The 144,179-nt window shown below is 46.4% G+C and overlaps 3 protein-coding genes across 8 annotated transcripts in view; all 3 read right to left on the reverse strand.

Annotated features, from left to right (window-relative positions):
• Positions 1–32,428, reverse strand: part of OXSR1 (oxidative stress responsive kinase 1) — a 119,603-nt gene extending 87,175 nt beyond the window's left edge. Inside the window, exons 1-2 of one of the 2 annotated variants that reach the window (XM_077808413.1) lie at positions 32,255–32,396; positions 23,101–23,303 (exon numbers count right to left, since the gene is read on the reverse strand). Coding sequence is in view for 1 of the 2 variants with exons in the window: in XM_077808412.1 (XP_077664538.1) it covers positions 32,255–32,324 (70 nt within the window). In the remaining variant the exon portion in view is untranslated. Of the gene's footprint in view, positions 1–23,100; positions 23,304–32,254 lie in introns of both variants that reach the window. The other variant, XM_077808412.1, reaches the window with a different exon arrangement.
• Positions 32,429–59,596: 27,168 nt separating this feature from the next.
• On the reverse strand, positions 59,597–77,097 carry MYD88 (MYD88 innate immune signal transduction adaptor). Its single transcript, XM_077808414.1, has 5 exons — positions 76,752–77,097; positions 69,995–70,114; positions 68,614–68,794; positions 67,048–67,139; positions 59,597–63,719 (listed from the first exon to the last, which is right to left on the reverse strand). Exons 1-5 carry the CDS (start codon positions 77,086–77,088, stop codon positions 63,565–63,567), a joined length of 885 nt encoding a protein of 294 aa, XP_077664540.1. The 5' UTR covers positions 77,089–77,097; the 3' UTR covers positions 59,597–63,564.
• A 6,019-nt stretch (positions 77,098–83,116) lies between these two features.
• On the reverse strand, positions 83,117–111,072 carry LOC144259987 (cryptochrome DASH-like). Of its 5 annotated transcripts, none has more exons than XM_077808415.1 (14): positions 110,954–111,072; positions 109,179–109,351; positions 107,082–107,175; positions 105,087–105,217; positions 103,580–103,728; positions 102,399–102,487; positions 100,865–100,938; positions 98,795–98,884; positions 97,247–97,326; positions 96,343–96,402; positions 94,610–94,767; positions 87,377–87,496; positions 85,471–85,647; positions 83,117–84,003 (listed from the first exon to the last, which is right to left on the reverse strand). In XM_077808415.1, exons 1-14 carry the CDS (start codon positions 111,020–111,022, stop codon positions 83,893–83,895), a joined length of 1,575 nt encoding a protein of 524 aa, XP_077664541.1. In that variant the 5' UTR covers positions 111,023–111,072; the 3' UTR covers positions 83,117–83,892. The 5 variants fall into 5 exon arrangements, 3 of the variants coding, with proteins under 3 accessions (XP_077664541.1, XP_077664543.1, XP_077664542.1); XR_013344973.1 differs by lacking the exon at positions 83,117–84,003 and adding an exon at positions 86,335–86,539 and having other exon boundaries at positions 85,512–85,647; XR_013344974.1 differs by lacking the exon at positions 83,117–84,003 and adding an exon at positions 86,335–86,539 and having other exon boundaries at positions 85,512–85,647; positions 87,377–87,537.
• Between the last annotated feature and the right edge of the window lie 33,107 nt (positions 111,073–144,179).

Below are 144,179 nucleotides of genomic sequence, written 5' to 3' on the forward strand. Positions count from 1 at the left end.
AATCCACTTGTCAGGGGTGGAGTAAGGAAATCGATTTTAAGAGCCCTTTAAGTTGAAATAAAGGGCTTCATCATGTGGACAGGTGTAGGTTTACATTGATTTAAGACTGCTAAATTCGACCTAAAGTCCTAGTGTAGACCAGGGCCCAGTCTCCCTCGTTAAGCATCTTTTCAGCAGCAAACAAAGCACTTTTGTGCCTTCGCTGTTCCTTTAGCAAGTCCGAAGTTCTGAACAAGCTTTTCTTGCTGGCTTCTTACATTTTAGAAATACAAGTGTCTTGACTTCAAGTCCTCCACTAAAGAACAAAAATCACAGCTGAAGGTTGAAAACAATTAGGGTATGTCTACACTGGCAGAGTCACAGCGCCTCTCAAAGAGCACTGAAGGGGAAATTGCTGTTGTGCGTTCACAGAGTCAGCCGCCTACACAATAGTGTGTTCATGCTTGCGGCACTTGCGGTGGTCTTTGCGGCACTCTGGGCAGCCATCCAACAGAGTATCTCTTCCTCTTCTGCCGCTAACAGTTGTGGGAAGGCAGAGGGCGGTGCAGGGCAGCCTGGGTCATGTCCCTATGCCCCATGATGCATTCCTTCGCATCCCAGCAATCCATGTGCTTCTGCCCACATTTGGAACCCTCCTTCAACGGTTTGTGTACTGCATGTTCTGCTCTGCAAGAATGGATCCCGCACTGTTGATCAATACGCTGCTTGCACGTCATGAGTAGCAGTGGAGTTATTCCTTAAACTACAACGGCAAGAGCAGTTCGACATTGATCTTGCCATGCATAGTAGCTATGACACGAGATTGCTTGTGGCATTCATGGAGGTGCTGACCACAGTGGAATGCCGCGTTTGGGCTCAGGAAACAAGCACTGAGTGATAGGATCACATTGTCATGCACGTCTGAGATGACGAGCAGTGGCTGCAGTACTTTCGGATGAGGAAAACCACATTGATGGGACTCTGTGATGAGCTTGCCCCAGCCCTGTGGCACAAGAACATGAGAACGAGAGCTGCCCTGCCATTTGAGAAGCGCATGGCGACTGCACTGTGGAAGCTGGCTACTCCAGACTATCGATCGATCACTAACCAGTTCAGAGTGGGAAATTCGACCGTTGGACTCATGCTGACGGAAGCGTGCATGGCCATTAATCGCATCCTGCTCCAAAAGACCGTGACTCTGGGCAACATGCGTGACATTGTGGATGGCTTTGCACAAATGGGCTTCCCTAACCGCGGAGGGGCAATAGATGGCGCACATTCCAATTCTGGCACCAGACCACCTAGCCACCGAGTACATTAATCGCAAGGGGCATTTCTCAATGGTTCTCCAGGCACTTGTGGATAACCCTGGGCATTTCACAGACATTAAAGCAGGCTAGTCCAGAAAGGTGCATGACGCACGCATCTTTCGGAACACTGGCCTGTTCAGGAAGCTGCAAGCAGGGACTTTCTTCCCGGATTAGAAGATCACCATAGGGGAAATCTAAATGCCCACTGTGATCCTGGGAGACCCTGCCTACCCCTTCCCTTAATGCCATGGCTTATGAAGCCATACACAGGGCACCTTGACAGCAGCAAGGAGCAGTTCAACAACAGGCTGAGCAAGTGCAGAATGACTGAGGAGTGTACTTTTGGCCATTTAAAGGCCCGCTGGTGCTGCCTGCATGCCTGCTGGACCTGACCAATGACCATATTCCTATGCTTATAGCCATGTGCTGTACACTCCATAATATTTGTGAAGGGAAGGGTGAAAGCTTCACTCAGGGCTGGACCTCTGAGGCTCAGCGCCTGAAGGCTGAATTTGAAGAGCCAGAGACCACTGCTATTAGAGGGACGCGGCGCGGGGCCACAAGGATCAGGGATACCTTGAGGAAACAATTTTAAGCTGAAAGCCACTAATATTTGTTGCTATGCTCAGGAGTGTAGTGCTTGAAATGCTAGGGGGTGATTGTGACTGGTGCAGACAATGCACTATCAAGGTTTTAGAAAACTGTCTGTTGCTTTGCAGGGCTCTATTTGCGTTCAATTAATGGAATAAAGATTGCTTTCAAACCAAAACAATTCTTTTATTAAAAAAAGACCAACCAGAGGAGAGAGAGAGACAAACAAAAAAAAAACACATCAGCAGTGAGGGAATAGGGGAAGGGAGGGTCCCAGGAGGAGGTGGGGTCCCAGGAAGGTTAAAAATTTGTGTATATCCAGGGATCGTATCCAGCCTTCTCCTTTGGAGTATAGTGCAGCGAATACTGTACTTCAGCAGGGCTAAACTGCAGAGGGAAGAGTGTTGAGTGCAGTGGTTATTGGGAGTCTGCAGGGCTAGACTCTGACAGGAGTGGAATGCAGCGGGTACAGACTGGAGCCAGGAGGTTGATAAGAATGTGTTGGCTGGGGGGCTCATGGGAAAGAGTTTTATGACAGGCGCTGCAGGGGACAGCGGGCATGGGGCTGCTTCGTTTGCAGTGCTAGTAGCGCCTGGAGCGTGTTTGCTTGGCGCTCCATAACATTTAAGAGCCGCTTTGCGGCTTCCTTCTGGCACGCCACATTCTCCTTTTGCTCCCTCTTCTTGCCGTCCCGCAGTGCATCATGACATCAGACAGAAATTCCTCTTTAATTCTTCGTGGCTGCTTTCTAATTCTGTGTAGCCATTCAGCCAGCGATAAAGAGGGAGGCTGGGCTCCCAAGCAACTTTCCCTCTAATTTTTGACAGGCCGTGTGTGCAAAAAATTTCTTCTGTGCAAATTTTTGTGCGCACAGTGTTTTGCCGTGCACGCAGGCTTTAGGATCTGTGTGCACGTGCACAAGCGCACAGCTAAGAGGGAACAGTGCTCCCAAGGTCATATCTGTGATGCCAAAATGCAACATTTTACAGAACCACTATTGTTTGCAACATACAGACCACTGATTCAGTGATTTAAAACAGTCACTATTCATATACCGATCACTAACTGGTTGATCCCAGGCAAGCACACGTGAACCACAAGACCCCCAAAATGGTGAGTAACCACAGGGGCAGGGAAAAATCAGTGTTCCAGGACCATACTGTACACTGGGCACATGGCTCTTGGGGAGAGCCAGCACTGTGGGGAGGGTGGGGGGTGGGCTTATAATCATTACTGTCCCCACATTTTCCATAGGCTGTGTTCATTATGGAAGATACCTTGCTGCTGAGGGTGAGCAGGGAATCAAGGGAGGGTCTTCTCCAACACTGCGGCTTCCACCCTGGCCCTTATGCAACTTGCCAGTGTGCAGCAATGGTGTCGCCCACTGTGATGGCAGAATGGCACGGGAAAGTTACCCCTTAATGGGGCAAGAAACAAAGCAGCTCTGCAAAAGAGCCTGCGGCAACGGATTGCCCAGTATCTCCATGAAAGTTTCGTGGAGATCTGAGGCAGATTCCCATGAAGCGAGGGAGTCAATCAACACCCTGTTCCACCGCTCAGACTAGGCATGTGGTGGTACCCGCAACATACACACACAAGCCTGCTTTCTGCAACCCTCCTGCCCCCAAAAACTCACTTCAGCAATTCCCAAAATCCAAGCCACTTACTAGGGGCCTCCCCTCCGTCTTCGCCAAGCTCTGACAGCTGTGACTGACTAGCCTCCTCCAGGGTAGAGAGGAGCACCTGGCTGCATGCATCTCTGACCTCCGGCCTCCAAGTTGTCCTCTGCCTTTGGGTCCCCCTCCACATTCTCATCTAAAATTTCCTCCTCCCGGCTCAGTCCACTCCCGACTGGCATGCAAGCCACCAAAGTATCCACAGTGGCCTTCGCAGTGGAGGTGGGGTGGCCACCGAATATCGCATCCAGCTCTTTGTAGAACCAGCACCTCGTGGGCGCAGCACCGGAGCAGCGGTTTGCCTCCTGCGCCTTGTGGTAGACATTCCACAGCTACTTCATTTTGACATGGCACCGCAGTGTTTCCCGGTCATGGCCCCTTTCCGTCATGCATCATGAAATCTGTCTGTAGGTATCATAATTCCTATGGCAGGAGCGAAGCTTGGACTGGACAGCCACCTCTCCCCAAATGCTGATGAGGTCCAGCAGCTCGGCATTGCTCCAAGCGGGGGAATCGCCTGGTGCCTGGAACAGTCATGGTCACCTGGAAAGATGCGCTGAGACCACTGCATGCATCACCGAGCAAACAGGAAGGGAACTTTCAAAATTCCCAAGGAATTTAAGGGGTGGGGCTCACAGTTGGTCACCTGAGGGCAGGGCAGCGGCGTTCAAACCAATGACTAGAGAGGTGAGAACAGGCATTGTGGGACACCTCCTGGAGGCCAACTGCAGCGCTGTAATCAACCACGGTGTCTACACTGGCACTGCGGTGCTGTAGCCCCGGCGCAGAAAGCTGTTTGCCTCTCATCAGGGTGGTTTTTTTACAGTGCTGCAACTGCACAGTTTCTACGCATTAAGTGGCTTAGCAGTGTGTACACCTCGGGAGTTAAAACACGGAAAGCTGCTTTACTGCGTAGAAACTTACCAGTGTAGACAAGGCCTCAGACTCTACCTGAGTAAACCCCAACATTGCGCTGTACATCCCACCATGGCTACTGCACAGCCCCCACTACACTCTTCACTGGGGCTGGCAGAATTGCAGATGTTTCAGACCATATCACAACTGTAAGCCAAATTCTCCAGCGAAAGAGTCAACGCCCATGTGATGCTGTACGGAATCTGGGGGACACTTGAGGATATTATGAATATTAATATTGTAAAATTGCAATGCGTTATACCAGATAGGCCATGTAAGGTACCTGCAAAATGTTATAATTTGCTAGATATGATAATCTAATTTATGTGTTTAAATCACTTTTGTATTATGAGTTACAGATATGTCTGTCTGTATTTCAAACTTGTGCTATGCTTCTGGGTGACACCCCCAGACAGTTTGGCATCAGCACTGCCTAGCCTGCTTGATGGCTCATTAATGACCATTGCCTATACAACTGACCCATTGAGAGAAGGCAGATACATCTTATGACTCAGCAAAGCATGCACGGACATGCCTATGGACAGAACTTTAAGGCTTTCAAGCCATGTGCTGGGCAACTTCTGTTTAAAACAAAGGAAGCACAGGCCGCACGGCAAAAGACTATAAAAAGCCAGCTGCATCTTCTCCATTTTGTCTTCAATCCTGCTTCTTAACTTTACAGGAACTTTCCTACAAACAGAAGCTCTGAACAAAGGACTGAATGACCCATCCAAGCTGTGGATGTGTTCCAGAGGGACTTTCAACTCAGCAAACTCACCAATACTGCTAGAAACCGGATATATGGACTTTGAAGTCTTTGTACATATGTGACTGTGTTCCAATCCTAATATTCTATGTTAAATGGTAAGAGACCTCAGGAGTTCATCTAATCCAATCCCCTGCTCAGAGCAGGACCAACACCAACTAAATCATCCCAGCCAAGACTTTTGTCAAGCCAGGCCTGAAAAACCTCTAAGGATGGAGATTCCACCACCTCCATAGGTAACCCATTCCAGTGCTTCACCACCCTCCTTGTAAAATAGCGTTTCTTAATATCCAACCTAGACCTCCCCCACTGCAACTTGAGACCATTGCTTCTTGTTCTGTCATCTGCCACCACTGAGAACAGCTGAGCTCCATCCTCTTTGGAACCCCTCTTCAGGTAGTTGAAGGCTGCTATCAAATCCCCCCTCACTCTTCTCTTCTGCAGACTAAATAACCGCAGTTCCCTCAGCCTCTCCTCATAAGTCATGTGTCCCAGCCCCCTAATCATTTTCATTGCCCTGTGCTGGACTCTCTCCAATTTGTCCACATGCCTTCTGTAGTGGGGGGGGACCAAAACTGGACACTTGACTCCAGGTGTGGCCTCACGGGTGCTGAATAGAGGGGAATAATCACTTCGCTCGATCTGCTGGCAATGCGCCTACTAATATAGCCCAATATGCCGTTGGCCTTCTTGGCAACAAGGGCACACTGCTGACTCATATCCAGCTTCTTGTCCATTGTAATCCCCAGGTCCTTTTCTGCAGAACTGCTGCTCAGCCAGTCGGTCCCCATCCTGTAGCGAGGCATGGGATTCTTCCTTCCTAAGTACAGGACCCTGCACTTGTCCTTGTTGAACCCAAATTAGATATCTTTTGGCCCAATCCTCCAATGTCTAGGTCACTCTGGACCCTATCCCTACCCTCCAGCGTATCTACCTCTCCCCAAGTTTAGTGTCATCTGCAAATTTGCTGAGGATGCAATTAATCCCATCATCCAGATCATTGATAAAGATGTTGAACAAAACATCTCTCCTTGTTCTTTTTTCTTTATAATAAACCTTTAGTTTTAGACAGTCAAGGATTGGCTCGCAGCGTGGTATTTTCATATTTTGGGTAAGATCCAAACCTATACTGACCTGGTAATAGGTTTCAGAGTAGCAGCCGTGTTAGTCTGTATCAGCAAAAAGAACAGAACAGGAGTACTTGTGGCACCTTAGAGACTAACAAACTTATTTGAGCATAAGCTTTTGTGGGCTACAACTCACTTCATCAGATGTATAGAATGGAACGTACAGTAAGAAGATATATATACACATACAGAGAACATGAAAAGGTGAAAGTTGCCATACCAACTCTAAGAGGCTAATTAATTACGAAGAGCTACTATCAAGAGAAAAATAAACATTTGTAGTGATCATCAAGATGGCCCATTTCAGACGGTTGACAAGAAGGTGTGCGGATACTTAACAAGGGGAAATAGATTAAATTTGTGTAATGATCCAGCCACTATGTGGCTGACCCTTTAGGGTCAGAAGAACATTTTGTATATGTGAGCAGAGTTTTTAAAATAAACTTCTCACTGTACTGGACCTAGGTGCTGACTGGGAGCCAAAGACTGGAATGCAATAAAAGGGGCTGTGACTTCTTTTTTACTACTTGATAACCAGCGTGGGGAATCAGAAGCACAGTTTGTGACTGGTTGGGGAGTTTAACTTCAGTGTTACTCACCAGTCTTGGGAGTATCTGCTCTCCCTTTTCAGCCTGCCCTGACCCTGGCATTTCCAGTGAGGGCTGCCCCTGGCACCACGGGTCACAGTCCAATGTAATAAAGAAGCGCAAAAAAAAAAAGCTATTGTGATTTGCATTTCCTCTTTAAGCCATTTTACCAAAAAACCCTGGATGCAGACTAGCCAAAGGCTAAACCATGTATGCAACTATTCTCCCAGCCAATGTCTGACTGGATAGTAAGCTCTTCAGGGTAGGGACCATCTCTCAGTGTGTTTGTCTGTTCAGTGCCTAGTCCAATAGGGACCTGATCTCTATAGGGGTCTTATTGGAAGTAGACAGTGAAAATCCAAATCACTTTCTTAGGCCAGGCAGGAAGGGAATCCTCCAAGTTGAGGAGTATAATTCCCTGCTGCTCTCACTGCTCAGTCACCACCTGCTCTTCCGCTACCCCCACCCCAATATTCCTTGCTTCTCCTCTTTCCAGCTCCCACTATAGCAGTTCATTATAGCGGAACAATGAAATATCAACAGCATATCAAGCACGGTTTAAGCCAAGCTGCAACAGGATGTGACGCAAGTGGAGCAGCTCTTTGGTAATGGCAGCAGCACGCCTTACTTTAGAGGCTGAACGAAGACAGGTTTCCAGGCTCCTCTAGAGAGGAGTGAAAACATAGCAACAAAGCCACTTCAGGAATTGCAGCTATGTCAAATTCCTTGGGGGTGGGGGAAGGACGAGAGAGGGGAAGACAAGAGTCTTAAAGCTGTGGATCAAGGTTAATGCAATGCAATATATTTAGCAAATGATACTGAAAGCTACAGATATGGAGGAAGGGAGGCTCAGGAGAGGTGACCTTGCCTGGCTGGGAAGTTACTGAACATTTAGAACCAGGAAACAAAGTTTATGGGGGGAGGGAATTTCCGTGGCTATCTGTTACAAATCTCAGACTGGCTAATACTCCAATCCCTTTATGTATGGTCTCAACTGGTCCACTCCAGCCCTCTCAATGGGCATCAGTCTATTGTGAAGAGATATTACCGCTGAATCCCATGTGCTACTAAGCTGCCTAGTTTTGCATAGTGCAGGGGTAGGCAACCTATGGCACGCATGCAAGCTGATTTTTCAGTGGCACTCACACTGCCCAGGTCCTGGCCACCAGTCCAGGGGGCTCTGCGTTTTAATTTAATTTTAAATGAAGCTTCTTAAACATTTTAAAAACCTTAATTTACTTTACATACAATAATAGTTTAGTTATATATTAAAGACTTATAGAAAGAGACCTTCTAAAAACATTAAAATGTATCACTGGCATGCGAAACCTTAAAATAGAGTGAATAAATGAAGACTCAGCACACCACTTCTGAAAGGTTGCCGACCCCTGGCCTGATCACTGTTGCTAGCTCTGGGTCACTCAGGCACACTCCCCAGGAGCAGACCCCATGACTGATGCCCATTTTCAGCAGCAGGGATGTTCTTTCCTCGACCAGCCTATTACCATTGGTAATACTGAAATGCAAATAGCAATTTGCGGAGGGGCAGCCTACCTTTAGCTCCCCTGTCTCAAAATGCCATACACTGGACACAACAGCACCAAGGAAAGATTCAACTACACACTCAGCAGGTGCAAAATGACTGTAAAATGTGCCTTTGATAGACCGAAGAGACGCTAGTCGTGTTCACTCACTAAACTGGATCTCAGTGAGAAAAATATCCCAAGGTAATATCTGTGAGACAAATGGGGAAAAGCTGCAACCATGACTTTGAACAGCCAGACAAGTGCTATTGCAAGACCCCAGCACAGAGCTATGTGGTGGAGGGAGGCTTTAAGAGCACTTGAATGGTCAGCCAGAGTTTCTCTGGGCCTCGAGCTTTGGTTGTTAAGAACTGTGTAGTGCTTGCCGTACACATTAATGAATATGACTGGTTGTTTTCCTGAAGCTATGAATTTACAATATCATTTGCTTTGGCAACCGCTATGTATTCTGCAATATTTGTTCTGAACTAATAAAGAATTTGATTTGCCAAACACAGAACTTTGATTTTTCCGTGCTCTTTTTCTCACTCAACATGTGAAAAACCCCATAGGGAGAGTTACACACATTTTTAACATAACTAAATGGGGGTGGAAATATAAAATTATAAAAAAAATTTATGTCCGTTTGAGTAAACAAATGTAGTCCATTGATGCTATACCTACATCAACCAGGATTCTCACAGATTTGTATATATGGAGCTGTGGTTTTCTTGCATGGAGTGGTAGGGTATTTAAGGAGTTGCAGCTATTTGATTTATTTGTGAAATTCCTTGGGGATGGGGGAGAGATGGGAGAGGGGAAAGACAAGAATCTTAAAGCAGTGGATCAAGATTTATGTATCACAATATATTCAGCAAATGAAACTGCAAACTACAGATATGGAGGAAGAAAGGCTGAGGAGAGGTGACATTGCCTGGCTGGGAAGTTATTGAACATTTAGAACTAGGAAACAAAATTATTTGGGGCAAGGAAATTTCCGTGGCTGCCCGTCACAAATCTCACACTGGCTAATAGTCAAATCCCTTTCCATAGGTCCACTCCAGCTCTCTCAATGGGAATCAATCTTATTATGATGAGATCCTACCATTAAATTCCATGAGGTGCTAAGCTTCCTGGATCTGGGTAGTGACTGATCTCTGTTCCTAGCTCTGGGTCACTCAGGCACACTCCCCAAAAGCATACCCCACATCTGACACCCATTTTTAGCAGCGAGACCCACAATCCAGCCATCTAGACCCTGGAACCAGTGTGCTCCCACACCCACACCCCCCAGGTGCTTAGACACATTTCCCCTCTGCCCCCGGCCCCGACGACCTCGTTGTGGGAGCTCTAGTTTCTAGTTAACCCAATCAGGGACAGCGTGGCAGTAGAAAAAGGAAAAACAGTGTTAGCAAGGAATTTCCTAAACCGATACACTTTATTCTTCAAGAGCGCAAGAGAGTTATAGATCTATGGAAAAAGCACTCCTGAACACAATCCCCTCCAGCCTGATCTCACCCCTGTTGTAAGTGTCTAGGTTTGGTCCAAGTCCATATGGAAGGCAAAGTCCATCCTGCCTGCATTCCCTCCAGCCTGTCCTCCGTTTCTAGTGATACACCCTGTGAGAACACGTAGTATGTTGGGGAGAGGGATGTAGGGAGCAATGACTATGGAGTTCTCCAAGGAAAACAAAAGATGGAAAGGCTGGGATTTCTAGACTTATAGGTCCTGCAGCATTTGAGTTTGCTGCTTGAGAAGACCCATTATGTCCTGGTGCATTTCCCACTCCTTGTCCTGCTTGTCCTGGGCCTTTTTCCTGTCCTCTGTTTTTCTCCATGCTGTTAGCCATATTCACACTGCAAGCCTTTTGATGACAATCCAGGGCAGCATAGGCCTGGAGGTTCTCACAGAACATGTCCTCCCTCATCCTCTTCTATCTCTTCCTCACCAAAGTCATGCTTCCTGCATGTGTGCAAGGGGTACCCCTTCAGGCCACCACATGAGGAGCTTCTGATAAAAACAGATGTACCATTGGATTGACAGGTTTCAGAGTAACAGCCGTGTTAGTCTGTGTTCGCAAAAAGAAAAGGAGTACTTGTGGCACCTTAGAGACTAACCAATTTATTTGAGCATAAGCTTTCGTGGGCTACAGCTCACTTCATCGGATGCATACTGTGGAAAGTACAGAAGATCTTTTTATACACACAAAGCATGAAAAAATGGGTGTTTACCACTACAAAAGTTTTCTCTCCCCCACACCCCACTCTCCTGCTGGTAACAGCTTATCTAAAGTGATCACTCTCCTTACAATGTGTATGATAATCAAGTAGGGCCATTTCCAGCACAATGCTGGAATGCTGGGCCAATGCTGGAATGTTGGGCCATTTCCAGCATAATGCTGGAAATGGCCCAACTTGATTATCATACACATTGTAAGGAGAGTGATCACTTTAGATAAGCTATTACCAGCAGGAGAGTGGGGTGGGGGGAGAGAAAACCTTTTGTAGTGGTAAACACCCATTTTTTCATGCTTTGTGTGTATAAAAAGATCTTCTGTACTTTCCACAGTATGCATCCAATGAAGTGAGCTGTAGCCCACGAAAGCTTATGCTCAAATAAATTGGTTAGTCTCTAAGGTGCCACAAGTACACTTTTTTTTTATTGGATTGACAGTCGCAATGGCAAAGGAAAGATAAGTTTCAAAATTCTTCCCTCATTCCCATAAACACTTTTAATAAGAGATGCTTATTGACATTTTGACTTTGAAGCACCTGGCACAATGCCGCTCTTCAGGCCCAGCTGTGGTGAATACAGCCCACCACAAGTATGGGGGAGGGTGGATTTTTTGTTCCATGAAGCTATAAAATTTTCAGCCACTCTTCCCATGGGTCTGAGCATATGGCAATGACACTATTTTCCACAGCTAGTGGTGATTTTAGCTGACATCTCATACATGAAGATCACAAAGGCACAGAACAGCTGCTACTGGTGTCAAAGCCACCCGGGCCTGTATATTGCTGACTGCAATGAGCCTGCCAAAGCCATCAGAGTGGCGTGTGAAAGTATCCTACAGCAGAGAAAAATAAAGCATCCACCCTAGAAACCTTCAGGAGAGGACCGTGGAGATCTCAAGAGCACAAATGGGATATCCATATGTGCATAAACCACTCTGCATGCCCTGCATGCCTAACTCTACAAGGGCAATGAGAAGCAAATACCAACTCCATTTATTGCATCTCTACCATTTCTCATATGAGTAAAACGATGAAATGTGTCTTATTAACTTGGGGATGGCCTAGAAACCCTCTTTAAACGTTAAGATCGTAAGGAAAAATAGGCACACACTTACCCACATTCTCTTCCCCTTCATCAGGCTCATCCATGCTCAGCTGGCAGGACTGGCTAGACTGTGGCAGAGTCTCAAACAAGCCCTGGCTTGCAGCTTGACTTGAGTCCCCCAATGTGCACACCCCTCCATTTCTCCCCTCCCAGGCTGTTCACAGCAGGAGTTTGTCTCCTCTGAGGTATCCGCAGAGGTCTGTGGAGTGCTGATAGGGTGTCCGCCAAGTATGGTATGCAGCTCTTGTAGAAGTAACACAGTGGTAGCACAGCACCAAATCTATTGTTGTGTTTCCTGGCCTTGTGGTACCCCTGATGAAGTTGTGTCACTTTCACTCAGCACTGCTGCTGATCTCTGCATCCCCTGCGCAATCTGCTTGCAGAAAAATGGAGATCTACAACTGGTCTGTAGCTGTGCTTGCAGTCTCTCCTCCTCACTGGCCCAAGAGATCCAATACTTCCTATGTGCTCCTGGCAGGAGCTTGTCTAGTACCCGTCTGCATACGCAGAGCCAGCATGGTCGGTTGGGCAGTTGCACACAGCAAAGGTGAGCTGCTAGGTGTGCTTGCCAAGGTAGACAACCAGGAAAAGGCATTCCAAAAAAAAACATATGGGGAACTTTAATTGGGCTGGCAGCTTCTGGTCTCCATCACTGGGCACTGGAGTTTAAAATTGTGACCAACGCAGTCAATGTTGCAGGAAATGGGGCATTGTGGGACAGCTGTTGGAGGACTGTTAGGGTCACCACAGGTCATCCAAGGTCTACACTCTCACTGTCATCTCAGTAGGTCAACCACGGCTTTACACTATTTAGGTATGTGGTTTTACCGCGTTGCTGTAACAAGGAACTTTCATCTGCCGGAGACAACAGACTGTAGATGCATGCACATATAGCTCAACATAAGGCAATTTATGTCCATGTAACTTTGTAGTGTAGTGTCTGGTAAATTCAATCTCTGAATATACCAGGACTGTTTATAATTCTCTGTAAATTGTAGGGCCATTTTATTTGTTTCAGTCACTGTTCCTGAGAGAAAATACTTAAAGTGTCAGGATTCAATTACAAATTTCTAATCTCATATTCCCAAAGCTTGAATAATTTCTCATTTGTTTTATCCCTCACCCATTGTAGTGGCCAACTATCACATTCCAGGGTGCAATCCAGATCAGTGAGGGGCTGTGTCACCACCTGCCCTGCAACTGTGGGTGTCTTGCAACGCTCTGCTGTTGTAACTCTCAGCCTGCAGGTCACACCTTGAGTGTGTGTACAGCTACAGCCCTGGTCCAGCAACTCTGACTCCAGCAGCCCGTCAGAGACACACCAAGCACACTCTGGCTTCCAACAGCCTTGGAATTATTACCTACAGAGTGACCCTAAGACACCCCCAGTCCCATATTTTCCCCAAAAACATGTATTCTGCACTGTCCAGCCCTCTCCTGGACAATTATTAGCAGTCTGTTGCCCCTGTAAGGGGTCAATATGCAACAGTTTGCCACTTTAAATGGAGTTACTGAACAGCTAAGTTTAAACACAACAATGGATTCATTTTCATTAAAAAATAAAACTAATTTATTTAACTACTAAGACAGATTTTAAGTGCATACAAGTATTAAAGTCAGAAATTATTACAACAGAAAAAGAAAAACATAGTAGCTAAAACTTAACAAGCTAGACTTGACTCAAAGTAAAATCCTTAATACATGTTCTCAGGAAAAGGACTGACCAAATTCTCAGTTCAGAACGCCTCCCAATGTCTTAAGGCTGGTGTGTGGGTGTGTGGGTCCCTCACTTTTAAAAAAAAGAAAAGGAGTACTTGTGGCACCTTAGAGACTAACCAATTTATCTGAGCATAAGCTTTCGTGAGCTACAGCTCACTTCATCGGATGCATACTGTGGAAATGTCTTCTGCAGTTTCCACAGTATGCATCCAATGAAGTGAGCTGTAGCTCACGAAAGCTTATGTTCAAATAAATTGGTTAGTCTCTAAGGTGCCACAAGTACTCCTTTTCTTTTTGCGAATACAGACTAATACGGCTGTTACTCTGAAACCTCACTTTTAATAGTCCAATCACCCTTTGAAATGCATGTTCCTGAGGGCTACCCCCCCCGGAAAAACTTCCTTTCTACTGTGAAGATGGAGACATGGAGTCTTCTGGTTAAAGAGGTACCAGGTTGCTGTTTCTTACAATACAGATTGATCTGTTCCTGCCCCCTTTGTTGCCAAAAAATGGCCACGATCAACTCTGATGGCCTCTGCTGGAAGCGTCAGCCTGTCCTTTATCTTTGAGAAATAGATTTACCCCCTTCTGAGACTTGTCTGGTAAACACATTTCAGTCACAATTTAATCATATGTTAATAACTAACTTCACGTATAATGTTGCTATACATTTCACCATATTATTGACCAGTGAGTTATTAGTTTTCAAATGATATCATTACGTCTTGTAAGGTCTTTGTACAAAACATAATAGTCTGTATAGTGTGAATGAAGGCGTGCATTTGGTCACACCAGCAGACAACTACTGTCTCAGTACCGATCCAGTGTGTTCAGAAAAGAAATACACAGAACCAAGCTATGCAGAATTCACAAACAACTATAACAGATGGGCTATGTGTGAAATATTTGAACTGCATATAAAGTTGCTGGCAGTGAATAATCCACAATTTTGATGAGAGCTTTTGCTGTTTACAGTGCCATTCAAAAAACAAGCACCGAGTTCAGAGCATGGGTGTTTCTGTCCAAGACAATGTTTTAATTCAAGATTCCTGATGTTCAGCACACAGAGAGGAAAGTACCAAGAGGACAGCTAAAAATAGTTGGATGTTGTTAACACTCATTTAACCGTACTTTCTCTCCAACACCCCCACATCAATACGGGCTCAAGCAGTATTTTACAGACAATCAGAATTACTGCCCAGCTCTGCAATTTATGTAAGCGAGCAGACAAAATTTTAACAGTCATTTGGCAAGAGGTCATCTTGTCCTCAAAGGCATAAGCCACCAATAGGCTGCTATAGCTCAGTTTTGGTACACTTCTCCCCTCCCATTGTACTGTGTGCTATAATTAGAGGGGACTGTTTATTGATGAATTATTGGGAAGCTGAAGTGGTCAATTCACTTCACCAGACAGGTCAGGGCTTTACAGTGAGCAAGAGGAATCTTATTCCCCATTGCTGACCACCCCTACATACACACCTCGTAATATCTTTGCCCACACCTCTTAATATCGCTTGAGCATTGCTCCAGGAAAATGTCATCTGTTACCCCATTCCTTCTCTTCCATCCATCCTCAACATCCGAGTGGGCTGGGTCTACAGCAGTGGTTCTCAGCCTTTTCCTAGTGGAATCAGATGGTTTGGGGGCAAAGGGGGCTGTGGGTAATCTGCCACCAACACTATGGAGCTGCAGGAGCTGCCCTATACTAGAAGAAAAGGAGTACTTGTGGCACCTTAGAGACTAACCAATTTATTTGAGCATAAGCTTTCGTGAGCTACCGCTCACTTCATCGGATGCATACTGTGGAAACTGTGGAAGAAGACATTATATACACAGAGACCATGAAACAATACCTCCTCCCACCCCACTCTCCTGCTGGTAATAGCTTATCTAAAGTGATCACTCTCTTTACAATGTGTATGATAATCAAGTTGGGCCATTTCCAGCACAAATCCAGGTTTTCTCACCCTCCGCCCCCCCCACACACAAACTCACTCTCCTACTGGTAATAGCTTATCCAAAGTGACCACTCTCCCTATAATGTGCATGATAATCAATGTGTTATATGCCATCATGTGCCAGCAATGCCCCTCTGCCATGTACATTGGTCAAACTGGACAGTCTCTACGTAAAAGAATAAATGGACACAAATCAGATGTCAAGAATTATAACATTCATAAACCAGTCGGAGAACACTTCAATCTCTCTGGTCACGCAATTACAGACACGAAGGTCGCTATCTTACCACAAAAAAACTTCAAATCCAGACTCCAGCGAGAAACTGCTGAATTGGAATTCATTTGCAAATTGGATACTATTAATTTAGGCTTAAATAGAGACTGGGAGTGGCTAAGTCATTATGCAAGGTAGCCTATTTCCCCTTGTTTTTTCCTACCCCGCCCCCCCCCCACCCCCAGACGTTCTGGTTAAACTTGGATTTATGCTTGAAATGGCCCACCTTGATTATCATGCACATTGTAGGGAGAATGGTCACTTTGGATAAGCTATTACCAGCAGGAGAGTGAGTTTGTGTGTGTATGGGGGTGGGGGGGTGAGAAAACCTGGATTTGTGCTGGAAATGGCCCAACTTGATCATCATACACATTGTAAAAAGAGTGATCACTTTAGATAAGCTATTACCAGCAAGAGAGTGGGGTGGGAGGAGGTATTGTTTCATGGTCTCTGTGTATATAATGTATTCTGCAGTTTCCACAGTATGCATCCGATGAAGTGAGCGGTAGCTCACGAAAGCTTATGCTCAAATAAATTGGTTAGTCTCTAAGGTGCCACAAGTACTCCTTTTCTTTTTGCGAATACAGACTAACACGGCTGTTACTCTGAAACCTATACTAGAAGATAATTAAAGTGGAATAGGTGGTAGCCACTCTCATAAATCAATTTAGACGAGTTAGCAGATACATTGCCATTGAGGCACTTGGCTTTCCAACTAGTTTTCCAGGAAGCCACTCTCTCAACAAGAAAAGGAGTACTTGTGGCACCTTAGAGACTAACCAATTTATTTGAGCATGAGCTTTCGTGAGCTACAGCTCACTTCATCAGATGCATACCGTGGTAATAGCTATTACCAGCAGGACAGTGGGGTGGGAGGAGGTATTGTTTCATATTCTCTGTGTATATATAAAGTCTGCTGCAGTTTCCACGGTATGCATCTGATGAAGTGAGCTGTAGCTCACGAAAGCTCATGCTCAAATAAATTGGTTAGTCTCTAAGGTGCCACAAGTACTCCTTTTCTTTTTGCGAATACAGACTAACACGGCTGTTACTCTGAAACTCTCTCAACAGTTAACCATACCTGACCACCGCACCCATATTATTTAAATCTCTCTCTCTCTATATATATATATATAGAGAGAGAGAGAGAGAAGGTCCCAGCTAATATCACAGGAAGCTGAGCAGTCTGATTTTTTTAAGTTGGTTTCCTGCCACTTAGAGAGTGTTGTGCAGAGTAGAGCGGACATCTCCCCATCCATCCAGATTCTGCTGGCCAGCCGTGGAAGTTTCAGCCACCGACTGTATCTCCCCCAGTACTACAATGAGGAGAAAAGTGGGGAGGTGCTCCATCTAAAGATGTTTGTGGAAGGAATATGATGCTGACCAATGCTGGAGTTGTTTCCTTGTAATCCCCCATCTGTCTGCATCCATCTGTTGTCTCCTGTCTTATAGAAAGGGAATGTCTATGCTGCCAAAAAAGTGTGTTCTTAACTCAGATTAAAAGCAGTGAAGACACTGCAACTTAACTTACGGCTGCAGTTTGGGTAAAAACTCGGAGGGCATCTTAGGGTTGCTATTTTAACCTGAGTTAGCTAACCCAAATAAGAATACCGTTTTTGGCAGGTAGACATACCCTTAAATTGCAAGTTCTTTAGGGCAGAGACAGTCTCTGTTTGTCCAGCCTAGCACACTGGGGCTCCTAGGAACTGTGGTAATACAAATAATAAAATAAGGAAGAAGCCTCAGACCCTTCTCCATTCCAAGAGAAACTGATTGAAACACTCTATATCAAGCAGGTACAGTATTTTGTAGGGTATGGTGAACTCAGGGCCTCCACGGATTTGGATAAGCAAGCCTTCAGAGGTGCTTAGAATAACTCAGGATTCATCACAGGGTGCACAAGACTGTCCAGTACCCCCAAGATGTCAGGGTTATCTGGAGAATTGTCTCTGGGAAAGGTATTCCCCACACTGGCAACCATGGTAAGCACTGAGGGCCAGGTACACAACTCCTTTGCAATCTGCCACATTTACTTAAGGTGATAGTAACATATCCACATTAGATTTGCGGTTTGAACCAACTATATGTATTTCATTACTTGCCAGCCTCCTTGGCTAATTTAAAGGACACAAAAGTTATGCAGCATTAAGTCTGCAGGATGGAAGGTGAAGGCAGGCCGAGACATCTTATTTCCTAAGCCAGCAATACGTTCACTTCAGCTGTCTTGATGGTATCTGCTGCAACATATTATGCAGAGGGTTAGACTGGATGACCTCCTGAGGTCTCTTCCAACCCTAATCTTCTATGAACATAAATGTCATGCTTATTGTGTTCCTATTACCACGGCTTAAAAACACAGCCCTGATACATTAGCCAAGCAAGTATTCTCACTCCTCCCCTCTCAACCTCTATCTCTGAATTTTGTCTGGAACAGTATATGTCAACTGTAAGGGATTTTATTTGGCTGGAGTTCCACCGAACAAAACAAGCTGTCAGTATACAATGCAGATGTTTGACAGTAAAAGCAGTGGTTATTTAGTTTTTACATATAGCTGCTTAACCATCTGATATGTCCACTATTGCAGAGGTTCTCAACCAGGGGTCCGCAGCCCCCGGGAGTCTGCAAGCCCTTTCAAGGAGGCTACGGCGCTCCCCGCAGGGCTGAAGACCCGATCCCTGCCAGCGCCCCCCATGGGGCTGAAGCCAGGAGGCGCCGGACTGAATCCCCCAGCCCTGGTGCTCCCTATGGGGTAGAAGCCCTGAACCCACAGGCAAAGTTGGGAACATGGAGGGCACTGCCACACCCAAACTGCAGCGCAAGAGCATGGCAATCCCAGGAGCAGCACAGCTCCGCACCTCTCCCCTGCCCCTAGGACAGGTCGGAGGCAGGAGGCCAGAGCCCGTGTAGTGGCACAAACAGCTTGCTGGCAGAAGAATTTCCTATCTAGGTTGTACTGAGCATGCTCACCCAAACTGAGCAGGCTCAGTACAGGTAATTGCTATTTGTGGGAAAACGTGCCGGCTGCTGTTTTTGCCGTCACCAGGCTGTGCAGGGAAGCTGATGCTCTGGTTGGTGCCATGGAGCAGGCAGCCGCAGCGTTCCCGCCTCTCCTGCTGGTGCCCCAGGTTGAAGCTGCTCCTCAGCTCCAAGCCCCCTTTGCTCCTGCAGAGGCAGCAGGTAATAGCCACCCAGGTGGGGAGACCCGGCTCCGTGGCTGGCAGATCCCTCCAGGAACATGGACCGCAGGGGAGTCCTACCAGCACACAGCCCCTAGCTACCCCACCTCCTGCACCCTAAGCTCTTTTCAAATTTTTAAGCTAAGCCCCCCACCTTTGAGTTATAATTTTTGGCTGCACGCCCTCCCAAACCCCCACCCCAACCCAGACAGGCTGGGTGGCCTGCTGAGGAGTCAGGGGGTGGAGGTGGCGCTCCCTCCACAGACCCTGCCATGCAGAGCTGGCTTGAGCCCCGCTGCACCCCCCCACCCCCACCCGCAAACAGAAGTCAAACTACACCTCTGCCCAAGGCCCCTGCCCAGAGTCTGCCCTCCCCGGGCCCTGGAGTTTTTATAGCATGTTGAAAGGGACCTTAGAGAGAAAAAGCTTGAGAACCCCTGCCCTATTGGAGGCTGCTATCTTGTCATTGCAAGGCACAGGCTGGATGTAAGAGGATCTTTTCTGTCTCTATTAGCGGGTTCAGTGCACAAGATTAGTTGAATTGCTAGAAACAGTATTACCAAAGCACGAGTAAGAAGAGTTACTCTGAATCCTGGATCCTATATGCAGAACGAATAATTTTATGTTCAAGATACTTGTCCATCATGCCCTCACAGCTGTTAAAATCAAGGTTTGGGTCCCTGACATGGAGAAATGTCAATCTAATGAGAAAAGGAGTACTTGTGGTACCTTAGAGACTAACCAATTTATCTGAGCATAAGCTTTCGTGAGCTACAGCTACATGCATCTGATGAAGTGAGCTGTAGCTCACGAAATCTTATGCTCAAATAAATTGGTTAATCTCTAGGGTGCCACAAGTACTCCTTTTCTTTTTGCGAATAGAGACGAACATAGCTGTTACTCCGAAACCAATCTAACGAGAATTCTTCTGTTGAAATGCTGTTTGTGGGAGGTTAATGTCAAGGTATTTACTAGACAAGAGTTTGCATCCTCTACTACTCAATTTTAAATCAAGTTCCAATTGCCATCTTTTTAATAGAGCTATTTGGAAATGTTTGGAGAATCTGAAAGATAAAAAGGTCAGTGCTGAAATGTCAGTCTGCAGCTCTCCCATCCCCCAAACAAGAGGAGAGTATATTCAGTTGGGTTTAAAGAAAAAGAGCTGCAATATCACCATTCAGATGCTCCAAATATCAACCAACCCTCCAGCAAAGAGGTTGCCAGGACCAGCATCACTAATGTAGAACAAGCAGCAGAAGAAAAGTTGAAGAAACAACAGCATCTCTATACATCATAAAGAGGCAGTAAAGGGCATATTTACTCCCTCCTACAGCAGTTTACCTTTACACGTCCATCAGAAGTATCTGAACAAGCAATAAGAGGGTGAATAGGAGTTCATCCATCGGGGACATACAACACACAGAGAAATCTGACTAACACAGTGGTCTGCAACCTTTACAAACCCAAGATCACTTTTTGAATTTAAGAGCAACAAAGAATCTATTCTACCCCTTCCCCAAGGCCCCACCCACTCCATTCCCCCCCATTAGCACCACCCTTACTCACTTTCACTGGGCTGGGGCAGGGGTTTGGGAGGGGGTGCGGGCTCTGGGCTGAGCCTGGGTCAGGAGTTTGGGGTACAGGAGGGGGTTAGGAGTGCAAGCTCTGGGAGGGTGTTGGGATGCAGGAGGGGGTACAAGGTGCTGGCTCTATGAGGGGGCTCAGGGATGGGACAGGGGCTCAGGGTGCAGGAAGGGGTTTGGGGTACAGGCTCCGGGAGGGGGCTCAGGGTTGGGGTGCGGCCTCCCACAAGGAGGCACTTCGCCTTGCTGTGCCTCCAATCGAGGTAAAGCAGGTTCCCCGCCTGCCATGGCCCCACACCACTTCCCAAAGGGGCCAACGTGCCCCTGGAGGGGTGGGGGCACATGACTCTGTGCACTGCCCCTCTCTGCAGGCACTGCCCCCAAAACTCCCACTGGCCACAGTTCCCCGTTCCCAGTCAATGGGAGCTGCAGGGGCAGTGCTTGCAGGCAAGAGCACCGCATGGAGACCCCTTCCCCGGGGGCGTTCTGGCCACTTCCAAGAGTGGCGTGGGGCCACGGCAGCAGCCCCGTTGTGCCACCGCAGCCAGAGATCACAATCGACTGGGAGAATCCCCAGGATCGACCAGTCGATCACGATCGACAGGTTGGTGACCACTGGACTAACACAATGTACGCATGTAACTCTCACATGCACTTTAGAAAAGATGTACCATGTATTCACTAATCAGCCCTCTTAATTTAACTTAGGCCTTTCCAAACACAGCAGAACCTCAGAGTTACAAACACCAGAGTTATGAACTGACCAGTCAACCACACCTCATTTGGAACCAGAAGTACACAATCAGACCAAAAAAACCCAGATACAGTACAGTACTCTGTTAAATGTAAACTACTACCCAAAAAAAAAAAAATGAAGGGAAAGCAGCATTTTTGTTCTGCATAGTAAAGTTTCAAAGCTGTATTAAGTCAACATTGAGCTCTAAACTTTTGAAAGAACAACCTTGATGTTTTGTTCAGAGTTATGAACAATTCCATTCCCCAGGTGTTCGTAAAGCTGTGGTTCTATTGTAAAGGATGTTTCCCTTTACTTCGGTTCTAAAAAGCAACTATGAACAGCATCAGAAAGCTCAGTGCCCCATGGAGTCCATGATTCCATAGAGGTTGAATTGGCTGTTACAGAATTGCTTTCACGAATCTAGGCTCTTTTTTAAGCTAAAGAATTGTTTCTAGCCCTCGTTGTGAAGAAAACCTTAATCTTGGATTTAACCAATGCTGTCCTGTCTGCATGAGCCTGCAAACATCCTGAAATAATAACTCTGATATCTGAATTGCACCAATCATCTCAATGAAGTTAACGATGAAACCTAGAGATGACAATATCAACATAGCTATTTCACTGCTGATGATTTTAGTAGAAACACCCATCTGATGGGCTTACCACTCCACAATCCTAAATTGGTTCTCAGATCCCAGAAACCAGAATTCCCTACTGTCAAAACTTCCAGATTTCTTCATAAGAGCTTCTACTCAACTGTCCAGCATCTTCAGTACAAGAATGTACGGCATATTGAAAACTGACAGCATGGCAAGAGCACCAAGTGGCTTGAATATGAAGAAGACAACACTACTATACTACTTGCATTTTTTCATTTTTGTGTTTAAACTAAAAAAAAATATGTACGGTTTTCAATTATCTAAAACTGCTACAGAATACCCCCAGGATCTAATGACCTGTGTCAAGCTCACCAGAAATGTCTTTCCATTTGTGTTCCAGCCATTTCCCAGTGACATATATGCGCTGAAGACGACACCCCCGTCTTCCCCCCCACTGGCCAAACTTAGGAACTCACCCTTTGCTCTGAGAGGCAATTAAAAGTCTTTCCTCTCACACATCACCTCTAGAAAGAGATACCACACACATGCCAAGTTCTGGACTCAGTTATGTTGTGCAACCCCAAATGCTCAGTTGGGGATAACAGAACAGAATTTGATCCTGCAATCTGAATCTAGTTAACAATTCTGTGGATGGATGAAAAAGTGAAGTGATTTCCCTCCTACATAGATATATTGATAATGAGGCACTAGAAGGAATAAAAAAACTTGTTTGACTAAAGTTATTTATGACTGAGGACAGCAGAACTATAAGCAATAAGCAGCTTGGGTTTATCACAGCAGGAGATACTGCTAGTTTGTATTTCAGTTTGTCATCAATCTCACCTCTTTCATTTGCTCATAACTTTCTGAAGTTTTCACTTATTGGGCTGACACAGGCTTGCTCTCTGATCAAACAGGAGTTTCTTTTGGGAGGTTTCAGTAAAACCAGTTTAGTCCTTTGAGTAGGAAGAGAGTGAAGATGGCTGGGGTAGAAAGCTGAAGTTTGGCCAGAAATTAGGCCCTTGATGAGAAGAGCCTTTATGTATTCCAGTGAAAACTCATTTTAATTTGACCGAGTTATGAGCCTTTGAAAGTTGCACTTCATGCATACACAATACAATTGGTATGACTTCCTTTAAGCAGTGTTTGTAGTGAACGTCAGCTACACTGAGCAGGAGACTGGGACTAACTTAACAGTGTAGCAAAAAAGTAAATGCACAGAGTGAATCCAGAGCTCTTACCTCATTCACTGTGCATCCTGAAAGAAATGATCTGTGCAGCTTTTAAGGCTTGCTGGAGAGAGCTGTCTCCTGCAGACTTCCCAGAGTGCAGAGTAGAAGAGCTCCCTCTAAGAAAACCTTGTAAGGTGTGTGGGATGCAGCATTTGATGTTGTCATGTTGTGTAGCCAAACAGTTCCATATCACAGAATTTCTTTTAATCTCCCTAGGAGATTACAATAAAAGCCACGTTAAACACTCAAAAGTCAGGAAGTGACAAAGTTAAAGGACTTCAAAAAAAGTCATAACTGTCTTAAAGTTACTTTTAGAAGTATTCTATGTTAGATGTAACACCTGATAAGACTACTGTGACCGAGAAATGAAGGATTTCCATTTTCTAATTTGTTCACTTTGTGCACTTGACAACCCTGTGAGTCTAATCAGCTTACTCAGAGGGTACGTCTACACTGCCATTAGACCCCCCACAGCTCGCCCATGCCAGCTGACTCGGGCTAAGGGGCTGTTTAACTGTGGTGTAGATGTTCAGACTTAGGCTGGAGCCTGGACTCTAGGACCCTGTGATGTGGGAGGTTCGCAGAGCTGGAACCTGTCCCTGTACAGCTACACTGCAGTTAAACAGCCTGTTAACCCAAGCCAGCTGGCATAGGCCAGCCGCAGGTGGACATATACAGATCATGTGGGTCTGGCATATAGCAACAGGGGAGAGAAAGATGTGTAAAAGATAGCAAAAACTGTCATTTTAAAACCACAGAAGTTGACAGAGCATTTCAGGGCAGGTATAGGACAAAAACTGTTTCAATTGTCTAGATCTTAGGCAGTATCCCTTTATGGTGGCATATGAAGCCTTAGCTCTGCCCCCTGGTGTTTAAGTACTATGGAACACAGCATTTCTCAAAATAATAAGGCTTACATCTGCCACTTTAGATGTACATATCTATAGAATTGGCAGGATTATATAATTTCAACTCATAACATTGATGTATATTTTAAAGCTTTTTTTTTTTTTTAAGATTTTTGTTTAAATGTTTACAGTAGCAAGAAATTACTGGGAGTCAGACAATTGTTTAATGACAGGACACAGATCCAAAATGTTAAAGTTTTATAAACTGTTAAAACAAACTGTCCCCCTTACATGTCAAAATATACAAAGTAAATATGCTTAAATCAACGAGTCTTACTGATTTTTACTATTCATTTACTCGTCCTTTTCTAACAAGCTTAATTCAAAAGTCGAACGATGGATTTTGACTCTAATAAGTTCCCAACCAGCATTTTTCTTTCTTTGCCCATCTGTAAATTTCAATTCTCAATGGAAATATTTTTTCGAGCCATTTGTAGGTGTATGGTGAAATCAATGTTTACTGACATTTATGGATACAAATTTCATCCTTCCAAGCTGACATTTTCCATTCAAGTATACTCATACCACTTACTGACATAATATCCAACTTCATTCACTCAGATTACATTTTTAAAGACATGTTCTCTTCACTAACATACTTATGACTAAATGTCACCTTCTAAGTAGTCCTTTCAGGCACCAACAGTCTTCTTCAAGTACAATTCAACAGAATGGTTGTCCTGTGGTTAAGGCACTGGATCAGTAGTCAGGAATCTGGGTTTTAGGCCTGACTCTGTCACACATTTCCTGTGTGACCCTGGGCAAGTCACATAAGGCTTGATTTTCTGAAGTGCTGAGCATGGACGGTTCCAACTAAAGTCAAAGGGAGCTACAGCAACTTTGAAAGTTGGAATCTTTGTCTTTGAGCCTCAGTTGCTCAGCTATGACAGGAGTCAGGAAAACAGACTGGGCAGATCACTAGGATGACCTAGTACAGCAATTCCCATTTGCCTAATACGGCAGTCTTTTCTACTGGCAATTATTCCATGGTTATTTTCTATACTCACTTGCCCACAACTTTGTGTCTTCTAAGCTTGCAGGTAAAAAGTCTAAAACTACATTTAGCGTTAGTCACCCTAGTGGCCAAACTGCAAGTGAAATAGTTTGACCAAGGAAAACACTTCACAAAAGATCAAGTTTTAACAGATTACAGTTTCAATACTCATTTGTAATTAAAATACCTAGCTATAGTTGTTTGCAGCTTTAAAGGCTCAGATATTTAAATTTCAGAAGAACTTAAGTCAACATCTATAGCCTTAATGGACCAGCTCCTGTTCTCATCAACAGCTCCAGCCTCTGGAATAAAATAGTCACGATGAACTTTAAAAGCTGAACATTTTGGGGAGAATCGATTCTCTCTCTGAGATGCAGTCAGTTACATAAGCAATAACATTCCAGAGTGTGCATTTGTCAGCCAATAAATGCACCCCTCGGGTATGCAGAGAAGCCAAGGACACCCAAGATATTTGACTACTAGCCAAGAAATGCCTACCCCAGAGTGTTTTACTATACTTATAAAATGGCTTATTGACAAACTAAAGTGTGAAATATTAATCTTTCCAAGAAACTAGCTCCACTGGAACTAACTGCCATCCAGGAACAAACCACAGTGGTCTGCTTCTATTTACGGCTTCCCTGTGTCTCTCTCACCCCAAAATAGGTGAAGGAAGCAGAAGCAGAGTCCTTTGCCCTCTCCTCAAGTCAGCTGGAAAGGCAGCCAAGCTGATTCTATGAGGTTCTCTTTCAGCCCTCCTCTTCAGAAGAGAGGTACTACTGCTGCTTGATTTTATTATTTTTAAATACCCTCAGCCTCCTTCCTCCCTTTTATCCGCCTCCTGTGCCAACTGGAGGTAGCAGGGGCTGGCAATAGAAGCTGGACTGCATTTGTAGAACACTCCTTTTCCTTCATTCCAAGATGATCAGGTAGGAGGAAAGATTCAAGGACAAATGGTTGGCTGTTACTAAGCGATGGTAACAAGGTTCTAAGTATCTAGAAATCCCCACTGTTCAGAGAAGTGGATGATTTGGATACTGCAGGGACACTGGACTGCTTAAGTGGGTTTACAGTCTAAGCACTTGCGTTTGGATTTCATAGTGGGGGGCATTAGTTATGGTGATGAGGCCTATGTGCATAGATGCTTAGATAGGCTCAGCACTTTGAATACACTTTATGTTCCTCTTAAGTTGGTTTTGTAAAAGCTTTAATACAACCTAAGACCAATAGAAAGGTTTCCATTTTAAAAGAACAGATCAAACTTTCTACCGAGTTGTTTGTTGGAGAGACATTTCCCTGTAGTGTTTTGAATCTGAACACTGAGAACTTGCAATGGAAATTGACTTAGGTTAGCCAATTAAAACAAATGGAGAAATGCCAGAAACAAATAGCACAAGTAAGAGTGAAAACTGAACTGGATTTTATTACTAATGCTGTACATTGAAAATGAAAGTAACAAAAAAAAACTGGTTGTTTAAATTATTTAGGCTTATGCAACTGACTGTAGTTACAACTTGCCTACAGTTACCATACTAGACTCATAGGTGAACCATCAATTCTAGTCCCCAACAGATTCTATACAGCGTATTGCTGGATAAATTTTTCCCATTCCATCTCCTTCTCCCGTTACATAAAAGTGTTTTAACTGCTATTACAGCGTGTAGATACTTATGAGTACTCTTTCTGTACTATGCATTTTTAATTTGTTGGATCGGTCCCTACAGATATTTTGATAACATTCAGAGAACTAGACTGTTTGAGATGCTCTTGGGGGTGCAACAGAATAGTAATCAATCTCTCCCACCTAACCACATTCCCCCCCGATCCACAGGACTTGAAAATTTACTACATACCTAAATGCCACAAGATTAAACTACAAGCTCTACTGTTCAGGGGCAATGCCCATGTAAAACAGCTACCTACATACCCAGCTGCTGGGAAAGAGAAAAACCTTAATATGTATTAACTTTATTTTAGACTTCATTTCTGGAAGGAACATGCATATTCAACCTTTGTTCCTCCCCTTCTCAACCCAGAGCCTCCTGGCTGCTGTGAAGGCAGGAGTCTTCAGGGGTGGAAGGGAGAGAAGAGGGAGTTCTCTGCTAATTTACCCCCAACCCTGCCTCCGGTTTTACATTCTCCTCCTCCTCAGTTAACAGCTTGCTCCAACGTTACTCTTGGGGGAATTCTGTGCTAAAAAATTTAAAAGTCTGTACACTCTTTTAAAGTTCTGCAAAATTTTGCAAATTTGTCAAAACAACAATATAATCACACCAGTTTCAATTATTTTGGTCATTTATTTCAAAATACCTGTCAGTAAGTATGTCTGTCACAATACAGACAACAAAAAAGATTCAGGAAATGCTTTTTGACAAATAGATTCCTTACTAGGCATATTAATGCAGAATTTTGAGTAATAGTTCATTTAAACTACAATACAGAACCATACTTACTGCACGCCTCAGAACCAGTGCAAAGGGTTTGAGGAGTCAGGGGTAACGGAGGAGCTAAGAGAGTGGGAAGTAATTGCTGGGAAGAAGCCTGGGTGTGAAGTTGGAGGGTTGTTGGGTATGGGTGCGGGAAGGGATTGTTTGGGAGATTCCCCCATGCAGACCCTGGCTGACCCTTAGCTTCTCCCATTCAGTCAGTCACATCAGTCCCTGTCCCCATGTCTCCCGGCACCCGTGTCCCCTTGTACCCCAGCCACGTGCCCCTCCACCCCCACTCAGCAACCCCCCCCCATCCCTATGTGGCCCTGCACCCCCTCCCCCATGTGTCTCTGTGCCCCCACTCAACCATCCCCCTTCGGCCCTGTAGCTCTGCACCCCCTTTCCCATTCCCATGTGGCCCCGCGCCTCCCCTGTCCCTAAATGGCCCTGCCCCCCCTCTCCCATCACCATGTGGTCCCGCATCTCCCTCTCCCTGAGGCCCCACATCTCCACTCCCATTCAGCCCCTGCCCCAGTCTGTCCTCCCCCACTAGCCCTTATGAGCCCTGTCTGACCCTCAACAGCCCCACGCTGTCTGTCTCCTGACCTGGCCCAACAGGTGCTGTGAAGAAAGCAGGCACTCTCTCTTCCCTAGCTGGCCAGGAGCTGCTGCTCTGTTCTATCACCACAGCACCCTCTAGTGGGCAAAAAGCAGTACTGCAGCAGCTTTCAAGCAAACGCTTTTTCTGAACAAAAAATTAAACATGTGTAGCTCATTTATTATGCATGCACACAGTGGCACAGAATTCCCCCGGGACGATAGTGTCTACTCCCCATACTGCTCACAGCTTTCTGAAGATGCAGCAGAACCAATATGAGTGAGCTGAGTCTACTTAGTTTCATTGTTGCCCAGAGGTTTCCCCCAATAGCAACTTTGAGAACCCACAGAGTTCTATTTGGTCTTCACTCTATGGCAGATTGGGGAAGCTCTGAGCAGCAGCAACAATGGGGCTATCTTCCTTCAGACTTTAGAAAACAGCTTTGCATTGATTTCCATGCAGTCAACATCTGGAGGGTTATCATTACAACCCTAAGAGAGAGAGACTACTTTTTTTTAAAATGAAGCCAGATTCCACAGTAGTTGATGGTCACACAGGAAAGATGCCTACTCACAACAGGCAGACCCTATAACTATTATAATTTCAGTTTGCAGTAAATTTTCGTTTGTTTAAAATTAAGTCAAGTTTTGATCCTGAACAAGACAATTTGCAACATTACACTGAAAAAAGGAAACTGTATTTGAGAATACTCAGCTGTTAGTCACTAAAGCTAACACAGTATAACAAATATAGGCAATAATCTATACCTTTAAAATTGAATGAACCAGATCCACTGCTGACTAACAGGTTTTTAAACCTAGACAGAAACTGTAAGGTGATTTATAAGGGAACTTCTTTCCTGAATCTGGAAGAATGTGTTCTCTCTTAACTGCTGCACTAAGAGGCCACATTGCCCACTGGATTTCTGCATGGATATTTACAGGCAGAGAATTAGTGTGAGGAAATAAGGGATCAGAGAAGAGAGTGAAAAACTGATTTCCTTTACCTGGGTATCAAAAATAGCTGAGTATGTAACATACAGAGTGCTAGGCTGAAAACCTAGAGAACTTTTGTCATCCCTGTGGATAAAGTTATGTCACAGAGGTCACAGATTCTGTGACTTTCAGAGATCGCTAACATTTTTGCTTCAGCCCCAGTGTGGCAGGCCCAGAGCTGTCAGCCAGCGGAAGACCACAGAGCTCCGAGCTGTGGCGTGGACCCTGCAGCGGTCAGCCACCGCAGCAGCAGGTGCTGTCTTCCCCCCTGCTTGGGCTTCAGTCGTCCTCCCCCCCAATTATTTTTAGTAAAAGTCACAGATTTTCATGAATTTTTGTTTCTTGCCGATAACCTGTCTGTGACGTCTACTAAAAATAATCATGATAAAATCTTAACCTTAGTCATCCATCACAGATCTAGTTAAGTACCTTGAACGTATAGCTGCAAGGGTTAGCACTTTCCATACTAGATTCCCTCTTTGACCATGACCACAAATTGTAAGCCTATAAATCTGGAGTAATGAGAACCCAGCAAGCCCCTGATGAGAGTTAGAGGGTATGTGGAAGCAGGAGGGGAAAAAGTCCAGATGCTTAGCCAACCGTGGAACATTTTGTCCCTCAAATTAGGTATGTGCTATGAGACTTAAATCACATCTACATCCTAGACATTGGAGGACATTCCAACATTAAGAAGGAATAAGATAAAGGGGGGCAATAAAAATGTTTAAACACATTTCAGCATACATTCCACAAAAGTAGGCAATATAGTCCAGAATCCTGATGCAGTCTTTCAGGTAGTAGTTGGCAACCAGAAATTCAGCATACAGATTTTTGGGGGGGTGTGGGGAGGGGGGAAAGGAGAAGAAAAAGGAATGAAAAAGTTTATTCCCCAAGCTCAATATGTTACAAGCGGACTACAACGTATCTACGTCCCCCTAGTGATTGTTAGACTATGTGAGGAGTGTCCATCAGCAGCTCCCTTGAAAGCAGCTGTTGGGAGTTTAAATGTCTCCCTCAGCCCTGTGTAAATTTCCTTTTCCCCCCAGCACAGACTAACATCTAATAAAGGTAAATAAGAGAAGAACTTTATAGGGGGAAAAATCCACACACAAGGATTTGGTCTTGTTGCAGGGTGGGGCGGGCACCTCTTAGTAGACTCCCACAAACATAGCACTTCCTAGAGACAGCTGCAATTGCTCTCCAGCTTTAGAGAGACTGGAGCCTAGTGGCAGCTTTTTCTAGCTTTTGCTTCTTCACAGGACAAGCCCAATTTTTGGACACCAGCCTCCCCAGGATGTGTTTTCCTGGAAAGGGTTTAAAAAGCGTTAATTCTCACAATTTAGTTTCCCCAGCCCCTGCTGCAGGCACCAGACTCTCCCCCTTCTATAGTACAGCTGCTCCCAATAGGCTAAGGGAGGGAATAGAACCTGATCTGATGAAGCAATGGGGATTTTCAGTACTTCAAGAAGGATTCCATACTAGCCATAGCTTTAGATCATTCCTACTTTTAAAACAATGCCAAGAATTTAATCTCTGTAACCATGATTTCCCCAAGTTCTCCCACCCTAGCAAAATAAAGCAGCTCTGTTACAGAGATGTAAAGCCTATGCAGGACAGAAACATCTTCATTTATAATCTTTAAAAGATAAAAGTTCCTCAAACATTAATTTTTAGTTTAACTGTTCTAAGACCTTGACCAACAACCCCTCCTACACCTCCATTCTCTGCCTCTCTGGTGAAATGGAACATGAGGCACTGACCTTACAGTCACCTGTGGCACTCAATAAGTAATGTGCTAGATACTCAGTGTGCAGCAATATAGCCTTCACACCACCATACTGATAAAGTGACTAAAAAAAGAAAGACTGAGTGAACTGGTGCAAAGAGATCTACCACAACAACAAGGTTTAAGTCAAGAGAGATTCAGTCATTCATAAAGAGCAAGGGCTGCTGCCTCAAGCTGACGTGAGAATGAATGAGAGAGATTTCAAATATAAAGACACGCCCAGCAAATTCCTCCTCCCTTAAACAGACCAATATACAGTGCCTTGAAATTAATTGTCACCATATGGATGGACTCTCCTTTCTGACTGAATACAGCTTGGAGCAGCTGTTCTATAAAAGAAACAGTATATTCCAGACTCTGAAGAGGAACTGCCCTTCATTATTTACCTACACCCAAAACGCCACAACAAACACCTTACATCCTCATCCTTTCCAGCAGCCAAGACAGGCCACTCACCATTCGGCATGACATAAGTACCCCTCTTCCAAATCCTAAATTGGGCAGGCAACTGCCCATAGCAGTTACTTCCAATCCCAAAACAGAGACAGCCCCCAAAAAATCAGAAAAATATAGACAACTCCTTCCCCAAACGTTAAGCTAGAGAAACACACAGACCCCCAACAGAAGGGGGGAAAAAAACATTAGACCCTAAGATATAATATGCACCTCTCCGGAAAAAAAGAAAAAGAGAGTCCCCTAGAAGACACTCCCAGAAACGCACGTACCAATTAATTTGGAAATCCATGAACAGACCCTGGAGTAAGTACAACCCTTCCCTTTTCAGTTAAAGCCGAGACACACCCCCACTGCTGAAATCCCTGCACCCCCGGTGTAGAAACACAGACAGCCGAAGGCGCTGCCAGACCCGCCCCCCCAGCTCAAACTCGCCCAGGCCCCAGGAGCAGAAATGCAGCTCTCAGCGCATCGGCAGACACACACACCCCCCAGGCCCCGAGACACCTCCACCGAAGAAGACAGACCAGAGTCCCCCTTTGCCCTCCCATTTCCTGAGCTGTAACAAAGACCCTCAGACGCAAGCACCGCCCGAGGCCCCAAGATCCCCCCCCCCAGCCCCAGCCCCGGAATCCACCCCCGCCCAGACAGACTCCAGCGCTCAGCGAGACACACCCCCCGCGGCCGCTACACCCCCGGAGTAGGAACAGAGCCAGCCCCTCTCTCCAGGGCGAGGGCCAGACCCACACGTCCCCTGCCCAGCCCGCCCCCAGGGCGAGGGCAGACCCGCCCGCGACGGCTCCTGCCCCCCAGGAGTCAGGCTCCAGAGCTCGCGCAGACACCCCCGGGCCGGCCCAGACACCAACACACCCCGCGCCCCACCCCCATGGAGCCGGGTCCGGCCTCCGGCGCAGCCACCCCCCGCCCGGCCGCAGAGAGCGGGCAGCCCAGGCCCGTGCCCGGCTGACAGGCCGGGGGGCTCCCGGCGCGCCCCACTCACCGATCACCTCCTGCAGCTCATAGTCATCCCTGTTGATGGACCAGGGCAGGGAGCTGGGGTCCTCGGCCATGGCGGCGGCGCGTCCCCGGGCACAGCGAGCTCAGCGCCGGGCAGCGGGGAAAGACGAAGAGAGGCGCGCAGCCCCGCGGCCCGACAGCCACCCTGCCTGAGCCCTCCCCGCGCCGCCCCTCTCTCGCCTCCCCATTGGCTGGGGTCTCAGCCCTGGGGGCGCGGTTAGGGAGCGGCGGGGGGCGGGGCGGCCCAGTCATGCTCGGCGAGGCCTAGTCACCACCCCCCTCAGCAAAGAGCCCATAGAAGAGGCGGCCTATAGAGTTCAGTAGAAAAACCCACCAAACTCGAATAAGGTAAGCGCTACCATGGCAACCTCTCCCCCCCACGAACATGGGCCGTCCCTCCACCAGCCCACACCGACGCGGGATGACGTCACTCGCGCCCGCCTGCCGACGCCATCTTGAGAGAGAGAGAGAGAGAGACGCAGTTCATCCGCCATCTTGAGTGAGGCGCTTGCCAGACTCCGCCAGAACTTCACGCTTCTCACATCCCCACCATCGTATGAACGGCTGCTTTTAGCCATACATCCCGTGAAGGATAAATATTTGGCTGTAGTATAATCCATCCCGGAGGGAGGCGGAACGAGAACATGCCACACACAAGATGGCTGCCGTTTACTTCTCACCCATGCTGTCAGGGAGCAGCGGAAAGGGATTCGCCCCCCAGTCTCTGAGACCGGTGTTGATTGGTCCTCGGCTATAAGCTCTCCAGCAGTGATTGGCTTCCAAGCCTGTCCATAGCTTGAAGTCCCGGCCCGATCTGTGTATGCACCATGCTCTTGCATGGGGAGGGGAGAAAAGGGAGGGAAGGAGAAGGGGTCCTTGAAGGGCCTGCATTTGTGTGGGGCCCTGTGCAACGTGAGCCAGACTCCTGGAGCCTGACCGAGCTTGCAGAGTCCATCTTGGGGGGGAATGGCTGTAGGGAATGCCGGAGGAGCATGGGTTCATGCAGAACGTCCACTCAGTACATTGCCACCTTGTCACTGTCATGTAGCCACGTCACCCATCCTGGTCTGGCCAGGAGCGTTTGATTTTGCTGTGATGATCCCCGCTGCTGCAGGCAATCCTTTGGGATATTAATAATTCCCCAGGGTCACTTTCACACTGCAGTGCCATGACATTTTGATGCAGTGTATCAAAACATCACAAACTAGAAGTTTCTGCCAGACTGGAGAATCTCAGAGAAGCAGCCTTCGGGGAGGGTAAGCAGTTGGCACAGAGCCTCTGAAAAAGGGAGGAAAGTTTTGGATAAGGCACAACCTAAACCCGTTAGGAAAAGTGCTGTAATATTTCTAATGCCCACACATATGAGACACCCCTGCCTCTCAATATTAAGTTGTGTGAGCACAAACTTATCAATCTTGAAAAGATGAAGGGCTGCAAAATATTTCATCCAGAGAGCATAGGGATTTCAACCCTGAGGTTTAGATTATTGTGTTAAATTAACTAAACCAGTATCTGCAGGCAATACGGCTCCCTCTTCTTCAATGTATGTATATTTCCAAGGCTTGTCTTAATTTAATGGGCAGGTGCAGTAGTCCACCACAGATGCTTTTGAGCTCCATATTCTGTATTTAACTACAGGGAGAGGTTATGGTGGATGTCATCTGGTGTAGAAGAAAGGTCACTCTTTCTCCTCTCTTCAAGATCTCCTAGTTGCCAAACTCTTCTGCATTCTCCCCTCCCTAATTTCAATATTGAGTAATACAGCCAGACTTTCTGATTCAAATACCAGGTCAATCAAGTATTCTGACTGATTACTAACCATGATAAAATCCTGGCAGTATCTTCTGGGTATCTCAGCAAGACATAGCCCCTATAATTATGACATTGTAATAGTGCCCAAAGACAGGATAGGGGAATCATTGTGCTAGGTGCTAATTAACTGCACAGAGGTGCACAGCTGAGCCTGCATGGAGCCCTATTGATCCATGTGTGTGGCAGAAGTAATGCCTAAGGGAAAAAAAGATGACTCAGAAGGAATGGAGCAAGGAAGAGGATAACAATAATAACATGAATTTACATACACTAGAGAGACAAGGTGGTTAATATCTTTTGTTTGACCAACTTCTGCTGGTGAGAGAGACAAGCTTTCAAGCTACACAGAGCTCTTCAGATCATACATTCATTATGCACACAGCTAGACGCTTTCAAGGCAGTTTTTAAACACACACAAAATAGATAAAATAGTTTTAGTGTCAAGGACAACCCAAATCAGCTGGGACATTTGGCAAAATCTGTGGAATTTGTGTGTTAGGTTTTATTTTTGCTTTCTAGTCTACCTGGAGTGGCCACTATCCAGCTTAATATCAGATATTACAGTAAGTCACAAGGAAAATCTTCCATTGTTGTATGCAGTGTTGTTGTAGCCCTTTTGGTCCCAGGATCTTAGAGAGACAAGGTGGATGAGGTAATATCTTAGGTGGTACCAACTTCTACTTGTTGAAAAAGACAAGCTTTCAAGTTTACACAGAGCTCTTCTTCGGGTCTGGGAAATGTACTCAGAGTGTCACAGCTAAATATAAGGTGGACCAGATTGTTTAGCATAAGTATTTAACACATATTTCAACCGACCATTCAAGGTGAAGTGGCCTGTCAACAATGCTCCAGTCATGGGGAGTGGAGAGAATGCTTGGGAAGTCGAGGGAGGTGTTAGTGGGTTATAGAGTGTTGTAATAAGCCATAAATCCAGTGTCTCTATTCAGTCCATGATTCTTAATGTCTAGCAAAAAGTTCTTCTTCACTTTGTCCAAACCATGGGACAGCCATGGATACTAGGATAGCTTCCCAATATGCCAGCCTCTTCGTGGGCCACCTTGAAGAAGAATTTCTGGATAAGTGCACCACAAAACCAATAATATACCTAAGATGTATCAATGGTATTTTCATCCTCTGGACAGATGACCTAAACTCCCTCATAGCTTTCCAACACAACTTCAGCAACTGCCACCCATCCATTAAATTCGCTCTAGAACACTCCTCTACTAGCATCAACTTCCTGAACACCATGATCAGCTTCAACAATGGAACCCAACAGACAACTATATACAAGAAACCCACTGATCACCATACCTGCCTTCACAGATCCAGTAACGACCCCAAACACACCAAGACGCCAGGCAGGCACTCAGATACCACAGCATATGCTCCAAATAGAAAGTCTGGGATATACATCTTTACACACTAAAAGCAGACGTCATCAAACAAGGATGTTTCCCCAGAGAAATAGATTGCATCATGGAGTGGGCCATCCAAATACCCCAAGAGAACTTGCTTCAATACAGAAATGAAACCCTGTCCAACCATACACCTCTAGTTGTCACCTATCATTGGAAGCTGTAGGAGTATCATGAACAACAACAACCCATACTTTATGGGGACCATATCTTGTAAGAAATTTTTCCTCAATCCCTGTTCTGGCCTTCAAACAACCCCCCAGCCTCTCCAAACTCATCATCAGAAGCAAGTTCTCCATACACCAGGACGTACCAACTCAAAGCAACACCAGACCCTTCCAGAATAACAGCTGCAAAACCTGTAGACATATCTCCACTGCTCTGATGATCAACACCCCCCATAACATACCTTTCCAGATCCATGTGGCGTACCTCATCCAGTGCACTAAATGTCACCCAATAACAACTATGTGGGTGAAACCAGACAATCACTACACTCTCAGATGAACTCACACAGAAAAATGATAAAAGACAAAAACACCACATCACCTGTGAGTGAATGTTTCACAAAATGATCACTTCATACCTGACCTCTCAGTTCTCACCCTGAATGGAAACCTACACAATACCTTCAAAAGATGAGCCTGGGAGTTTAAATTAATAACTTTGCTAGACACTGAAAATCATGGACAGAACAGAGACAGTAGATTTATGGTTTATTACAACTATCTATAATCCCCTAACCCTCCCCCTCTCTCATGACTTGAGAGGTGTCGATGGGCCACTTCACTTTGAATGGTCCCTTGAAATACGTTTATTTATGTTAAACAATCTGTTCTACCTTGTAGTTAGCTGTGACATTCTGAGTACATTTCCCAGACCTGAAGAAGAGCTCTGTGTAAGCTCAAAAGCTTGTCTCTCTCACCAACATAAATTGGTCAAATAAAAGATATTACCTCACTGAGCTTGTCCCACAAGGAACATCAGTCATACATTTTTTTTTACCTTATTAGAACAAGTTCCCTGAGGTGCAGCTGACAAACCAAGATTCATAGAAGATCCACAAAATCCTGAAAAATTCATGATGTGAGTCCACCATTTTTAGCTGACATCATAATACTGCCTAATGTATTCGACAGCAACCCCCTCCTCTGGTTATATGTATAGACCAGGAATTCGTTATGCCTAGGTGCTGTACAACCACAGAACAAAAAGATTATCCCTGTTCCACAGAACTTACCATCTGAAAACGGATGTTCATTTTACTTCTTTCCTTTGGTTGGTAGAGCGATAACAAAAATAATTGTGCTGTGTAAGTATAATACAGTTATTGTTCCACACTATCTCTTGTGATCAGCTAAACATATTATGGAAGGAATTGTCTGTACCAGGTTATACATTGGTGGAGCTTGTGATGTTTCCTGGAAGTACGAAGGGTTGTGAGGCACCCAGGAGGAAACCTTGCGTACACCTGCTGTGGGTCAGCTCCCCAATTTCTCTGGCAACACAAGCACTGCCCTTCAGGCCTAAACAGGCTCCATTCCTTCTTTACAGGTTAGCAATAGCCAGACTCCAAGCCTTGAGTCCTCTAAGGGGGTGTTTACACAGCAAAGAAAAACCCATAGCTGGCCTGTGCCAGCCAACTTGGGATCATGGGATTTGGGCTGCAGGGCTGTTTCATTGCTGTGTAGATTTCTGGGCTCAGGCTGGAGCCCAGGCTTTAGGACCCTGCAAGGTGGGAGGCTCCCAGAGCTCAAGCTCCAGCCTAAGCCAGGAAGTCTACACAGCAGTGAAACGGCCCTGCAGCACTAGCGCTGCAAGCCCAAGTTGGCTGGCACGGGCCAGCACTGCAGATATTTATTTGCTGTGTACAGAAACCCTGAGTGTCTCCCTGGAGTGTCTAGCCCGGATCCACTGGACACATGCAGAATCCACAGACTCACTGTTCCCAGAAGAACAGTACACCCCAGCTTGCCAGTCACCTCAAATCACTGCTCCTCTTAAAACACAGCCCTTAGATATGTTTTTAGTGAAAGCAAGAAGATGTTTATTTAACAAAGCTTAGAGAGTCTAGTGATGGCAAGTAGGAGAATTGGAAACAAAAAGTATCATATAAAATAAAACCATAACTCATCTTCTAGAGCCTAAACTTTATTAACAAGTTACCTTTTGTCTATTGAAGTTTAGCTCACCCAAAATCTTTCTTAGAGTACTTAACAGCCAGACTTAGCTGTGATCTTCTGATCATGAGACAAGTCGTTGGCAGCTTGCCACCTTGGCAAAAGAAGCTCTGTACCCCAAGTTAACCCAAACAATCCATTGTCTTTGCTTGAAAATGGGACACCTCACTGCTGCTTCCCTGCAGAGGTCCTTTCCTGTAGATTTCTGCAATCTCTTGATTAGCATATTTCCACATTTGATTAGCATTTTGCTCAGACTCAGTGAGGCAGACAATACAGGATTTACACATAGTCAGACAGATAGATAAGCATCTCCTGCCCAAAACAAATTTCTTTATCACCTTTGGTGATCAGCCCCCCTTAAGAACATATAATTTCCAGTATACATACATAACACCTTACATCTTATCCATACATACATTTTGCAATTATTATAATAACCAGTGTGACACAGGCTTTCAGTACCTTTGGTGAACTATTATATAGATACCAGAATCAGGGGACTCCTGTAATCCATATGCACCCTTTTTCCCTCTGTCATCCTGCCCTAGCTTCTGGCAGTCAGAGGCTTAGGGACACCCAGAGCATGGGGTTGTGTCCCTGACTATCTTGGCTAATAGCCGTTGAACCGATCCTCCATGAATTTATCTAATTCTTTTTTTGAACCCAGATATACTTTTGGGTTTCACAACATCCCATAGTAACAAGTTCCACAGATTAATTGTGCATTGTGTGAAGTAGTACTTCCTTTGGTTTGTTTTAAACCTGCTGCCTATTAAACTCATCAAGTGACCTCTAGTTCTTGTGTTAAGTGAAGGGGTAAATAACACTTCCCTAGTCACTTTCTTCACACCACTCATGATTTTATAGACCTCTGTCGTATCCCCCCTTAGTCGTCTCTTTTCTAAACTGAACAGTCCCACTCTTTTTAATCTCTCCTCACATGGAAGCTGTTCCATATTCCTAACCACTTTTGTTGCCCTTCTCTGTACTTCCTCCAATTGTAATATATTGTTTTTGAGATGGGGTGACCAGAACTGTATGCAGTATTTAAGGTGTGGGAATACCATGGATTTATACAGTGGCATTATGATATTTTCTGTTTTATTAGCTAACCCTTTCCTAATGATGTCCAACATTCTCTGAGCGTCTTTGATTTCCATGGCACATTACATAAGAACACTGGGTCAAACCAATGGTCCATCTAGATCAGGGGTTCTCAACCTTTTTCTTTCTGAGCCCCTCCCCCCCCACACACGCTATAAAAATGCCACAGCCCACCTGTGCCACGATAACTGGTTTTCTGCATATAAAAGCCAGGGCCGGTGTCATAAATATAAAGGGAAGGGTAAACCCCTTTGAAATCCCTCCTGGCCAGGGGAAAGCTCCTCTCACCTGTAAAGGGTTAAGAAGCTAAAGGTAACCTCGCTGGCACCTGACCAAAATGACCAATGAGGAGACAAGATACTTTCAAAAGCTGGGAGGAGGGAGAGAAACAAAGGGTCTGTGGGTCTGTCTATATGCTGGTCTTTGTCGGGGATAGACCAGGAATGGAGTCTTAGAACTTTTAGTAAGTAATCTAGCTAGGTATGTGTTAGATTATGATTTCTTTAAATGGCTGAGAAAAGAATTGTGCTGAATAGAATAACTATTTCTGTCTGTGTATCTTTTTTGTAACTTAAGGTTTTGCCTAGAGGGGTTCTCTATGTTTTTGAATCTAATTACCCTGTAAGATATCTACCATCCTGATTTTACAGGGGGGATTTCTTCATTTCTATTTACTTCTATTTTTATTAAAAGTCTTCTTGTAAGAAAACTGAATGCTTTTTCATTGTTCTCAGATCCAAGGGTTTGGGTCTGTGGTCACCTATGCAAATTGGTGAGGCTTTTTATCCAACAGTTCCCAGGAAAGGGGGGGTGCAAGGGTTGTTAGGATTGTTCATTGTTCTTAAGATCCAAGGGTCTGGGTCTGTAGTCACCTAGGCAAATTGGTGAGGCTTTTTACCAAACCTTGTCCAGGAAGTGGGGTGCAAGGTTTTGGGAAGTATTTTGGGGGGAAGGACGCGTCCAAACAGCTCTTCCCCAGTAACCAGTATTAGTTTGGTGGTGGTAGCGGCCAGTCCAAGGACAACGGGTGGAATATTTTGTACCTTGGGGAAGTTTTGACCTAAGCTGGTAAAGATAAGCTTAGGAGGTTTTTCATGCAGGTCCCCACATCTGTACCCTAGAGTTCAGAGTGGGGGAGGAACCTTGACACGGTGGCATAGTGGTGGGATTAACCTGAAATCATTTTGAGATCCAGTTGAGATTTTTTGAAATAGAAATACAGATTTTAAAAAGGAAATTTTTTTTTCCTTTGGAAAGGAAGTCCAGAAAGCAGCTGAAACTGAAAGCATCTTATTTTTTCTCTGCTTTGTGGCCAAGCAGAGACAAAAGGGGATTATCTTGTGAATTGCAGGTTTTCTTTGCCTGGAGGCAGGGTACTTAACTCCTGCAGGGAAATTCACAGTCTTCCAACCCAGAGGTTTTTTTTTTCTTTTCTTCCTAAAAGTAAATAGGGGGTGTGTGTTCTACCCATTTGCTTTTTCTTTGGGCTGGGTAAGCAGGTTTCTAAGTAGTTGGAGATTTTTTGCTTTAATTTGGGCCCAGAGCAGAGACAAGGGAATTGTCTTTTTCTGTAGGCTGACAATCACTATCAGAGAATAGGTATTCTATTCCAGCACAGCAAAATTTTACAGCCAAGTTTTGTTTGTTTATTTCTAAACCTCGGGTGTAAAGTTAGTTAAAAACAGAGAGGTTAGAATGACCAAATCCGCAGCTCGACTACAGCTGGAATTAGCCAAATTTCAGGCTGAGGAAAAACAAAGGGAACATGAAAGACAGATAGAACTCATGCGGCTGGAGAAGGAGGTACAGGAGGCTGCCCACAAGAGGGAAATGGAGGCAAGGAAGCATGTGGAGGAGGAGAAGGAAAAAGAGAGGAAGCATGTGGAGGAGGAGAAGGAAAAAGAGAGGAAGCATGTGGAGGAGGTGGAGAGGATAAAGGCCCAGCAGAATATACCAACAAACCCTAGCAATCCTTCTCCAGGTACCACTTCCCATCCCAGAAAGTTCCCCACCTACAAGGCAGGTGACGATACTGAGGCCTTCTTAGAAAACTTCGAAAGGGCCTGCCTTGGGTACAACATCTCTACTGACCAATACATGGTAGAGCTGAGGCCGCAGCTCAGTGGACCCTTAGCTGAGGTGGCAGCTGAAATGCCTAAAGAACACATGAACAAGTATGAACTGTTTAAATCCAAGGCGAGAGTCAGAATGGGGATAACACCCTAGCAGTCTCGTTGGAGGTTCAGAGCCCTAAGGTGGAAACCAGATATGTCATTTACCCGACATGCCTACCACATTGTGAAACATTGGGATGCCTGGATATCAGGAGCAAGTGTTGAATCTCCAGTAAATTTGCCCTTCCTAATGCAAATGGAACAATTCTTAGAGGGTGTTCCTGAGGAAATAGAAAGATACATCCTAGATGGGAAACCCAAAACTGTAATCGAGGCAGGAGAGATTGGAGCTAGATGGGTGGAGGTGGCAGAGAAGAAGAAAACTGGTCGCAGTTGGAGCGGAGACCAGAAGGGACCACCCCAGACCACACCCTAATACTGGGGGCCGCCCAAAGCCCCACCTACCTCCCAAAGAACCCTCCAGACCCCTTATCGTCCCACCACCCCGTTCTCCAGCAACCCTCCTCGCCCCAGTGACCCGTCAGCTGGACGATGTTTTAAATGTAACGAGCTGGGGCATGTAAAGGCCAACTGCCCCAAGAACCCCAACACATTACAGTTCATTGCACTGGAATCACACCAGAGGTCCACAGGCCCAGATACCTCCCAGATACCCTTGGAGCGGAGGGAAACTGTGAGTGTGGGCGGGAAGAAGGTCACCGCGTGGAGGGACACCGGAGCACAAGTGTCAGCTATCCGTGCTTCCTTAGTGGACCCCAGTTTAATCAACCCAGAGATCCAAGTGACGATTCAACCCTTCAAGTCCAACTCTTTCAATTTGCCCACAGCCAAGTTGCCTGTCCAGTACAAGGGCTGGTCAGGAATGTGGACTTTTGCAGTCTATGATGATTATCCCATCCCCATGCTGCTGGGGGAAGACTTGGCCAATCATGTGAAGCAGGCCAAGAGGGTGGGAACGGTCACCCGCAGCCAGGCTAAACAAGCCGTGAGGCCTAGCTCTGTTCCGGAAACTTCTATCAGGACCCGGTCAGAGGTGATGGACCCGGACCCCAGGCCAATGTCTGCAACAGCAGTAGTGGATCCAGTCCCAGAGACCCAGACGGAACCAGTCCCAGAACCGGAACCAGCCGAACAACCAACACCAGACCCAGTGTCAGCACTGAATCCAGTACTTGCAACCTCAACATCAGAGGGCCCCACCGAACCTGAACTGGCAGCAGCCGATAACCCTACACAAGAGGCTCAGCCGGAGCCTGAACCCCAACATAGTGCACCAGCGGAGAGCGGTTCACAGTCAACAGAAACAGCTCCATCCCCTATATCGCTTCCAGAGGGACCAAGCCTAGGTCCACAATCCAATGAGGGACTGATGTCTCCAGCATCAAGGGAACAGTTCCATACCGAACAGGAAGCAGATGAAAGCCTCCAGAGAGCTTGGACGGCGGCACGGAGCAACCCCCCGCCTCTCAGCTCTTCTAATCGATCCAGGTTTGTTGTAGAAAGAGGACTTTTATACAAGGAAACTCTTTCTGGGGGACACCAGGAAGACTGGCATCCTCAGAGACAGTTGGTAGTTCCAACTAAATACCGGGCCAAGCTCTTGAGCTTAGCCCACGATCACCCTAGTGGCCATGCTGGGGTGAACAGGACCAAAGACCGTTTGGGGGGGTCATTCCACTGTGAGGGAATGGGCAAGGATGTTTCTACCTATGTCCAGTCTTGTGAGGTGTGCCAAAGAGTGGGAAAACCCCAAGACCAGGTCAAAGCCCCTCTCCAGCCACTCCCCATCATTGAAGTTCCATTTCAGCGAGTAGCTGTGGATATTCTGGGTCCTTTTCCGAAAAATACAGCCAGAGGAAAGCAGTACATACTGACTTTCATGGATTTTGCCACCCGAGGGCCGGAAGCAGTAGCTCTAAGCAACACCAGGGCTAAAAGTGTATGCCAGGCACTAGCAGACATTTTTTGCCAGGGTAGGTTGGCCCTCCGACATCCTCACAGATGCAGGGACTAATTTCCTGGCAGGAACTATGAAAAACCTTTGGGAAGCTCATGGGGTAAATCACTTGGTTGCCACTCCTTACCACCATCAAACAAATGGCATGGTGGAGAAGTTTAATGGAACTTTGGGGGCCATGATACGTAAATTCGTAAATGAGCACTCCAATGATTGGGACCTAGTGTTGCAGCAGTTGCTCTTTGCCTACAGAGCTGTACCACATCCCAGTTTAGGGTTTTCCCCATTTGAACTTGTATATGTCCGTGAGGTTAAGGGGCCATTGCAGTTGGTGAAGCAGCAATGGGAGGGATTTACACCTTCTCCAGGAACTTTGTAACCAACCTACAAAACACCCTCCGAACCTCTTTAGCCCTTGCTAGAAAAAACTTACAGGATGCTCAAAAAGAGCAAAAAGCCTGGTATGATAAACATGCCAGAGAGCGTTCCTTCAAAGTAGGAGACCAGGTCATGGTCTTAAAGGCGCTCCAGGCCCATAAAATGGAAGCATCGTGGGAAGGGCCATTCACGGTCCAGGAGCGCCTGGGAGCTGTTAATTATCTCATAGCATTCCCCACCTCCAACCGAAAGCCTAAGGTGTACCATATTAATTCTCTAAAGCCCTTTTATTCCAGAGAATTAAAGGTTTGTCAGTTTACAGCCCACGGAGGAGACGACGCTGAGTTGGCCCGAAGGTGTCTACTACGAAGGGAAATGTGGTGGTGGTGTGGAAGAGGTGAACCTCTCCATGACCCTTGGGCGTATGCAGCGACAGCAGATCCAGGAGCTGTGCACTAGCTACGCGCCAACGTTCTCAGCCACCCCAGGACTGACTGAACGGGCATACCACTCCATTGACACAGGTAATGCTCACCCAGTTAGGGTCCAACCTTACCGCGTGTCTCCTCAAGCTAAAACTGCTATAGACCGGGAGATCCAGGATATGTTACAGATGGGTGTAATCCGCCCCTCTGAAAGTGCATGGGCATCTCCAGTGGTTCTAGTTCCCAAACCAGATGGGGAAATACCTTTTTGCGTGGACTACCGTAAGCTAAATGCTGTAACTCGCCCAGACAACTATCCAATGCCACGCACAGATGAACTATTAGAGAAACTGGGACGGGCCCAGTTCATCTCTACCTTGGACTTAACCAAGGGGTACTGGCAGGTACCGCTAGATGAATCTGCCAAGGAAAGGTCAGCCTTCACCACACATCTCGGGCTGTATGAATTTAATGTACTCCCTTTCGGGCTGCGAAATGCACCCGCCACTTTCCAAAGACTTGTAGATGGTCTCCTAGCGGGATTAGGAGAATATGCAGTCGCCTACCTTGACGATGTGGCCATATTTTCGGATTCCTGGGCAGACCACCTGGAACATCTACAAAAAGTCCTTGAGCGCATAAGGGAGGCAGGACTAACTGTTAAGGCTAAGAAGTGTCAAATAGGCCTAAACAGAGTGACTTACCTTGGACTCCAGGTGGGTCAAGGAACTGTCAGCCCCCTACAGGCCAAAGTGGATGCTATCCAAAAGTGGCCTGTCCCAAAGTCAAAGAAACAGGTTCAATCCTTCTTAGGCTTGGCCGGTTATTACAGACCATTTGTACCGCACTACAGCCAAATCGCTGCCCCACTGACAGACCTAACCAAAAAGAAACAGCCAAATGCTGTTCAGTGGACCGGAAAGTGTCAGAAGGCCTTTAACAAGCTTAAAGCGACACTCATGTCTGACCCTGTACTAAGGGCCCCAGACTTTGACAAACCGTTCCTAGTAACCACAGACGCATCCGAGCATGGTGTGGGAGCAGTTTTAATGCAGAAAGGACCTGATCAAGAATTCCACCCTGTAGTGTTTCTCAGCAAAAAACTGTCTGAGAGGGAAAGCAACTGGTCAGTCACTGAAAAAGTATGTTACGCCATTGTCTACGCTCTGGAAAAGCTACGCCCATATGTTTGGGGACGGCGTTTCCACCTGCAAACCGACCATGCTGCACTGAAGTGGCTTCACACCGTCAAGGAAACTAACAAAAAACTTCTTCGGTGGAGTTTAGCTCTCCAAGATTTTGATTTCGACATCCAACACATCTCAGGAGCTTCTAACAAAGTGGCTGATGCACTCTCCCGTGAAAGTTTCCCAGAATCAACTGGTTAAAATCGTCCTTGAGATGTGGAAAATATTGTTAGTCTTTATGTACTTGGTAGTTAGTATATTTAGAGATGCATGTGTCTTATTAACTCTGTTTTTCCTAGAGCTCCAGGAAGAAATCCCAGCCAGTGTTTCACCCTAGCTGAGATTTGGGAGGCGTGTCATAAATATAAAGGGAAGGGTAAACCCCTTTGAAATCCCTCCTGGCCAGGGGAAAGCTCCTCTCACCTGTAAAGGGTTAAGAAGCTAAAGGTAACCTCGCTGGCACCTGACCAAAATGACCAATGAGGAGACAAGATACTTTCAAAAGCTGGGAGGAGGGAGAGAAACAAAGGGTCTGTGGGTCTGTCTATATGCTGGTCTTTGTCGGGGATAGACCAGGAATGGAGTCTTAGAACTTTTAGTAAGTAATCTAGCTAGGTATGTGTTAGATTATGATTTCTTTAAATGGCTGAGAAAAGAATTGTGCTGAATAGAATAACTATTTCTGTCTGTGTATCTTTTTTGTAACTTAAGGTTTTGCCTAGAGGGGTTCTCTATGTTTTTGAATCTAATTACCCTGTAAGATATCTACCATCCTGATTTTACAGGGGGGATTTCTTCATTTCTATTTACTTCTATTTTTATTAAAAGTCTTCTTGTAAGAAAACTGAATGCTTTTTCATTGTTCTCAGATCCAAGGGTTTGGGTCTGTGGTCACCTATGCAAATTGGTGAGGCTTTTTATCCAACATTTCCCAGGAAAGGGGGGGTGCAAGGGTTGTTAGGATTGTTCATTGTTCTTAAGATCCAAGGGTCTGGGTCTGTAGTCACCTAGGCAAATTGGTGAGGCTTTTTACCAAACCTTGTCCAGGAAGTGGGGTGCAAGGTTTTGGGAAGTATTTTGGGGGGAAGGATGCGTCCAAACAGCTCTTCCCCAGTAACCAGTATTAGTTTGGTGGTAGTGGCCAGTCCAAGGACAACGGGTGGAATATTTTGTACCTTGGGGAAGTTTTGACCTAAGCTGGTAAAGATAAGCTTAGGAGGTTTTTCATGCAGGTCCCCACATCTGTACCCTAGAGTTCAGAGTGGGGGAGGAACCTTGACAGCCGGCATTAGCGGGTAGCAAGCAGGGCAGTTGCCTGCTACATTGCTCAGGCTTCAGCTTCAGCCCCTGATGGCCGGGCTCAGGGACCTGGGCTTCAGCCCCATGCGGTAGGGCTTTGGCTGTCTAATGCTGGCCCTGCTTGGAGGCCCCCCTGAAACCTGCTTGAGGCCCCCTAGGGGGCCCCGGACCCCTGGTTGAGAACCATTGATCTAGACCACAGTCCTGTCTTCCGACAGCGGCCAATGCCAGGTGCTACAGAGTGAATGAACAGAACAGGTAATTATCAAGTGATCCATCCCCTGTCGCCAATTCCCAACTTCTGGGACACTTCAGATCATGGTTTTGCATCCCTGGCCATCCTAGCTAATAGCCATTGATGGACCTATCCAGCTCTTTTTGAGCTCTTGTATAGTCTTGGCCTTCACAACGTCCTCTGGCAAGGAGTTTCACAGGTTGACTGTGCGTTGTGTGAAAAAATACTTTTCCTTGCTTGTTTTAAAACTGCTGTCTATTAATTTCATTGGATGACCTCTAGTTCTTGTGTTATGAGAAGGAGTAAATAACACTTCCTTATTTGCTTTCTTCACACCAGTCATGATTTTATAGATCTCTATCATATCCCCTCTTAGTCATCTTTTCTCCAAGCTGAACAGGCCCAATCTTTATAATCTCTCCCATACAGAAGCTGTTCCATACCCCTCATCATTTTTGTTGCCCTGCTCTGTACCTTTTCCGATTCCAATGTAACTTTTTTACGAGGGGGCAATCAGATCTGCACGCAGTATTCAAGATGTGGGCATACCATGGGTTTATATAGAGGCAATTTGATATTTTCTGTCTTATTATCCATCCCTTTCCTAATGATTCCCAACATTCTATTATCTTTTTTGACTGATGCTGCCCATTGAGTGGATGTTTTCAGAGAACTATCCACAGAGACTCCACGATCGCTTTTGTGAGTGGCAACAGCTAATTTAGACCCCATCATTTTAGAGAGAGAGAGTTAGGATTATGTTTTCCAATGTGCATTACTTTGCATTTATCAACGATGAATTTCATCTTCCATTTTGTTCCCAGTCACTCAGTTTTGTGAGATCCCTTTGTAACTCTTCGCAGTCTGCTTTATACTTAACTATCTTGAGTAGTTTTGTATCATCTGCAAATTTTGCCACCTCACTGTTTATCCCTTTTTCCAAATCATTTATTAATATGTTAAACAGTACTGGTCCCCATACAGACCTCTGGGGGAATACCACTATTTACCGCTCTCCAGTCTGAAAAATGATCATTTATTCCTACTCTTTGTTTCCTATCTTTTAACCAGTTACTGATCCAGGAGAGGACATTCCCTCTTCTCCCATGACAAGTTACTTTGCTTAAGAGTCTTTGGGGAGGGACCTTCTCAAAAGCTTTTTGAAAATCTAAGTACGCTATATCCACTGGATCACCCTTGTCGTCACGCTTGTTGGCCCTCTCAAAGAATTCTAGTAGATTGGCAAGACATGATTTCCCTTTACAAAAACCACATTGACTCTTCCCCCAACAAACCATGTTCAGCTCTGTATCTGATAATTCTGTTCTTTACTATAGTTTCAATCCAGTTGACTGGTACTGAAGTTAGGCTTACTGGACTGCAATTGTTGGGATCGCCTCTGGAGCCTTTTAAAAAAATTGGGTGGATGTTTTCAAAGAACAGTCTACAATGACTCCAAGCTCTCTTTCTTTAACTCCTCAAAAGTCAGAAATTGCAGTGGCATTAGTTCAAATATCTGTTTTTAACCAGAATTGGTACAGTCTAAAAAAAGGAGGGGGAAAATCATAACCCTTATGCAATTTCAAAACTTCAAGCAATGTCCCGACATCTCATCATTAATATTCCCCTTGCTCAACTTCTCCTGAGCTGGTATTCTGTGCTGTGTTTTGTCTGGTCTCGTTTTGATTGTCAGCTCTTGAGGGCAGGGGAAGTGTATTTTATCTCTGTTTGTAAAGCAGCTGGTGAAGTTATGTTGCTGTGTAAATGTTTTGTCATAATAATACCCCTAAATCTTAATCAAAATCTGAAATGGAGTAGTAACCTTCTGCCCCTGAACCTCCATTCTGTGCCAGGCTTTAAGGGATACTCAAGAGTGGTACAGTTCATCCTCCTTGCAAAAGGAGGTCTTATATCTGGGGTTACCATGTTTACCATATGGGGGGGTCTATTGTTCAGTGATGAGAGCAGAGGACCAGGAGTCAGGACTTGTGAGTCCTTTCCCTGATTTTGACACTGACTTAGGGCATGACCTTGGGCAAGACACTTAGTGTCACATGGTGGGTGACCCTTACATGCGTGTACAATAGAGAACAAGGAGCTCCCCTACCACCTGTGCTCTCCTGAATGCCTCCTGCCATTCCCCAAAAGGAGGGACAGTTCCACACTGCCTCAATGCAAGCCTGTGGTTTAATGGCACAATTCAACCCTTCCCCCTCCTTGTGCCTCAGTTTCCCCATCTGTTATAATGATGTTAGACTCCATCGCAGAGATAATATAGTTGTGATATAATGATCTTAGTATTTAACACAAGGATGTTGTAAGAATTAATATATGTAGGAACTCTGGGTAGAGAGAACAAGTACAAGGTTTTATTATCACCAGGGGCACTATAGGGATGCAACTTCTAGCATGTACAAAGCTAATTTGATGTAACTCCATCTTGCTAATTCAGGCATTTCCTACATCATCCTACTATTCATGTATACTTTATCCTTTAGCTAGAGTTAAAGAGTTGCTCTTTCAAGACAGCCATACAGAGATATCTAGTGTTTACAGTTCAGTTGTGGTTTAGGGCCATGGAACTTGCTACCACTTTTCTAGTTAAAAGCTTTTTAAGGGACTATAAACCAGTGTTTATAAGTGACTGTGCATTAGCTACCATGATTCTCACAAACAATAGTAGTTAATGTGCTTACTGAACTGCTCAGTACGGTCATGGTTTACGAAAGCAAGAGGGAAACTAACAATGCCTGTCTTATTGCATTCATAATAGTGCAAGTGTGCATTGGCAAGCAGAATGCCTGACCTTGTTTCAGTACGAAATTTGCATGCTGTTCTTCACTGATGGAAATCCTTTCAGGCTTACTGAAGGGAACTTACTCCCTCAAATTGTGGATGATTATTTAAACAAATTACATTGCAGTTTGCTCTGTAGCCAACAAAGCCAGGAATGCACTTTATCTCCTGGGCTCTCTCGGATCATGTGTGCTTTGTTTGTTCTTGAGAAAATGGTAAGACTCGGATTGGACAGTGCAGCAAAGAGCCTTGCTTTAAAATCCTCCAACCAATGCACTGTTCTTACAATCAGCTCGGCAGAATGTTTTCAAAACATAAGCCAAATGCAAGCCTAAACTACTAAATAGGTTTGCACCGACTATTCTGTGTAATATTGAGTACCCCCAGTCATTCATTGCATTCTATGCTAGTGTACTAAGTGCTTTTAAATTCACCTTTGAGGTCACTTTGAAGTAGCCAAATGCCAGGTTTGAACAGGTGCATTCTGGTTCTCAGAGTAAGTTTATGGGATCCAGATTTTGCTCTTACTCTGTTCTGCAGTTTCCCCTTATCACATCCCCACCTCCTCCCAGTTAACAAACATTACATTCTCTCTGCCTACTTGCTTCACTGAAAATGTATCCATAGTTTTAAGTGACAGGCGAGGGAGGGACACAAAGGAGGCACCAGCTAAAGTGGGGCACATGACCTCCCCATGTGACCCCCCCACGTGACTCGTCCCCACCCCTCCCCGTGACCCCTCATGTGACTCCCTGCCCCGCTCCCCACATGATCCCCACCCCCAGCCCAGGAGCCCCACCTTCTCCCCATCTCACGTACCTGGCGGTGGAGGATCTATTCCAGTCCCCCTGGCATGCATGGAGCCACTAATGCTCTCTCCCAGGAAGCCTCTGGCCACGCTGCCTGCCAGGGACGCTACCCATGGCATGGCACATAGTGGCTGCTCTTTCCCAGGGAGCCTCCTGCCACACTGCCTGCTGGGGACGCTGCCCGGGGCGCAGCACACAGCAGCTGCTCTCTCCCGGACAGCCTCCCGCCACGCTGTCTGCCTGGGACACTCACTCCCCTGGGATTCCCCCAATGTGAAACATTAATGCAGCGCTTCTCAAACGATAGGTTAGGACCCCAAACAGCGTGGCCAGAGGCTGCCTGGAAGAGTGAAGCCGCTGCATGCTGCACCAGCCAGCATGACCAGAAGAGGAGAGGCTCTGTCCCTGCCCCTTCATCGCCCCAGCTGCTGGCCTTGCCCCCTCACCAACATTTTGGGGAGGGTATTGTGACCCTTCGGGCCCTCCCGCCATGGGTCGCTTCTTCCTGTATGTTCTATTTTGCAGCTGGTGTTCATTTTTCCTTGCTGAGTGTACCAGGTGGAGTAGATTAATCCGCTATGAAAGAGGGAGCCTTACTATTCCCTTCAAATCTGATATTAGATGTCAAATAAGTAAAAAGTCAAAATCTTTCTATCATTCATCCAAACTGCTCTTAAATATAGAGTTTTGATTTTGCATTGGAATAAGAGTATATCTTAGTGACCCATGGCCAGAAAGGGTTAAACATCCTGCAAAATAAATGACTCAAATTCAACCCTTAAAGACATGTGGGGAGACAAAGTTTGTGTTTTTGTGTATTTACATATATATAAATAGGGTCAACAATGTAATCAGTCCTTGTCAGTGCTGTATTCTGATGATCAAATGAACATCCTAGCATTTAAATGAAGTATAAACATGGGATCTCTCTGTATTTATTTCTCTTTGAAATGTATAGCAAATCCCCAGTGAATGGTGGAGGAACAGACAATTGTCTTATGTTAATTCGTATAGCTAAGTACCAGTGATGATCGCCTGATGGATAGACTGCCTTATGTTAATCTGTATGAATAATTAACAACAATGCTAAGGAAATAAGGGTCTGTTATTCCCCAAGGGACTCCAACTTGTCAAAGAAGTCCTGAAATTGTATAAAAGATCCTTGGGTCCTGATCCTTTTTATCTCAGATCTGCTTAAGCTTCATCAGAGGAAGTTTGAGTCACACGATGAGATCCCAGTTAAGCTGGCACACCCTGGATATGATATTGGACATTGGACTATAACCTGTGGACTAAATTCTAAAGGAACTCTTTGCAACTACAAAGCTCACCATCTCTGCTGTGTATCTGAAGCTCAAGAATTGAACTCATGTCTGTATGTATATTGATTTTTTAACCATACTCCCTTTTCTTTTCTAATAAACTTTAGTTGAGTTCATAAGAATTGGCTGTAACGTTTATTTGGGTAACATCTGGAATATTTGTTAGCCTGGGAGGTGATGTGTCCAATCCTTTGGGATTGGTAGAACCTTTTCTTTTATATGATGAAATAAGATTTTCAGAAATCTTCATCATATTTGACTTGGGTACCTGGATGGAGGCCTGAGGCTGGGTTATGTCAAGGGAATGGTGTTGTCTGGACTTCTGAGTAACCAGTAAGGTATAACAAGCTGTTTAGTGCTGGCTTGGTAAATCTAAGTATTGAACCATCCACCAGCTTTGGGGTTTGTCTGCCCCATTCTTTGGGGTTCACTCTAATTGAGTAACCTTGGAAGGCTCCCCACTGGGACCCCAGTCACACTTTTATATTAGTTTGTCTTTGAATAAGTCTGTAAAAGACTATCCACATTTATTCCAGCATGGTTTTAACCATTGGGGTATAAAATCTTTGGAACAACTTCCCATTATGTGAGAGACAGGCTTCTCCCAAGCTATTTTCAACAAAGTGGTATTCTTTGTTAAGAAAGGCGTTCTGGACAGGTGAATGGCTCAGAGGGGTTGATAATGGGCTATGAAGCCTTTCACCTCTTGGTCACTTGTATGAATCCAACACTGACACATATGTTGCTCTTTGATGGCCTATGCGCAAGGAGTTGGTTGGCCTCATTCCAGCGTGTAATGGGGAAGTGTGTACACCACAATTGTCATGTCTTTTGTAGTCTAGAGGCCCAAGATTAAATGTCCTGGACTCGGGGGACTGAACTATCATCTCACGCCCCTGGGATTCCCCCAGTGTGAAATATTAGTGCTGCAGTTCTCAAACTGAGCCTTGGCCCCCCGGCCTGGGGAGATGGGGCTTTGGCTTTGCCCCTGCCCCAGCGTAGCAAGGGATGGGTGGGCTCAAGCCTCGGTTCCCTCTCCTGGGGTCCTGTAGTAATTTTTGTTGTCAGAAGGGGGTTGCGGTGCAATGAAGTTTGAGAACTCCTGCATTAGTGGTATAAAGCGTGGGAAGTATGAACTGCTGTTAGAACTATATGTTATGTAAATTAAATTAGGTCTGATGGTCCTGGAAAGTGCAATATGCCTCCTTTTACAACCCCTTTGAAACAAAAGAAAAGAATTTTTCATTAGCAAACTCAGAAGGAAGATAAAATTATTTGGGGGGCGGGGGCAATAAAAATAGCTTGGAATAGCAGGATGAAGCAGAAAAAAAAGGAAAATTTAATCTCACCATCCAGAAATAAGTAGTGGGAAGAGATATTCTTGTTATCCATAGAAGTGACCAAACTTAGAATGTTACTAAATTGAGGCCAAACTGGCTAATGCCTTAAGATAACAGATTCTGATTATGTGATTTTACAGGAATAGCATAATGGTGCTGTGCAACTGTCTTTCATTCCGTATTACTTTAGACATAGTGCAGAGAGAGCTCCTTTAAAAAAAAATGCAATTTGGATAGTTAACACCCTTTCCTCCCCACTCATGAACTTCTATTTCATTGATTGCTGGTTACAAAAGCTAGGGCAGTTTCTGTGTATATAAAGTCTAGAAAGGACTAGAATCAGAGAGATAGTAGGAGAAGGAAACCAAGTATTTTGTATAGAGAAGAATACAGACTAACACGGCTGTTACTCTGAAACCAGGAACTACTTGTAACTGCAGTCCTCCAAGGGAGTTTAGAAATGTTTCAAACAGATAGGGGCAAACTATAAAGAGTTTCAGTGGGATTATACAGAGAGAAGAATAAATTATACCAGAACCAAGTTTTTACATGTTGAGGCTGCCTTTGTGCTGTTTTGCCTTTGGGAGAGAGGATCAGCACTTTGTATTTTACCAAATACAACATGAGTCAGCATTTGCTCCTGTGAGACTCTCCCATCCTGGATCTTGAAATAAATTGCAGGGACTACTGTCCCCAGAAGCCCTGCCAGCTGACAAGAAGCCAGAGGAGAGCATGTAGGCAGCACAGAAATACAAGGCTTCTATTCAGATGGCCATTGTTGTCCAGCAGATTCTCAAGATTCATAAGAATCTCAAGGAATCTTGGGGCCTTAGGCCTGAACCCCCTGATTCTTGCAGTTTAACAGAAAGATTCAGAGGAAACTTCCACAAGAAGCCTCAGTTTTCCTCCCCTTGGCAGTGTCCTGAAGTTGCTTGGATTCTTGGAGCATATAGCAGGAAAAGGGAGCTAGGAAGACGTGAGCATCGTATCTGTGGGTCCCAAAAAAACCCAAACAAACAAAAAAAACAAAACACTATGCAGACAGCATTGCACATCAGAGGCTAATGGCTAAAATGTGAAGTCATGTGATGGGCAAAGTCGCCACAATGAATCAGAAATGTAATAGACAAAACCAAACTGAATCCTGCATAAATTGTAGGGCTTGCTAGCCAAAATAGCTAGTCACAGCTCTTCATTGCTTAGTTACATTCACTGCTTGGCTGAAAGGTACTAAAAGCAAGATTTCAGAGTCAGTAGATTCTCCGTGGACTGAATGCTTCCTCTTCAATACAGGAGAATGAAAATCAATGAGACAGGATGACAGTAGCAAAGGAGAATGATTGATCGATATGCATGCCTTAGCACAAAAGGAAAACCACAGCCTGCCAACAGCAGCATGCTGGTCAGCAGGGATGGCTGAGAGCCAAGATCTCAAAAGCTTTCATTCCCAATGTGCAGTAAAAAAAGAGCCAAGATGACAGATGCATTGCCAAGGGAGGTTACGTCACAGATAAGAGGCTAAATAATGATGGTTTTAGGAATAGGATGTACTCACTGTTAGGGTAACTAACTTAATTGCAGTACCCAAAAAATTATAACTGCACTTCTGTAGTTCCTTTCATTTAAGGAAATCAAAGCATTTTACAAATCCTGATAAATTAGGCCTTAAAATACCCACATGAGTTTGGTTTATTCCCAGTATAGAGACAGGGAAATCAAGGCACAGACATGCTAAAACCAACATTTTCAAAAGCATCCATTAATTCTGGCAACTCAAGACTCTTAAGGTCTCATTTCCAGTCATTCTGAGCCCCCACATCTATTGGTGACATCAGTTGCTTAGCATCTCTGACAATCAAGCACTAAGTCTTACACTGACTTGGGGTCAAATCCTACATCTCAAGTGGACACTTATGAAAAGTTTGGCCTAAGTGGCTTTCTGAATGAAGTATACAAATTCTATTGGAAAACTAGGAATGAAACTAGGTCTTCCGCCTCCCTGGCCTACGCTTTGATCTCTACCCCAGTGAGGAAGCTTGTTATGGTAAACTTGCTCCTGAAGCAGCGAAGCATACAATCAAGTGACACTAAAACAGTTTTTAAAGATCTAAGTTATGAGGCAAGGCTGCAGGTCACAATTTAGTTCAGCCAGCTAAGATGAGGAAGAACCTGCCTAAAGTGGCACAAATAACTACAAAAAAGGTTTGTGAATACTCACTCAAATCAATTTCACAGATTTGCTGGGAGAGTATTTGCCAGATGCAAGCAGCTCCCTTTCCCAACCTGTTCTGCAATTATAATCCATGCATTGTATAAAGTACAAACTCACCCCATCTTGGGTTTGACTTTATTATCAAACAAAATGCAGAAACCATCTTACCAGGCTTAATAGCTGCTCCTAGGATTTCCGCATCCTAAATGCTAGCTCCCTATAAAGCCCATCACGACTCCCTTAGACGCAGGTTGAATAACCTTCACCTGTCTTAGTGAGTCAGCAGACCCCAGTTAACCTTTCCCAGCAGGATCAACACTTGCTAAGGACGTGGGTTGTTTCTAGCAAAAGAGAGGAGAAGAGAGTTGTTTTCAGAAATGCTCCTGAATAAAAGTATTTCAAATGGTTATGCAAGTATGTATTGCATGAAGGTTCATGGCATAAGCATTTAGTGGCCATATTTAAATCACTTTGATATCCCACCTCTGGTTTACAGATGTTTCAGTCATCCAGTCAGGCAGCAGAAACAATGTTATGTTGACCAATCGCACACCACCAACGTTCAATGCTACAATTGCAGCGACTATTTCATGTACAACCAATAGTCTGTCAGACCTTCACATCAAATATTTGTTGAGATAAAAATGCAGGTCCCACTCCTGCACTCCTTGGTTAGCAATAGCCACTGCAGTGCCGTTTAATTCACTTCATTTCCAGCCTGCATAAGGAATGCAGGTTTGGGGACTTAACGATAAAAAAACAAAAGAATCTCTCTCTCTCTCTCACACACACACAAACACGAAAAAGGAACAGCCGGAATGATGCTGAACCTGTAAAACTGGACAGCTGGCAGAGTGTACTGTGCACCCGTACAGATTTCCCAGGACAGCTACCTCAAAAAAGGGACAATCCTGGGAAAACCTGGCCAAGTTGCAAACCGAGAGAGTACTGATGTATATCAGCTACCAGTGATACACTGTGACAGTCATGCCCAGGCATAGCCTGGCAGGTATTTTACATCAGTGTCTAACCATTTTCTCCATATTACACCAGAGGGGGGTCATGTGTGGCCTCTGCTCAAAGCTAAGAACTAACTTAGTGTCATGGTTAGTGTGAGATGTTTGTATGGGAAATAGTTTATGAGAATATAGAATATTAGGTTGCAAAACTGTAATAGTGAGACTTGTCACCAGAGGCAAGGTAGGGCCTCGGGACTAACTCAATTAACGTTGAGAACAATGGACATCTGTAGAGGCAGTGCTGTGTTTACTGGCTGGTCCAGGTAGAGACTTGAGCATTGACAAAGACAAATGAACTCCTGGAGGGTTCTCTGAAGAGGGGATCCCAAACAGGACAAGCGCTGCAAGAACTGACCCTAAGCTCATCTTGTTAGTCAGGAAAGACACTCATTAATAAGTATAGGCTATAGTTTGCATCTTATGTTTGTTGTTTACCTGTAACCTTATGTTTCCAAATCCTGATACTTGCTTGTATTTGACTACCTCTGTTAAATAAACTTCAATTTGGTTTTACTATAAATCTGTCTTAAGTGATTTGTGTTAAGAAGGTAGAACTGAGGGGAACCCAGCGAATGGGGGTGCACTGGTTCCACAGAAGCAGCAGATAGGTATGTTACAGGTGTCCACAACGTAAAGGACTGGGCATTCCAGTGTAGCAAACTGGGGTGTGTAAATTGCTAGCCTACGTAGAGCGAGAGCAAGGTTTGCGGAGCACAGAGCAGAGCACCGATGGTGCTGGAACCCATGGCTAGGGCGAGTTTCCCCAGATGGGCACAGACAGGGCTGTCCCACACTGTAAGCAGGTGATTCATCCTGGGTACCTCACCCCAAAAAGTGTCACACACACCAGAGCACTAAAGCTTACGAAACTACATTACAGCTTCACCTTGACATGGCTCAGTGATGGATCAGCTCCTTCCTGTGCACAGTTCATCCAGCTAGGGAAAAGTTGACCTAAAGTGAACTGGAAAATGAGCTGAGTCCTGCCAGGGCGGAAAGAGGGCCCCCAGAGGGAGTGGGCTGAGGGGACAGGTTCATTAGGGGGACAGGGCCCTGAAATGGGACCAAAGCTCCAATGGGTAACAGACTGGGAAGACAGATCAGGGGCAGGCACTTGCGAGGTGTCCCCAGCTTGCTCCTCTTAGGACCCCAGTCCTTCTCCCCTCCTACTGGCAGGGCCTTGCAGCAGCCATCTGCCTCCTGTTCGCACACCCAGCAGGGCTCTGCCAGCAGTGGGGGAGAACCAGCAGTGCTGAGATTGAGAACCAGCAGCAGGGGAGCATTGTGGCAGTTCAGGAAAGACAGTTGCTCTGGCCTCAGAGTCAGCCCCCAGCGACTGCCAGGATGAGTGACTGTGTGTGAACCCCACTCAGTCCCTGCAACCTTTTTGGCATGAATGTACATGTAAAATCTAGAATAAAAAACCCCAACCAACCATTTGCATTATCTTACTTTCCAGGATTGTAAATAAACTATGAGGCCCTGACCCCATTGAGAAAACTCACTTTAAAGGGTTAGAGATTGTGGACAATAAGTAATGGGGTGGGGCCCGTTGCCCTGTCTGCAGTGCGTCCTGGGAGTGGAGAGAGGTGGGAAGAACTGGCCTCTAAAGAGGAGCTCGGGCCAGATTGCTAGAGCTGGTGCCCATTAGTTTTTATTCCATGCAGCAGAGGGCAGCGGTGCACATACACACTTGCCGGTACACTACATAGCGATGTTCATTAATACAATCGGTTTTTAAACCAATTGAGTTAAATCATTGCACAAACTGGGTGCAGGCAAAATGTCTCCACCTTTGCACCAGCGTAGGCAAGCTGAGAACCAGCACCAGAGAGTTCTACTCCCACAATACTTACATGGGCAGATCTGTTGACTTCAACCGGTGTTTGAAGTGCAGGTTTATTGCCAGATTGGGTCCTTAGCTGATCACAATTCAGCATGCATTGTTTCGGAGCTTGGAATGTGTTAAAAATTAATTCACTGTGAATCAACTTTTTTTTTTCTTTTTAAACTGAGAGGAGGCAAGCTAGAGGCAGCTTCAGAGCAGACACACAACAATCTGCGCTCTGGTGCCTGTGGTTTTGCTACAAAAAGAACAATTTGGTGGGCATGCTTCCAGAGTCCTCCTCAAGCAGTTCCACCAGGCTTTTCTATTACACAAATGTGCTGATGGGATTTGGCGAAAACACAAGTATTTATAATTTAGCCCTGGGAGAACTCTTACCAACGGTGCATTGTTTGAACTACATCCAGGACCGACTGACGGATATCAACTAAACCCTCTGGAGTTCGGCTAGCTCGTTCTCTTTACTAAAGTCTAATAGCGTGTTTTCTAGTGATGTAGCCCTTGTATTTGTTTGCTTCCTTTTATTTTCCTAAAGATAATCAAGCAGCATTTTTCCTGCTCCTTTTTGTGCATATTAATGCCACCTTTGCCATTTTTCTTCCTGTGAATGTAGGCTCTGGACTAAATTGCTCTTATGCTGAGGCAACTCCATTCATCTCAATGGGGCCATATGGGTATAACTGAAAGCAGAATTTGATTCAGAGAGAACACTACTTTGTGTATCACCTTCCAGCTGAGGAGCTCAGAGCATTGTATACAACCTACTGAATTATGCTGCATCAATATTTGTCAGGTAAATATTGTTCCCATTTAATAGATGAGGAAACTGAGGTGCACAGAGGTTAAGTGACTTACTCAAAGTCACAAAGCAAATCAGAGACAGGACTGGGAATAGCTCTCCTAGCTCCCAGTTTTGTGCCTCAAGCACAAGACGATCTTTTATCAGTCAAGAGACTGAACAGACCTACAAAAAAACCAAGACCCGAAGACCTAATTCTACCCCAAGTTATACTCATCAACTGTCAACCAAGGGCAGAAGTTGTAACCTGAGTGACTTAGGCACCTAAGTCCAATTTTCAAAATGGATTTAGGAGCCAAGTCTCACTGAAAGTCAATGGGACTTGGGCACTTTTGAAAATGTTACCCGCTGTTGGGTTTTGTAATGGTCTTCATTTCAGTGTTAGCGCCTAAGTCTTTTCAGATATGCTCCCCACAGAACTGTGTGTGTTTTGTATCATTCATTGCTGGGCACTTCATAGCATACAAGTGGAAACTAGACTACATAATAGCATCATGCAAGTACACTGTTTAACCTAGCCTGATATGGAGCAAAACTGCATTCTTCTACCTTACCTTTGGAAGGCAGAGCTGATCCTGAGAGGCGTTGTGTTTGCATGTATAAATTACCTTAAGGGTAGATTGTGCCCTGGTCCTAGGTAGCTGCCCAGGGGTTAAAGCTGGCAAGCCCCCCCAATCCTGTACAGCTGTGTGAGACCTACTTGGACCTCTGGGCATAGAGGGAATGGATGCACAGTGGCTGAATGCCCAATACTCCCCTTGCCCATGAGCCAGTGTGCAGGGAGTACGCAGAGCCCTGGTACCACCCCACAGGCCAGCTAAGAGAGCTGGCTGGATGCAGGCAATGGGAGAGGGAAGAGGCTACATCTTGTCAAGTGAAGAATGAGACCTGGAGAGGAATTGTACCTTTCTGAAGCATAATTTCTTGGTAGCGTTCCTGCTGGGACACAGTGGTGAGCTACACACTGCTGAATACCCAATACCATACTTCCCTATAAAGGCAGGTGTTCGCTGATACAAAAACAGCATGTTCACAAATCCTGTTGCTTTTCTTCAGTCTTTATTTTTGGCACAATTTCAAAAGTAGGAAAACTTTTTAAAAAGAACCAACCAGTGGAACAGTTGATATAAAACATGTATGTCCTTCAAAAGCTGGACATCAGAATGGACAGAAAATAATGCAAATATACAAATAAATGTTTTGATATTAACAAGCACAGCTCTGATTGTTTTAAAGTGAGATAAAAAAATACAATGTAACCAACATCATTTGTGGGTAATTTTTTAAAAACACATTGAGGATTTGGCTCTTCCTCTGCACAGTACGAGGCGGAAGGGCGGAGAAACACTCCATTGCAATTTAATTGCATTTGGGATAAATAACATTTTATGACTTAAGGAGATGTCACACTCAGAACAGATTTATGACAAACTCAGAAGTGCATAGGATCTTGAAGTTACTTTAGCATACAGCAGAAGTCCCCAAACTGTGAGGCGTGCCCATTTAGGGGGGCATGGAGAAACATTCAGGCGGTGCAGCGGGGCCAGGGCCAGCCCCCACAAGGGGTTGGGACGGAGCACCATGCAGCCACGCTCTGCCCCCAGCTCCATTCCAGCCCCAGCTTCGACCCCCCACCACGGCCTGGCTCCCCTCCTAACCGCATGGCTCCCGCTTCCAGCCCGCCCCCACTCCCAGCCATGACCCCAGCTGCAGCTCCAGCCCCAGCCTTGGCTCCCAGCCCTCAGGAGGGGCATGGACAGATTACATAAGGGACAGCATGACATAAAAAGTCTGGGGACACCTGACATACAGTATATTACGGAAGTACCTCTTTAAACCTCCAGACCTTCTATTTCTGGGATTACTACTTCCAACCCCAAGAGCGTTATTGTAGCCTACTTAAGAACTTTTGTCTTGATTTTAAAAAGTTGAGTACATGCACATCCCATTCATTAACAATACTTTGCACTTATAAAGAACAGCAGCTTTCTTCGGAGACACAGAGAGGTTAAGTGACAATATGAGGTCTCTGATGGTTATTAGGAAAGGTAAATTCATCTGGGTATGTTTGGATGAACTAGAAATGATGAAGATGCTGCTGTTTCTTTCCTTGCAAAAGCAGCATCTTCTCTATTCAGAGAGCAGAGATATTCATCTATCATTTCATCACCTAGTAAATATGAATACAGTATAGTATCATTTTATTATCTGCATTGCTGTAGCAGCTATAGGTCCAAACCAGAGATCAGGGTCCACCACAGGCAGCGCTGTGCAAACATGTTGTAAAATTATAGTCTCTGCCAAAGAGTTCAATATCTGTGCTAAACATTTCCTACTTAAAACCGGACACGGGGAGTCAGGGAATGTGGGTTCCAGATGGTGCAATGTTGGATAAGTCACTTAAACTTTCTGTGCCTGTTTCCCCGCTATGAACTGGGGACAAGTTTCCCCTGCCAGTCAGCAGGATTAGGAGGTGTAATTCACTAACAGTCATGTGTGTAAGTGTGGCTCACTGTACTCCCCCCCCAGTGGCTAGACCACGAAGAGTTTCGTGTTTCTGCTACAGCCTTCGGAGTTAATAGACCTAGTCATTCAGCAGAAGCTCATGCTTTTAGATCCAAACATATCAGGTTCAATCCCACCGCTGGTGTATTCAGGTTTGTAAAACACTAGGGAAGTGCTAATATTCAGCAAAAAAAAAAATCAATCCAATTCCCTACAATGGCTGGGGACCTAGCAGTCCTCAGAACCCCAGGTTATTTATATAATTGACATTTAGAAACGATGCAGGAATCCCAAGTTAAGCAGCTGTGCTCCACTTCTGCACCAAGGGCCAGAGGACAAGAGGACTGGGAGATACATGTATATCCATTTAGATCAGTTAAGTTTGGGGGTTTCCCCAGAGTTCTCTCACTAATTCCCACAACATCCTCAGGACAGACCTATGCAGGGTGATCTCATCAGAGTGGTGGAGACCACTATATTAATGGCAGAGATGGCAAAAAGTGTGTTTTGCAGGCCCATCCAAAAGTGTTCCCCAGCACTGATGCTAAGAGCTTTAACAAGCTTCAGTTAATTGAGGTTCCCAACAATAGGGTTGGCTTGTCTATTACAAGAGACCTAGTGGGCAAAAAGAAGTTGGTAAAACATATAGCAACAGCTTATGAGTAGACATTAATGTCCTTTAAAGACACTCAGACACAGACATTTCTAACAGAAGAACTCAAAACAGTTAATATTGCAATGAATAGTCAAGAAACTGATGATCGGCTACTGTTTGAAAACGTACACGAGTGACTCCTTTTAAGAAATAAAATCCATAGCAAATCAGTGGCTGAAGGAATGAACCAACCTGCAGCAACTCAAGCAAATAGAGATTTGTAGGCACAGGAAAACCACATTGCTTTGGAAAGTAAACATTTACCAAAACCCTGTTTTAAAATAACCTGTCAAACAAACAAAACAGAACAACCCACCCACCCTCCAAGTTTCCATAAGGGCTGGATCACACAGAGCCTCTGAGGTCAAGATCCACACGATGCATACAACTACAGCAACAAGAGTGGTGCGCCTAACCTCATTCATGCAAGCAACTGGGGATTCTTTTCGATTTAAAGTATACGGATTAATTAATCACAGTATCATAATATATTAATTCAAATATACATGTTCATATTAAAACATTACTATTTGTTTTGACGTAGGTCTGATCTATAATGCAAGGCATTCTTTGTCAGACACTTATCCTTTTGGTTTTGGGACACTGTAAAGCCAGTGTGTTCTGCGAGATTCTTAGAGGCCAAATGATTTAGGGGCTGCTCCTAGAAAGTTCTTAGCTCAATTCTCCCATTCAAGTCAATGGAAGCTGAAGGTATTCAGCACCTTGTGTGTTAAGGTTCAATCCTACAATACAAATCCAAGACTGAGCCATCGACGTGAGATTGATCTGTTGTAAACATTACAGGATCTATGATTTCCCAGTGCTGATGTAAGAGCTATCACTTAGTTAAATGGGACATGTGCACAGACGGACAGACGTACATGCTACAAGCAGCACCCTCATTATTTAGTATGACTTTCTCTATGGCTTTTGCTTTTAACGAAGAACCAATCGTTGATCAAGGTTGGAAGGCTGTTTCAGAGGATGTCAGCAATGTATAGGGGCGTTACATGAGTAACTAACTCTCTGAATAGGTTGGAATATGACATAAAATGCTTTAAAAGACCAAAATTGAGAAAAAAATATTAAACAAAAAATAAACTCACTTCAGCCATTTCTCAAGAGTCAGATATTGCTAAAAATAATGGGAGATCAGTTAATTTCTTTTAGATAGTTAAACGATGTTTAAGTAAATGTGCTGCTCATTAAATACAAAGAGTGTCCTGGAGATTGAAGTTCTCCGTACAGCCAGAGAGCAGGTACAATCTGGGCAGCGGCAATGGAACCTGCCCTTCCAGTCTGCTACAACCCGGATCTGGAGGGGTTGCCTCTAGGGAACAAAAGGGTAGTTCAATCCTTGGCTTCTCTCCCAACCAAGGTGCCAGTATCAATGATTTTCATGGCATTTGTCATTTGTCCACTAAACACCAGACTGAGACCCCCAAACTCATTTCACACAGGTCAGTAACCAGCCATCAGATTTCACCAGGGATTAAAGAGAGAAACTATTCCCCTGACAATCCCCAGATACCACTACGGGAGCCCTGTAACGGTGTTTAAAACCATATAAAAGTTGTGTACAACATCAACGGTTTGTAGCTTTGGTCATTTCAAGTTACCCACCTGGAGAAGTGCATTGTAGTCCTTTTACTGCAATTAACTCCCCATTTAATGCAATTAAGCCCCCCTTCAGATATCACTTGTGTGTCTGTTGCAGGCCCCAGGCATAATATTGCAAGGATCAAAGTTCTGACATGTTGAAAGACTGTATAGACTACACCTGGATGTTAGAGTTTCTTTTTTTCTGAAGGCACAACTGTGCAGGATCAAAAGGCACCTGGCTTATGTAGCTTTGTCTCATGGAAGCAAGAGGGATTTTGCCAGTCTTATCCAGAACCATTTTTTGGTGCAGGGATTAGTGTAGTCACAGACCGTAATGAACCTCAAGATGCTTGGAAACTCATTCTTCATGGATTTGCACTTGACTGGAATCAGCCGTTTGTGGCGAGCACCTGAAAGACAGTCCACCCAGGCATGCGAGTAAAGAAAGTTGCATCGTAACCATAAATCCATTCTTTACATCCCCCATAGAGTGAAAGCAGCAGCACACACGCACAGGTCCATACACCTAGGCCTGACCCCGGTCTCAGTTACACCAGTGTGACTCAACTGGCCATGCTCCTGGACAGCAAGTTCCAGCGTCGAAGGCTCTTTCCCCTAGCCAAACGCACATGGGAACATGCATCTCAAATCTCCCTGAACAGGTTACAACATACACAAGCCAAACCTTGAATGGCTTTTGTCATAAATATAAAGGGAAGGGTAACCACCTTTCTGTATACAGTGCTATAAAATCCATCCTGGCCAGAGGCAAAATCCTTTCACCTGTAAAGGGTTAAGAAGCTAAGGTAACCTCGCTGGCACCTGACCCAAAATGACCAATGAGGGGACAAGATACTTTCAAATCTGGAGGGGGGGAAAAAGGCTTTTGTCTGTCTGTGTGATACCTTTGCCCGGAACAGATCAAGGATGCAAGCCGTCCATCTCCTGTAAAGTTAGTAAATAATCTAGCTAGAAAATGCATTAGGTTTTCTTTGTTTTGGCTTGTAAATTCACTGTGCTGGAGGAAATGTGTATTCCTGTTTTTGTGTCTTTTTGTAACTTAAGGTTTTGCCTAGAGGGATTCTCTATGTTTTGAATCTGACTGCCTGTAAGATTATCTTCCATTCTGATTTTACAGAGTTATTCTCTTATCTTTTTTTTGTTCTTCTAATAAAGTTCTGATTTTTAAGAATCTGATTGGGTTTTTGGGTCTTAAAAATCCAAGGCTGGTTTGTGCTCATCTTGTTTATTCTCAAGCCTCCCCAGGAAAGGGGGTGTAAGGGCTTAGGGGGATATTTTGGAGAAATAGGAACTCCAAGTGGTCCTTTCCCTGTTCTTTGTCTAAATCACTTGGTGGTGGCAGCATACTGTTCAAGGACAAGGCAAACTTTTTGCCTTGGGAAAGTTTTTAACCTAAGCTGGTAAAAATAAGTGTAGGGGGCTTTTCATGCAGGTCCCCACATCTGTACCCCAGAGTTCAGAGTGGGGTGAGAACCCTGACAGCTTTATAAGTCAGTACCATGAACTGCACCAAAAACTCCAACTGGCAACTAATGCAATGTCTGGGGCATGGGTGTGCTGCGTTCCATGTGAGATGCACAACATTCTGCACCAGCTGAAGTCTGAGAAGTACAGGGATAGCCCTGACTGAGCAGACTGGATTAATCCAATCTGCCAGTGATGAAGGCATGGAGAACTGCAGTGAAGTCCACCTCTGAAAGAATGTAGAATGGAGGGGTGGAAGCGAGAGGACTTGAGAGGCCATCAAGTCCAACACCCTTCACTTAGGCAGGGCCAAGTAAACCTAGACCATCCCTGACAGGTGTTTGTCTAACCTGTTCTTAAAAACTTCGCATGATGGGTATTCCACAACCTCCCTTGGAAGCCTGTTTGAGAGCTTAACTGCCTTTACAGTTAGACAGTTTTTCCTAATATCTAACCTAAATCTCCCTTGCCGTAGATTAAGCCCATTACTTCTTGTCCTTCCTTCAGTGGACACGGAGAACAATTGATCTCTGTCCTTTTTATAAGACCTCTGAACATATTAGAAGATTGTCATCAGGCCCCCCTCATTCATTGTTTCTCAAGACTAAACATGCCCAGTTTTTTAACCTTTCCTCATAGGTCAGCTTTTCTAAACCTTTTGTCATTTTTGTTGTTCCCCTTCCACTTTGTCCACACCTTTCTTAAAGTGTGGCACCCAGAACTGGACACAGTACTCCAGCTGAGGTCTCACCAGTGCCAAGCAGAGTGAGACAATTACCTCCCGTGTCTTACACACAACACTTCTGTTAATAAACCCGAGAATGGTATTAGCCTTTTTCACAACTGCATCCCATTGACTTGTATTCAGCGCGATCCACTATAGCCCCCAGACCCTTTTCTGCAGTATGACCCCACTAGCCAGTTATTCCCCATTTGGTAGCTTCACATCTGATTTTTCCTTCTTAAGTGAAGTACTTTGCACTTATCTTTACTGAATTTCATCTTGTTGATTTCAGACCAATTCTCCAATTAGTCAAGATCATTTTGAATTCTAGTCCTGTCCTCCTAAGTGCTTGCAATCTCTCCCCGCTGGGTGTTATCCACAAATTTGATAAGCGCTCTCCATTTCATTATTCAACATGCCACAACCTCCTGGCCAGATGCCACTGGAAAAATTTACTCTTGGCAACCTGTGCTGTAGGGATATCCAGATGCAGCTGCAGATCTAAAAAGATACTCAAGTAACCAAAAAACAATGAGTAGACTGATCCTAAACCACTTCCTCCAGATCTTCAGGCTTTTCTAGGTTACTACCATTTCCTTTTCTACGAACATACTTCCCTCAGAACTGTAGGTTGCAGCACCCACTGGTAATTAAAGGGCAGCAAGCAATCACTCTACCAATGTCTGCATAGGATCAGACTCCTACCCTTCTGATTGCCCCTCAAGGAAGCAGTAATGGCTCTCAAGAATGATATCCTTTGGTCTGAGTGAAATCCCTTTCTTTTCCTTTGAACACTGGGCCAGCACTAGCCATGGGGAAGGTTTTCCACACACGAGACAATGTGCTAAGTGGATACAGCACTGGGCTAGGTTTCAGGAAACCTAGGTTCTATTCCTGGCTCTGCCATTGGCAAATCACTTTACTCTTCTGCAGCCCTCCCCGCCCCTCGTCTGTTCCAGCTGTTCTCGGCAGGGACTGTCTCCTAGGGCTTGTCCACACTGTGAGTTAGTGTGCAGCAAGCCAGGATGTGAATCTACAGCACACTAGTTTGCTACGCACTGACTCAGCAGATGGACCCTGCTGCTGTCTACTAAAAGATCCATAGTGCACTTTGATGTAGTGAAAAGAAAAGGAGTACTTGTGGCACCTTAGAGACTAACCAATTTATTTGAGCATGAGCTTTCGTGAGCTACAGCTCACTTCATCGGATGCATACCGTGGAAACTGCAGCAGACTTTATATATACACAGAGAATATGAAACAATATAGTTTCATATAGATGTAGTGCTGTTTGAAATGGGAGAACATCAAAGCTCCCTACGGATCTTTTAGTGTGTGGTAGCCGGGTTCACCTGGCAAGTTAATGCAGAGCAAGCAGTTACTCTGCATTTGTACAATGCCTTGCTCAATGGGCACCAATCTCAGCTGCGACCTTTAGATGCTACTGTAATACAAATAATTAAGAACAACATTGACTATGCATTGGTGTGGGAAAATGTACCCTTAATGGGCCATCTGAATTCTCTTACCTGGGGAAAGGCTAAGAGCGAATTTGGTCTGGAAATCACATTCATTGCTGTCTAGGTAATCATCTGAAATAACAACCACCATCTTCCTACACCTGGATTTAAACCGAGAGTGGGGAAAAAATGGTTATTAACTGAACGAAAGAGAGATGCTTTCCATGCTTGCTGGAAAAATATATATTTTATAGCACTGTTCTGCTGAAAACATGCAACCATCAACAGTGTTCCAGTTCTAATGTCAATAAAATCTGAAGTGTTTTGATACTTTACTTACATCTGTATATATATTACACACAAAAAATGTACGTAAAAGGAACATTATTGAGATTGCAAAGTCAAGTACTCAGAAGTTAGGAATGCCAGAATTAAGGTCACTTGTGCATCCTTAATTCAGCCCCCTTGTACGAATGCATTATGATGCAGTCTTTAACAGTATAATCTCATACTATGATATCAGGTGGGTATCACTGATATTAAGGTATATTTTTGAAGACGTTTTACAATGATTTGGAGCCATCAAGTTGTGCATTAGCTAACAATAAGCTACAGAACCACAAGACCTCATTACTGTTAGCTTCATCTTCCTTCTACTCACTACTTACACTCATCTGATATGTCTTGTCTTACATTACATGGTGAGTTCTTCAGAGCATCATCTGCCTGAGTATTTGTACAGTGCCTTGCACAATAGGGCCCTGATCCTGGCTGGAGCCTAGAGATGCTACCATAACAACCCCCTCTGTCTGAAAGGATCCTTCGGAAATCCAGACAAGTAGCCATTAGCACTGAGCATGTATAAGTTCCCCTGTGCACCACCAGTGTCTTGGGGAGAAGCCAGATCTCTCTTCTGAATTCCCTGGCTGCTCCAGGGTGCTCACACTCTGCACAGGTAGCTATGTTAGCTGCCCAGAGAGAGAACTGACATCATAATGTTCCAGTGGGTGGAAAAATCAACTGGATAAAGGAAAAACTACGAGTGCTGGTGCATTCTCCTACACACAGAGGCACTGACGCTCTCTCCAGACAGCTCTCCCCTCTGGGCATAAGGAGGGAGGTGGAGGAGTTAACCCTCTGTGGGACAACTCCCCCTTGAACTCTATGAAAAGGGCTCTAAGGAGTCCTGGGGTGAGGGCCAGAGTGACTCTCCACAACACTGTCTCTTGAAAACTTACTGGATTTCTGTGTGGAAATCTGGCTGTGTGGGAGTTGATGCAGCTGGGAGCTGTTTTATCTCCTGTTGGGCCCCCTTCACAGCTGCCTTTGAGCAACCACAGGGTATCCAAACAGCAGAAGAAAGCGCAGAGACCAGTGGTGCCATAAGGAGGGGTCTTGGTTTGGGACACCTCCCCCCCTTCCTTCTTGAGGAGATAGCAAATAGGAAACTCCACAAATACTTCACTGTGGAGTTTCCCTGTCTCTCTATCCCATCCTGCATGCTCCAACAGGAGAGGGCAAATCTGGTCCCAAGGAACCAATTCTCCTTTGGCTTACCCAAAGTCTTACACTGGAAAAATCTAACAAATACTTTCCTTACAGCCAGTTCCCCCCCTGCAAACATTGTTCACTCACCGTCTCTCTATAAGCTCGCTAGTGATGGACCACACACACGATCCTGGCAGGACATCCCGATCAAACACACACAGCTTCAGCTTGAACTCCGTTTGTTCCAGCTCTCTGATCATCTCTTGGACAAAGTGAATGTCTTTTTGACAGTAACAGATGAAGGCATCAAATAGCTCTGGTGTGTTCCCTGAAACCATTCAGAATTATATGCAGACATATTAAATTAATTCAATTCAACCACACGTACTGGAGCCTTGGATTCATAACTTCACCTCACCCATATTAGCACAGTGTGGCTCTCTGTCCCCCTCTAGTGGCTAGTCCTCATACAGAGATTTATGACTGAGTTGGCTGCAGCTTTTGGGCTAATGAATCTGATTGTTTGGTCCAGGCAGTAGAGTCTCCTGCTTCTAAATCCAGAGCTCTAAGGTTCAGTCCCTGCAGATAATTCACGTAAGGGCAACACTACAATCACTATTTACAACAGTATCAGGCAGGCCCTCAGATTTGGGAAATACAAACATATCACAAAGAGAGCTATATGAGAAATAAATCTAATGGGGAGAAGACTGGCCAATATTTTCTGACCTGGGTATCAGACAGTTGAATAAGTGACCTAACTGAGTTAGCCACCTACAGCTCTCACTGAGGCCTTCTTTTATTTATTCGGTGCCCAACCACAGATTCAGGTGCCTTATTTTAAGGCTAGCATTTTACACAACTGGGTGCCCAACCTCTACTGGCTCAATTTCTCACTGTGTTAGTCCAGTTTTACACCAGCATGACAACACTGATTTCAGCGGCGTTGTGCCAGCATAAAACTGCATTAATGTAGTGAAGGATCAGGCCCTAAAAGTGGGGTAGGGAAAACATTAGCATTCTATGGCCCAGATACTAAAATCAGATCCACACAGGCAGAACCTTGTACCTGAGGGGAGCCCCACAGGATTCAAACGGTGGGGCTCTGTTTTCAGGCTCAGGGCCTAAACTGGTAAACCGGGCTTCACGATCCCGCTCACCTAAAAAGGTCTCCTTCCAAATGAATGGAAATTTAGATCCATGCAATGAACTCTGACGAGATGAAAGCTTTTTACAGAAAGTGGTCCTGGCACAATATCATGCTGCACTGGCCTTAGGCCTATAAAACTGCACAGAGTTCCACATATTTTATTGCACTACCATTTGCCCTACTGCCCCTCTGCCCTCCCTGAGTATTTCAATCTCCCTGCTTGGTCAGGATGTCATGTATATGCATAGGTTGAGGGAAGGACAGAGATAGGAAGGGAGGTGAATGATTCTCAGTACTTCTCACAGGGGTCTAATATATAGAAGATAAGCCCTAGCACAGTATATCTATTATTAAATCTATAGATCTATGGCTATTTACCGTAAGGATCATCTCTGGTAGTGATGCCTGACATCTCCAATGTCTTTGGGACACTGCTGTCTACTGCTGGCACCTGAAGAGGCTGCTCTTTCCTCTGTAGGTACTTCTTACAGTCCTCTTCTGCAAGAAACACAAAAGGCTCACTTGATGCTGATCATGCTGCTGAGGTTCAATACACAGAGGAACTCGCTTAGCGGTAACTAAACAAAATACAAAAAGCACCCCAGTCCTTCAGCAACATTCTGACTTGAAAGTAAAAGGGACTTACAACGTTAAGGTGAATTGATTTCAGAGTATTAGTTGTGTGTAGGATGCACTGAGAGACTGGACAAAAGGTGTTATTTAGGTGTTGTTGATCTCATTGAACAGCACATACAATGTATGCAAATATCACCAGAGCAGTGACTCCATAGGTTTTAACATCTCCATGTTCTCCTTTCATTGTTGCCCATTTTGAGTCTCTAACTAATACTTAACGAAACACCATCAGGTAGTTTGGAGCCAAAATCTAGGGGTTGAGAGACTCGGGAGTTTTGTTTTTTTAAGTCTTCATAAAAATCTAATAATAATAAATGTAATGAACTGACTAGCACATCTGTATACTACTAGCTAAGAATCATAGGGTTAGAAGGAACCACAAGAGTTATCTAGTCTAACCCTTTGCCAAGATGCAAGATTTGTCTAAACCAGAGGTTCTCAAACTGTGGTCCACGGTCCACAAGCTCCATTCAGGTGGTCCGCAGATAGTTCCCTTTAAGGTGCGCGCCTGGGCTGCACACAAGAGAATGAAGGGCCACCCACCTAATTAGTGGAGCCACGCAGGTGTGGCTCCACTGATTAGGTGCCTGGACCCTGGAGAAGACGCACATGTAAGGTGAGGTGGTGGCCTTAGGGGGAAATAGGCAGTAGGTGGGAGGGGGCAGTGGTGAGAGGAGGGGGTAGGGGGGATTTGGGATGTGCAGGGCTGCAGCGGCCAGAGAAAGAGGCATCTTTCCACAGCTCCAGGGCTGCAGATGCAGGGGAGAGATGGCCCTCCTTCACAGCCCCAGCTCTGTGGCTGCTGTGGAGGGGGAGAGACCCCCCCTCCTTCCCAGCCCCAGCTCAGGAGCTGCCGTGGTGGGGGAGAGAGGGAGAGACCCCTTTCTTCCCAGTCCCAGCTCGGGGGGCACATCCATCCCATTAGAAAGGTAAGACTACTGATATTAAAATATGTGAGTTGTGTGCTTTTATTCGTAGAACAAAAAAAAATTAATTATTATTGTTTTTTATATATAGCGCTTTTATCCAAAGCACTTTACAAAAGTTAGCTAACAGTACAAACAACATTTGGAAAGATCATTAAGTGGTCCACCGAGGTCCTCAGCAATTTTCAAGTGGTCCATGAAAAAAAAAGTTTGAGAACCACTGGACTAAACCATCCTTCTAGAAGATGGAATCAGAATTGATGATCAGTCGCAGAATCAGACATTCAGATACTATAGTGAGGAAGGCCATATAAAAATCTAGATAAACCCACAGCAGAATAGGGCTGATTACAGTAACTGTCAGTGGAGATTCTCCCTTAGCTCAAGTTGTGGTAGTATGTTCTTCTAGAGCAGTAAGATCTGGACTCTGATCCACTGCTGCTATGAAGTTCCCATGAAATCCTGTGTGGATATAGGTTTGTTACAAATAGAAATATGTTCATTAACTTTATTTTTTAAACAATCTAAATGAAAATAGTAATGATTTGTTTTTTAAAATTTAAAATTTTTAAATTTGTTTTTTTAAAATTCCCCTGTAGTGTATACAAGCAACCCATTGCAGCACTGTACTAGTGCATGAGAACTAGTGAGTAAGAATAGATCTGAAACTATTAGAAAAAAACAACAGCCTGAAAACTGACTAGTGTTTTTTCCACTTCCCAAGTGGAAGTGCAAAATGCAAACAAAAAGCACAAATGGAGAAAAGCAAATTCTGAAATATTGCTGTGTGTTTTTTTTAATGTATAATTTTTAATCAGACATCATGCAACCCTTTCAGACATCATGTAACCCTCTGGATCTTAGTGATGCTGGTGTGTTGCACAGGCTGGTCTTTGTGATGAGAACAATTGCTGCGGGACTGGAAATAGCAGGAAAGAGAATCTACTGGAAGTAATGACACATTTTAAAATAATAACTGGGTAAAGAAAAACAACAAAAGAGACCAAGAGGAAAAATCAGAGCTATTCAGAGAGCTTAGAGGGGAAGTACCAGGGGCTGGATGAAAACAAGTAATTTGGGTGCATAAGATGGCAAATGAACATTTTAAAAAAACTATATATTTCCCCCCACATTGTATAAATGGAATATACAGTGAGTGGCCTTATCTGAATTTCTCTAGACTGTTTCCCAGTTCCTTATCAGAATTTAATTCAAGGCTCTGACACCATGTTCATGCTCTCCTCATTAGTCTGTTCAGGGTCATACACACTTATTTGAGCACTTCAGATTATCCCATTAATGATGCAAACATGCGCTAATCCTTTTGCCCATCCATCTCCAAGAGTGAAAGCTTCTGACTGAGGCAAAACTTTCAGAATGACACACCAATCCTGGTAAAACCCACATAGTACTGTTACATATACAAAATTGAGGCCAATTTCACTGAAATTGAGATGAGGTTTTCCAGCCAACCTGAGCTGATTAATGGTTTCCAGTAGTTTTGGCATGGGTCAGTCTCCATGCTAGGAAATGTTGAATGAGTTTTGCTTTGAGTCATGTGTTAATTAGGGCACAAAGTCAAAGTGACCATCAAGGGGTCTGAAACCATAAGAACAAAACCAACTAAATGAGAGTGCACAAAGCCTGCAAACGGAAATAGATTCATAGATATTAAGGTCAGAAGGGACCATCATGATCATCTACTCTGACCTCCTACACAACGCAGGCCACAGAATCTCACCCACCCACTCCTGCCATAAACCTCTCACCTATGGCCGAGTTCCATGCAGTTGTATAAACCCCATCCAGTCTATGCAGATAACCGCAATATAAGGCATATAACATAGCTCTGATCTTGAAATGAATTATGGCTTGCATAAGGGAAGCTGAAGGAGAGGAGTAAAAATTATAAACAAATAAGCCCTACGAGGAAAGGGTAGATGAACTGGGCATGTTCCGAGTAGGGGAAAAAAAGACAACTGAGGGAGATTAATTATTAAGCAGACAAGTACCAGTTTTTGTCACTAGTCAGCAAGAAAGCAACAGAAAGTAATGGGCTTTTGCAAGGAAGATTTGGAACAAACGCACCAAGGTAAAGAGCTTTACAACTCTAAGGACAATCAGGCAATGGAAAGAGCTGCTAAGGGAGGCAGAATTGCCATTGCTGGAATGGGAACTATTAAGGCTAGACTAGACACCACCTCTTTAGGAATGACGATACGTACTGTTGCTATAATTATTGCGTATTGTTGCCATCCATTGGGATGGAACAGTTGACTCAAGGCTGCATGGAAAGAGAGGTTGGTTCTGAAGTGCATGCCACAGACCACATGCAGTCTTTGGAATTCTGTGCTATGGATAGGCCCCTTCGGTTTCGGTTTTTATTTGATTTAATTTCCCCCAGAAATTTATAAGTGTTTATTACCACAACAACCAAAACAGGTGAAAAATCAATGCAAAAAACTATTAATCATTTTTCTGGGTAAATATCAGGGTTTATTTTGGTGGACAGAAGGACAGGGGGAAAGTATTCAGTAGATTAATGCTTTGATGAACGGAATTCAATGTGGTTTGCTGCAGGGCTAAAACAGAACTCAAAAAACAATGCCACTTCTGAGTTTAAGAAAACAATAGATCTCTAATTCCCAAATAAAACTTTTTATCTGAATGAACAGTTTACTGTTGAAGACGTAGATCTCTTAGCCTATAAACATTTACATTTAATAATTGGGCCACACCATTTGCAGTGCATACACTCAACTTCATCCTTTTCTCCTATTTTGTTTGTTTTTTAAACTTTTGAATACTTCCTTGTGCTCTGAAACGTATTTTAGTGTGTCAAATCTTTAAACCATTATCCACTAACAGCACAAAGTGTGCATGTGGTGGGTGTGAGATTCATCAGTACGTTCAGCTGTGCACACACTTCAGAGCTTGCATGTGCCTGGTGGTTTATTATCTGTCTTTTCTAGACTAATACATAGCCTTATTTCAACAGGTAGCTTTGCATATACACACAGATGCATGATCGTAATACATACATCTCATACAAGGTATTGTATTTTCCTAATCAAACAAGTTTTTTAAATATATTTGAATGATACAAAAGTAGGGTGAAAATTGGAAAAAAATGAATAATACTTTTTATAAAACTCGGGATTTTTTGGTAAAAATCGGTTTAAATGGAAAACAAAGGGGCTTAGTTATGGATCAATTATGTGCCTCACAAAGAGTCTTACATCCAAACATATAACACAGCCAGGACACTCAGATCAAGAAGCAGCACTGCTTAAAGCCCAAATTTCAGTACCAACGATATGAGTGGCTGAATCCTCCATTTTTTTTAATGCATGTTAGGGACCTGATCCTGAGGGCAATCATCTCCCACTGGCTTTCATGAGAGTTTAGGGTGCTCAGTAAGTAGCATAGGATCAGACCCAAGCTATAGTCTCCAGGCGAACATCTCAATGTGACTCTCAGCTGGGAGCCTCCTCAACCTTCAGGCCCCACCCAGTTAAAACCATTTGGTTCTATATTCCCTTTTTGAAAGGTATTCAGACTCAGTGCCTCTTCCTGAACGAAACTGTACGTGTTAATGTGGCAAGAAGAACTGAAAAGTCAGCTCCTGAATTAAGAGCATCAGTGCCAGAATGAAGAGCTTCTGAAGTGCAGCTTCATGTGGGTTGTAAGTTCAAACCTTCTCACCCAGCCAGAAGTCTCTGCTTCTTGTTATGGACCACAAAAAAAAAAACAAAAAAACAAAACAGACTGAGGCTCATGAGGCATAATACTAATAACAGGTCCCTTAAAAAAAAAAAAAAGCAGCAGAGGGTCCTCAAAATACATGTGGGAGTAGGAGGGACTCAGTGGGAATCTCTACACTAGATCACTGGTTTATCTATTTGGTGTTTTGCAAGATGCAGCAGTGAAGTTTTCCATCTTGATTTCTCATCAGCAAGTAACAGGAAGTGAGATCTCTCACTTCCCCACCAGTAGCCCAGCAAGTGTACAGCCTGTAGACACTCAGTGTCAAGCATAACTTGTGACTCGAAAGAGACCTGAGAAATATTTAGGTGATAAAACTTCATTTCCAGTTAGTGCCATTTGGGTTCCCGTAAAGCGTGGTTCTATTGTAAATAATGCTTTGTGAAAATGGCTCTGTGGGGTTCTGTATTTATTTATTTATTATTTCTCATGGATTCCTGTATCAAGTTTGCTCAGTTGAAAAATAATTCCCACACAACTACCAGGTCCACAAATTCAGGCTGTGCTCTGACACAGTCAAGCTGGGCTCCATCCCATGGATCATCACCAGACCTGAAGATTCTGCCAGCCAAATCAGATTCTCAGTCCAATCCCATTACCTTCAGGTCATGCCCTCCATGACACCTGGGCAAACTATCTCATGGCTAATGTTGCCAAAGGCATTGTTGGACCTGCAGGATTTATATCACTGGAGATCACATGCAAGACAGAAAGGATGCAGGGTGAATTTGCAGGGTTGGTAACTAGCAGAAATATGAGGCTCTCTCTTTCCATTGAAAACTGAGCAAGTTTACTATGAAAAAAAAATCAGAGAAGCACAATAAATATGTAACTGCAATGTCAGTTTTCAGAGTAGAACAGCAACAAGCAAAACAAAAAGCATACCACTCAAACTATGGTTAGGCCTCAAAAATTATTTTCATAAAGAAAGCTGTATCTTATGCATTATCCCTGTATTATTTATAATTCTCTACAGATGCCACACATAGGCTTTAGCTTTCCCAAACAAAGCTAAATTTCAGGACCTAAACAAGCTGACAGTGACTCTTTAACCTATCAGTCTAGATCAGGCTTTGAAATTAACTAGCAAATCTCAAAAGGATGACAAGGATATAAAGGAAGTTAGCCACCAAGAACTGCCAAACTAAACCCACTTCAGGCTAGCAGTTCACACTCAAAACCTAGCCATGCTTACACCAGAGTTTTAACACTGACTAATGTTGAATTTCAGGGGGGAAACCAAACCAAACCAAACCTCCCAGAACTTTCTTTTCCAGTTGTCTCTGCAGATTGAACAGATCCGGTCCCAGCCCCAAGAGAAACTAAACTATTCATTCGGTCTTGGGTGGGGCCTGGGGGGAATCATTAAAATTGCTTCCAGGGTGCTTTTGTTTCTGTACAGCCCATGAAGCCGGTGGCCTATGATGTCACCAGAACCTATTTAGACGGTCATCCAGCGATCAGGCTGAACTGTGCCCCACCAAAGCGCGCAGCCTCGGCCCCCCCCAAGGGCTGTGCCAAAGGCCACTCTCCTCTCTCACAAGCCCCCCAGGCTCCGACAGCCACCCGGCAGGCCCGGGGAGGAGTCCAGCCCCAGCGGCCCGGCCCAGCTGTCAAACAGAGCGGGCCGAGGGGAGGGGAGCGGCAGAGCCGGACACACGAGGGGCAGCGGCTGCAGGGCCGGCGAGGGGGGCAGCACCGGGCGGGGGAAGAGGCAATAAGGGGCCGCAGAGGGCGGAGCAGAGCGAGGAGGCGCAGGCGGGAGGAAGCGGCGGGGCCTGGGGCGCGGGTTCAACTCCGGCTCTCACCGATGCGGCCGCCCAGGTCGGCCAGGATGTCTTGGCGGCCCACGGCCCGCAGCAGCGCCAGCAGGCGGCCCACGCTGGCGCCGCCGGGGCAGCGGCCCTGCCAGTCCTCCAGCAGGCGGGCGGTGGGGTCGGGCTGCGCCTCCAGGTGCTTGATCTCCAGGTACTCGTAGCCCAGCTCCTCGGCCAGCGCCGTCCAGTCGGCGGCCACCGGGGCGCGCGGGTTGAGGTAGAGCCCGAGCCGCCGCCGCACCGCGAAGTTCAGCGCCACCAGCGGCACCGCCTCCAGCTCGGGGGCCGCCGGGGAGCCGGAGCCGGCCAGGGCCGTGGCCGCGTCCATGGCTCGCGATCCGAGCCTGCCGCTTTCGCAACTTCCCGCTCCCGCCCCCGCCCCGGATCCCCGCGGGTTTCGCTTCCCACCCCGCCCCCGGCTGCAAGCCCGCCGCCCGGCCGCCCTGGAGCCTCCCCTGCGGGCGAGAAGGGCCGGGCGGGAGCCCCGCGCCCGGAGCGACAGACACGGCCCGGGGCAGACGGTAGCCCCCGACAGCCACACACACCCAGGCCGGGGGACAGACGGACAGACAGGAGCCCCCGACAGCCACTCCCCCCCCAGGCCCGGGGACAGACAGGAGCCCCCGACAGCCACACACACCCAGGCCGGGGGACAGACGGACAGACAGGAGCCCCCGACAGCCACTCCCCCCCCAGGCCCGGGGACAGACAGGAGCCCCCGACAGCCACACACACCCAGGCCGGGGGACAGACGGACAGACAGGAGCCCCCGACAGCCACCCCCCACGCCTGGGGACAGACAGGAGCCCCCGACAGCCACACACCCAGTCTCAGGGAGAGACGGACAGACAGGAGCCCCCGACAGCCACACACACACTCAGTCCAGGGACAGACAGGAACCCCCGACAGCCACACACACGCAGTCTCAGGGAGAGACGGACAGACAGGAGCCCCCGACAGCCACACACACCCAGTCTCAGGGAGAGACGGACAGACAGGAACCCCCGACAGCCACACACACCCAGTCTCAGGGACAGATGGACAGACAGGAGCCCCCGACAGCCACACACACACTCAGTCCAGGGACAGACAGACAGACAGGAGCCCCCGACAGCCAGCCACGCCCCCCAGTCCCGGAGGACACCCTGGCAGCCAACCTGTCCCCCACGCACCTTCCCTGGGAGCAAAGGGACAGACACCTATTTCTCAGTGTGGGAGGGGGTCAGGGCCTCCTCTTCCCTGGAGAGGGCATTCTTCTAACTTCCTCCCCTTCCCGCACAAAACCTGACAGAGCTTGGCTCTCCGCTGGCCTAAGAGCCAGACACCCCCATTGCCCCAGCCTGGGAGCAGACACACACCCACACTGTCCTTTCCCCTCGCCTGTCAGGGAGCAGCTGGTGACCCCTCTACCCATCCCCTGAACCCACTTCCCTACCCCCACCTCCATGGAGACAGACACCCCCATCCTTGCACGCAGAGCCTGCATTTCCCATGCCCCAGCCCAAGAGGGATGCAATATGAACACCCCCAAGGCCTAGGATGGGGGGAGTGATGTGTTGATAGCATTATTTCTGTTGGGATCAAGCTAATTTGTATTAGGGACCAAGCTGAGGCTCCCATTGGGCTGGGTACTGCAAGAACACAGAGAGCGTGTGTGTGAGCTCAGGCAGGTGGTGGGAGAGAGGAAGCATTATTAGCCCCATGTCCCAGAGGGGGCACAGAGAGATGGGGTGACCTACCCAAAATCCCATGGGAAGGCTACAGCAGAGCTGGGCGTTGAACCAGCGTCTCCTGCTCATCCCAAACCAACAGGCTCCTGCTTAGAGTGCTGGTTTTAGTAGGGGACATCTATACATAAGTCAGTTGAAGGCTCAGCCCCCGCTCTGGTCTACTACTCCGACTTCAGGTTAGCTTGTTTCTGCTCCTATTCACACACACAAGGGACACATTTGCCTTCCCCTGCTGCCATCCCCACAGAGATGTCTGGGTGGAAGGTCCCAACAGTGCCCTCGTTGGGTGGCTGTGCCCATCACAGCAGAGCCCTTGGTTTAGGTGGCAGGAAGAGCCCTCCTCTCCCCACCAAAACCCCCCACATTCCTGAAGCAGTGGAGAGCAGAGATTTCCTTCCTCGCAGGGAAACCAGTCAGCTGAGGGCTGAGAAAGAGGGAGGCCCCACCCAGGCTGCAGCCCAGGAGCTGCCAGCATAGAAAAGGACATTTGTACAGGGCATACCCCACCTAGAAGAAGGCTCAGTCCAGAAAGCTCAGACCACCAGCTGTACCCTGCACCAGCAGAGCCTGCGGATGGACACCCCTGCTCCATGGGGAGAGGGAAGCCCCCCAAGGAATGCCTGTGGCTAGGCCTGCTCCTGACCAAACAGGCACACTGGCTGACCCCCATTTCCTTAGCTACCTGAAGCAGGGCAATGGCCAAGCTCACCCAGCCACTCACTCCCAACACCCTGAAGAGTGGCCGAGGCAGTACCCAAGTGCCTAGCAATAACCATCTTTCATTCTTCCCCCTCCCTTACCTGAGCTGCATCTATGGGGGACCCATGCTGCACCTGGTCTGCCCCACATGGTCTCCTCCAGGCTGTAAGTGATGATGTCACTGACATCACATGACCCCAGAAATCCTCAGCACTCACCTGTTAAATCAGATCTAGGCTGTTCTGCGTTCTTCTTTGTGGATGCTAAATGGCAGTAGTAGAGGAGACTCCAGATTATTTGGCTGGGGGGGGGGGCGAGGAACTTGACTGGAAGAAAGGAAAAGTTTTTCCCTACAACTACTCTGTCTCATCTTACTTCAGGCAGAGCTTGGGTGTATCACCTTCCCCAAGTCCCCTGCCTAGTATTCTGCTACAGATTTAAAGAAACAGTGCACATACCCTTACAGGAGCAGAAGAGAAGGAAAAAGATGGGGATGTAGGGCAAGAAAGAAGGAAGCCTTAGATACCATGCTGATAAATGCTATCTCATAAAAACCTGAGATCGGAAAAAGCCTGTGTTGTTGTGTGCTAAATCCATCTTCTTGATGCTTTCTATGTCTGAATTACATTGTTGACAGAAAATGCAAGCTCCTTAGGACCAGTACCAGAGTGGAGTCCTCCATAATGAATACACTGTACTTTAATTTAATCAGCGTTTAAGATACATTTCAAAGGTTTTTTTGTTTTGTTTTTAGAGCAACTGTGACATTCAGAGCAGCTGGGGGGTTGATTCTGCAACAAGCATCTTCACTAACATCATTTACACTTTGTCTTAACTTTGATTCTTCATCCACTTCTCTTCCTCATCCCCTCCCTACACCTTAGGTTTCTACTAGATTGAAAATGGAGGTTATGTTTGGAACAGACCATCAAATTAACGTTAATGTACACATCCAACAGCTTGTGGTGATAGCATGCCACCTACAAGGCTGCAACTGAAGATACCATACATGCTCCTGCTCATTTGTCAAATAATTTGATTCTCATTTGGGGCCTGTTTCAGCTCCCCTGGATTTTTAAAGGATTGGGTTCCAGCCAATGAGGGGCACTCTTACATCTATAGCATTAGGCCCCTGTTCAACTCCACTTACTTGAGGCCATGTCTACACTGGAAAAAGGCTTGCCCGGCTAGCTATTCCTACACAGCTTTGCTGTCAAAAGATCCTAGGTAGATGCAGCTTATACCCACGAAAGAAAAAACAAACTCAGGAGTGCCTGTGCCACCACGACATATTGATTTTGCACAGAAAATAAGTTATACCAGCCAAAGCACTTCTGCGTTGGTATAACTCTGTCTACGGTAGGGGCCAGATTTTTAAAGGTATCTAAATGCCTGACTCCCAACCTGATAACCGATGGGTGTTATGCTCCTAAATACCTTTAAGAATCTGGCCCTAGGGCTCTGGCAGGATCAAAATGTCACACACAAAGATTTAAAAAAATAAATCACCCCCCTCCTTGACATTCCCAGACTAGCAAAAGTTTCTAGCGTAGACCTGGCCTCAGACAGAACTTCCCATGAAATCAGCCCCAGACTGGAAAGGTTGGACTCCTCTGCCAGAGGGTAGAGTGCATCAGGTCTTCCTGGGAAAGGAACTAAACTCTCCTCCCCCGCAGATAAAGCCAATTATGCAAGGTTAAACATGACTGGTTACTTCCAGGAGCAATGTTGCAGGAGCTGGTACACAACTCATTTGTTAGGAGGAAGTTTGGGGAAAGAGATGAATTTTGCAATCTGCCCTGAAGGTTACCAGACCAGTATAGTCAAAGCAATTAAGATGTCATTTTTATATCAGCAAATGCCTTAATGCAGATGCAGCTCATACTGGCAAAAGGGTGCTTTTGGTGCTATAGCTTTTTTGATTACAGGAACCAGTATAAGTTATACCGCAAAAGCAATTTTTGCCAGTATGCGCTGCATATCGACTAGAAGGGTTTGCCATTTTGGCTATGTCAAACCTTTTTTGTGTAGACTAGGCCCTAGTTCTTGTCCATACTAGGAAAGTACCCTGGTTTAATTAAGTCAATTTAAAAATTGTTCTAGTTAAACTGGTGCAAGCCTCTAGTGTAGATGCCCATGAACTGGTTTAACCATTGCTAATTATGGAGGTGCAAATCACGGCTTCATAGTTAGGGTTTAATTCCATTTAGCACTTAAAGCAGGGATTCAACCTATGATATGTGTGAAAGATACATATGGGTTTAAATTAAGTCAGTAATTTACCAATACAAGCTAAACCAGTTTATGCAAGGGCTTATCTAGTTGAAGGGCTTCTACATTAGGGGTTTGAACCAGTTTAATAAGATTGATTTTAAACTGACGTGTTTAAACCAGAGCAGTTTCTTTATAGGTAGGGCCTGTGGCTCAATCTGATCCCTGGTGGTAATGAACTCCAGAGTCAATCAAGGGCCCTCCACTGAGAGTACCCTGCTCCCAGACTCAACATGTTTGAATCTGGACTCCTCGGGAAGTGAAGATGCCATGCTAGGGAACAGTGACAGGAAGGATCTCGCTAAAGCCATGGTTCTCAACCAGGGATACAAGTAACCCTGGGTGTACACAGAGGTCCTCCTGGGGATACATCAACTCATCTAGATATTTGCCTACGTTTACAAGAGGCTACATAAAAAGCACTGGCCAAGCCAGTGCAAACTAAAACTTCATACAGACAATGACTTGTTTATACTGCTCTATATACTGAAATGTAAGTACAATATTTATATTCTAATTGATTTATTTTATAATTATATGGTAAAAATGAGAAAGCAATTGTTCAGTAATAATGTGCTATAACGATTTTGTATTTTTATGTCTGATTTTATTAGCAAGTAGTTTTTAAGTGAGGTGAAACCGGGGTACGCAAGACAAATCAGACTCCTGAAAGGGGTACAGTAGTCTGGAAAGGTTGAGAGCCACTATTCTAAAGCAACGAAGTCAAACCATTTAAGACGTTTTGGACAAGAACTTGAAGTTCTAAATGGACCCAGAATAGGACTGGTTGCCGTTATTGAGCATACAGCAATGTTTTGAAACTGATCTGCGTGTGGTATATGGCCTCAAACTTTCAGGCTGATGCCACAGGCAAACAGAACTACCACAGTGACCCCACATCAGATTCCAAGGTGAACCGAAAGCACTATGGAGGATACAGTCAAAGAGAACAGGATCGAGGGACGTGATCGCTCCCCTCTATTTGACATTGGTGTGGCCTCATCTGGAGTACTGTGTCCAGTTTTGGGCCCCACACTACAAGAAGGATGTAAAAAATTGGAAAATGTCCAGCGGAGGGCAACAAAAATGATTAAGGGACTGGAACACATGACTTATGAGGAGAGGCTGAGGGAACTGGGATTGTTTAGTCTGCGGAAGAGAAGAATGAGAGGGGATTTGATAGCTGCTTTCAACTACCTGAAAGGGAGTTCCAAAGAGGATGGATCCAGACTGTTCTCAGTGGCAGCAGATGACAGAAGGAGGAATAATGGTCTCAAGTTGCAGTGGGGGAGGTGTAGGTTGGATATTAGGAAAAACTTTTTCACTAGGTGGGAGGTGAAGCACTGGAATGCGTTACTTAGGGAGGTGATGGAATCTCCTTCCTTAGAAGTTTTTAAGGTCAGGCTTGACAAAGCCCTGGCTGGGATGATTTAGTTGGGGTTGGTCCTGCTTTGAGCAGGGGGTTGGACTAGATGACCTCCTGAGGTCCCTTCCAACCCTGATATTGTATGATTCTGGCACCTCAGATCAGTCACTCTGCCTTCTGATCTCTATCAGAAGAGAGGAAATCAGGAAAGTAAAGACATTCCAATGCAAAGGTTTAAGTTGTACTGTGGAACAGTGTTTTTAAGTTTTACACCCTAAAGAATGTTAGCGTAAGGAAATTCAGTATATATATTTCCAATGTATAAAAAAGTGAACACCTTCTCCAGTCTGTAATACAAGGTAGAAATCTGGCTACAGCTATAAGCCCCAGTACAAAGCAAAGGCACTGGAAAAGAAGTCTGACCACTTGACAATAAACAAGATGACCCTACTGTTACAGTTAATAATTACTTAGTTATGAAGCCCCTTTCAACCAAAAGCACTTTACAAAGTCACTCATCACCCATCTCTGGGATAGAACATATTAGCTGTTTAACAGCTCACAGCAACAGTTTAAAAGCAGGAAGTGAAAAATACCAAGTCAGATTATCAACAGGTGTAAATCAGTGTATCTTAACTGATTCAATAGAATTATGCTGATTTACACCATCTGAGAATCTGGCCTTAGTACATCCAGTTGATTTTTGAGGGGCATTTTGGTGGTGTAATTTCTACCCACTCGAATTTGGCCAGAATACAAGGTTAACACCTCTGTTCTTGTTAAAGGTGTCACGGGATTCTTAAAAGTACAAAGGACAAAGAACTTCAGTTCCCTTCTGAATCCCAATCAGCTGGCTCATTAAGAAAAGAATTTCCTAAAGATTAGAGGTCAAAATCTTGATCCAGTTGAAGTCAATGGCAAAACTCAATTGACTTCAATGTGTCTAGGATGTCACCCTTGGTTTACTTAGATAGTAATCAGAGAGAGAAGTTAGCCATGAATAGTAACCATTGTCAGCTGGAGTTCTCAGCAGGCAGTCATTTCTCCAGAAGTGCAGGGACTGCCTTCACGATAAATCTTTGTTGCGAGAGAAGTAAAAGTCCACCCCTCTGTTCTTGTGTTGTCTTGGCGTGTCTGAGGGATCTTTCCTTCCCCTCGGAGGATGGTCTCTCTTGTTCTGTTAATTGAGAGAAGGGCAGTGAAAGTTTTTGATTGAAGCTAAAAGAAAGTCTGGTTTTTATGTTATAAAGCAACCGAGACATCTCACAACCGAGACATCAGAAAAAAGGGTAACATGTTGCAGTTCTAGCCAGATGAGAAGCAGAGAGGAAGGATGATCCAGTGATTAGGATGCTAGCTTAGGGCTTAGAGACAGGGGTTCAATTCTCTGTTCTGTCAGACTTCTTGTGTGACTTTGGGTAAGTCACTCTGTGCCTCAGTAAAATAGTACTTCCCTACCTCACAGGGGTGTCGTGATTCATAAAATACATTAGTGATTGTGCAGTGCCCAGATACTATGGTGATAGGGGCACAGATGTTCCTGAGATAGCTAGATGCATGCTGAGGAGGGGGAGAGAGCTGAAATGTGACTCCAATCTCACTTTACAAAAAGTTTAAAAAAATTGGATTCAAATGTTCATGCCGAAAAATGATCACCCTTCCCCCCTGCCACAAGCAAGGGCCACTAGCCAAGGGGCTATTTACAGTCAGTCACTTTTCTGATCTCGACTGCACACTGAAATAAGAGAACTGATTATTCTAACTCTCAGAGCCAAAGCCAGGGGGCCTTTCTCAGACAAAGGATCTCACTAATGTCATGAGTTTTGCCTGAGTCAGAAATTTGGAGTTGGGCCCTCAGTACCCAAACCCTATATGAAGGCTAGTTTCATCCTTGTACTTGGTTTATTACACTACAGAATCAAACTGTCCTGTGACAAGAGAGATAAGGAAGGGAACAAAGTAATGAAAACTTGTGAGATGAAATATACAGCTATTGGGTGAGAACAGCAGCAGCATGGTCAGCAGATGGAAGTTGGCAGTGCTCAATCCTAAGACTGAGCTCTTTATTTGTTAATTTTGCTGCATTTTCTAAAAGACAGATCCACTCTGAAATCTGAAAAGTGTGTTAGTACCAATGGCCTCCTGTGGTCCCCTGTTTAATGGGTCACTACTTCCAGATCAGATGTGTCTGTTTACAAGTCCAAAAGGTATTTTTGCTAGCTGCCGGCCCCACAAACTCCTCCTGGGATCTGAGAATCAAGCTGGGTTCTTTTCTCCTCATACACAACCACCTGTCATAAGGTGTCTGCAGGCCAAATTAAACGTTCAGAGACACCTGTGAAATCTCATGGCTTTCAATAAAATTGCACAGGTATAGACTGATCAGAATTTAGTAAGCAGTGCTGTGATAGATGCACAAGTCAGAATAAAATATAATCCAGCTTCACACTCCAGTTACATGGATATCAAGTGTTCATTCAAAAGTAATGTTGTGCCCAGTCATGGACCCTTTAAATGATGTGGATTAAACCAGTTTTCCAGTTATTTCTCAAATGTAAATGGGAGAGAACTGCAGAATTTACACCCATGTTTAGAGCAAGAAACAACAAACTCCCTAACTCAGTTGAAACTTAATAGTACTTACAGGCCTCTGCTTGATATGTCTGCTCCATTCCCGGGCCAGGACGACTGGCAGTGGATAGGTCTCCCCTAAAGCTATCCCAGCTTCTGAGAGATCTGCGTTGCTCAGCGCCCAGAGTGTGTGTATCTCCCCTCCCTTTACACACTGTATTTCTGGAACCCACAGTCGGACATAATCTCCCTGCAAATGGAAACAGTGGTATTCAGGGGGATTCACTCAAACCAATATGGCAGGATATAATAATCTGACTTCCTACAGTGCCTTCAAAACAAAGATGGGAAAGCGCTTTATTAACTAAAGAATGAAGCCCCATGAAATGGGGACGCATTAGCCCCATTTTTCAGGTGGGAAAATGGAGGCACTGTTGTGTCAGGGCCAACATTTTCAAACCCTGGAGCTTTCTGTTAGGCCTTCAAATCCATATGCAGGCATCTGAATGGGTGGCCTAATTTACAGAGATGCCAAATACGTGCTTCAACTCGGGGTGCTTAGAGTCCCTGGGAGCTTTTGTTCCTAAACCAGAAATAACCCCCACTCCCTGCTATGACACAGGAGGCAGCAGGGATTGCGACTGTGCAGGACACCACGAAGCTGGGGAATGGAGTGGGGGCTAAATTAATCTCCTCCAAAACTCTGGTTCATTAGTAGGGGGTAGGAGTATGAAAGGGATGACACAAGGTGAAGGTCAGGGGAAAACTGACTGTAACTGTCCTTTTATCTCATGGCTGTGGGTTTCAACGCACTATGAGGTGCATTACTGTGTTAGGTGATCAATTCCGACCCTCCCATTATTCATTTCTGTGTTTCCCATGCAGCTGGCCTGTGTTTGAGTAACACATTGCACCATGTCTTGATGATATGAGTTACCTGGGGAAATGGTCATTAAACACAATGCTGGTAACGGGGACAGCCATAGAGGCAGACTTCCTGAGCCAGGTAACAGACTCTGAATGCCAGATCTCCTCTTGCCCTTATCACCACTCATCAGGAAAGGCCTGCAGTCCAAGGGATTTTTCTAGCAACAGCATCTATTGAGTAGCTGCTTCTGCATTTAATTTTCTTCAGTACCCGCCTGAATATAAACAGCTCAGATTGTAACACTGGCTTAGCTGTTTCAATACATGCATTCACTTTTTTAGGGTTTTATACCGCTGCCTGTCTCCATAGCATTTGAGCAAACGATTAGCTATTCTTTTGTTATAAGCTCATCATGCTCATTTGTCTCCTAGACAGATTTCACTCATCTGTCTCTGCAGCTCCACTCAGCGCAGAAAGCAGCTCTTCAGAGGAGACAGGCTAAGTGGCACTGGGGCTAAAATATCAACATTACAGATTGCCGGATTCCCTGCTGATGAGAAAAGAGCCCTGAAAAAACAATTCCAGCCAGTAATCATGCCGGTGGGGGTACCCCGAGGGACACAGACACATTCATACTCTGCAGCATACCCCTATGACTTCACTGCAGCTGCACCTGCTTTTGCCTCTGGCAAACTCAATCTTTGCTCATTAAAGAATGAAGATCAAACTAAATGACCACTGGTTTCAGGGAGCCTAATCTGGCTGCTTTTAAAATAAATAAATAGGATCCACAGATGAGTAGACCCCGATTTTCATACTTGGGAGCCTAAAGTTAAGCACCTACCTCCATATTTAGGTGCCTAAATGAGTGACCTGATTTTCAAGAGTGCTAAGCCCTCAGGCAGCTCCCATTGAAGTCAAGCCCCAAGAAGGGTAACTGCAGGGCCTCACCTGTGAAAATTTGACCCAGGTGACTGTGAAGTCAAATCAAAACCTTATGTGCCATTTCCATAGTTGCTGGAGTTTTGGTTTGTTACCTGCTGGCGCGAAGTGGGAGGGAAGATGAGGAAGAGAACTACAAAGCACTGGGACATTTCACCAGGAGACTTACGTTGCTGTCATAATCCAGGCCTTGTTTAATCATGTTAAACTTCCTGTTTTCTCTTGGATCGTTTCCAATTCCAGCGCTATATAACCAGTTTCCATAATTGCTGCAGACATCATAGTCCACCTTAAACACACACGGAGAACCAGTAAGAAGGGCTGGGTCTGCTGTTCAGCAAGAAAAGGGCAGAGGGAGGAAAATCATGTAGAGACAGCCATTGCTCTGGCATCTGAGACTTGTCTACATACAACACTATGTGGTATCGTTAGAGTGGTACAACCACCCCTAATGTGGACAGTTATAGCAGTATAAAGGTGCTTGAACCAGTATAGCTATTTCTGTATAGGAAGGGGACCAAGTTATACTGGGGTAAGGCTCCTTTATACCAGTAAAACTGCCTCCACACTAGGAAGTGGGAGAGGATGTACCACTTTAAATATTTGTGGGGTTACACCAGTAAAAAATCTGCGCGCAGCCCAAGCCTGGTATTGATTGGCCCTATCATAGGGTGTGGCTTCCCCCAGCACTCCCTCTTGGCCAAGCATGGTGCACTTAGCACTGACTGCCTCAGTTTCCCTCCCTGAAGTGAGTCTTAGCTGGGGCACTGAAACCAGGGAGGCCAAAGTGGCCATGGGCCCCCACACTTTAACAAAAGAACCTATGAGCTGTGCGGAAAACGATTGATTTTGCCAGGGCCAGCCTTAGGGGTGGGCAACGTGGGCAACCAGACCACCCAGGGCACTGTGGTCAGGGGGGTGCCCTGCGCAGTGCAGAGGTATGCACTGCCAGCAGGCAGGGTAGCATCCAGAGCAGTGAGTGATAGCGGGGAGCGCTGCGCTCACCTTGCTCCACAGGGGGCGCAACGGCCTCCGGGACCCACCGCGTCTCTCACTGCCCTTTAGGCAGCATTTAAATCCACCGCTCATCCAAGTCCCTCCGCCCCCATCCCAGCAGACTCTGGTACACCCAGTGCCCAGCAGTTCGCTCCACAGCACCGCTGGAGAGAGGCTGCTCCTGGGCACCCACTCTCTTGTTCTGCCCTTGGTGGCGCTGGAGCTGCGGCTCCCTCCAGTTCTTCTCCCTCTGGCGGCCGGGACAGGACTTTGCAGCAGCTGTCGTGCTGAGTGCAGGGGCCGGAGTTCAGTGAGCCAATCCCAGGGGCTCTGGCAGCCTCCGCCCCACCTCCCCGCACGCCCTGCCCCATCCCGCACGGTGAACCGCTGCAGAGTCCAGTATCCCCTGGGACACCCGCCCCCAGGGTCTGGGATCCCCCACGCCAGGGGATACCTTCTCTATGGCCTGGGATCCCACTGTACCCCCAACCCAGAATCCTCCCGCCCCAGAGGATACATTCTCTGTAGACCAGGATCTCCTGGACACATCCAGTGCCCAATCTGGGATCACCCCTGTCTCCTAGGGACACACCCAGAGCCCCCCATTCACCTGGGTTTCCTCCCTTCCCACCACACCTCCCTGGTGCGGTTTAAACTGCCTGCAAGAACCCATGTCTGCACCCCTCCCCATGTACATCCCCTCTCCAGAGCCCAGGGCACAACATCCTTCTCCCTCCACCCTCTGGTGAAACAGTTTCCCCCAAGACCGTGGAGGGGAGAATCCCCCTTGGCTGGGGCGGCGTGTAGATCTCACACTGCCAGGAAGGTGGCCCCTGGGACTGTTACCCTGCTCTGCACATCTGCAGACCTGTTAAAAGTCTCTGAGTAAGGATAAAAAGGGGTAAAACCACAAGGGTGATGTCATGGTAGGTGTCCACTATAGACCACCTAACCAGGAAGAAGTAGTGGATGAGGCTTTTTTAAACAACTAACAAAACAATCCAAAGCACAGGACTTGTTAGTGAAAGGAGATTTCAACTCACCCAGGCATCCATTGGAAAAATACAGCAGGGCACAGATTAGCCAACAAGTTCTTGGAATGCACCGGAGATAGCTTTTTATTACAGAAGGAGAAGAACGTGACTAGGGGAGAGGTTATTCCAGATTTGATTCTGACAAACAGGGAGGAACTGGTTAAGAATCTGAAGGTGGAAGGCAGCTTGGGTGAAAGCCATCAAGAAATCACAGAGTTCATGATTCTAAGGAATGGCAGGAGGAACACCAGCAAAATAAAGATGATAGACTTCAAGAAGGCAGACAATAGCAAACTCAGAGAAGTGGTAGGTAAGATCCCGTGGGAAGCAAGTCTATGGGGGAAAAAGAGTTCAGGAGAGATGGCAGTTTTTTAAAGAGACTTTATTAAGGGCACAAAAGCAAACTATCCCAATGTGTAGGAAAGATACCTAGTATGGTAAGAAAGCACACTGGTTTCACCAGGAGATCTTCAAAGATGTGAAACTTTAAAAAGTCACACAAAAGGTGGAACTAGGTCAAATTACTAAGGATGAATATAAAAAGCATGTAGGGACAAAAATAAAGTCCATGGCTCAAAACAAGATTAAGCTAGCTGGAGATATAAAGGGCAACCAGAAAACATTCCACAAATACATTAGAAGCAAGAGGAAGACCAAGGACAGGGTAGGCCCATTACTCAATAAGGAGGGAAAGACAGTAACAGAAAACGCAACAATGGCCGAAGAACTACATGCCATTTTTGTTTCAATTTTCAAAAGAAAGGTTAGCAGTGATCAGAAGGCTTTTGATACTGCCTCACATAACCTTCTCATAAACAAACTAGGGAAATACAGATTAGACAAACCTACTATAAAGATGTGTGTACAACTGGTTGGAAAACCATACTCAGGTAGTAATTATCAATGGTTGGCAGTCAAGCCGGAAGAGCATCTTGAGACAGTTCGTGCAGGGATCTGGCCTGGGTCCAGTTTTATTCAGTATCTTCATAAGTGATTTTGAGAATGGCATTGAGGCTACGTTTATAAAGCTTGTGGATGATACCAAGCTGGAGGGGTTGCAAAATTTTGTTCCTTGGAGGCACATTATCTATATAAATAAAGACAAGTAACCCATAAATCTCCTTCCTAGGATGGTTCATTCCAGACCCCCTGCCCTTTGAGGGTGAGGTGCTAGAATCCTCTGTTCTCCACAAGATTTGAATGCTAAACAAATCAAGTTTCCATTGAAGGGAGCCAGTGCTGTCTAGTGGTTATAGCAGGTCATAGGAGCCAGGACTCCTGAGTTCTATTCACCTTTCTCCTACTCACTCACCATGAGGCCTTGGGTGAGTAACTCATCCACTCTGCATCTGAGCTTCCTGCTCTGTAAAATGGGGATGCCAGGACTTATCCACCCTCAAAGTGATTTGAGAGCCTCCAATGAAAGGCACTACCGAGTGCCAGAAATCATCAACTATTATTATGATTATTCATTCCATGATTTACGCACAGTACAGTTCTGACCACTAGCTGTGTGGGTATGGGAAATTAGTTATTCTACACCTTTCATAGTAAAGGATCCCAAAATGCATCACGTAATTCACACATTGCATATAAGAATCACTTCATCCATCACTGAAATGCAGCCACCCTGGGGGATAATGAAAATAAAGTCCCCATTTTCCACTGCAGTGACGAAGAATGCCAGAATGCCATATATATCCTGAAACTGAAGCAGCAATTTACGCCGACTGTAGTTATTCAAACTGCAATTTGTCCAGGACACCCAGGCTAACACTGCTGCTTTTTCAAAAAAACCGCCAGTTCTTTTAGTGCCAGTTGCTTGGCATCAGGATATGGGTTTTAAGGGTCATCTGAAAGAGGGTGCATCCGCGACACTGGGTCAGCATTGACTTACAGGACAAAAATGTCACCAAACTGAATCACCAACCCCACTTTGTACAGAGTTCCCATCCAAGTGCTGGCCCAGCCCAGCCTCACAGCTCAAGGTGCTGTTGAGTGTTACAAGCCTGAAGCAAGCCATGGAAATTTAGGCTGCAGCCAAGTTTGTGTCTACTGTAGCTTCAAGCTTCCTGTAAGTCGCTGCGAAGCCAATGGCATTGTGGGGGCCAGCCCCAAGCAAGCACTCAGTTGCTGAGTTAGTTAGGAAACTCCTTCTTGATCTGCAGACGACAGGCCAGGAAGCCATGGCTTAGCTTTGTAAGATACCCACAGCCATGCTCTGCCTGGCTAGCAGCAACCATGCTGCCACCAACATGCCAGATACACGATGCTGGTGGGGTAGGGAAGGAAGGATGACATTAGAACTCCCTTCTCTTTTTTTTTTCCACCCCATGTCCATGCCATTAACTTCTGGGGCCAAAACCAGCGCAGATGAGGTTGGAAACTACCCAGCCCCAGATTTCATAACTCAGCTTGGTGAGAACAAACGTAGATAAGAGACACTGCTACCGAAGTGAAACTGTGCTCTTAGCAATGCCCCCGGAGGATGGGTGAGAGTCGAAGAGAAGCATACCAGGAAATGACTGGGGGGGTGGTGGTATCTGGGAGTTGGCGTTTAGTCATCACCCTTATGCAGTGATGCCAAGGATTCACTAGAACAGGCTAATGCCTTCAGGTGAAGGTGGAGTAGCTGGAAGCTGACAATACCGCCTGGCACGGCTGCCTCTTACTGAGAGCCCACTCATGGCCAGAGGTCCCCCTGAAGCACCCTCCCTCTGATCTCTTTCTTCAGGGCCCCTCACGAGCTTCACAGTCTCTCTTACGAGGAGAGCCACCCTCCACTTGGGGCTGACTTAATGACCACAAGCCGTTCCACACAGTCCTTAACATCCCAAAAACTAAACTCTGCATTGCAACCAGAGAGTTCATGCTGACCTTCTGCCACCCACACAGAGCTCAGCCCCTGCCAGCATCTGTCCTTCACAGTCACCCCCCCTAGTCATTTCTACCAGGAGCTCAGGGTACTGGCTCTAGCTTCCCTCTCCTACCACCATCTCACCTGTGCTGAGGGAGAAGGGTGTCTATATACTGCCGTCCTACAGAGAGCGCCTCTCGGTTGGCTGGAGAGAAGGGAGCCCTTCTCCCACTTTACTCTACAGGGCTCCTGGTCCAGGGCCCTTAAAGGGACAGTGTCCTGGGTCCCCCCACCTTCCAACTACTAATTCTCCAGGACCACTTCCTCTCTTCCACTACAAGGCCATTTCCTGGATCTTTGTTCATTCCAGCTACCTGGAATGGGCTGTTCTGGTCCCCCTGTGCTCTCAAAGGGCCAATAGGCCCCATTATAGCCATTGCCTTTTCTCTGTCTAGAAGACTTCAGTAGCCAGAGTTCTCAATATGGACCCCTACACTAACATCAAGTTAACTTGCCAAAAATACATGCTTATTCTATTTCTCTGGTGCCTTTGGCCCAGATCCTCAAACATATTTAGGCACCTATCTACCTTTGAGGATCTGGCTCCTGTCCCTAGAATCTGACCTAAACAAATCAGACAATTGTTAACATTTTATTTTTTTAAAGTTTGCTCAAGTGTGGCAGGGTTCTGGCTAAATTCCCACATGGGTAATTGCATTGATGCCTGCTTACTTAACATCCCTTTAGTGCATTCAGCTTTCCCACCTGGTATGCATCATTGCTGGCACAGAACAGCTGCTGTGTTCCACCCCAGAGGTGGCTGCATGTCAGCAATGGGGAAACAAGACAAATATACGAAGGGCAGGTTCTGCTCTTGATTAGGTGGGTGCAACGCCCATTGGCTTCACTCAAGGAGGCAAATAACTCACAGAAAAAGTCATCAAGTAAATTCCAACAGTGAGTCAATGTGAGGAAATCACAACTGCAAACACTTTCCTTGCACACTGTAATGTCTATGGAGCAGTGATGTGCTAAAATAGCAATGTGCTGCAGTGAGACTGTGTGGCTCATTAGCTCCCCATGGGATGTCCTGACAAAATCAGGTACAATCTCAGAGAAGATACAAACCTTTGATCACTCCACTGGGGGTTTGGTTAGAGGAAGATACTATCGCCCCACTGTTAGTGTTTTTAATCATAGGCATTAATGCAGTGGTGCTCTCTCTAAGGGCCTAACCCAAAGCCCATTGCATTCAGAGGGAGTCTGTTCATTGACTTCAGTGTGTTATTTATCTGTATTATTTTAACACTAGGAGCCCCACGGGGTGAGGTTTACTTCACAGTCTCAGATTCGGTCTCACGGTGATGAGCCCAGCACAGACAGATACGACTCAGTGTGGTGGGACTTAGGCACTTTTTATCCAGAAACAACCAACGCGGAGGTGAAAAACCACCTTCCCTACTGAATGGTTTACAGCAGCTGCCAAGCTCCGGGTCATGGAAGAGCAGAGGAGGACCAGATAAAGTAGAAAAGCCTCAGTTCAATAAAGCTAGCGAAGGGTTTGGTTCTGGAAATGCTAACTGAGAGAAGCAGAAGCTCCTGTTAAACAGTGAGTGAACCTTCCTGCCTCTGACTATGAATGTCATTGTTTACGTCAAACACAAAGGTCTCTGATACTACAAACATGACCAGGCATAACGCCTACTACCTCGAGTTTCCCACTGATTCTACCAGACTATGCCTGGCTGGCAGTGAGTGTTTACAGGATCAGCCCCTAAGACTAGCTACCTTGTCTAATCTTTCCCTCTCAGGGGCTTTTATAAGGGAACAACATTTTCTACACTATTATTTATCTTGTGGGGCCCCAAACAAGATCAGAGCCCTGTTGTGCCAGATGCTGTACAAACACAAAGTGAAGGACCATCCATGCTCTGAAGAGACAGCAATCTCATTAGACAAGACAGACAAGAGGGGAGAAAAGAAGTATCATCCCCCTGTTACAGAGGGGAACTGAGATTCGGAGCGTAATTTTTCAGAAGTGCTGAACATTCACAGCTCCCATTGACTTCATCTGGAGCTGTGGGTACTCAGTCCTCCTGACAATCAGGCCCCTTGTGACTTGCCCGCGGTCATTCAGGGAGTCTGTGGTATCGTCACAAACTGAACCCAGCTCTCCTGAGTCCCAATCCAGTGCCTTATCCACAAGGCTACCCTCCCTCTCTCATTACATTAGAAGATCTGAATTCTCATTGCAGGCATCAGAGCTACATCTCAGTTGATGGCAGCCTTACCATTGCTCTGGGCAACATACCCTTTCCTTATCAAAATCTTTGAATCATATACTGAGAGTGCCCTAAAAAGAGTAGACTAAATTATATGATCTTTCTTCGAGCAAAGCTGCTATTGAACTCAAAGGGAGTTCTGTTCCTTTAAGGCCCATGCAAGATGGCCTGTTGTTAGCCACCTGCAAAGAGAATCACAAACCACTCCAATCACACGCTGAGTTCGGTCTTACCAGCAGGTACTCAAACCACTCTGCCCCCATCCTCCAGTCCAACCCCAGGTCCTTGGTGAGAAAGCTGGCAACGTTCTGGCGCCCTCTGTTGGACATGAAGCCGGTCGCTGCTAGCTCTCTCATGTTGGCATCTACAAAAGGAACCCCCGTTCTTCCTTCTGCCAGGACAAGAGAAACAGAGCGGGGATGCAGGATCTTTACTCTTTCAATTGTAGTCAATCTGCAGCTGTGTATATATGGATATCTACTTGGATCAAGTGAGTAGGATCCAAATCCATGTGTAACATGAGGGATAGAACCCTCTCATATGGAACAGCCCCATAAAATTTAATAGAGATGATAACAGTAGGGTTCTATAAAAATTAAATAGGGCTCTGTAGAAAGGAGCCTTGGAATGGGAAATCGTTATGATGGAGAAAGTGATGGATAGTCTTATACCAGGGTCAATCAGATCTTACAGCATATAGCCACCAGGTTTTGAATTTGGGTAAAATAAAGAGGAAAACAATGAGACTGACCAAACACAGATGGGTCTTTTAAAGGTAACAGTATGAAGGGACATATAAGGTAGCTGGTTATATCTTTGAAAGCTAAATCAGGTGATATTAGTAGGAGAGATATATGGAAACTCTTTTATAGTAATGGATACGATTTCTTCCGCTTGTGTGGAAATGTGAATTTATTAGGTTAATGTTAAGAAGGACAAACATCGGTATAAGTTCATGAGTTCACAGATTTTAAGTCCTGAACGGATGACTGATCAATTTGAATGATTATATTTTCTATTCATGTACGGTAATGACAAAAAATAAAAAAAGTTTTAACTAAAAGAAATGAAAGGATCCTAAAGGCCTATAGAATTTAATGGCGGATTAGATCTATTTTATAGGTTTGTTCACTTTCATATAGAAATCTATAGCTGGCATAGTAGTATGTAATATTAAACTCTGCAGGAAGGATTAAAAACGTGGCGAGGTTATCGTTGTCTATGGAATTCTATAGGACTTTTCCATAAGGCAGAACTACAGCTCTGATAAGACAGGCCTCTGCCACTTGAGCTGAAGGAGAATCAATGAGTCATATCATCCCCCCACTCAGAGGTGATGGAAGTAAAGGAAATCCCGATACAACGACCCATAGTTAGCATCTTCTCTCTCAAGCCTACCGAACGTCCTCCCCACAGGCACCATGCCGCTGAGCATGGGTGATCAGGGAGGAAAGCAGCTCTGTGCAGCAGCATCCCCTGGCTGACTCTGGTTTTGTCCTGCTCCACACCTCTGAATGCTCTGAGAGGAGGATGCAAGCAGAGTGAGGAACCCAGGGATCAGCATGGATACCCCAGCACACCATGAGGGGCTTCTGGGAGCTTTTCCCTCCCTTACACTCCCTGAGTCACAGTCAGCAGGTGCAGGCTGCCCTCTGGGCAAGGAAGCAGAGAGGACCATGGGGGCCTAAACATTTCCTCTCTGGTTCGACTATCTAACTAAAACGCATTCCATATATGTGTGCGTGTACCTTCAAGGGCAGAACTTGGCCTTTAGCATCTAGTAACTTGGTCCTGCTCCTGGGAGGTGCTCAGCAGCTGCTAGCTATCCTCCACTCACACTGAAGTCAAGATAGGGCTCTTTATTGCTAAACAGAGTCTAAGTTTTGGAGCCTGATTCTGCTCTGCATTACACCAATGTAAATCTGGGCTGACTTTCCTCAAGACTGCGATCACAGTTTCAACTGACCTTTCCAAGCGTCCAATAGCTTGGGATCTTTCTTCCAAGGCACCTCTTTATCCTGCAGTCCTGTTGGGGAAATGAATGAAGTGTCAGGAACACCAGCACTGACATGCATAAGGACTAAACTAAGCCACAATGACAACATGAGATGCTGTAGTCGCCACTATAGCTTGGGATCAGGCCAGCTCACCAGCTCTCCTGGTGATCTGCAGGGACCCATGGTGATTACAAATTAGAGTCGAAAGCAAAATTCCTGTTATAAATACTTTCTGGGCCTGCTCCTGTTCCCTTGAAGCCAATGGGATCGTCGGCTAGGGGAGCAGGGTCAAGACCTAGATTATTTCAACTGAAAATTTTAAAGAATCAGATTCCCTTTATACTCTGTGCTTGGTTTGCTATTTGCTTTTCTCTCGGCACGGACAAAGAAAACCCGCCAGTTAGCGCCGTTCTCTGCTTCTCTTGCCTGACTGGCCTGAGGCTGCAGTGCTGGGAGTGCACAGATGGCAAGGGAACTTTATGCCCAGGCTAATTCCTTTTGCTCATATTGATTTTTTTAAATCTCCCGACGCCATTCTGTAGACTTTGTAAAACCAATTCTTTACATTTAATAAAACCTAAATGTTGGGTTTAAACTAACTGGCAGAGTTGCAAGATGTTCAGGGCAGGAAACTCTCTCTATGTGTTTGTACAGAACCTAACACAATGGGATATCCATTTCAGTTTGGGCCTCTAGATGACAGAACAATAATAATGACTTCACTAAGTGGAAGACAAGGTCAGTTGCCTACGTAAGGCCCACGGTCCAAGCAATCGGATCATAAAACCCCTTTGATATCACCAAGACTATTAAATGGCAACGTGAATGGAAAATGAAGTCAACACGCCTTCAAAGCATGCTACTTAAACTCACCTTTCAATAAGAAAATCCTTGTCCCGTACTTCAGGGCGACAAATCGGAAGTAATCCCTCCACAGGAGTTCGAATATGACCCTAAAACACATCAGCCATGTCTCCATTTTTGCCTTTGATCAATATAAATACTGGGTGAAATCCCAACCCCACTGAAATCAATGGGGACTTTGCCATTGACTTCAAACGAGCCAGGATTTCACCTGCTGTTTACCTAATGGAGTCACTAATAACATCCCATGTTTTATTTAAGTCAGACCACTTTGCAAACATGGTCATGTTAACAGAGGCAAAAAATCTATCGGCCTGACTTTTATCATGAGGATTAAAATAGAAAAAGACCTCACGGAGTGCAGTTTGCAGATCCCTGTCCAAACCCCACTCCAAGGCTTGAACAGCACCACTTCCAATCTGCTCTCCACTGGGGTTCAATTCTTCACTTCTGGGAGGTACTGAGGCCCTGACTTGGCAAAGCACATGCATATTCTTAAGCACAGATTTCAACAGGAGTTGAAGGCACTCAGCACCTTTCAGGAGTGATCACTAACTAGCAGGATCAAGTCTTTGGTGCTCACAGTTGCCTGACATGTAAAGTCAGCTGCTAGCCATGCACAAATGGCTGGTTTTATAGGCCATGGCTCCTGGACGCTGAGACCAGCATCAACCCCTGGCTGGTCACGAATGTTCTGCTCATCTGATGTTTCTGCTCACAAGATCTCTCTGGAAGTCTGGCTTAGGTTATAGGCCAGGACACAGTGCCAAATGCTTTAAAAAAATCACAAAAATAGAAAAAAGATTTTTTTAAAACATCCACAATATTTTTTTTCCAGTCTTCTCAACCACATCTAGTGTTAGGCCCGGATCCTGCAAACACACGTGAGTATACTTAACTTTACAACTGTTAGTAATGCCACTGAAATCCATGGGACTACTCCTGGTATAATAGCTAAGCAGAGGCATAAGTGTTTGCAGGATCGAAGCCACAGACTGCATGTTAAGGCTCTCAGAAACTCGGGTGATAGGTCTGATAAAGCAGGCAGAACAGACAGATTTTATTTTATCATATTTCAAATATGGGGTCAAATCCTGCCCAGGTTACTGTCATGAGAAATCTCATTTGCTCCAGAATGATCTTGTTCGTTAATCATTATTTGGTCTTACTTCTCTCATTATTTGTACAGCATCTTTGTGAATGATGAAATAATCACTTTATAATTATTACTTTTTATTAGTAAACATTATTTCCAGTATAGTGTGAGTACCTCATTATTTCCTCGTAATAATAATAATTGCTGATCATTTCTACTTACAAGACACCCAATGCCTCTCGGTACCCAGTGCAATCTAACAAAGCCAACTAACCAATATTAGAAACAGAAGCTCAAATGAGGCCCAGCAGCAGTCAGAGGACAGGCGCAGGAAACACTAATGTTAATCAAAAACAGTAGTCCTGACTCCTGAATCATTTCCTCTTATAGTCCCGTCTACAAACTAGATGCAAGTGTACATTTCAAAGAAAGAAAGCCTTGTTGATCTGGTTGTGTCCTACCAGTATGTGCTCTGATTTGCAGTTCTCTCTTTTTCATACTTCCGGATCTGCTCATAAATATATCGGGGTGAAATACAGCCTAACGCCAGCCTGTAAACACAAGGAAAACGTGTAAAAAGCCAGAACATTATAAGGGAATGAGATCTTTAAGTACACACAAAGAGAAAGGAAGGATTGCCTTGTGATTAAGATGCTAGACTAAAACTCAGAACACCTTTGTTAAATTCCCATTTCTGCCACTGTCTCTCTGAATGACCTTGGTCAAGTCATGCAATCTCTCTTTGACTCAGCTTCACAGTGGGTGTGATAATCCCTCCCTCACAGGGAGAAACTCATTCATCTCTATGTTCTACAGTGATGGGAGTCATCAAGTACCTAAATGGATAACTTTAGATAGGTAAATTTGAAAATTTTGCCCTAGGTGACTTGCCCAAATTATTCAGTGGTTTAGTGATTTAACTAGTGAAACAGTGACAAAACCAGAAACGGAACCCAGAACGTCAAATTCCCAGTCCTCTGTTCTAGCCATTGGCAAACCCTCCTTTGAATACAAGTCTATCTATGGTACTTATATGGCCACGCTGATTCTGGACACAACAGTGAAAACAGCAGGGATTTGAGAAGTGCTTTTAACCTTGATTTTATATGAATGTTATTCGAATGCATCTTGACTGGGCAGTCATTCCGGGCATTTTCCACCGAGCTAGTGGAAATGTTTAACAAGTTGATGAATTTTGAAAAAATATGGAGAAATTTTCCAAAATGTTTTCCCAAGTTTTTGACCAGCTCAATATTTCTATCTGAGAAGTCAATTGGCAGCTGCAGGAAAATGTGACTGGCTGGAATTCTATTTGACCATTATTACTTTATCCTCCAAACGCCATTCCACGGCTCTTACATACACAGAGACGTGACTGATGGTGCTCTGGAGCACACAGTTTTGTGTGAACACCTTGGCACATGCACCATCCTTATTCCATTTGGAAAGCGCTTAGCTCATTGTGGACTCTATCAAAAATAAATGAGAATTCATGCGAACAACATCCTGTTACAAAGCAGTGGCCCATTAAAGAGCCACTAGGTGGCACCAGTCTCCACAGACAGAATATAGATCCCAATTTGAAAAGGAGAAATACCAGATTGGAATAACTTCCATTGTTATGTGCAGTGAGGTCATAGCTCGTTTGGTCCCAGGATATTAGAGAGAGTAAGCTTGAAAGCTTGTTTCTTTCACCAACAGAAGTTGGTCCAATGAAAATCATTACCTCTCCCACCTTGCCTCTCTAGATTTTAATAAAACATAAGAATGTTCCTAGTGCACTGTAGCCCACAAAAGCTTAAATTTGTTAGTCTCTAAGGTGCCACAAGTCCTCCTTTTCTTTTTCCTAGAAAAAAAATGCTCTGATTGCAGTTCAGTCAGGGAAATGGGAGTCTTTAATAAAGTGTGATCCTGTACCCGACTGGTTGCTCACTGATCAAATACTTAATATGCCCCCCTCAAAGCCCCGTAAACATTAGGGCAAATTTGGCTCTGTTACGCTAGTGTAAATCTGGAGCTAACTCACTACCTCCCAGGGTTGGGCTTATGGCCCCTACATAAAAAAGTATCATGTCTCTAAAAAAAAACCAAAAAACCACAGATCAGATACTCTAATGTCCGCTGGTTGCTTTGCACCACTCCTGCAGTGCAGAGTGGCCATAAACCCAGCAGATCCGGCCAGTTGAAGATGACCTCTGCCGGGCTTCCATGCCACTGCTTGATCCCAGCTTTCAGTGCAGCGGGCCCTGCCCCGGCATTTCCATGCTTCAGCAAGTCCCTGCTGTACCAACAGTCCCTTGGGGGCTGTCAGCAACTGGCATACTCTTGATGCAGCCCTGAGGCTATTCAGCTTTGCCCTGGGACACAGAGCCCGCCATAGGATCAGGGACAGGGGATAAAGGCATTTTACAGCTGCCTTTGCATCCCACCCTCAATAAGCTGTGCCAAGGGCATCTCAAACACAGCCACAGATCTAAGCTAACAGAACTTGATGTTTCAACAGCCAAATGAAATCAAGGAAGAATAGTTACCATGGTGCAAACTTGGTTGAATAATCTATTCCTATCAGTCCATTTCGAGTCTCCTTGTAAGATGCCACTAGGTTCTATCCAAGCAATAAAAAAGAAAAAATTAAAACCATTATATGGGCAGCCTGCAACTTATGCTTTCCTGGATGTTTGAGATGGATATTTGTGCAGAGCAGTGCTCCATCCAGTGACTGTCTAGCAGCATTATTCTGCTGTGAAATTATTTCCTCTGATGCACAATATTTAATGGCCCCAGAAGTTTTTATTACAGCTCCTGGATTATGTGTAATAAATTCTGCTTCCTGCTTTACTTTGTAGTAGACTTTTACAAGCAGAATGGAATATGGTCTAACTGATCCCTACTGGTAGTGATCAATCAATGAATCTGAATCAAGGATTAATTTCCAAAAGCCAGTTGCTGCGAAAGCTGATGGGCTGGCCCCTTGATCATTTGGATTTGAGGATCAGACTGGAAGCAATTTATTTTGATTTTTGACTGCCCCGTGGCTGCTGGTAAAGGGTCACATTCTGATCTCCATTACACCCATGCCACCCAGATTTGCACTTCTAGGGCCAGATTCTCTGGTTCCACATCATCAGGTGCAAGGGATCCTGATTTTCTGCCTGGTCCCCAGTTCTCGTGCATGTTACAGCAGCCTATGGGCTGCTCTAACTTGTGCTGGGCTAACACCAGCTACACAAAGGCAGAGTGCATCACGCTCCAGCCACTTCTCCCAACCTGACATGCTCTCTGTGCTGGAGGCTGATGGGGTACAAGGGTCAGCTGTGACAGCTCTACACTATCTGGGAACCCAGCCTGAGTAAGGAGGACACCTAAGGGTTGATCCACAATAAGTAGCACCACCATGATTGTATGAGTGTGAAAAAGACTGAGATTGAGCTAATCTTCTCCGACCTGCACAGGAAACTTTAACAGGCTTGCCTATTATTTGTCTCAGAAACACAGCAGCTGCCATCCTGACCAACCCCAGGTTCCTGCTGAGGTGAAAGCACAAACCCCTCCAGCTTGAGCTAAAGACCTAAGTTCCCAAGACGAGAGCTGTAACAGACCTATATCCCTGTGAACTGGGCACAGAGACGGACATCTAACCCACACTCAGCAGTGGGTTAGATAAACATATTCTGTTTTCTTTACCAACTAATCTGTGCTGGGGCCTGGTGCACAGTAGACTGCACAGGAAAATCACCTTGCACTGATGTCATGGAGTACACAGGGCCTTAGTCTAAATCTAGGTAGTGAGGCCTAGTGGATAGGGCACTATTCTCTTCCTGGCTCTGACCTGCTGGGTGACTTCAGGCAAGTCACTGTTTGTCTCCGTGCCTCAGTTTCCTCATCATCATGGAGATGACGATGCTGACCTTCTTTGTAAAGCCTTTTGAGACCTATGGAGGAAGAGTGCCTCACAGGCGCTAAGGAAATCCTAGTGGGAGTTGAAACTGCTGCCGTCCCCGCCAGAGTGTCAATGTGACAGGAGGAGGTGGGGGAGGACACTGGCAAGAAAATGCACACACTTACCGTATCCCAGAAATAATGCTGCAGCCTCATTAAGGCCTGGGTCTCTCCTCCGCTGCAGGGGAAGGCTGTTCGCGGATCCATCAGGGGATCTGCAGTGGAAAGCACCAGCTTGTCAGCATGAGAACGAGCTCAAAGGTAGGGAGCTCAAAACCCACGGGAGAGTTGCCTTCGGGGCTGTGGGTTTGATTCTTGCCACGTCAATATGGAAACATTGGTCTCTGTGACAAGTGCATGGGAGCTCTCCTCTATGTAACCCCTTTAAGCAGCAGAGCCACATATGAGGGCTCTGAGTCTCCTAGCACTGGAAGGTGCTCTGTTCCAGGCGGCAGGGATGTATCCTTTTAGAACATGCAAGTCCCACGATCAATGCTCGTTGATGGCCCATCCGTGGGGGAGGATGTCACTACACATCCTGAGACGCTGGCAGATGCGACAGTGCTTTGTCCGTCTATCCTGCCACCCAGGGGTCTCCAAGCACTTACCACTGGGAGTGCGAGTTCCATTTCAGCAGCTCATCATACACAGCTTTCCAGGGATTAATGTGAAAGTTCTCTAGCTTATGGCACAGCCATTCTCAGTAATGATGTTAGGTGGGGCTAGTCTCTGCTCTCAGCCAACACGCATTCTGCTCCGCGTTCCGATAGATTGCTTTGTGTGTGTATAGGGGAAAGCTAATCAACATTAAGATCTTTCCTTTCAAAACTGAAGTTAATTTCTAAAGTATTTCGTTTTGGGTTCACTGTTTGAAATTGTTGGGCAAATCTGTACATTAATGCATAAGTAGCCAAACCATTTGAAGCTTTTTCCAATTACTTAGATTGTAAATTCCTTCAAGTAGGGACCATCTATTTGTTCCGTGTTTGTACAGTGCCTAGCACAATGGGGTCCTGGTTCTTGCCTAGGGCCCCTAAGTCCACAATACTACTAATATTACTACTAATAAAGTTAATAAATTTAGCTTCAAAACTCTTTACAATTATTCCCTTTTAAAAATAAGTAGACAGAGGCAGAGCCACATGTAGCCCACATTTTCAAGAGTGGTCACGAGTTTGGGATGCTTCCATTTTTGGGTGTCCCCCATGCAACTCCTTGGGATCCGATTAGCAGAGTCGCCGAGCACCCGCAACTCCACCTGAATTCAATGGGAGCACCCGAACTGGTTTGTGTCAAGGTTTTCCTACCCTTCTGTCCAAACTCCTCAGACACGGGGATGCATCCGTCTTCTACCCCTGGGACCAGAGGCTTTAGCTGATCTGCCATCTGCACAGTGGGACGGACTTTGGCCTGAGCCTCCACTGCTTTTCGGAACTGGGTATAGACATCAGGCAACCTGTGTGGATTACAGCAGTTAGGACTGCAAAGGGAACAGGCCCTCACAACTTTCCCCACACAGCAATACGCTACCACAGCGCAGTAAGTCTTTGAAGGGGTAGGGTTAATATTTTAACTGTGAGCTTGTGACCTTAGGAACCCCTCAATGCCTAGTTGTAAAGGGTCCAACATTCTGTAGCAACTCCGATTGGGCCTGACAAACTCACTACACCAAACACATTGCTGTCACCGTATTTATCTATGTAGAATGCTGTGTGAGGTATCAAATGAAAGCTTCTGATAAACTGGTTATTAATATCATTGTGAATGGTATGTACAAACACTGTAGGAGGAATTATGGATACTTACTGATATTATGCTATCAAGTCTGCAACCAAACCAAGGGAGAAACTGGTTTCTTCCAGACAGGAGGAAAGGTAGTCATCCCACCATCCCTAATGTACATTAAGGAAGCCCCATTTGGGCTGAGGGCCAATCTCTGTCACCAGAAAAGCAGCTCTGGGGGATACCTTTGGCAGATGTAGTAAAATGGGGGGGCGGATGAAATGATCTGGATTTCCTCGGTTCCTCAGCACAGGGGTGTGGGAGGGAAGAAACCCTCAGTGCTGGGCTCAGAGAGCAGGTCTGAAAGAAGCCAGGGCCAGCACTGCCAATGCAGAGTCAGTCTGCTCCTATCTAGCCACTACACTAAATGCAGGGGGCTACTCTGAGCACAGATGGCACTTGCCCCGCTGCCTCATGACCCAGCTGTGAGCAACGGCTCAGCCCTGCCCTGCAGGCACTGCAGTAACCCAGCTGTGTGGGCACCAGGCAGCATGGGACAAACAAAGAAGCAACAGGAGCAAACTGTGCCCTGGGAGGAGGCGAAAACAAATAAATGCCCTCCCATCACTGGTGCACCTAGGCCAACAGGCCCCTCCCCTCCTGGTACAGAGGGGCCAACAGGTCCCTCCCCAGAGGTGCTGGTGGGCCAACAGGCCCCGCCCCTGCCCATTGGTGCAGGTGGGCCAACAGGCCCCGCCCCTGCCCCTTCCCTCCTATGTGGTGCAGGTGGGCCAAACAGGCCCCACCCCTCCCCATTGGCACAGGTGAGCCAAAAGGCCCAGCCCCTTCCCTCCTATGTGGTGCAGGTAAGCTAAACAGCCCACACACACACACACCCTGGTGCATATGAGCCAAGAGACCCCTGGGGCAAAGCCTCAGCTGGTGTACATTGTTTTCATAAATCCATTAAAGCCAACAGAGCTATGACAATTTATACTGAGGATCCGTCCCCTGACCTGGCAGTGAATGCAGTGGCAGAGGGGAGAATGGGCAGCATCCCCACGCACAGAGTGAAGGCAGAGATCAGCCTACCTGGAAATGTGGCTGAACGGCAGGTCGTCCCGGTGATAGAGAGTGGATGCCCAGAAGGTCTGGATCTTCACCCCATGCTGAGCGCACACCCGGTGCAGCGCCTTCTCTACGTCCAGCTCCTCTTTCGTCACCTAGCACCAACGGGAACAAAAGCAGAGAGACGCTCTTCTGTCTGCGCACCCAACGTGCAGCTGAGAGCATCTGGGGTGCCTCATGCACACTGACCCTCCACTCCTATGTCCTCCCCTTTGCCAGATTTGGCTTTGGCCTCAATCCCTCGCACCCCTCCCTTTAAGAGATGAGCACAACCAAAATGCCAACAATTCCTAGACATTATATCCTGGGTTTCATTTATTAGATCAACACACATCAGCTGTACCCAGCTGCCCCTCGACCTGTCTGCTATTACAGCCTGATCCCGCACCCATGGTAGCCAATAAGAGTCCTGCCATTGACTACACAGGCCTTGCATCAAGCTCTTAGTTGACCAATTTCTTGTAGGCATCATAAAAGAGTTGGTTGTTGGGAAGGAATTTGAAGGAGAAGAGGAACAGTTCAAGGAGGGTGATTCATGTGCAGAAGGTAATGTGGCAGAAGGCATAAAGGACTGGGTCCATGGCCCACTGATATCCAGGGGCATCTTGCCACTCACTGCAGTGGGCTGTGCATCATGCCCAGATAGAGTTGCAGGATGGATGGTCGAGACAGGTGCCTTGGCGGAGCCAGGAGTCGATGTGACAAGATGGGGTAAGTAGGGAGGGGCACAGCTGTGATGGACCTTAAACACGGATTAAACTGCTTGTGCTGGGTGGGTTAATGGATTTTTAAATCCAGATCAAGGCAAAGAGATGAAGTTCTGGCCTTCCCAAGGGCTGTGGCTAGGGTTGCCAACTCTGACTGAAACTATTCCGGGAGATTTTTTTCCCCAGCATGACGTGGTGTCATTTCCTTAAAATATCCTATTAAAATCTCCCGGATTGCTTTCAACAATCCCCGGGAGATCGATGCTGATTCCAGGAGACTACAGGCCACTCCTGGAGGGTTGGCAACCCTCGCTGTGGCTATGATTCAGATTGGTGACTAGGGACATTGCAAGTTTCCAATAGCCACTCACAATTAGCTCGCTGAGAATAAGCTGACACAGCCCCCATCACTGCCCCAAACCATACACCTGGCTCCCTCCTCAGCCCTGTTCTGGCCTCTGACACGCAGTTGGGCAGTTCCGATTTCATCCAGAAGAAGGTAGTGGTGGCCCCTAAGAGCCAGCCAGTTCATCATCATGACACTTCTACTTCTCTGACTGCAGGAAAATAGCCTGCTTCTCCCTCCTTGCCCCTGCAGCTGCTATATCAGAGCAGTCAATTCCCTAGTTTCACGGTGAGCTCCTCCTCCAGATCTGCTGTGCAGAAATCGGTGGAGCTCCACTTCTGCCAACAGATCGACGTCCCACCAACAGGACAAGTCTCTCCTCTTTTGCTTCCTCACCGTTCTCCATCTGAATGCACGGGCGCCCTCCCTGCCTCCACTTCCCTATACACAGGTAGGCTGGGCTCTTTGCTGGTGCCCACTTGCTCCCACTGTACTCTGCCTGCTGCTGGCTCCCAGTCTGAGCAAGGAGCCAGGGCGTGGCAGCGTATGCCCATCATTTCTGCAGTTCGAGAGGCACACAGCAGTTTCCAGTCGGAGGGAGAATATTGCTCCACCCTTGAGTCTCAGCCCTCCAGCATCCAGAAACTGCTTTCCTCCAAAGCACAGCGCCTCCGAGTGGCCACTCACAACCAGCAACCTGTACCCTGTACCCACAATTGATTCCCATCAGCCACTCGGACCTAAGACCTCCCTTGGAATCAGCCAGCTCCAAGGGGTTAAGACATGACAGTAGCAGAGAACATAAAGGACTCTGAATTCACAGGCCAGGCAAGTCCAATACTGCCCTGCACTAAATGTTCTTGCCAACTTTATGCTGAGCCAACATGGTTCAAACCTTTCCTTTACCTCTTCATGGAAAGCCACGGCAGCAACGGTGCCCAGCTGCGTAATAAGATCATGAACCACATCTTCCGGATTCCCTTTCCTTACCACCAAATTACTGCGGACACACAAAGTTGGAATGAATTAGGCTTTATGCTATTATTTATTATTATTCTTTGTATGACCGTGGCACCTAGGAGCCCCAGTCGTGGACCAGGACCCACAGTGCTAGCACAGAACAAAAAGATGGTCCTGCCCCAAAGAGCCTGCAGAGTAAGTATGAGACAAGAGACACCAGCTGGATACAGCCAGAGAGAGGCAGGGGCATAAAAAAAGAGACAACACTTATTATTGCCTCTCTTGTCCTTTCTTCTCCTTTCCCCCATTTTCATCTGCACATGGACCTCACTGTTTATGACCTGTTGAATGCAGACTGTTTGGGACAGGGGCGGTGTCTGCACTTGTGTTCGTGAGGCACCTATCATGCCCTTGCGTGCGTGGGAGAAAAGATTAATTTATTAACATCAAGCAAAGCAGTGCAGTGACTCTGGGTAGCTCTGCAATAGTTAAAGCCACACTGTCAGGACATAAGAACTTAAGAACAGCCACACTAGGTCAGACCAAAGGTCCATTTAGCCCAGTATCCTGTCTTCCGACAGTGGCCAGTGCCAGGTGCTTCAGAGGGAATGAACAGAACAAGCAATCATTGAGTTTAAATCACCAATTTAAACTCAATACTTAGGACAATTTAAACTCAATGCTTAGCTTATGCAAAAACACTGCTTCAAGAAAGGGCTTGGCTGGGTTTAGGTGGGGGACGTAGAGAGACATGCTGTGGAAATGGTTGTTCCCCTCTACATGCTCACAATGGATGTGAAAGGAGAGTTACGCATGGAGGAGCACCACTATGCATGGATCTAAAGTGAGGGAGAGTTACGATCTGGTCCGTTAATACTACGGCATTGAAAGGACATGCCAAATATTAATACTACGGCATTGAAAGGACATGCCAAATATTAACAGATGGAGTATAGATCTGAATGATCTTAAAAATCAGAGGTCTTTGCCATTTGAGCTAAAGAAGAATCTCTTATCTGCAGAGATGTTAGGTCTTATATGTGGCCTTTGTGAGTCAGTCGCAAGGCATCATATGTGTTTGAGCAGTTCTGATTCTCTCCAGTACAGGCCAGTGGCACATACTGGCCTGTTCATTACCTTTGTTAGGGATTCAGATTGGTCCTCCTAAACGAGCATAACCCCTTTCATGGACCATAGCGTATTGCAGACCTAAAGGTATTCTTCAGGTGTTGTGATCCACAACCTGTCACCACTGCACCCCCTCAGGAGAGGGGCAAGCCAGCTGCTGCATATTCTGCTACCCAAGGATTAACGTTATCTTGCTGTGATAATAATAAAATGAAGAAAAAGGTGCTTGGAAAATTTTAGATTCTAATAACTTTCCCTGACCAGCATGGACAAGATGATTTTCCTGAGGACTGTATTATCAGTGGTATAACACTGAGCTATGGGCTACACAGAAAGCCACGGCCCCTGCTGGTCTGAGAAAAATCTTTCATACATCAAGGGGGCTCAAGCTAACCACTAGATGAAACTCCCTAGGGATAGGAAGGATGGTCCAGTGGTTGGAGCACTGGCTTGACACTAGGGAGACCAGTGTGCAACTCCCTCCTCTACCACAGATTTCCTGTTACTTAGCCAATCTGTGCTTCAGTTTCCATCTGTAAAATGGGGATAAAAGTACTTCCCTACCACACAAGGATGTTGTGAGAATAAATACTTTATATAATGTGAGGTGCTCAGATGTTATGGTAATGGAGGCCATACAAGAACCTTAGATAGACAGATATCCCATAACTGCTGACCATGGGGTTTCTTGCATAATCTTCTGAAACATCTGGTGCTGGCTGCTGCCAGAGACAGGCTATTGGGCTAGCATAGGAATTTTTGTGTTTTTATGGTACTAGCAACAGGTGCTCAAACGTGCTTGTCACCAGCATTGCTTGCTCCATAGGACAGACAAGTCTTAAGGAAGAGGAGGTGGGAGAACAAAGTGGGTTAAATAATAAAACAGACTCATGTTTACGACAAACCCCCCCGTACCTTCCTTTTTTCTTGAGTGTTTGCCTTAGATCCTTCACGCTTTCCAGTAAAAATTTGAGTCGATGCGGCCCAGTCTTTGGGAAACCATAGTAATAGGTTCTTAGGTACTGTCTTGGATCAAAGCAGTAGAGAGGAATGATATAGTCGGCGTTATTCTGAGCCCAGTGTAGTACCTGGAAATACAGAGAGGAGCAGTTAAAGATGTCAGTGCTCCAGGTGTTTTCTCTCTGTACAGCAATTCATAGCACCATTTCAATTTTCCTTTATTCAGACTCATCATGAAAAAGGAAGAAATGCAACTGGATATTGTACTATAGCTTTATTATATTATAGGGTCTCTCTCTTCCAGGGCCTGATCCTGCACACACTTTGTAGGCAAAACTCCCATTGACTTAAAAGAGACCAGGATCAGAGCCCCAGCGTGTCTATCACCTTGGTATCCAGATGCCAGTTATAAAAATTAGACTTCCTCAAAGGGGCTTATACAGCACCAAGGTGAAAGGTAGGTACGTCCATGCCGATTGAGTCAGTAATCACATCCCCACAGAAGTGCCTCAAGGCTAACCGGGGAAAGCTGCTGCTCTTACAGCTGTCCCCTCCAACCTCCCCCTTCCCATGCACAGAGCCGGAACCCTTCATCGCAGTCACCACAGGGCATGGGGGCACTGAGGCAGTGACGGGGCACTCTCCCATGCCATCCCCACTCTTCCCCTAGGCTGGGATCTGCTGGACTCTCAGACCCTCTGCTGGCAGGAGGAGAGATTAAAACGTGGCCCTAATTTAACGGACTAAAATGTGTGGGCAGCGTCCACAATAAGGGTCAGCGTACAGGGCATGAAAGACCCCATGGCAATATCTGTAATAGGGGTGGTGCTATCCCCAGAGTTCTGGTCAAATTCCAACCTCAGTAATTGCCGCTGGCCTCCCTAAATCTCCCTCTAGTCATGCAGGACACTGGTAGCGTTGCTATGTGCTGCTCAGAGCTCTGCCTTTCACTGCCAAAGATCCCTATAGGTCCCACCCCTACCTCCCAGGGATGATCAGGGTGACCAGATAGTAAGTGTGAAAAATCGGGACGGGGGGGATGGGTAATTGGCACCTATATAAGAAAAAGCCCCAAATACCGGGACTGTCCCTGTAAAATTGGGACATCTGGTCACCCTCGGGATGACAGGTTTCAGAGTGGCAGCCGTGTTAGTCTGTATTGGCGAAAAGAAAAGGAGGACTTGTGGCACCTTAGAGACGAACCAATTTATTTGAGCATAAGCTTTCGTGAGCTACAGCTCACTTCATCGGCTACATCCCCTGGGTTTAGCAGGCCAGTGCTCAAACCACTGAGCTATCCCGCCAGCCCGCCATCATTCCGGGACACCAGCGAGCCCCTTTCCCCACCCAAAATGGCCCTGCCACCCGCCTCGCTTCCCCCTCTCCAGACCCAGCCGCCGGCTCTGCCCTTGCGGCCCCAGCTCAGGCTAGGGTCCCCCAGCCCGCTCAGGGCCCGGGCTCGGCCCCGCAAGCCCCGGCTCTCAGCAGCGGCCCCGGGGGCGGAGCTCAGAAGCGCCCGGGTTACATAAAGCCACGTGCGGGGCAGCCGGGACAACAACTGCACAGCGGCCTGGGGCCGGGCTCCCGGCGGGGGCGCGGGGCTCGGCGCCCGGGGACGGCCCAGCCCAGCCCAGCCCGTGCCCCTGACAGCGCCCGGCGCTCCGCGGGCGGCAGCCGCGCCCCGCGCCCCCAGCCCGGCCCGCGGCGCCGCCGCCGCCGCCTGCCCCCACCTCGCTGTCGTGGTAGCGCAGGTCGTGGCGCAGCAGGCAGATCACCGTCCTCGGCCCGGCCCCCGACATGCTGCGGGCAGCCCCCCGCCGCGGCCCGGCTGGGAGGAGTAGGAGGAGCCGCTCCGCCTCCCGCAGCCCCGGCCCGGCCCCCTGTCGCCGCCGCGCTACGCCCAGCCCCGGCCCCGCTGCAGAGACCGGGCAGGGCGACAAAGGCGGGGCCCCGCCTGGCTGCTCAGCCTTCAGTGCCGGCGTCCGGGGCCTGGTTGCCAGCCGCCGTGAAGGTGGGGCCACCTAAAGGCAGATTTAGACACTCTGAGCCCCCTTTTTGGCCTGCAACTACCCCTGTTCCCACAACACTGAAGGTCCACGCAGCAGGGCTGCAGTGTGTCTCTAGTCTAAGGGTGATTGGGGTATCTTAAATGTTAACAAACACCACCCCACAAACAAATCGGTCAACTCAAACCAATATCCCCAGCTGAGATTTTCCCCTGAAAAAGAAGAGCCAGAAATGCCATGAAGTCCACTATGGGATTTGCTCCTGCTGTTGACTTTGGGCAGCGGCATGAAACCTTCAGAGATGGAGAGAGAAATTGTTACCAAAGTGTTCTCTGTCCATGCTGACAGCCTGGAAAATAGACCCAAACTATGTCTACACCGGCACTTCTGTCTGTATAACTTATGTCCTTCAGGGGTGTGAAAAAACACCCTTCTGAGTGACATAAATTACACCGACAGAAGTGCCGGTGTGGACAGCGCTATGTCGGCGGGAGATGCTCGCCTGCTGTTAAGGCTGATTCCTTCCTCTGGCACATTGAGTGCAGAAGGTGGGTGCCCACAAGGACTTTAAAAATCAATACTTACCACTCCAGGCTTGTGTGATGCAGTAGGAAGCAGGGCGGATTGACCTGGGACTGTCGCAGGGGAGTTTTATTGGGACTGTTTGCATTGGGGATGGGGTAGCAGGGGGTGACTTTACTTGAGGGACGATACCTGAGCCTGTAACCTGAGCCAGGAGGGGGTTGGGGCCAGGTGACACCTTTGCCCGGGGAAACTGGACAAAGGCTGGAGGAGGAGCCGGCAGGAGGCTGGGTGAGACTGCTGGAGGCGGTTTCAGTTTGGAGCGGTCTGGGGAATCAGAGGGAGCCCCAGGGCTGGGATCTAAGCTTCCTGTGCCCCCCAGAGGTACCCGACTGAGGGGTCCTGTTTGTACCTACAAGCTCTGTTTGGGACTGTGTTCCTATCGTCTAATAAACCTTCCATTTTACAGGCTGGCTGTAAGTCATGGAGAATCACAGGAAGAGTGGGGTGCAGGGCCCTGACTCCACCACACTCCATGACAGCTTGTATTAAACTCCCGAGGTTACAGCTTTTCTCTGACCTTGGATTGGTTGATGCTGCCACCACCCAAGTGCAGAACCCCTTTGAGAACCGAGGAAGGCGCACTTGTAGGGTGACCAGATAGCAACTGTGAAAAAACGGGACGGGGTGGAGGGTAATAGGCGCCAAAAAATGGGATGGTCCCTATAAAAACGGGACAACTGATCACCCTACTCACTTGGGAATTCCTTCCTGTGGGGTCCCTCAAGCCCTTTCACACACACACCCTCCGGGGAAGAGCTGAGAAAGAAAAGGAAAAAAAAAGAAATCAGCTGTTGCCACCAGCTAATTCAACAACATGGGCACAAACCTCTTAAGACACAGAAATCCAATCCTGTTCTTAAAAAAGGTAAATTTTATTTAAAAAAACCCCCAACATCTGGAACTCAGGTTATTGCTAGATTTTAAAAGAGCAAATACAAGGATTAAGCACCAAGAATAGCTTTCTTGAGGTCCAGCTTAAAGGTTACAAGCAATACAAAAACACCTGGGGTTAGCACAGAGGAATCCACAAGCCATAAAGAAATAAAAGAGATAAATCTAATCGCGTCTTCCTAGACATTTCCTGATTTACTTACATATCTGGGGTTTCCAATGAGTAGTTTCTAGGTATGATACTGATGGTTTTTCATACCTGGCCCAAGCTTTTTACAGCATAGCTGTTGCCCTCTCCGCCTCTCCCCGGGAGAACAACCACAGACAGACAAAAGGAGAGTTTTTTCTCCATTTTAAAAAGTTCTAGCCTTCCCATTGGCTCTTTTGGCCAGGTGTCCACTCACTTCCTTTTACCTATGCATAGCTGTGAGGCTTTTTAACCCTTTACAGGTAGCACAATTAGAGAACAGCTACTAAGAGGGATTTTATAGCTACTGACTGGCTGGGTGTCCATAAAAGGGAGCTAACCCCCCCACCCCCCATTTCATTTATCACACCCACCAACATAGCTACCACCGCTTGTTGGAGGTGTTTTAATTATGTCAATGGGAGAGCTCTCTCCTGTCGGCAAAGAGCGGCTACACGAGTGATCTTACAGCGGCACAGCTGCATCAGCACAGCTGTGCTGCTGTTAAGCTCACTTGTGTATTCAGGGCACCAGAAAGAGAAAATATTGTGCTATCTGGTGGAGAAACAAGGGAAGGAGTCCCTTTTTCTCATCATCTGGGCCCTGCAGTCTCCATATAGACCTCGTCTCCACAGCTCGGAACAGAATGGCTGAAATCTCCTCCGTGCTATGCATATTAGGGAATGCTTTCAGCAGGTTCCTGGCAAGTTTCCAATGGGCAAAGTTTGGGTATCTCTGTGATGGAGCATCCCTTATTAAGGCCCTGTGCAGGGTCACTGTGGGCTCTGCTGTGTTATCACTGTGGCCTTCACTTCGGGCCAAACCCGGGAAAGCCAGGCATAGTCTGAGCAGGCAAGCTGCGTGCTGACCTTCCAGGAACCTGCAGCTGGTTCTCTCTTGAACCGTGCCAAGAGCACATCTGCATATGCTCATGCTCCATACTCTCCATTTCCTCACCCTTGTGTCCTGCCCCGACACTAAGTGGCGGGACCTATTACCACCTATTGTGGGTGAGGAACCCTGGTGGGCCAGCCTAGATTCCACCTAGGTTCCACGGCCAGCCTGGGATATTAGTTGACGGCTCCTTCATGGAGCCATGAGCCCAGGTGTGTACCTGGCACGGTTCACCTCTGTTCCAGATGCCTGTCCCTTTTGCGGTGTGAGGGAGACCCTGGCGCATATTTACCTTGAGTGCACCAGGTTGCAGCCCCTTTTCCAGGTCCTCCTGGACTTATTTTTGCAGTTTTGGCTGTACATCTCCCCCCATCATCTCATATATGCACACCCTATCCATGGCCCCACAAAGTCACGGGACCTCCTCGCCAGCCTCCTTCTAGTGATAGCCAAAGTGGCCATCTACAACTCCAGGGAGAGGATGTTGGCTGAGGGGCTTCTCTGCGACCATGAGTCCTATTTCCAAGTCTCTCTCCGTTCACGCATCCTGAGTTCCTCTGGGCAGCATCCGCTGGCTCCCTTGACACCTTCAAGGAGCAGTGGGCGCTGTCTGTGGTTCTCTGCTCGATGTCCCCTTTAGGTTTTCTACTTTTGACCCTTTGACCTTCACATCTGTCCTTGTTATTTTTTCTGTTGTCCCCCGTAATTATTTGAGTCCTGGGCTCACTGGATCCTCTCCATAGGCTGGGGGAGGGTCCTCTAGCCATGGGCGGGCTTGCGCCCACCCACTTCCCAGAACCCAAGAGGAGGATGGGGAGGAAGCAGGCCACAGAGAGGATGTATAGCTGCTTCAGTCTCCTGCTCCCTTATGGAGAGCAGTGGATCCACATAGCAATAATAGATCCTTGCTCCTCCATCTCTCCTTTCACTCCGAGCTCTCTTTGTTCCACCCCACCCAGAGGTGCATAACAATGGCATGGATTCCCCAAGTCTGGCCTTTGCATGCACAGGACCTTATTGGTTCAGGCTGGGGGGCCTTGATAAAGATTTGCCCTGTAAAGCAGAACCCATTGGTGTATAGGGCAACTTCCTAGGGAACTCACCAACTCGTTATTAAAGCTTGTTAAAAGCAACTGGCCGCTACCGAGCAACAGTAGCGTCTTTTATCCCTATCACTAATAACCGTGATTGGAGTCAAAGACTTGCCTCATCCCACTGCTTCTGTAGTTCTACTGTGACACCCATTGGTGACACATCCCTTACTCAGAGTCCAGATTATTCACAGAATTGTCCTCAAGGTCCATTTTGCATTCAACATTTATTCTTAGTAACAACAGGATTTGTGCAACACTCCTCACCTACCTCACTGGGTGTTCAGCCAAATTCCTCCCCAGGGGAATTCCACTGGTGCCCAGGGTCAGGATAATAGACTAGGAGGGGGACTGGGATGCAGAATCCAGAAAGTGAATTGCAGCAGTTCACCAGGGCATCTGGCCTTAGTCCTGAAGTTTTGAATGTTCCATTGATTCAGTTTTTCCAGTGGAGCCAGATCCTGATTCCTGGATTCTCCAGAGAAATCCTAGGCTGTTATGACACCCAACACATCATCGAGCAGGGAGTCCTTGTTTTATTTCCATATTGAGCACCAACTCTTCCAGACCCTCAAGATCCTTAAAAAGCTCTTTGCAGTGGCTGGCACAAGGAAATGATACTGATTTTCCATGTGACTCATAATTCCCTGGTTTCCTTCTTTTCCCTTCATTGCCATATTATATCCCTAGATATGAACCACAGTGATTCATCTCCCAAAGCTCACAATGGAGAAAAGAAAGGCAGAGCTGATAGCTAATTTTATAAATTGGCCCATTTAAAGCAACACTGTCAGCTAAGGAATCATGTCTTGTAGACAAGTGCATGTCTCTCCCTATGTTACGAATAGCACATTAGGTATTTAGAAGCGAAGGGGTTTTAAAAATCCAGTGTACAAGTCACTGTTTAGGCTCTGTTTATATTTCCGTCCGTTTGGATAATAACAATAAATGAAATTGGTTTCACATTTGTTTATAGTCCTGTTCTTAGTGCTGCAATGTTTGGGTTGCAAACGTAATAGCCAAGGGAAGGCCAATACTTGTGATCATGACACCACCTAGTGGCTTATGCAAAGTAAGCAGTCACGGGATAAGAGGGAAGTTCCTCTCCTGGATCAGTAACTGGTTAAAAGTCAGGAAATAAAAGGTAGGAATAAACAGTCAATTTTCACAATGGAGAGAGGTAAATAGTGGGGTGCCCCAAGGATTTGTATTGCGATCTGTGCTATTCAACGTATTCATAAATGATCTGGAAAAAGAGGTAAACAGTGAAGTGGCAAAATTTGCTGATGATACAAAATTACGCGATAGTTAAGTCAAAAACTGACTGCAAAGGCTTACAAAGGAATCTCACAGAACTGGGTGACTGGGTGACAAAATGGCAGTTGAAATTCAATGTTGATAAATGCAAAGTAATTCACACTGGAAAATATAACCCAAATTAGACATACAAAATGATAAGGTCTAAATTCGCTCATAACACTCAAGGAAGAGATCTTGGAGTCATTGTCGGTAGTTCTCCAAAAACATCCATTCAATGTGCAACAGCCGTCAAAAGAGCTAACAGAGTGTTAGGAACCGTTAGGAAAGGGATAGATGAGAAGACAGAAAATATCCTAATGCCACCATATAAATCCATGGTATGCCCACACCTAGAATACTGCATGTAGTTCTGGTTGCCCCATCTCAAAGATAGATTAGAATCAGGAAAGCTACAGAGCAGGGCAACAAGAATGTTTAGGGGTATGGAACACCTTCCATACAAGGAGAAATTAAAAAGACAGAGCCTGTTCACCTTGGAAAAGAGACAACTAAGGCGGGATATGATAGAGATCTAGAAAATCATTAATAGTACAGAGAAAATGAATAGGGAAGTCTTATTTACTCCTTTACATCACCAGACTGTGAATAAGATGGACACCTGAAGGCAAGCGAAAACGAGGCCGCCCGAAAACAACATGGCGAAGAGTTGTGGAAGCCAAGCTGATGGGCACAGCTGGGGAACCATTGAAAGACTTGCTAGAAACAGATAGGATTGGAGGAGCTTCGTTGCTGCCCTAAATGCCAGAAGCGTAATGGGAACATGATGATGATGATAACATAAGAACCAGGGGTAACCCAATGAAATTAATAGGCAGCAGGTTTAAAACAAACAAAAAGTACTTCTTCACTCAATGCACAATCAACCTGTGGAACTCATTACCACAGGATGTTGTGAAGGCCAAAAGTATAACTGGGTTCAAAAAAGAATTAGATAAGTTCATGGAGGACAGGTCCATCAATGTCTATTAGCCAAGATGATCAGGGACGCAGTCCCATGCTCCTGGTGTCCCCAGACCTCCAACTGCCAAATGCTGGGACTAGACAACTGGGGTTGGATCACTCACAATTGCCCTGTTCTGTTCATTCCCTATGAAGCATCTGTCACTGGCTACTGTCAGAGACAGGAGGATATTGGGCTCGATGGACCATTGGTCTCACTCAGTATGGCTGTTCTTATGTCCCCAGCAGTTATACAGCCTTCCACTTCCTACAGCTCAGGGAGCTCTCCTGTATCTTTGGTGCTACAGGCCTGTATCTTTCTGCTGCGGTTCCAGAGTTCAGTCCCCAGGGATGATGGGTTGCCAGTCTGATAAATATCCCTTTAAGCAAATTGCTCAAAACAAAGGAAATGTCGGTTCACTTGTGCTGAGAGGACAGCTGATTCACAGATAGATGGAAGTCTGTTTCTGTCACTGTGCTAACATGGCACTTAGAGATGCCCAATAAAGAAAAAATGTGCTCTGTAATTAAATATTCTACCCTCTTTTCCTTCAGTTATGGGCTGAGAAAGCTTCAGATCTACTCCTTGAAGCTCCTAAAGAGAACTCTCGCAAAAATAAACAAGACAAGACTTGATATGTCCGGGGTTAAAGAAAAGCCAGGAGAAAAAAAATCTAGGCTAATTGTATGCTCCATAAAGAAATAAAAGAATACAAATTTTGTTATATTACTATTTATATTACAGGAGTACCTAGAGGGCCCATTTTAACCACTGTACCTACACGTAGTAAGAAACAATCCCTGCACTGAAACATTTACAATCTGAAGAGACAAGACAGACAAAGGGTGGGAGGGGAAACTGACTTGCCCCAGGCCAATGGAAGAGCCAGGAATAGAACCCAAAGCCTTGGTGTTCTACTGCAGTGCCCCATCCTTTAGAGCATCTGTTTTATTTCCTTCACAGCTCACTTTTAAAATCAGATGCATTTTTAATAGCCTGTGATGGGGTGTACCTATCCCATATGGGTTAAACAGTGGTTAACCGAATGCTGTGGGCCAAAGAAGCCACACCCCACTCACCCCTGGGCATGCTCCAACTGGAACCAGAGTATAAAAGGGAGTAGCTCAGCTCAGTCTGGGCTGGCCACTTATGGGAGTAAACTTGTGTTGCAGGCTCCTGCTGGAGTGCCAGGACACAGAAGTCAGCTGGGTTAAGGCTGCAGTGGACCCCCAGCCAACTGCTGGTGGAGAGACAGTGGAGGCTGAGACTACTGGCATTGGAAGAAAGGGTAGGAAGCAGCTCAGGGAATGGGACTATAGTAATGGATGACTGGGACTGATCATAGAAGTAGTGGTTCTCTGGGTTGGGACCTGGTGGGAGAAGGGTGGGTTGATGCCTGGAGGGATGATCTTGGCTGCAGAAAGACAGCCTTATTGACTCTGGCCATTGGGCCATACTGCCCTGAGTTGCAGGGCTGATATATAGACCCAGGCCACTTGGACCATTACCCATTTGGCTAACCCCCACAATCTGACACCCCATGATGGGGTGTACCTACCCTGTGACATAGCCAAATACCACTTCACATGCAAACCAGAATTTTCTAAGGCATTAGACACTATTAATAGGCTCCCTTGTTAGTTTCCTAGGTATAACAGTTTGCATTTGGCTAAGTTCTTTTTTTAGGTATGTGGTGGTTTGCTCTCCTTTGGTTCTGTATGTAATTCCCCTCCCCAAACCATGCTCATATGGGTTATTATGAAACCATGCTCTGTAAATGAGTGTATCATAGGTGTGTGCATGAAGTGTGGGGGTGAAAAGCAGCTTGTGCCAAATAGAGAAAGCAAGAGAACTGGCATTGTGATCCTTGGACTGCAGTGTTTTTCATGCCTGGATTTTCTGTTCAGACAGATGCGGACCATAAGAACAAAAGACCTTTTGTTCTGCTGACACCTGCCTCTCTGCTCCAAAAGGGATGCCAGTTTTCCATTCTCCCTTTAACAAGCAAAGCCTTCTCACTTTGGTCAGCAATTGCTGCTGCATGGTGGATTCTCTATCACCTGAAGTCTTTAAATCAAAATTGGGTCTCTTTCCAAAAGGTACACTCTGACTCGACTACAAGATACAGTTTTATTGTGGGAATCACAAGGTAAAATTCTATGGCCTGTGTATAGAGGAGAGCAGGTTAGATGATCATAATGGTCCTTCCGGGCCTTAAAACCTACGAAAGGTGTTCAGGACATTCACACCTGTCTTCCTGCTCTATGATCCAGCAAGGCCATCCACTCTAAGCTTCTGGGTCCCCAGCCATTGTCTCCTGGGAGGAGCCATGCCTCTCACCCCAGTCAGAAGGGAGAATTTCCAGGCTCCCGAGCCCCATGATCATACTCTGACTTCACTAGCAAAGCAGACTGTCTAAGCAAGCTTGCTCGTTTTATCTTCAGAGAATTGTGCACACCGATTTTTTCTGTGCAAGCACATTTATTCATAGAGTAAAAGCATTACAGAGAAAACATATTGAAAACAGTAAAAGAACCTTCATATGTGCTAATAAGCTTACCAGAAATCACTCCTACAAGGACTCTGGTTGGTGATTTGCTTTTTAACCACCCCCACCCAGGGGTTTTCCTGTGGTCACCAGTTCCGGTCAAAACAAGCACACCCATGACTCTAAGACTCACTTATTTATCCCTTTAGGCCTTTGAAGAGACATTGAATAGGTAATCACAGACAGTGACTTTATGCTCAAGGTGAAGCTTCAGAAAAGGGAGGTGTCATTTGCATTCCCCTCACCCAAAGTATTTTCTAAGAAACCCACTTCACACGTATTGTTCCTATAGTGGTCTCTCCCACTCGGGAGGCCATTCCGCCTCACTACGGCTGTCACCAATAGTCTGGGTCTGACCCCTCTGGCCAGGCTGAGCGACAAGCAGTTTATGGCCCAGAGCCTCCTGGCTAGGGCAGACAACTAATTGTCTGTATGGGTAGGCAGCCGGCCCCGGTGGGGGGGAGGAGGGAGGGAAGGGGTGGCAGCAGAGGGTATGGGGACCTGGGACCACCCTATTCCACTGGGTCCCAGTCCAGGGCCTTGATAATGGCAGGTGGTGCTGCCCCTGGGTCAGTGGGGATACACAAACACAATGCCTAGCTTCCCAGCAGCACAGCTGGACCGAAGTCTGGTTCCCTTGGGCTACTTCCTACCCAACTCTGTCGGCATTGCTCTGTCAGGCCTGCCTTCTGTCTTGCCACCTCATAGTCAGGTGGTGTTCCCTCCAGTACCTTTTTGGAACCTTCAGCCTCCTCCATTAATGGGGTGCTGAGCTGCTGATCCTGAATCCTGCACAGGACTCAGCTCCCTGGAAGTGACATCTGCCCCCTTCCCTGGTCCAGGCCCAACTGAGCTACAGGGCCCTCCCTTTATACTTCCTGTTCCACCCTGATACTTCTGGGAAGCGGGGCAGGGCGGGCTTGGCTCTGCCCACCAGGGGTCTCTCCCCCTCGGGTCCAGAGGGAGACCACTCTGCTTTACTACAGTCCCAAAAAGTCCTTTGAAGTGCCCAATACTTCTCAGAGGTGGCATTAGTTGCATCTCCTAAAGAGGTTACATACAATTCTACAATAACACATAAACAAATGTATTTTTAATACAATGGACCTCAAAGGTATTAAACTTAATTCAGTAAGGTTTGTCCAGGATATTTCAAGAAATTACCATAATTGTCACAGGGACGTTTGAAATGTGAGTTTGGGAGGGGGAGGATCAGACCATACAACCCAGAACTACTTGAATTATAGTCTGGGGACACAAAGATCAGACTGGCAAATTCTCAGTATTTGTTTCATGTGATGTGAATTCAGAGGTCCTCTCTCCAGGCAGCAGGGGGAACCAGGACTTAGACAAACAAGAACTTGAAGTTTATTAATAAGGAATAATTCATTTTGCAAAGAAAATAAACAAGTGTGCTGATACCACTGCTTATTACATTATTTATGCTCTCCTCACTCTTGCCTTGTGCATCCCTTCTGTTATTGTACTCACTTGTCTTGTTCCTCAAGTCAGATTTTAAGGCCAGAAGAATCCATTGTGATCAACTAGTCTGTATCATGCATGAGCTCAGGCCAGAGAACTTCACCTAGCGATTCCTGCATCAAGCCCATAGCTTGTGGTTGAGCTAGAGCATTTCTTTTAGAAAGACATCTAATAATGCTTTAATGTCTGCAAGTGATGAAAAATCCATCACCTCCCAAAGAAAGTTGTCCCAATGATTAATTACCCTCACTGTTAAATGTTTGTACCTTAAGTATCTACTTAGATATACTTGGATTATAAATTCTTCAGGATGGGGCATCTTTTAGTTAACTGTATACAGTAGGGCTGTGATCCCTGATAAGGGTTCTCTAGGCACTACAATGAATAATGAGGAGGAGGAGGAGGATGGTAATGTTAATTCAGCTACAGTCTCTTCTGTTGTCTCCTCCTTGTTGAGAGCTTCTAAGAGAGATTACACTTTCCGATCCTCCAAGGCACTCAGCACTTTGTTCCTGATCCAATAAAGCTTACGCCTGTGCTTAACTTCAGTACAGGAGTTGTCCCATTGACTTCCATCAGCACGGGATCAGACCCCAGATGAGCTCCTTGCAGATGATGTGTGAAACATACATCAGCCACTGAATAGCATAGAAATACAAAGTTTGTTACCCCAGTAATGCTGGCAAAATTCTATCCTGGTATAAGATCATGTAGGTGAAACTGCAGCTGGTGTAGTTTCATTTTGGTTAAGTGAATAGGCGGTAAAAAACTGGGGCCAGATCTTCAAGTGGTGTAGTTCAATATAGCTCCAATGAAGCGACCCTGACTTATACTCGCTGAAGATTTGCCCCAGCCTTAAAATGGAAAGTTTAAATTCTACAGGTTTGCAAAGTCAGAGAAAGAAGCATGGGCTTGTGGTCAGAAACACAGGATGGAGAACCAGGTCTTTGTCTCTCCAGCTCCATGCTTACTGCGTGGCCTGGGACAAATCCCTTAATCTCTTTATGCCTCCGTTTCCTCTATTCGATTATACAGGTTTTAAACTGCACTCATCACCATAGCATCTGAACGGTTGCCAGGAGTGCATTAAGCAACAAGACTACACATCTGTCACGTGTTTGTTCTCTCATCCTCTCCCCAGAGGGAGAAGAGTATGCAGTGGAGTGTCTTGTTTTTGGTAGGGTATGGTTGTTGGGTTTTTTCATATATTATCACAGGGTTCACTCACTGCTGGGGTGCCTCCTTATGGCTGGGTCTGGGGATCTGCTCTCATCTGATCTAGCGCCCTCTTCTATCACTCACTTGCCCTGTGGCTCTTCTCACTCTCCAGGATTCAGGGTGCTCTCTCTACATGACTCTGATCACCTTGCCAGAGGGCTTATAGTTTTCCCCTCCTGGAGCATCTATGTCGTGCCTGACCAACTGACTGGATACCACCTTCACCAGTCCTGTGCCACTTCCCAGTGGCTGGTAGGGGAACCTGGGCCTGCCTGCTACTCCAGGGTCCATGCCAGGCACCCTACAATCAGCACCCAAGGTCTATACAGTCTCAACCCTTGCTGCTCTTTCCCTGAGCTTCTTCCTACTCTGCCTTCCACAGGCTTTCTCCTCCGCAACTCCTCTGGGTAAAACTTTCCTGAAGGGCTAGGATCCCAGGGCTTTTGCTCCCCTCTGAGTTTTCTCCTACCCACCTCTCTGTGCCCAGAGTGCCCGCAGTCTCTTTCCCTGCAGCCCCCTTCTTCTCTCAACTTCCTGGCTTTCTACAAACCCAGCCTGCTGCTGCTAGCAGCCATTCATCTTCAACGAATACTTACCGATCAGGCCTGACTCTCCCCCATATGCAGCCTATAAGGTTAATTGGCCTCTTCTTAGCCACCTTACGCCTTCAGGGCTGGGGTGGGGTGAACACCCCATCAAATATACCTATACCTGTTGTTATGTGTTTATGTTGAGAAGGCAGGTCAAAGAAATGTGCTGTGCACTCGAAGTGGAAGATGGTGTGGTTTGTGAGGGCCCTTAGTTCTCAGGGGAGTTCATTCCACAGCCTCAGATCGCCCCTGGAGAAGGTTCTGCCTGTCACACAGACGAGCTCTAGTCCTATGATTGAAAGTTCTACCATGCCAGAGGAGCAAAGTTGTCGACCACGATCTTTGTCCCTGAGCTTTAGACGGTCTTTTAGGTATCCCGGGCCCAAGCCATGAAATGCCTTGAAGATAAGGGCTGAGACCTTTAACTGGGTTTGAAATTCTATGAGAAACACCTGGAGCACCGGTCTGATGTGTTGGCAATAGTCTGCGGTGTTGAGAAGATGTGCTGCAATATTCTGAACTACTTAGTTACCTAGGTGCTGTAGCTTTCCTGCCCAGGTATATCACACTGTGGTCGTTCAGCCAAGAGGTGACAAAGGCATGAATAACTGAGGCCAAGTCTTCATCGGCCAGGATGGGAAAGTGTTTCCTAGCCAAGAGAAGATGGTAGACAGTGTAATTCAGAGATACGCTGCTATGTGAGAACTTAGCGAGGAATCCCAGAGTATGCCTAGAGTAGGGACTGAAGTGGCCAGCTGTGGGTGTGTATCTTCAACCAACAGAGATCACACTGTGGCTGCAACCTCTTCAAAGTGCTTTCCTCTGCCCAACAGCATCACCTCGCTCTTACTTGGGTTCAGCTTCAGCCAGCTGATCTCATCCGAGGACTGGGCCATTTTGGTGGTAGTGGCGTGGGCGGATGTGGTGAAGGATCGTCAGAGCTGTGTATCATCTGCGTACTGTTGGCACTTGCGTCTGTTGTCTGACTGGTTCACCTAGTGATTCCACATAAGCAACATGTACAGCGGGGATGTGGGGGTCAAGTCTCCCCCCCCCAGATTTCTGCTTGGCCTATTGGGGTGGAGGGGGAGAAGGGGGTCTGTCCTTCTGCTGCTGCGCCTGCCCCTGGCAGCCAGGCCTGGGTGGGGCAGAAGGGGTGGGACCAGCCTCTTCTCAGACGCAGCTTGGGGTCGCTGCTCTGGGGGCAGCCGCGGAAGCAAACCACCACCACCTGCCATGCCTGGCTGCCGGGGATAGGGGCTGAGCTAGCCAGAGTCCCCCTGGCATGTTTCCAGCTCATTAAGCCCCTGTCCCTGGCAGCCAGGCATGTGGGTGGGGAGGGGTGCAGCCTGCCACCGCCGCCTCCTCAGCCTGGCTCTCGCAGGCAGCTACTATGGTGCACAGAGCAGCAACCTGGAGTGGCCAGCTTCAGCCGGAAGGACAGAGCCCAAACATGCCGGGGGGGCAGGCGCAGCCGGAGGACAGAGCCCTCCCCACCTCACTTCAGAAATCTGGTGCGGGGGGAAGGAAGAGCGCAGGGTGGGGGTCACTGGGTAGAAGAGACACATGGAGCCATCGCATGTCTCTCCCCCCACCAGAGTTGAGAAGCATGAGTTGTCTGTGCATGTAGATTTTGAAAAGGACAGGAGAGAACTGACTCTTGGGAACTCCCCAAGTGAGGGGACTTGTGATGAAGGCACAGTGTCCCATTACTACTTATTTGGGTGCATCCCTCCAGGAAGGACTGAAACTATTTTAGCACATTATCTTGCCACCTTTCTCAGGGGAGACAACGGAATCTCATGATCAACAGGGTCAAAGTCTGCAGAGAGGTCCAGGAGGATGAGACTGGATGATTGTCCTCAGTCCATTGACTGGAGGAGATCATCCATCAATGCCACTAAAGCAGTTTCAGTTCCATATCCTGGCCTGAATCTAGCTTGTGCCAGGTCTAGAGTGTTGGCTTCAATTTGAACTTTACAGGCAGCCTTTTGCTAGCTTGTCTATGGGCACGCTCAGGAACCAAAGGTTTGATGCTGGGTGGTAGCTGGCTAGAACTGAAGTATCCAGTGCTGAGTTGTTGTTGTTGTTGTTGTTTTTCAAATAGCCAATGTGCACTATTTCTCTGTAACATGGAGATACTGATATTTCCCTATCTCACAGGGGCCTTACGAGTATTATTTTGTTAGTGCTAGAGGTCCTTGGTTGGAAGGTGCAATTAGAAGTGCAAAGTACTGTGTATGATAAAGTTTATAGGATATTGCAGTCAAATAAACCCATCCTGCATATTTAAAGACAGGTTCAAAGGTTAATATCCCTTGGTTTTAATCAATGTGACCAGATTGTTTTTAATGTGTAGACTATGAAGAAGATAGAAATATAGGAACTGCCAAACTAGATCACAGCAACGGTCCATTCAGTCCAGTGTCCTGCCTCTAACCATGGCCAATACAAGATGTTTCACAGGAAGATGCCAGAGCCCTGCAGACGTCAGTTAGAGAAGAACCTTCCCAAAGGGAATGTTTCCCTTCTCTCCCCAAACCTCATGCTGGGTTTTGCTTTAGAGTACAAGGAGTTTATAGCGCGTCATTTCTGGAAATCATGAAAATGGTTTTGCCAGGTGTCACAGAGTCCCCAGGCGATGCTCTGGAACTGCTCCCCACGAAGCCAGTCAGGACTCTGGGGGAGCCACCTCTCTGGGAGCAGACTGTCTTCAAGACACACAGCTCACACAGCTTCCACCTTCCTGGGTCTGACCTCGGAGCATTCAGCATCTTCTGCCCCTCCGTGTGCTTCCCACAGCGAGTCTGCCCAGGTGGGGTCCTGGGGAAACGAGAGGGCCCTGCCCCCCAACTCCGCAGTCAGACCTGACTCTCAGCCAGCCAGTAAAACAGAAGGTTTATTAGACGACAGGAACATGGTCTAAAACAGAGCTTGTAGGTACAGAGAACAGGACCCCTCAGCTGGGTCCATTTTGGGGGGCAGTGAGCCAGACAACCATGTCTGCACTTCACTCCATGTCCCCAGCCAGCCCCAAACTGAAACTCTCTCCAGCCCCTCCTCCTCTGGGCTTTGTCCCTTTCCGGGGCCAGGAGGGCACCTGATTCCTTTGTTCTCCAACCCTTTACCTCTCACCTCGCAGGGGGGAAGGGCCAGGCCATCAGTTGCCAGGAAACAGGGTGTCGGCCATTCTCTGTGTCCAGACCCCTGCACACACCTGCCCTCTAGGGCTCTGCAACGATCATACACCCTTATCCCACCACCTAGATACTTAAGAACTGCCTAGGGGAAACTGAGGCACCCCCACAATATTCAGAGGAAACATTAAGAACAGTCCCACTTCGTCACACCAGGTAATAATCACTTGGAGGAAATGTCTTTATTAGCATCACTTACAATTTATATGTAACAGGATTTCCACTTAGCGACCAATCCTGAGGTCCTCCCAGAGTTTCACTCAAACTTCCATTGAGGGCAATGGAAGTTTTGCCTAAAAAAAGATGAAAGGAAACACTGAATGCAGATGTTGGTGCTTTGGCCCTGTGTTGGATACAATGAGCCAAATCCTGGTCCCACTGTCTTCAATGGGACTAAGATCTGGTCTCCTGTCTCTAAGAGAAAGCAAATGAAAGGAAAGAAAAATGAGTCAAACTCTTCACTCCTCCTCCTCCCCAAATCAATGCTTAGGTGTAAATAATATTTATTGTGGCCTCTGCCAAAATGTGCCTAAAATAGCTTGCGGCTGTAGCTATTTTGGCTGGGAGATAGCAGCAACTTTAACTTGCCCCTATTGTGCTAGCACGGCTGGATTTTTGCCATTCTGTCCTCATGGGTTTTCCACAGATCCATAATTCAAAGTTACAGCTCATGCAAAATGCTACTGTGTGAGCTTAGACAAGCTTAAAAAACATTAGTCATGTTTCCTATGCTGCTTTACTAAGCTTCCTATTTGCAATCAAATTATTTTTAATTTCAACCACATTCCTATTGTTTGCCAGAGAGATAATCATCTTATCTCAGTGGCTGGATAGTTCTCTACTTTCTCATGTAGCTTCAGATGGATTAAATAAATACCCCAAACACAAAACACACCAAGCCGGGTGAAAGGGCACTTCATGGGGTATGTCTACACTACGAAATCAGGTCGAATTTATAGAAGTCGGTTTTTTAGAAATCGGTTTTATATATTCGAGTGTGTGTGTCCCCACAGAAAATGCTCTAAGAGCATTAAGTGCGTTAACTCGGCGGAGTGCTTCCACAGTACCGAGGCAAGCGTCGACTTCCAGAGTGTTGCACTGTGGGTAGCTATCCCACAGTTCCCGCAGTCTCCGCTGCCCATTGGAATTCTGGGTTGAGATCCCAATGCCTGATGGGGCTAAAACATTGTCATGGGTGGTTCTGGGTACATATCGTCAGGCCCCCGTTCCCTCCCTCCCTCCCTCCGTGAAAGCAGCAGCAGACAATCGTTTCGCAGCAGACAATCTTTTTTCTTGAGTTACCTGTGCAGACGCCATACCACGGCGTTCTTTTCCTGTCTACCTGGCCAGTGCATCTGAGTTGAGAGTTGAGAGTGCTGTCCAGAGCGGTCACAATGGAGCACTCTGGGATAGCTCCCGGAGGTCAATACCGTCGAATTGTGTCCACAGTACCCCAAATTCGACCCGGCAAGGCCGATTTAAGCGCTAATCCACTTGTCAGGGGTGGAGTAAGGAAATCGATTTTAAGAGCCCTTTAAGTCGAAAAAAGGGCTTCATCGTGTGGACGGGTGCAGGTTTACATCGATTTAACTCTGCTAAATTCGACCTAAAGTCCTAGTGTAGACCAGGGCATGATCACAGGCTGATTGGAAGTTTAGGAAATGTCTTCTTCTATTTTTGGGGGAGGGAGGAATGGGGGAGAAGAGAGGGAAGGACCAAGGTATAGCTGCCATTATGCAATGAGCTAATTTGCATGTCTGCAACTATTTTGCATGGAACACTACACATCTTAATAAAAAATGTGGGTGCATTTAGCGCAGGTGAAAGGCATTGGCCCATCTGATCACCACTAATGAGGAAGGGCCACAGATGAGTGTCCCAAGCCCACAGAAAAAGAAAGCCCATAGAATTTTAGGACTGGAAGGGACCTCAAGAGGTCATCTAGTCCAGTACCCTGCACTCACGCCAGGACTAAGTATTATCAAGACCATCCCTGACAGGTATTTGTCTAACCTGCTCTTAAAAATCCCCAGTGATGGAGATCCCGCAACCTGCCTGGGCATTTTATTCCAGTGCTTAACCACCCTGACAGGAAGTTTTTCCTAATGTCCAACCTAAACTGCCCTTGCTGCAATTTAAGCCCATTGCTTCTTGTCCTATCCTCTGAGGTTAAGGAGAACAATTTTTCTCCCTCCTTCTTGTAACAACCTTTTATGTACTTGAGAACTGTTATCATGCCCTCTCTGTCTTCTCTTCTCCAAAACTAAACAAACCCAGTTTTTTCAATCTTCCCTCACAGGTCATGTTTTCTAAACCTTTCATCCTTTTTGTTGCTCCTCTCTGGACTTTCTCAACAGGGCCGGCTCTAGGTACCTGCAAACCAAGCAAGTGCATGGAGCGGCACTTTTCAAGGGGTGGCATTCCGCCACCCCTCCCTTTTCTTTTTTTTCCTTCGGTGGCATTCCGCTTGGGGCGGCAAAAAACCTAGACCCGGCCCTGTCTCTCAAAGTCATAAAAAGGAACTGGGCTCAGATGGTTATGTGAAGGTGTGGAGAAAGTGGATAAGGATTAGGGCAACAAAAATGATTAGGGGACTGGAACACATGACTTATGAGGAGAGGCTGAGGGAACTGGGGATGTTTAGTCTTCAGAAGAGAAGAATGAGGGGGGATTTGATAGCTGCTTTCAACTACCTGAAAGGGGGTTCCAAAGAGGATGGCTCTAGACTGTTCTCAGTGGTAGCAGATGACCGAACAAGGAGTAATGGTCTCAAGTTGCAGTGGGGGAGGTTTAGGTTGGATATTAGGAATAACTTTTTCACTAGGAGGCTGGTGAAACACTGGAATGCGTTACCTAGGGAGGTGGTGGAATCTCCTTCCTTAGAAGTTTTTAAGGTCAGGCTTGACAAAGCCCTGGCTGGGGTGATTTAGTCGGGGATCGGCCCTGCTTGGAGCAGGGGGTTGGACTAGATGACCTCCTGAGGTCCCTTCCAACCCTGATATTCTATGAAGTGTTGTTTACCCCTTCACATAACACAAGAACCCAGAGTCACTCAATTAAATTAATAGGCAGCAAGGTTTTTTTAAAAAAGGAAGTACTTCTTCACACAGCGCACGGTCAACCTAGGAAACTCATTGCTAGGGGATATCGCAAAGGTCAAAAGTATAACTGGGTTAAAAAAGGCAATTAAATTCATGGAGGATATGTCCACCAATAGCTATTAGCCAAGATGTCCAGTCCACATGCTCTGAATGTCCCTAGCCTCTGAAAGTTAGAAGCTGGGACTGGAGGCCAGGGGATGATGGATCCCTTGATGATTGCCTGTTCTGTTCATTCCCTCTGAAGCCCCTAGCCTTGGCCACTGTCAGCAAAGAGGATACTGAGCTAGAATGACCATTGGTCTGACCCAGTATGGCTGCTCTTATGATTGGAGTAAAGTCAAAGGCTGAGCAAAAGAGTGTATCAGAGGGAGCAGTGAGGAGAGAACTCTAGGTAATACCCACTGCTCTGAGGGAGTCCATGGACAATGGTGTCCTGCTCCTGAACCAGATATGGACTGGCTACGGAGCTAGTTTATACATACCAGATGTGTTCATCATAAGATCCTTCAGTGTTCTGCCAGGTCCATGGCAGAGGCTTGTTTAAATAAGGTATTTTACATGCAGTGCCACCTAATGGCTGACCAGGTTAGCCTTCCATTTCAAGCGGCACTCTGCCCAGATGTGTATGCATGAGTCACAGAGAGCTTTCTTCTCCTAGACTTCTAAATGGCCATCGCCAGGAGATGGGTTATGAGTAGATCTCTGGATTTCAGGGGTGTCACTGTTCTGCAGAGCAGTGCCTATCCCCATCTTTCCCTCTGCCCCAGACAAAACAATCCTGGGTCTGAGTGTATGGCTCAGTACTGAGTCAGGGACCCTGTGGCTAGCAATCTGCGGACTATGATCTCTGATCCATAGGACATGCCCCAGAATGCCCCTCAGCAGCTGCATTCGTGGAAGGCCTTCTTTGCCTCTGCCTGCCTGCAGATTTAAAGGGGAGTTCAAATTGTTTGGACAACTGCCCATAGGATTTGAAATCAGGTAGCCTGGTTTTCAGAGGTGCCGAGTCCCTACAGCTCCCATTTACTTGAAAGAGAGGGACAGCAACTCCACACCTCTAGAAATCAGATTGTAAATTCAGATCCAAATTCAAGTTTTGCAGTTCTGTAACATCTCTAGCAGGAGGTTGCTAAGGTATGGGCTTCTGTGACTGGATGTATTGGGCATGACAGCACCCAAATAAGCCTGGCCATCATAGACATCAAAAGGGAAGGGGTCGGATGGGCCTGCCAACAGAGTTGCAGTTCTAGCCACACTGCAAGCTGCAACAGTGGCCTCCCAGCCTAGAGGAACAGCAGCAATGCCTCTTACAGATCCTGCAGGAAAGAAGCAGCAATGGTTACAGGTACTGGGTACACAAGAGAGGTCTCGCTGGATGGAGGCCTGAAGCCTGGCTAAGGAGATGTTATGGATATGGACAGATGGGACACTCAAGAAGGGCTTGCCCACAGGTGAACCAGGGAAGAAGACAGAGTTGCTGGGGTGAACTTCAGGAAGAGCCACAAACTTCTCCAGAGCCTAAGAGGAATGAGGCCCAGTTGAGAACATGCTATGCCTGTGGGTAACTTGGACATATCTGAAGTACCTGCCTCTATATGAACCGTGATGGTAAGGGTGACTCAGGGCATGAGAGGTACTGCACAGGCCCCAAGGGATACTCTGCCCACTGCCAAAGCAAGGGCAGCGGTGGTATGTTTTGCCTGCGGGATGGCAGGGCATTTAAAACCACATTGTCCTCTTAGAGAAATGAGTGGCAACCAGAGAAAAGAAGGGGACCCCAGAAAGATAGAAAAAAGGAGGGGGTGTCTGGAAACTGGAGATTGTCAGGGGAGATGTGGTGGTGATGATCATGGACCTGGCAGGGGGTCATTCCACACTCCCAGTAGTGGCTAGGAAGGAGATAACACATGAAATAACTGGGACAGAGAATGCCCAGGCAGAAATAGGGACAAACACTAAAGTGAATCAGACTGCAGTGGGAACTCAGACCCTGCGGGAAAGGAAAGACTCTCCAGACAAGAGGCCTAGGAGAGAGGACACTGAGAAACCAGGGCAGAGAATACGAATAGCTCTCCAGGTACAGGGGCCTGAGAGGGAACCCAGACTCAAAGGGGCAATGATTGTTATAAGCTTTCCAGGCACAGAGGCCTCAGAGAGAAGACCCTAAGAAGGGAAAAAGACTGGATAGGAGGGGACGTTACCATCAATAGTACCAAGGGTTGGCAACTCTCCAGGATTGTCCTAGAATCTTTAATTCCTGGAGACTAATCTTTAATTAAAGATTGTCATGTGATGAAACCTCCAAAAAGACATTCAACCAAAATTCGCAACCCCACCCCAATCCTTTCTGAGGTATGTGACAGGGTGTTCCAGGTCCTTTGTGACCCCTGGCTGGAGGCCTTGCAGTCCTACCACACCCCTCCCCAGAAAAGGAGCAGTGAAGGGGGCTCCTCCAGGCCTGCCTAGAAAAGCTGCAGGGAAGCAGCCAATCAAAGCATAACAGGCTCAGGTAACAGCTGCTGCAGGAGTTGAGCTAGTCAGTTGCTGGCTGGGATCAGAGGGGTAAGAAAGGAGTGGAAGGCTTTGAAACTCTCCAGGCGAGGAGGCCTGGGAGAGACCCTGCCCAAGCCAGGAACAGACCAAGAACCCAAGGACTGTAACCCTAAGGTAAAGGCTTCGTGGGAAGTGGCCCAGGGAACAGAAGCAGCAACTATTAAAGGAAGCAGCACAAGGCTGCTATTTGTAGGGTCCCTGGATTGGGACCCTGAGTAGTGGGCAGGCCCAGGTCCCGCCCCACCCCACGCCATCACGGGCAGAGTGGCCAAAGCCCTGAGAAGGGGACAACGTTTCATTTAGAAGCCCAAGCACAGGGCTGGAATTTACAGGGCTCAAAGACTAGGCTGAAGATGGCTAACCATTCATTTGAACTTTGTTGTCCCTGGAAGGGAACTGAACTTAAAGAAGTGACCTGGCAGGAGAAAGCCCTTGGGCACTGCTCTATGCCAAAGCAGGCATGGACTTAAAAGCTAGCCCAGAAGAGGCTGAGGACTGAGCCCAGCAACAGGCCTAAAGGCTTTAACAAGGGCACAGAGACAGGCCTGGTTTGACCTTTTCCCCTGGAAGGGGTTTGTTTGTTCACACGTTGAGTGAGTGAGACTTGGCTGGAGGGGGGAGCCACTGAAGACCCACCTGATGTGCTTAATAACCGACTGGGGGCGCTGGGAGCAGAGAGAGCGCAGGTTCGCACCCAAGCGAAAGGAGGCGCTCACGAGAGGTGAGTGTCCCCAGTCACAGCTGCAATTGACTATGCAGTGGAATATCCTGTGGGTGTGTGACACTACAGAGAACAAAACTGTGCTGTATTGAACTGTTGCTTTAACCAAAATCTTTCCTAATGCCTTGTGCTGAGTGGGTTACATCCAGCTTCCTCATGACCAAACTGCTGCTGCTCGTATGTTACCACAGATGAGGAAACCAAGACATATGGCTTTGGTGATAAGAGATCTATGCTCGTCGTCTGTGGAGCAGGGCTGCAACTTTCTATACAAGTCCATTTATAAAACAAAACCTATGTAAACAGTCAGGTTTTCATTGTTTCTGTGATTTCTCTCCCCCTCATGATAGATGCAGAGGAAAACCTGCAGATTTCCATGTGACTGGGTACAGCATGCAGATGGATTTAAAGCCAATAGGACAGGCCTTCGGCTGGTGTAAATCAGCGCAGTTGCAATGACTTCAGTGCGGCCACCTCAGTTCCACTGTGTGAGCCAATGTGCGTGTTTGGGATGAAATAAAAAATGTAGGTCTAGTGGCTGCACTCAAATAGTTCACCTCAGGTCAGAAGAATGTGAATGTACCGGACGACCTACATTACCAGCATCCTCGGCAGGAAGAGGGTATTCAGTGCAAAATATTGATCAAAGAGGCAACTAACTCCTGTAAAATAATTATAACAAGTGACTTCAACTAATCTTATGTGAGCTGACTAACTTTCACATCAGGACAAGGTTTGAAGAGACAGGACCAGATTCTCAGTTGTTGTAAATTGGTGTAGCTCCATTTAAGTCAACGGTCAGCTCAACCAAGACATTTAAATCTAGATCTGGACTTTTTCTGCAGTTCCATTGCGAGCCTGGATGCTGTCCAGTTACTACAAGTGATGGGCCAAATTCAAGAGGTTCAAAGTACGTTCAAGAGGTTCAAAGAGGAGGTACGCTAAGGGCTGCACTAAGGAGGCTGTGCTGGTGAGTATCTGAGTGTCTATTGTGGGGACAGTTTGACCGTGTGCTTGATTGGTGGTTTGAAAAGTATGAATTGGGAGTGCTTTGTTCCAGGTGAGCCTTGAGTGGGCCTGACTGTTATAAAAAGCCAGTCAGCTGTGAACCAGCTGAGCAGCGAACAGCAGAGAGGCTAACAGAGGGCGTTTGCCTGGGAGTTCGCCTGGGGAGAGCCCACTGAGGCTTATGTCTTGCCGGCTTCTCTGAGTAGTTACTACAACTCCTGAGGAAGCTCGTAGAAGGAAAGTAATATGGATGGGGAGTGTTCAGCTGTTGTGACCTGCACTGGATGTGCCATGTTTGTCTTTCTTCCACAGGACAGAAGCAACTTTGTCTGTACAAAGTGCAAGCTGGTCTCCATATTGGAAGAGAAGGTTCAAGGTCTGGAGAAACAGGTATTGACCCTGCGTTGCGTAAGAGAAACTGAAGATTTCCTGGACAGACGTCAGGATATGCTTCTACAGACACAAGGTTCTGAAGATTCAGAGCAGGCTGTGCAGTGGGGACAGGAGGACGGTGAAGAAATTTGGCAGCATGTGACCTCCAGAAGAAGAAGAAAGGGGAGCGTCCATGTACCAGCAACGCAGATACAGGTAAGTAACTGTTTTCATGTTCTCTCCACAGGTACTAATGCGGAGAGTGGTCTAGAGGATACATCTGAGGGAAGGGAACAGAAGGAGACTCCACCGATTGGAAGGCATGAGATGCACTGTCCTAGGGTTGGGGGTTCCACGACCACCGCTCCCAAGAGAAGGAGGCGGGTGGTGGTAGTCGGGGACTCTCTCCTCAGGGGGACTGAGTCATCTATCTGCCACCCTGACCAGGAAAACCGAGACGTCTGCTGCTTTTCAGGAGCTAGGATTCATGATGTGACGGAGAGACTGCCGAGACTCATCAAGTCCTCGGATCGCTACCCCTTCCTGCTTCTCCACGTGGGCACCAATGATACTGCCAAGAATGACCTTGAGCGGATCACTGCAGACTACGTGGCTCTGGGAAGAAGGATAAAGGAGTTTGAGGTGCAAGTGGTCTTCTTGTCCATCCTCCCCATGGAAGGAAAAGGCCTGGGTAGAGACCATCGAATCGTGGAAGTCAACGAATTGCTACGCAGGTGGTGTCGGACAGAAGGCTTTGGATTCTTTGACCATGGGATGGCGTTCCAAGAAGGAGGAGTGCTAGGCAGAGACGGGCTCCACCTAATGAAGAGAGGGAAGAGCATCTTCGCAAGCAGGCTGGCTAACCTAGTGAGGAGGGTTTTAAACTAGGTTCACCGGGGGAAGGAGACCAAAGCCCTGAGGTAAGTGGGGAAGTGGGATACCAGGAGGGAGCACAAGCAGGAGCGGGAGGGCAGGGCTCCTGCCTCATACTGAGAAAGAGGGACGATCAGCGAGTTATCTCAAGTGCCTATACACAAATGCAAGAAACCTGGGAAACAAGCAGGGAGAACTGGAAGTCCTGGCACAGCGAAGGAATTATGATGTGATTGGAATAACAGAGACTTGGTGGGATAACTCACATGACTGGAGTACTGTCATGGATGGATATAAACTGTTCAGGAAGGACAAGCAGGGCAGAAGGTGGGGGAGTTGCACTGTATGTAAGGGAGCAGTATGACTGCTCAGAGCTCAAGTATGAAACTGCAGAAAAACCTGAGAGTCTCTGGATTAAGTTTAGAAGTGTGAGCAACAAGGGTGATGTCGTGGTGGGAGTCTGCTATAGACCACCGGACCAGGGGGAGGAGGTGGACGAGGCTTTCTTCCGGCAAGTCACGGAAGTTACTAGATTGCAGGCCCTGGTTCTCATGGGAGACTTCAATCACCCTGATATCTGCTGGGAGAGCAATACAGCGGTGCACAGACAATCCAGGAAGTTTTTGGAAACTGTAAGGGACAATTTCCTGGTGCAAGTGCTGGAGGAACCAACTAGGGGCAGAGCTCTTCTTGACCTGCTGCTCACAAACCAGGAAGAATTAGTAGGGGAAGCAAAAGTGGATGGGAACCTGGGAGGCAGTGACCATGAGATGGTCAAGTTCAGGATCCTGACACGGAAGAAAGGAGAGCAGCAGAATACGGACCCTGGACTTCAGAAAAGCAGACTTTGACTCCCTCAGGGAACTGATGGGCAGGATCCCCTGGGAGAATAACATGAGGGGGAAGGAGTCCAGGAGAGCTGGCTGTATTTTAAAGAATCCTTACTGAGGTTACAGGGACAAACCATCCCAATGTGTAGAAAGAATAGTAAATATGGCAGGCGACCAGCTTGGCTTAACAGTGAAATCCTTGCTGATCTTAAACACAAAAAAGAAGCTTACAAGAAGTGGAAGATTGGACAAATGACCAGGGAAGAGTATAAAAATATTGCTCGGGCATGCAGGAGTGAAATCAGGAAGGCCAAATCACACCTGGAGTTGCAGCTAGCAAGAGATGTTAAGAGTAACAAGAAGGGTTTCTTCAGGTATGTTAGCAACAAGAAGTTGGTCAAAGAAAGTGTGGGCCCCTTACTGAATGAGGGAGGCAACCTAGTGACAGAGGATGTGGAAAAAGCTAGTGTACTCAATGCTTTTTTTGCCTCTGTCTTCACGAACAAGGTCAGCTCCCAGACTGCTGCACTGGGCAGCACAGCATGGGGAGGAGGTGACCAGCCCTCTGTGGAGAAAGAAGTGGTTCGGGACTATTTAGAAAAGCTGGACAAGCACAAGTCCATGGGACCAGATGCACTGCATCCGAGAGTGCTAAAGGAGTTGGCGGAGGTGATTGCAGAGCCATTGGCCATTATCCTTGAAAACTCATGGCGATCCGGGGAAGTCCCAGACTACTGGAAAAAGGCTGATGTAGTGCCCATCTTTAAAAAAGGGAAGAAGGAGGATCCTGGGAACTACAGGCCAGTCAGCCTCACCTCAGTCCCTGGAAAAATCATGGAGCAGGTCCTCAAGGAATCAATTCTGAAGCACTTAGAGGAGAGGAAAGTGATCAGGAACAGTCAGCATGGATTCACCAAGGGCAAGTCATACCTGACTAATCTAATTGCCTTCTATGATGAGATAACTGACTTTGTGGATGAGGGGAAAGCAGTGGACATGTTGTTCCTTGACTTTAGCGAAGCTTTTGACACGGTCTCCCACAGTATTCTTGCCAGCAAGTTAAAGAAGTATGGGCTGGATGAATGGACTATAAGGTGGATAGAAAGTTGGCTAGACTGTCGCGCTCAATGGGTAGTGATCAATGGCTCCATGTCTAGTTGGCAGCCAGTATCAAGTGAAGTGCCCCAAGGATCGATCCTCAGGCCGGTTTTGTTCAATATCTTCATAAATGATCTGGAGGATGGTGTGGATTGCACCCTCAGCAAGTTTGCAGATGACACTAAACTGGGAGGAGAGGTAGATACGCTGGAGGGTAGGGATAGGATACAGAGGGACCTAGACAAATTAGAGGATTGGACCAAAAGAAATCTGATGAGGTTCAACAAGGACAAGTGCAGAGTCCTGCACTTAGGACAGAAGAATCCCATGCACCGCTACAGACTAGGGACCGAATGGCTCGGCAGCAGTTCTTCAGAAAAGGACCTGGGGTTACAGTGGACAAGAAGCTGGATATGAGTCAACAGTGTGCCCTTGTAGCCAAGAAGGCCAATGCATTTTGGGATGTATAAGTAGGGGTATTGCCAGCAGATCGGGGGACGTGATCGTTCCCCTCTATTCGACATTGGTGAGGCCTCATCCGGAGTACTGTGTCCAGTTTTGGGCCCCACACTACAAGAAGGATGTGGAAAAATTGGAAAGAGTCCAGCGGAGGGCAACAAAAATGATTAGGGGACTGGAACACATGACTTATGAGGAGAGGCTGAGGGAACTGGGGATGTTTAGTCTTCAGAAGAGAAGAATGAGGGGGGATTTGATAGCTGCTTTCAACTACCTGAAAGGGGGTTCCAAAGAGGATGGCTCTAGACTGTTCTCAGTGGTAGCAGATGACAGAACAAGGAGTAATGGTCTCAAGTTGCAGTGGGGAAGGTTTAGGTTGGATATTAGGAATAACTTTTTCACTAGGAGGCTGGTGAAACACTGGAATGCGTTACCTAGGGAGGTGGTGAAATCTCCTTCCTTAGAAGTTTTTAAGGTCAGGCTTGACAAAGCCCTGGCTAGGATGATTTAGTTGAGGATTGGTCCTGCTTTGAGCAGGGGTTGGATTAGATGACCTCCTGAGGTCACTTCCAACGCTGATATTCTATGAAAGTTTGGGGCTTTGTTTAGAAAAGTGTTCAGATGCTTCTCTGAACTTCCTGGGGAGCTGTAAACTCAGGCTAGAAATCCAGGCTATTCCCTGGTTTTTGGGCCTCTTTGCACATAATCCCGGCTGCAATTGCCACAAGGAGAGTCTTCCTCATGGTATTTCCATACTGCTAGTTCTGGCCCTGGCTAAAATCCATAGTGTTCTGAGCTAGACCTGGCCCTGGCTGAAAGGTCCATGCTGTACCTGCTTTGTGCCTAGAGAGGTCGATCATATAATGACCTAGGGCTTTCAGTCCAGCACATTTTTACCAGCAGAACTCTTGACTAATACATAAAATGATGCCCTTGTAAGCGTTCTTCAAAGGATTCTGCTGTGTGTGGGAGGGTCTTTGAAAAATGATTCCTTATGCTGTTAGTTTAGCAGTCCCCAGTGGACAAGCTCTTCCCATTTTCGCTCTGCTCCTTTTGGCATTGAATTCCCTCATGGTTGGTCCATGCAGATAAGTGGTTTGCAAGTCGTGGACCAGAGGCAGCATGGAATGCTACTCTCAGCCCTTATTGCATGTGCAATATGCACATGGGAGCAAATCCCTTCGTTGTAGTCATGCAGTCGATCTCAGGGGAGTTACACCCAGCGTGGGTGAATTTGACCCAGGGCATTGGAGATAATGGAAATGGACTAAAGAGCTGAGCTGTTGGAGCTGGTTCATAGCTATTGGCGATTACCTTTTTGTTATCTTCCTGTACGTGTCACATTAATCCCTCCGGGTTTTGTATCTTGACACCTACAGGAGCTCAGCTTTCTACTGTTAATGGGAAGGTGGGTGAATGCATATAGTAAATAGAATGAAGAGTCTATACTGAGGCTGACTGATGCAAACAGGACCCTGTAATGCTAACTGAACACACCCCATGCTGCTGGGTATCTTCCTAACTCCTGGACTGGATTATATGGCCATGGAAGGGATAGCAACTACACCACAGTGAGAGAATTTAGAATTTATTATCTAAAATCTCACTTCAAGCTGTGTTTTCACTCAGGAATACTGTCCTGTGAAATAAATACTTCTGTATTTTAAAAAAAAATCAAGGTAACTGAAAGTTTCCTCCAATAGACTTACTTACTAAGTGATAACATATTATAACAGGTATACAGCGTCATTTGCAACAGAGAAATTCAAGGCACTTTACAACCTAAGTCTAGGGAGGATTTCACCCACCACTGACACACAGCTCCCACTATGGAAGAAAGCCTGGCAGCTGTCCAACAGCCAGAGCTGCACCATGCCACAGTTTAGGACAGGAGTTGAAAACGGATATTGTATTCAATGGGAAAATTTTAGGTTAGGCTGAGTGTATTTAGGGTCACCGGAATCTGGTCAGTGATCTCTGGGCCATGTATTCATGTCACACAGAAACCCAAATATAGCCTAAAATAGTAGGAGTCAGATAAAGTTGAATAAAACCAAATATCTACCCCCCAATGTAGTTTAATGTTAACGGTCACATCAAAAAGGGGGGAAGTATAAATAAAACAATGTAGTTGTTCTCAACAACACTGCCAGTCCAATGTTTGTAATATTATCCTCTCTATGTAAATGTGGAGAAGGCTATTAATGCTGATTAATGTGAATCAGTGGTATTGCACGTCAACTGCACCGAAACATTTTAATTAACCTACATATTAAGCCTTTGTATTTGTGTTTATGCTTCTTCCAGGCTTTATAAATCCCACAAAGAGCAATTAATGGGCATAGAATAACACTAGATCTGAGACCAGCTCCTCAGTTGGTGAAAATCAGCACAGCTCCATTGATCCGCTGGAGTGATGCTGAAGTTGTTATCACCTAGAACTACTGATGACTTTAGCAAAGCTTTTGACACGGTCTCCCACAGTATTCTTGTCAGCAAGTTAAGGAAGTATGGGCTGGATGAATGCACTATAAGGTGGGTAGAAAGCTGGCTAGATTGTCAGGCTCAACGGGTAGTGATCAATGGCTCCATGTCTAGTTGGCAGCCGGTGTCAAGTGGAGTGCCCCAAGGGTCGGTCCTGGGGCCGGTTTTGTTCAATATCTTCATAAATGATCTGGAGGATGGTGTGGATTGCACTCTCAGCAAATTTGCGGATGATACTAAACTGGGAGGAGTGGTAGATACGCAGGAGGGGAGGGATAGGATACAGAAGGACCTAGACAAATTGGAGGATTGGGCCAAAAGAAATCTGATGAGGTTCAATAAGGATAAGTGCAGGGTCCTGCACTTAGGATGGAAGAATCCAATGCACCGCTACGGACTAGGGACCGAATGGCTAGGCAGCAGTTCTGCGGAAAAGGACCTAGGGGTGACAGTGGATGAGAAGCTGGATATGAGCCAGCAGTGTGCCCTTGTTGCCAAGAAGGCCAATGGCATTTTGGGATGTATAAGTAGGGGTATAGCGAGCAGATCGAGGGACGTGATCGTTCCCCTCTATTTGACATTGGTGAGGCCTCATCTGGAGTACTGTGTCCAGTTTTGGGCCCCACACTACAAGAAGGATGTGGATAAATTGGAGAGAGTCCAGCGAAGGGCAACAAAAATGATTAGGGGTCTAGAACACATGACTTATGAGGAGAGGCTGAGGGAGCTGGGATTGTTTAGCCTGCAGAAGAGAAGAATGAGGGGGGATTTGATAGCTGCTTTCAACTACCTGAAAGGGGGTTCCAAAGAGGATGGCTCTAGACTGTTCTCAATGGTAGCAGATGACAGAACGAGGAGTAATGGTCTCAAGTTGCAGTGGGGGAGGTTTAGATTGGATATTAGGAAAAACTTTTTCACTAAGAGGGTGGTGAAACACTGGAATGCGTTACCTAGGGAGGTGGTAGAATCTCCTTCCTTAGAGGTTTTTAAGGTCAGGCTTGACAAAGCCCTGGCTGGGATGATTTAACTGGGAATTGGTCCTGCTTCGAGCAGGGGGTTGGACTAGATGACTTTCTGGGGTCCCTTCCAACCCTGATATTCTATGATTCTATGAAAAACACCACACAGGAGCACAAACCATTTTACAAAGGAGGTCAGAATCATTTCCGTCATTGTACAGATGGGGGAATTGAGGCACAGAGCAGAGCAGTGACTGGCCCAGGGTCACCCTGCAGAAGCAGGAATAGGGGCCCCAGCCCAGTGCTCTGTCCATTAAGCCACACTGCCTCCATACTGATTTACACCAGCGAAGCACTGGATGCTGGTCGTCTTGTGGTACTTCCACCATCCAGGAACTGAAATGCCCTAATCCTGCATTGTGTCATGCCCCTAGGTGCATTTTCAAAGCATTAAAGAAGCTCCCAAGAGAATAATCACCTGGGTGGGATTTTCAGCCATACTCAGTGCTGGCCTAACTCCACTTCCAGTGAAGTCAATGGTAAAACTCCCATTGATGTCAATGATAGCAGAGTTAGGATCATGCTGAAAGTAATTCCAGATCAGAGCAGCCAATAAGATTTCCTGAATCCAGTGGCTGGCCATAATGCCCTGTCTTCATGTATGTGAGAGGCTGACAGAATGCTGTTTAACTCTCTAGTGGCTAAATCCCAACAAGACTAAAGGACCTCCTGCTGCTACTAGCTGAGGGAGATCTTTTTGCTCAGTGGCTTATGTCTCTGAAGCTCAAGAACCAGGATTCTATGCCCAGCTCCAAAGGTTTGTGTGTGATCTATGTAATAAATGTGTGTATCTGCAGAACATGAATTCCTCACACACATCCCCGATGGATGGGAGCCAAACCATTTGAAATGTAACATTCTAATAACTCAACAGTAGAAGCTGCAGGCGTGAGAGCAAAGGCGCAGATTGGGGCAATCTCCTTCCCAAAGCCAGGTGGTTTAGGAGATTCTTACATCACTGCTCAAGCTGACAGGGCAAGCTGGAGTCAGGGTTGACTCCAGCAACAGTTCAGTCTCACTGGAAATCTCCCCCGTAAGCTCCATAAATACTGTGCAAGTGGGAAAAACTATGTGATTACCCTGAGACCTCACTTGGTCTAGTAAAATCCTTTATGGAGTGAGGAAACACAGTGATTTGGGCTGGAGCCAGGCACTGTTGTTTGGTATACAAAAAAGGGTTTCTATGGATTCCATGAATAGGTCATGGTAATTATACACTAGGTTGTGAGATGTGAATCTCTCCGGAGAGCTCCTTGGTTTGTGCTTCTATTACCTTTACAGACAATGACACTTACCTTCTCTCAGCAACTAATCATTTAAAAACCTAAGGAAAATGGGGCCAGCTTTAGGATTTTGCCAGGGTGGTGGGAAGGAGGGTGGCTGGGAAGTGATCAGCAAGCGTATTTTTAGAAGCTCTATCCCTTACATTTGTCCTTTCTCTCCCTCATCCATCCAGTTAGAGTGAAATTGAGTCCAAAGACTTCACCTCACTGAAGTCCTTCTTTAACTCAGAGGTCTTAGGTGGGATTTAAACCCATAGGCTTTGTGGTGGCCGCTCTGTACAGGGGTGAATTTCACCCTTAAACCACAGCAGACTCTGTAGGCCCACGTAAAATTGCCTTTAAATGGGGGGCCACAAGGGAGCCCAGGGAAGCACAGTGTAAGTTTGAGCAGCCTTGAGGCTGCTCTGACTTACACCTGGGCCAGGCAAGCCCTGCAATAGCCCCAGAATACTGGTTATGCAGCAGAGTGTTAAAGCAACCTGTGACACCCCCTCCTTGCTGCAGGTACCAGGACAGGATAACCGAGAATCAGGCCGCAAAGAAAGTGAACCAATAGCAAAGCAAATTAAACAACCCAACCCCAACAACTTCTGGCATTTGTCATGCAGAAAAGCCTGGTTACAGAAGTGAGTTATAATGATGCCAACTGCTTGGGGTGATGAACAGTTTATATGTTGCAGCATTGCCAACTCTTGCAATATTTGGTGTCTTTCTTAAAGCCCCAACTCCTGGAGTCAGGTGATCGCACCAGAATCTCAGCTTTCCTCCTTCCCCCTTCCCGCTAATAAAAAGAAGTATGGGTGAAATCCTGGTCCCCTTTAAATCAAGGGCAGCCTAAAGTTTCTAGCCTTAATGGCTGCAGAGAAAAGTTGGGAAATGCCACCTCTAAAGGCTCAAAACCCAGAGGGCAAAAATATATCCCTCACATTGCTAATTTTTAAACCCATCTCATAATTGTCATCACCTGGTCTGGCTTGTGACATTTCAACATTTAGGGTTGGCAAGCCTGATGAGGCAAGATTCATCCTTTGCTACACTGATCAGTACTTCCAAATGAATTAAATCCAGTCCAATGATGGGGCGAGGGAGGAGGAAGAGAAAGGAAATTCTCAGCTTTTAAGAAGACTACTTTAAAAAACAAGTTAACCTGGAAAGCTCTTATTGGGCCTGATGCCGGAAGTGCTGGGGTCAGTCCTACGGTCTATGTTGTGCCCGACAGACCAGATGCTCAAGGTGGTCCCTGTGATAGAGAAAGCTGACTTTAACACCACCTTTGACATTAATAAAGCTATCAGAATCATTACCCTCATTGTACAGATGGGGGAATTGAGGCACAGAGCAGAGCAGTGACTGGCCCAGGGTTACCCTGCAGAAGCAGGAATAGGGGCCCCAGCCCAGTGCTCTGTCCATTAAGCCACACTGCCTCCATACTGATTTACAGGTTGAGAAAAGAGTATCTGTACATCTGGTGCTTAGATTATCCACAAATACAAAGTTTGTTTTTAAAGTTATAAGATACATATAGTGCATAATCAGCAGTAACCCAAATTTAGGTGAGTAAATTTAAGAATACTGTTTAGATATTAGCATCCAAGTAGTCAGGTACGTCACTCATGAAAGGGTATAAAGAGAGTTGCTTGTGGAAAGCACATATATCAATGAGTGGAGATGGTCCCTCAGTAACTGAGAATGAGGGTGGGTTGTCCATTTAGAAACATTCTGCACTGCATTGTAAGCCCAGGGATGCAGGGTTAGAGACGCCCTGTTTCCAAGCCTGTGTTGAGCAACCAGGTTGCATTGCAAACCCCAGTTCACAGTTGCTGGAGCCGGGCTTCCTAGCCGTGCTAACGTGTCCACCCTGCAGGGCCCAGACCTTCTGACTCAGGCCAGTGGCTGGAGCTGAATCCACACTGGTCTGGACCAGGGCCACAGGGCGACTTGGGCTCTGACCCCCCAGCAGGCTCCTAGGACCCGGGTCCTGAGCGCTTGCTGACCGGAGTGGGCGTGATTTGTGTGTGGAGGGGGCTTGGGTTCAAACCTAAGCCAGGGTCAGGCTTGGCCTGCAGCGTGGCCACCCCAGGGCCCACAGGGCGGCGCTCGGCTGCCGCGGCCCCCGCCCCCTGACTGCAACGGGGGCAGCCCTCAGCCGGGACCGAACTCCCGGAGGCGGAGCCCGCCGGGCTCCCCGCCTCCGCCCCATTGGCCA

The sequence above is a fragment of the Eretmochelys imbricata genome, chromosome 2 (genome assembly GCF_965152235.1).
Source record: "Eretmochelys imbricata isolate rEreImb1 chromosome 2, rEreImb1.hap1, whole genome shotgun sequence".
In the NCBI taxonomy this organism is placed as follows: domain Eukaryota; kingdom Metazoa; phylum Chordata; order Testudines; family Cheloniidae; genus Eretmochelys; species Eretmochelys imbricata.

What these genes read in the sequence shown, in the direction of transcription:
- MYD88 (XM_077808414.1), bottom strand. Translation starts at nt 77,088, where the DNA reads ATGGACGCGGCCACGGCCCTGGCCGGCTCCGGCTCCCCGGCGGCCCCC. An exon ending in AGCGAGCTTATAGAGAGACG is followed by an intron (nt 67,140 to 68,613) that starts GTGAGTGAACAA and finishes GTTTAAATCCAG; the next exon opens with GTGTAGGAAGATGGTGGTTG. An exon ending in CGCTCTTAGCCTTTCCCCAG is followed by an intron (nt 63,720 to 67,047) that starts GTAAGAGAATTC and finishes ACTGTCTTTCAG; the next exon opens with GTGCTCGCCACAAACGGCTG.
- LOC144259987 (XM_077808415.1), bottom strand. Translation starts at nt 111,022, where the DNA reads ATGTCGGGGGCCGGGCCGAGGACGGTGATCTGCCTGCTGCGCCACGAC. An exon ending in GCAAATCAGAGCACATACTG is followed by an intron (nt 97,327 to 98,794) that starts GTAGGACACAAC and finishes GATGTGTTTTAG; the next exon opens with GGTCATATTCGAACTCCTGT. An exon ending in GACATATCAAGCAGAGGCCT is followed by an intron (nt 84,004 to 85,470) that starts GTAAGTACTATT and finishes CTCAATTAACAG; the next exon opens with AACAAGAGAGACCATCCTCC.